The 121896-nt window shown below is 38.8% G+C and overlaps 8 protein-coding genes across 14 annotated transcripts; 2 read left to right on the top strand and 6 right to left on the bottom strand.

The window, feature by feature from the left end:
- Window positions 1-293: 293 nt before the first annotated feature.
- Window positions 294-13408, bottom strand: sp3a (sp3a transcription factor). 3 transcript variants are annotated; one of them, XM_053328775.1, is made up of 8 exons: window positions 13269-13408; window positions 12292-12389; window positions 11885-11983; window positions 9368-10051; window positions 8797-9217; window positions 6218-6404; window positions 5905-6101; window positions 294-2422 (listed from the first exon to the last, which is right to left on the bottom strand). In XM_053328775.1, exons 1-8 carry the CDS (start codon window positions 13273-13275, stop codon window positions 2130-2132), a joined length of 1986 nt encoding a protein of 661 aa, XP_053184750.1. In that variant the 5' UTR covers window positions 13276-13408; the 3' UTR covers window positions 294-2129. The 3 variants fall into 3 exon arrangements, with proteins under 3 accessions (XP_053184750.1, XP_053184748.1, XP_053184749.1); XM_053328773.1 differs by having other exon boundaries at window positions 8797-10051; XM_053328774.1 differs by lacking the exon at window positions 11885-11983 and having other exon boundaries at window positions 8797-10051.
- Window positions 13409-18931: 5523 nt separating this feature from the next.
- Window positions 18932-63766, bottom strand: LOC128368368 (obg-like ATPase 1). The gene is made up of 11 exons (XM_053329157.1): window positions 63752-63766; window positions 63552-63643; window positions 58169-58312; window positions 56535-56662; window positions 44392-44567; window positions 40617-40697; window positions 40171-40268; window positions 26075-26215; window positions 25432-25528; window positions 21675-21797; window positions 18932-19377 (listed from the first exon to the last, which is right to left on the bottom strand). Exons 1-11 carry the CDS (start codon window positions 63764-63766, stop codon window positions 19276-19278), a joined length of 1197 nt encoding a protein of 398 aa, XP_053185132.1. The 3' UTR covers window positions 18932-19275.
- A 3525-nt stretch (window positions 63767-67291) lies between these two features.
- On the top strand, window positions 67292-69173 carry sp9 (sp9 transcription factor). Its single transcript, XM_053328812.1, has 2 exons — window positions 67292-67312; window positions 67875-69173. The coding sequence occupies exons 1-2, from the start codon at window positions 67292-67294 to the stop codon at window positions 69171-69173; spliced, it is 1320 nt and encodes a 439-aa protein (XP_053184787.1).
- A 2179-nt stretch (window positions 69174-71352) lies between these two features.
- cir1 (corepressor interacting with RBPJ, CIR1) lies at window positions 71353-78352 on the bottom strand. Its single transcript, XM_053328983.1, has 10 exons — window positions 78151-78352; window positions 76961-77055; window positions 75478-75551; window positions 75334-75347; window positions 75187-75239; window positions 75038-75086; window positions 74483-74603; window positions 73443-73549; window positions 73098-73183; window positions 71353-72535 (listed from the first exon to the last, which is right to left on the bottom strand). The coding sequence occupies exons 1-10, from the start codon at window positions 78220-78222 to the stop codon at window positions 71818-71820; spliced, it is 1389 nt and encodes a 462-aa protein (XP_053184958.1). The 5' UTR covers window positions 78223-78352; the 3' UTR covers window positions 71353-71817.
- A 591-nt stretch (window positions 78353-78943) lies between these two features.
- scrn3 (secernin 3) lies at window positions 78944-83763 on the top strand. Its single transcript, XM_053328984.1, has 8 exons — window positions 78944-79041; window positions 79652-79820; window positions 79951-80132; window positions 80308-80507; window positions 81308-81520; window positions 81602-81764; window positions 81866-82049; window positions 82144-83763. The coding sequence occupies exons 2-8, from the start codon at window positions 79665-79667 to the stop codon at window positions 82303-82305; spliced, it is 1260 nt and encodes a 419-aa protein (XP_053184959.1). The 5' UTR covers window positions 78944-79041; window positions 79652-79664; the 3' UTR covers window positions 82306-83763.
- gpr155a (G protein-coupled receptor 155a) lies at window positions 82566-93596 on the bottom strand. Its single transcript, XM_053328982.1, has 15 exons — window positions 92645-93596; window positions 90806-91205; window positions 90283-90451; window positions 90024-90179; window positions 89311-89394; window positions 89065-89185; window positions 88853-88937; window positions 88563-88653; window positions 88249-88468; window positions 86189-86281; window positions 85904-86034; window positions 85398-85493; window positions 85252-85316; window positions 84906-85043; window positions 82566-84320 (listed from the first exon to the last, which is right to left on the bottom strand). Exons 1-15 carry the CDS (start codon window positions 93051-93053, stop codon window positions 84125-84127), a joined length of 2454 nt encoding a protein of 817 aa, XP_053184957.1. The 5' UTR covers window positions 93054-93596; the 3' UTR covers window positions 82566-84124.
- A 1676-nt stretch (window positions 93597-95272) lies between these two features.
- Window positions 95273-103131, bottom strand: LOC128368209 (acetylcholine receptor subunit alpha-like). The gene is made up of 9 exons (XM_053328986.1): window positions 103089-103131; window positions 101844-101986; window positions 101716-101760; window positions 100635-100744; window positions 99954-100149; window positions 98949-99186; window positions 95968-96191; window positions 95493-95729; window positions 95273-95401 (listed from the first exon to the last, which is right to left on the bottom strand). Exons 1-9 carry the CDS (start codon window positions 103129-103131, stop codon window positions 95273-95275), a joined length of 1365 nt encoding a protein of 454 aa, XP_053184961.1.
- Window positions 103132-108867: 5736 nt separating this feature from the next.
- On the bottom strand, window positions 108868-117034 carry chn1 (chimerin 1). Of its 5 annotated transcripts, XM_053328989.1 has the most exons (7): window positions 116783-117034; window positions 115222-115306; window positions 112261-112434; window positions 110868-110945; window positions 110000-110137; window positions 109129-109234; window positions 108868-109039 (listed from the first exon to the last, which is right to left on the bottom strand). In XM_053328989.1, exons 1-7 carry the CDS (start codon window positions 117032-117034, stop codon window positions 108868-108870), a joined length of 1005 nt encoding a protein of 334 aa, XP_053184964.1. The 5 variants fall into 5 exon arrangements, with proteins under 5 accessions (XP_053184964.1, XP_053184965.1, XP_053184967.1 ...); XM_053328990.1 differs by lacking the exon at window positions 110000-110137; XM_053328992.1 differs by lacking the exon at window positions 112261-112434.
- Between the last annotated feature and the right edge of the window lie 4862 nt (window positions 117035-121896).

Raw genomic sequence — 121896 nt, 5'->3', positions numbered from 1 at the left:
CCTCCTGTTGGCCTCAGTGACTTCTGTCTTCATCTTAGCAGCGCTGCACAGGGAAGGTCAAGAGGTCAAACATACCTCTCGTCCTGCTCCCTTGGCTGCAGTGACATCTACTGGACTACAAACACGGAGTGTGAGCCGCGGGGGGAGACTGAACCTCCTGGCTTGCTGACAATTCTTCAAAAAAAAGGTACAAAAGGTTTCAAGCACAAGGAAAAAATTCAAACTTGTCTTACGTTTAGTCATTTTAGTAGAAAATATCAAGCTGCCCTGAGAAGGCAGGCATTGTACGACTGTGATACATTAAAAATCATTTTAAAATAAAGCAAAAAAAAAAAGAAAAAGGAATTTCAAGTGTAACAGAAAGGTTTATATTGATGTTATATTGACATATTTATACAGAACATTTTTGAATGAGAATAAACCTTCAGTGTTTTTTAGTACATAATACAAAGAGGCTGTGTGAGTGTGTCAACAGCATCCTGCTATCTGACTCAGAGGGTAAAGTATAATCTCTTGAAGAGGACTGTGTGTTCATGTGAGGAAAAATGATCACATCACATACTTTCATTATTTGCCACAATGAAGGAAAAAAAAACAATCAAATATGCCACCAGTTAATTCACTGTTCAGTGTGTACGTGTATTCAGTTTAACGATTCAACAGTTGGTGGGAAGGGGATCGGAAATAATATAAAAAACCCACTTAATTAACATACAAAGGAAATGCAACATACAGATAATGAAAAAAAAAATCAACACAAAGACAAACATCGTACATTTACTGACATGGGTATAGAGGACAGTTTTTTTGGGGAGTATATAAAACATTTTTTTCCATACAAAAAGGATTAACAAGAAGATGAAAGTGATGAGAACAGTGCTGTTAAAAGAGTACCGCTTTCAAGAATACACTGATACTTTTCAAATGCCTGATAGGACTGAAGGAAAAAAGATACAGCTGAAGAATTCTGCAAAGCTGCTTCCATAAGAAGAACAGGGGTAGTCCTCGTCAAAGAAAAAAAAAGACTGACATGATCAGATTTGATAAGCATAGGTAACATGGTGACAGCTTAATTCATCTCAGCTTTTGGTCCATCACATAACATTTCTTTACAAACACCCCTACATGGCCTGAGAGGCTACAGGGGTGATTTACTCTACTTCTATCACACAGTCACAACTCACCCTGAGTTTGTAGTCAAATTTGGCAATTACCTCCAAAAATGGCTTTTTTTCTTCATATTACAATGTTTTTTTGTTTGTTTGTTTTGAAGTCTTCCAAAAAAAGTTTTTTACAAAAACACACTTGATTTACATATAATGAAGCCATTTGAAATATTGTGGACTTTTAATATCACAAATGCATTTTCTATGTAAAGCCCAATATAAATAGCTGTTCAGTCAAAATATCTAATAAGCAAATAATGTGTATCATATCAATAGTGTCAATGTTCAAGAGGAATTACAATACAAAATTCTGATTGTTTTTCATTTTCACCTGCAAAATAGAATAGGTGTGAGCAAATAAAGAAAATGGAGGAATGAAGGCTTGCCCATTTGCAAACACACTGACTGCAAAGAGGACACTGAAAAAATGCATAATGTAAAAAAACAAATCAAAACACATAACATGAATAAATTTGCATGGACGTAAGCATTAACATGACTTCAGCTGGATAAAATTAGCTCGGTTGTGAGATTTAGTCTTTGCTCAAAGAAAAATGGAACAAACCTTTCTTACCAAGGACATCATCAGAATATACCATCAACAAAAGGCAAGGAGAAAATTGTTCAACTTATCAATCATTTTCTGTGAAAAACACATCATTAACAAACAAACAAAGGAGATTCAAAACAAAATGGCACCCTACATTTCCAACTACACAATATTGTACAAAATAAGGCATTTCCTTGTGTGTTTACTGCAATGTCTTCTTCCACCTTTATCTTCTTTAAGTCTCCACTGCTAGTTTCCCCTCAGTAAAAACTGAGTGTGGACAAGGATTGACTATTTCTGTGTTAAAATATATATATATATTTTAATAATTTTAGTTTTTCTTCAAAACTTGAATAAAAATGCAGGTAGGAGTATATGAGAGAGGTTGCAGAAGTTCATAAGTGGAGTGTAAATCACTCCATGACTTCGCTGGCTGCTACCGTGGTGACGAGCTGGAGAGGAATCTCTGCATTGGCCAGGATGTCCTGGGCATTGCTGGAGCCCTGCTGGATGTTGGTGAGGATGAGGGTGGTCCCGCCTGCCGTGGTGATGATACTGTCTGAGGACCCCGCGGATTCCATCGAGGCCACCACAGCGCTGCCAGAGTTCACGCCTTTTTTGTTCTGATGAGTTTTAATGTGCTTCGCCAGGTGGTCGCTCCGCATGAAGCGCTTGGAACATTCTGGGCAGACAAACTTCTTCTCTCCTGCCAAAGAGAAAAGACAGTTTGAACGATAAAGAGTTTGATACTGAATATATTTATTAAAGAGTCAAACATGTTATCTATCTGGGGAATACGTACGTTTCACAGATCAGGAGATAAGTTTAAGACAATGGTACACAAAGGTCTATTTTCTTGTTTTATGAAGGAAATTACAAGGGACCTATTGTGCTCATTTCCTGCTTTATATATTTACTCTGATACTCCACTTAAGTAGCTCTGCATGATTCACAGTTAAAAAAAAACACTCCTTATTTATCTTATACTGGCACTGGCAGCCCCTCTGTCTCTTAATTGGCAGTCTTAGTTCCTGTCTCTTTAAGGCCCCACTCATGATGAGGCCACTCTGTTCTGATTGGTCAGCTTTCCAAGAGTCTGCTGAGGGGCAGCCGTATCAGACTCATGTTAAGTTACTGCAGATGCAAACCCAACATTTCCTGCTTAACTGCTTCATATTAAAAGCTTTTAAATGACTAAATAACAGGACACTTTTCATGAGAAATTAAATGTGTTCATCACCAAATTAGCAGAGCTCAACACAACAAAACATGGAGATATTTCGAGCTCTTTGTTCAGCATATAAGTTAGAAAAAATTCAAAGAGGAATAGTACAAGCAGAAACCACCACAGTTGATGATGATGATGTTTGATGAAGAGCTGCAGACGACCAGCACACCTCCAACAGGTATTACTTATTAACTACTTATTTTACTTTGCCGTGCTACGTAATGGAAAAACATTCACAGTGTGCCAGCTCGACTTGAGTCATGGCTCAGTGTGATTACCCCTAAAACAATGGAAAAACACCATAATGTTAGTGGAACGGAGAAGTCAACTCGTGCACAAGCCGACATCGGTTCAGGCTAAAAGTAGAAAAAAATAAAAACATTGGAAAGTGAGCATTCAGAGCGGTCTGAAGCAGGTGCACTTTAGCCATGGTTAATATGAACAACTGATACTGTAACATTGTATAACTGAAAATAAGGAAAAGCACAACAGTTCCCCATTAAAGAAAATAAAGATGAAAAGACAGGACTGTTACTGAAGGCCACATTTTCAATGTATATTTTATTGTATGCTGTCGCTGAATGCTATATGTTGTTGGGCCTTAACCATGTGGTCACGCAAAGGCAGGCCTACTTGTAAACTCTGAAGCCTGACTTTGAGGCTACCTTTGTCATTCAGTCCTTGAAACAAAGGAAAGAGTACCAACGACTGCTCAGACACACTACAACTCCCATCGTGCTCTAGTGCGTTGCCAATGACTGAACCACCTGACTGCTGCTGTTTGGACAGGCACCTGTTGAAAAGTGCTCTTAATATTTTCCCTCCATCATGTATGTACGGAGCCCGTAAAGGGACATGGTAAAAAGAAAAAAAAAAACATTGTGGTGAGCACAAGATACTCGTGCTCATGAGCAGCCGAAGGTAGCATAATTAAGGGTAGTTGTGCTTCCTGTGCTTAAGCCTCCACGCTGCTCAAAGAATGGCAGCAGAAGTGGATTTATTCTCTTTCCTCCAAACGCGAAATATACCTGAAAGTCATCAACCAACTAAAAGATGATAAGATGAAGATAAATGTTAACTTTAGTCACATAAAGTAACCAATACATGTATAGCCTAATATCCTAATTCTCCTTGCATTTTGTGTACATCCACCTATATCCATAGAGCTGGCCAGATGTTTGTAACTGTTCATGAATGAAATTAACTACGTGATCCAAGGTGGTGTATCCCTTGCACCCAAACAGATTACAAGACTTCAAATTTTGTTTTAAATATCTTTCAGGGCGCACTCACACTAGACCCAATTGTTCCCTACCGTGCTGAAGCACAAATATCCCCCCTCCCCTGTCCCCCCTTTGCCCGCACTCAAACTGGGAAAAAATATTATTATTTAAAAATAAAAAAACACCGAACATTGGTGAAATATATTCACTAACACATTGGTGGACAGTCCACTCTCATAAAACATGCACAGGTGTGTGTTCGTGTGCTGTGCGCCGGTAAAACACAACACAGCCGATCAATTAACACAACGCACTATGATTAAAAAGTGCAAGCATGTTCTTCTGAGTCATGCATGTATAGTATGCAGAACTACAGATACTTGTGTAAAAAAGACTCTAGTAAAAGCAGACGTAGTGATTCAACTCTTTACTCCAGTAAAAGTAGAAAGTTCGATCACTTCGAGTGATCATTCACGCTCGCAGGAACAGACTTAGTTTAACTGAATGACTTAGAAGTTGCCAGATGACTTACTTTAATGAATTTTGTTTATATGTAGATTTGTAAAATATTACTTTTATGAGGGTCACAGTCACAGACAATAAACTTAGCACTTCATAATTGTGGTAGCAGCCGTGCAGCAGATGTAATGAAGTCCACACAGCACGCTGGATGTAAACTAATATTAAGCCTATAGCCTATTCATTATAATGTCAATGGACATAAATTGAGTTCTTTTGCCTTAATAATGACAAAATAATACACAAACAAATGGTCGGATTGGGAATCCATACATGCATAATGACTCCTCGTTGCATTTAGTGTTAGGGTCAGACACAACATAACGGTGACGACTTGAAAGAAGAGCAGCAATGTCCTTATAATGAGGTCAAAATATAGTCAAACTAACTGTACTGTCATTTTCACACAGAAACACAAACTGAAATGCAGAGGCTGCTCTTTCAGACATCATGTGCGCGTGCAATACTTTCTGGTGAGCACAAGATACTTTATCGTGCTCACGAGAAAAGTATCTTGTGCTCATCAGAACCATTTAATTTTTTTCCTTTTCCCCATGTCCCTTTACACTCTCTGTGTGTATGTTAATGAAGTGGACAAAATATTAGAATCACCATTCAATATAATGCACTCCATTACACCACCATCACCCACTACCCCCTCAATAATAAACATGAATTAAAATGATCATCTTTCTGACAATGTCAACAAAACCTGATAAAGTAGCCAGTGACTGTCTCATAGGGTACAGCTTTCTGCATTTACAGGAACATTTTTTAAACCTGTGTACCACATGGCTACAGAACATTTTCAGTGTTTTGAGTTATTCGATAACATTCAAAGTAGATTAGAGGAACCAACACAAGTGTTCAGATTTGATGGAGAATCCTGAGATAAAAACAGGTGACTCTTTTGATAAGTACACCATGTCACTCACATCTTTTTTTGTTACATAATCTGATGTTATCAGAGTCTGAAAATTAGACAGCAGAACAAATTCTGTAAACCCTTTAAAACCTCTTTGAACTGGAAAATTACAATCAAGTATGTGAAATCTGGATATGTTTTTCTTCTTCAATACTAACCTGACATTTTACATGTAAATCTGAAGGGGGACAAACGCTGTCATGTCTTGCATGAGTCACACTGTGCAGGGCACACATTAACACATTTTTACTGATTTTCCTGATGTGCCAACAGCAAGGGAGAAAAAAGGGTACCTGTGTGTGTTCTCCTGTGTCTCTGCAGCTCGTCACTGCGTGTGAACCTCTTCCCACAGAACATCCAGCTGCAAACAAAAGGTCGCTCCCCTGAATGCCAGCGCAGGTGTGCTCGCAGGTGTGATGTCTTTCCATATACTTTCCCACAGCCTGCGATGTGACAGATGTGCTGCTTCTTCTTCCCCATGCTGGAACCCCTGAGAAACACAAGTGTGGACATTAAGTATACTGTTTATTACCAATGCAGTGATGAGGATCTGCATCTATGCACATACATTTATCAGAGCATGAACATTTGGACAGGCTAACTCACCTCCCTCCTGACTCCTTACAGTTGGGGCAAGTGCATGCCACTCTGCGCAGCCTCTTGCCCTCCTGGCCCAACTGATCTTCCTCATCCACCAACCTGACATGAAGGTGGGACAGGTCACTTGTGTTCAGGGTGGAGTCGCTGCTTAACTGCCAGTCTCCAGCATCTGGCTCTTCCTTTATCCGAATGTCTGAGCAGCCAGGGCAGAGAAATTAATGTACACATTAATATCAACACAAGCTCTGGTAATAATGAGCCAAAGGTCAGCAAAAACCCACAGTGAGAAGTGCTTTATTATAGTGTGTGACTGTCAGCTAAGGCTGTCTGCTTAAATGTCAATGATTTGAATCATCAGTCTAGAAAATCCAGACTTTTTAGCCACGTTATTGCACACAAAGCAACAAAGGAGAACAGCATGTCAGGATATGAACTTTTACAAACTGAGTATGAAACTATACAGCTAACTATAATGGTTATAGTAAAGTAGATGGAAAAAGAGGGCAGTGTGACTCGTTTCTGTTCGCTGCTCCGATACACTCAGCTTGTACTGAATGTTAGTCTACTATTGAAAAAGACACTGGTACAATGTCCTCTACTCTTTGACTGACAGTGCCGTTGGCAACCATGCAAATTTCTTAAAATTCCTAATTCAGGCACAGCCTTACTGGCAGCATGGCGGCAAAGTAAAACTCCATGTAATAGAACGTAGATAAAAATCCTCACTTCAATAGAAAATGTATCAGTGACAATTTCAATAATGAATTAAAAAGGCACTCAATGGATTTCTTGGCCCTGGGCAGGAAGATAAAATAGATGGATGGATTTTCCTACATTAAAACACTTGTGAATGTTTTGAGAGCTGTAAGCAAATGAATCATCTACACATAGTGGCTTTAAGGATATTCACAATATGCTTTGTTGAGAAACAACTGTTGACAAAACTGCTGACAATGAAAACTCTTACGTTGCCTTGGTTGATGTTCTCCACTTAATGTAATTGTGAATTAAAAAAAACATTTTGACTGGAAAAATAAGAAATTATGATGACATTAGGCTCTGGTCATTTTTGATCTACATTGGTTCCTTGTTTTAAAGACTAAGGGCCCCATTTTAATGATCTATAGTGCATAGTGTGCCTTTGGGGCGTGTCCAAATCCACCTTTGCGGAAAAATGGTCACTGCGCAAGTCGCATAGTCTAATTAATCATAAGCGTGTTTTGGGCGTAACACGCGGTAAACCAATCAGAGTGTCATCTTCCATTCCTTTTAATATCCAGGAGCACTGTCACTTTGGCGGATTGCTATTATAACAGCACATTTACCCAGCAATGCGTTTCAATAATACTTTCACTTTTTACTTTTGCTGAAAGGAAAGTTGGCTGATGAGCTGCAAACCTCACATTTAATTCATATAAAGCCAACCAGTCTGATGAGTGTAGAGGTGTGTGTAGTTATACTGCAGCAGCCTAGTGTCATCAGCTGATTTAATAAACAGTGAGTGGCTGTGCGTAATGGCACTGTGCTCTGTGCAGCATCTCAGAGGCTACAGACTTTCATAGGTTGTTAGGACTGTCCACAGCGGCACTCTCCATTTTTTTTTTACAATTAATTAAATCTGATAAATATTATGACTAACTAATATGACATGTATTTTTAATATGTTGATGTACATCATAATATGAATTCACATTCTGGTCCTTTTATTTGTAATGTTTATATGCCTATATACCTGTCTATATAGGAGCATATTTGACTCTTGATGATGCGCCCCTTAAATAACAGTAACTTTAGACTTTAGACCTGTAGCGCAATCGCTTTCCTCTGCCTCAAAATAGCAACATCATTTTGAGACCAACACCCCCATAGGCGCACAGACTGGTGCAAGTGCATTTCCTATTTAGACAATGTGGGCGCAGGGCGAGAAAATGAAAAACATGCTCAACAGCAAGACTGAAACTGAAGCAGCTAAATGGAACTCAGCCTTAATTGTATTATTTACAGTTGTGCTTTTCGTACTGTGACATGTCAAAATGTCTTCTGTCCAAGAGGTCAGTGCACATGATATTAAAAAGACAAATAATGTGATTGACAAAAGCCCTGAAATTGCACACAAACAAATCTTCCTTCACCTTTATCATATTAGTGTAATAAACACTAGTGCTCAGATCTTTACAAAAAAATGCAAGAACTTAAATATCAAGCGAACCAGTACATTGCCCTGGCATGTAAATGACACTGGAACCATTGAAGGCCATGCTTACACACCCTCACGGGTGTTTTGAATTATTCTGGCTAATGGGACATCTGCTCAGGTTAAGGATGGGAGGAGCTTGGCTACAAATTACATGAGGTCTGACACCATGTACAATAAGAATAATAAAGGTCTAATTTGTACTGCCCTAACAGGTGAAACCAAGGTAACAGGAGAATTAAAAAGATGTCACAGCACAGTTTGTTACACGCCCATTCAGTCCTGAGATGACGTCTGAGCAGTGAACTTGGGTGAAATCATGTGTGAGGGTTTATGAGTGTGCAGGGTTTGTTTTCTATGTATAATCTCATAATAAAAAGAACTACTGTACCTCCAGGAGTGTCTGTATCTCCTTCCTGTTGCGCCACTGAGTTCACCGTCACTGTTTGCAGGTTGGGGATGTGCCCTGTGCTAATGCTGACTGGATTGGAACCCAGAGACAGGGTCTGAACTGGAGCCAGGGTTATCTGCTGGGGTGGTGTGGTGGGTAGCTGAAGGTTCTGCAGGTTCTGCACCCCTTGCACCTGGAAGGTCTGCCACTGTATCTGGCCTGACGGCGTGACCGTCTGGGCTTGGATGATGAAGGTTCCCGGGTTGATGAGCTGTACATTTTGCAGGCCCTGCCCGTCTGTCGCCACCGACTGAACCACCTGACCGTTGCTGGTGTGAACAGGCACCTGCTGCAGCTGGATCATGGGCTGACCTGCGGACACCTGGATGCTCTGCTCTTGATTCTGTTGGATGAAACCCTCCTGAAGACCAGAACTTGAGTTAGTTTGCTCTGTAGCCATTGATGACAATGAAGTGTCTTGTGTCAGCAGACCAGATTCATTTGTTGGATCTTGTAGCTGAGAGGAAGACGTTGGCACAAATATATCAGGATTTGAATTTGAGTCACTTACTGGTATCGTCTGCGACAGGTGATCATCTGTCTTCGTCAGACTCTCTGAGCCATCTGTAGGTTGACTTGTCATAATGAGTTGGCCATCAGCAGTGACCCCTGTTGCTATAGTCTGAGCACCAGACAGGCCGAGGGAGTCCAAGTCCACACTGTTAATAGGAACAAAAGTAATGTTCCCGGGCAAACCCACAGGCACGTTAGTAACAACCTGACCCTGGTTGTTGAAGGCGGAGCTGCCAATAGACACCCCTTGGATCTGCTGGACATTACCAGTCTGTGATATGAGGTTCTGGTTGTTATTAAGGATGTTTGCAGTTGATGTCACACTGAGACTCTGGCTACCATCAGGCAAGATCTGAATTTGCCCCGTGGCATCCTGAGTCAAAGTTGCTGCTTCCATGCCGGACGTGGAGAAGCTCAGCTGTCCATCTGCTGTCTGAATCTGAGGAATTACTTGGTACTGAATGTTAGGCACTGAATTGGCAGAAGAGGCGTCTGTTCCTGACGACACAAAAATTGGCTGACTCTGTAAGTTCTGGAGAGGAAGAACATACTGTCCGTTTGATGTTAATATTCCTTGACTTTGGATCTGTATCATTCCAGATTCATCCTTTGCTGATGCTGTGGAGGTTAACACCTCCCATTTATCAGTCTCCGCAAGATGCGTAGATGTTACACCTGTTGTCTGAGAAAGAAAACAACTGACATTAACAAATGCAAAGATTAAGGACTTATTCTTAATGAATTAGCTTAAGCAATGCAAAGCACTTACTTAGAAGAATTAAGAAAATTTTGCTTGCTGTTTACACAATCTGTGTCAGAAATGTGTGGAGGCAAAATAAGCAAAATTCTTTGAGTCAGTAAAAGCAGGGAGGGGTTGAAATTTGGAGTTGGCTGTGTTCATACTGGGAGTTTGGTTCTTTTGATCCAAAACAAAAAAGAAAAAAATCCATTGTTTCCTTTTAGTGTTTTAGTTGTGATCTGCTTAAGGGTCACATTCAAGAGTTGTAAACCTGAAGTCACACCTACAGTCAGTGCTACATAAACATAAACCAATGAGGGAACTTTCATGATTGACAGCAGTTTATGCTACACCTAAATGTGCTCAAAGTTTTATTTATCTTCTTGATTCACCTGGACCAGCTTTTCAGGCTTCCCTTCAATGTCAGTTTGATCCACGTCAGATTTGCATAACAGTGTCAATATCCAGAGCAAAAGCACACATACACCAGTGTTTGTTTTGACTCTTTCAAACAGGTGCTGTGTGAAGCCAGTTTTCTAATACTAATTGTTAATTTACTATAAAGTTAAACTTAACTCTCCTGTCAATGCTCTTAGCAAACGCCTTTAAGTGACAGTGGCATCCTTCATGTCTTTCTTAACATTTTTCCATTTAGAGAAATTTGGAGAAATATTTAGCAATACAGTACATTCAGTTTGGATACAACACAGTGGAACATCGTTCTCTTCAGTGAAAACAAGGTTGGCCAGCAGAATATATGAAACAATTACCCCCTACTCCTCATCAAAGCTTTGATAAATCATACGTCATAATTGTAATCTTATTGCTGTCATCTGAGTTCTGTGTTTTTAGATTCATGCATAAATTCACTGACACCCTTATAAAATCATTCAGCAAGATCTGGAGAAAATCATGTCAGCTAAAACTTAAAATCCTGGTTCAGTTGGCTGTTTTGACGCTAACACATACAACTGATGATAAACAATCTCATCAGTAAGAACAAATGCAAAACCAAATCCAATAACAGTCACATAACAGCTTGACCTACATAAACTTATCATGAGTTGTTAAAGAGCTGATGAACTTATAATTCATAGTTGATGTTGCTGTTGTTTGAAGCTTGAAGCACATAATAGACTCATCAGAATCAGTATGAGCTGTTGACTGTATACAATAATTTAAAGATGTCAGTCCTGATCACACTGCACTCCCTGTTCAAACCACCTTTAAGGGGTATAGAGGATATGGTTGTTTAGCTCAAGTACATGCAGTGCATAAAGGACCAGAAACATGATTTGAAGAGTTTTCTTCATACACTGCTTAAGAAAAAATGTGTGAATTAAATAATACTGAAGCTTGAAAGGTAAAAATGCTAATGTCCGACTCCAGGTAGAACTACTACTGGGACATAATATATTTTCTGTGGTTACTGATTTTGTTGTTTTATAACAATTGGTAAATGCTAAATGTTAAACACATTCAGAGTAATACAGTGAGCTTTGCTTAGAAACGTTGGTACAGTCTGCTGTAGTTGGTCATTACTTTAAAATCAATACATAATGAAACTTTGATGGATCATCATTAAACAGGTAAAATCATCCCAGTTGCTACCATGAAACATCCCCGATCTTAATCCCAAAAAGCAGTGGCTATAATGCAATTAAAGCAAGTGCAAGCAAAGCTACGCTCCCACCACCAGTTTACTGCAGCCCAGCTATGATCGAAGGCTTCACTTCAACTGCAGTGCTGTCGACTCTAGCAGAGGTGCTGACTTACCACATCAGCGGCAGCAGCACCTCTGTCCACCTCTGACGACGGTGACCCAACCTTAGTGCAGGTGGTTGCTAGCAGGTCGAGGGGTGAAGGCTGAGTGTCCTACTCACAATGGGCACGTTTAAAAGGAAGAAAGCGGGTGGCCATTAGTCTGGGCCACAAAGAAAGTGTGATTCATTCACTAAAGATTGGAGGTTAAAGGATTATCTTGTTTTTGTGTTGATCCCCTCGGGCAGCACTTGAAATAACACCCAGGTGATGTTCAGGTGACGCTTGGAGTTTGAAGTCTGTCACTTCAGCCAATGGATGTACTGCCTGAGGGGTTCAAATGAGGGTACAATATCGCTCCTACTCCAAGTGTGAACGTTCAGCACCTCTCATTTGCTGTAAACTGACAAATAAAATCTTACCTGACAGCCCCGGCCATCTTCGTGCTGCAAAAAGCCGCTTTGACTGCTGTCCACATCCATGGCAGCCATGTCTGCTGATTTCATTGGCTGTTCTGGGGCTGAATAATAAAAGGACAAATCAGCTAGCATTACCTGAACAAATCTTATGCTCACATACAGGACTACAGCTGGCTGTTACTTTTCATCAATGGTGGTCAAGAAGTACTTGGATCCTGTACTTAAGTATAAGCACCAATACAGCAATGTAAAAATACTACAGGTAAAAGTCCTGCATGAAAAATACTACTTAATTATTATTAGTATTAGCAACTAAATGTAGTAAAGGTATTAAAGTAAAGTAAAAGTACTTATTATGAAGGCTGGCTCCATTTAGAGTATCATATTAATCACACATGTGTACAGTATATATTATTATAGTACTAAAACTGATTAATGACGATGTGTACATGTAAACAACATTTTAATGTCAAAGTGGAGCTGATCAATAACAACGTATGTATAATAAACCGATCATATGTTCAGATCTTCATCTGAAAAGTAACTAAAGCTGTAAAAAAGTCCGATATTGAAATGCAGTGGAGTGTGAATGTAAAGTAGCATCAAATATGAATATTGAGACCTCAAAATTGTACTTAAATACATTACTTGAGGAAATATACGTTACTTTCCATCACTGCATCCTACAATATTGGGTCCAGCCAACAACACAGTCACCGCTAATCACTGTGCTTACAAACACACCCCAAACAGCACTGTATGAATAATTAGCCTAAAGTGAAGCGAAATACTGATGTGTCCTAAACAAGCTAATCTAGTAAGCTAAGCGCAGCGTTAGCCGCTACTGCTAACTTAGCCGGTGATGATTAGCACTATCGCCATCCAGCGACACTGATAGCCTGCTAGCGAGCTAATTTAGCCACAGAGGATAGCTGGGTTAGCTCTCCGTGGGTGAAGAATAAATATCGATATTTACATACCAGTCATTGTGTGACTTGTCGTCAAACGGAGAGTCCTGGTAGTCACAAGCCACCGGACATGATCATCGAGTTATATTGATTGTATACGCGTAGAAAAGGGTGATAAGTGTCAGGATTTTGTGTCTGTTTTGATTGACGGGCGGTGGGTAACACAAAGGGTGGGGCCTGCAGGGGTGACTGGGTGTGTTTGCGTCACACGTCGGAAGTCCCGCCTTCCTTCAGAGCGTCGATTGGTTCTATGTTTTGCATGCCGTGACACTGTTTGGACAGTTTACATGTCAATCATCCTTTTGTCGTACTCTTTTCCTGTTTATTATTCATGTTCCAGTTTTACGGTGTCGGTGTTGATGGTAGTGAAAGCTGTAGTCACCTTGGTGTCTTTTTATCGGTGAATTAAACCTGTGCAGTACATCACAAAAACATTCTTTTATTCATCTTCTGCATATAACCCTCTTAATTTTTAGGTTTTGGGGCATTATGACAGGCACCCCTTCAGAGTCTCGATAATTAGAATAATCTTTATTGGCCACAGAACATTGCAACAGTCCTCATGAATACACAAAGAATAACTATACTGCAAACAGGATACAGATAGTGCAAAGAAGTGAAGAGTGCAAGGAGTGCTGAGATAAACATTAAATGTTTTTTACTTTATAAACACACATTAATCATGTCCTGCCACTCTGATTGCTCCACTAGTCAACCCTCCTTTATAATAAAACTTAACTTATACTTTATTTATATAGCACCTTTCAAAACCGAAGTTACAAGGTGCTTCACACAATACAATATAGATAGAATAGATAATAGATTTTATTTGTCATTCAGATTATACACTATACACTGCACATCCAAACAAAATGTCATAGCAATGGCTCACAATAGTACAGAATATTAAAATAAGTGCTGATATTAAAAAATAATAAAACTGGGGAACTGGGGAAAGTGTGTGTGTGTGTGTGTGTGTGTGTGTACATATATATATATATATATATATATATATATATATATATATATATATATATATATATATATATATATATTCTATATATAAACAAAACACAACCCAATAAAAACAATTCTAATCAAGCATAAATAGATGAAACAAACAATAAATAAAACAACAAAAAGCATCTTCCTTAGTTTTTTTATGGAGCTTCAGCCAGTTTATTATGCATTGCTACCATTTACACATATTGCAATGTATATTTTCTAGCATATAAATACACTTAGAGTAGGCCAAATATTTATCAGAAGTTTTCAATGACATTGATAAAGGAAATTAAGCAAACCTGATAAGATTAGTGCTACCCTAATTCAAATTTACAAAATAGATTTATTCAATTTATGGCACCAAAACCAAGATGATTACAATGAATCTGAATTTTGCTCTGATGCCGGCAGGTTTCCATCCATGTAGTACAATTTTCTTACTTGAAAATCATCAGCAATTGTGTTTGAAGTCTTTTGTGTTGATTATTTAAAAGAAATCACACAATCAAGACAAAATCTGAGTTTGTATGTGATTTGATTTCACCCCCCATACCTCTTGTGCACGTTACAACATTGTGAAAGTGCATTGAAATGAGAGCCTGCATGCTATTGTACCTGCTCTGTGCCTGTGATGCTATCAGGACCCCACTTCTGAGTATTATTTGTGGTGTGTCAGTTCCTCACAGTGCGCGAACGCAGTGAGGCTATTTCTCTCAACCTTCAATTCAAACTTGGCCCATTACAGCCAGACTACAAAAGCACTTTCCGTGCACTCAGGAGCTCACGGCAGTGAATGGAGGATATTTCCAATCACTCTGCTGTCAATCCAAGTGTCAGGTAAACACAGGCCAATGGAAACAGCTTTAGAAAAACCTTGCAGCTATGTCTGTCTTACTCCTGGAGTCCTTGGAAACGTATCAACAATTTCTACAAAGACCTCCAAGTTAAAGGCAAAAGTCAAATATCCTAAAAGCAACACCAGATCTAGCACCCTGGTGGATGCAGTGGCCTCCATGAGACACATATCTGCCACAGTGTCTGTCTTCAGACCTGTGAGTGCTGTCTCCTGCTCAAGCTGCAAACTGTATTGACAGACTTTGTATTCCCCTCCCGAGAGAAAAGTCTGTACAACAATTACCCAGTGGGAATTTTCAGTACATCTATAAGGATTCGGTGTGATACATGTAACTGTAAATAGACCTGTATCTATGACCTGCTCATTGCACGCACACAGACCTTCCAGCTTTCTGTTTTCTTTGTTATTATGGTGAAGAAATATGATACACATAATGTGCTTTATTAACAGATCTGCACAGAATATATGTATAAAAACTATAAGCAAAACATAATTATTCAATGCAAAAGCCTCTTCCTAGCATTGTCTAGGAGTGAACATTGTTATTGATGTGACAGTGCAGAAATATGAAAGATAAGAGGAGTGACCGAGTTAGTCCACAATGGCTCTGAGTCTTTCATATTAACATATTGACAGTTGTTTTTGTGAAGGCCAGTCCAAGAGAGAGTGACCCCACGGAGAGAAACTGCCCTGCTGGAGGCACCTTGTGGGACACTGTAAATGGGACTTGAGAGAGAAAATTGAAACTGGTGCAGCATGGAGAAGTGTGGATGGAATATCAAATGTGTATTATGGACAACTCTGAAGCTCCTGAGACAGGAACAACTGTACCTTTTTTGTCAGAGGTTCAAAGAATCAACTGTTATACGTTAAGATGGTTGCATGAAGTGTTTTTATAGTCATTTCTACTGTGGAAATACAGTATACAGATGCACACTATGTAAATGTAGACACAACACTAAACAAAGACGACAAGGTTAATCAAAAATAAGTGAACAATATAGATATTACATACACATAAGACATACATCTATATACATAAAAAACAACTAAACAACAATACTTACAGTTAGCATCTATATGCAATATATGTTATTGTGAGGAAGATTTTAGAAACAGAGGTTGAGGTCTGATTGGTTGTGTATTAATAGTGCAAGAGTGTGTAGCAATGTAAATATTATATAAGATGATCAATGCACAGGGGTTGAAATATGCCGCTTAGATACAAGGTACAGTAAAAAGAAATGATACACATGACACATGGTATTGCAAAATGTGTATGTCAGGCTTTAGTATACTGTATATGACATTCATTTATTGTACTGGGTGCTAAAAACATTTTTTTTCCAGTGTTCATTAAAAAATGAAATCTAATCTGTTGCAAAAATACTAGAATATACAGAAAAGTAACATTTGTTGTTAATTACAACTTCAAATGCGAATGAGATACTAAATTTGTTGTCAAATCTGTCCTCTTTTCACTCAACAGTGTGCTGACAATGATTAATCACTCTGACATAGACTGTCATAAATCAAAGCGTCAAGTTGTATCAAAATAGTGCAACATGACTAGTTTGAAATTGTTGCATAAATCCTCATAAATGAACATGAATTGTTATTTTGATTCTGATTCTATATTGATTTCAGGTCTATTCTGTGAACAGTATAGAGCACAAGTGTCAGACTGAGAAGTCACACAATAGCAATAATTATAACATGGCAACAATTATTGTCATCCAAAATAGAGATAATCCCTCTCTGTAATGATATGATACAATACTTATTTATATAATAGCCATTGAGTTTCCCAACAAAATCCCTTGTGCATAGTTACTGCTCTGAAAAACGTTATAGTTATTTATATGTTTATTTGTTACAAATTCTTAAATTTTTTTTGTAAGTCTTCAAAAGTCTTTGGTGTGCATATGATTTACAGCATCAGGCCGTGGTCTGTTTTCTTGGGCGTGTGTTCTAAAGCACGCTTTCCACTTTGTGCCCGTTTTGGTTTGATCCCGCTGTGGTTTGCCTCGGGGCAGAGTGGCACCGCTTGATTGATGGTGCTGACAGAACATTTGTACCAACAGAGAATTTGTCACATTTTTGGAGTGGTTTTTATTCCTTAGGAAGGTTAGTCCGGTTTGGCAGCTTTCACAGTCCAACCACGTCACCTGATTATGATTATTAATAATTTTATACATATTTGCTTTCACATTAACTGTTGGTTATGTCTGCATGTTTACTTTGAAATGTGCTCCATGAAGTCATAAGAGAAATTACACCAAACAAGTTTTACAATTTATTCATTCTTGCTTCTCCTGTGATAGCAAATTTGTTAATATCCCCAATATTTGAGGACATACGTACAGAACAAAAAACTTTTATGGTGTTTTGTTCCTAAACAACATCTGCATGATTCTAAATAGCTTTATTACTCCTCCTGGAAAGAGTTATTGTCACTTTATGAAAAACAAAATACTCCACCACCCAGACCACTGGGAACAACTCATCAGTCTCTGAGCCTCAAAACTACAGCAGATAAATAATCTTCTATGTGGGGTTTAGGTTGGCCAACACCACCACCAACCCCAGAAGAATGCAAAAACAGTTTTGATTGAAGCCCCTATTGTGCTCTCCAGAGGATTTGTATGGTTTCACTTAGCAAACAGTTGGCTAAAAACAGCCTGTTGTTGTATAGGAGACAGTATATGAGAGCTGAACATGCTGGTAGCAACTACCTCCTTGCGAAGAATATCCTGGATAAGCTGCATGAAAAAATGTCTGGGTGATTAAAATCAGTGGTAATGCGAACTACCAAGCAAAGTAAGCATTATTTGATTCACACGTTGTCATCCAACTTTCGTTACATCTAACCACAACAGACACAATCCTATATTTTGCCACTGATCTGAAACCTTAAAGACTATAATCCACCTTATTTCCATGACAAACACTATGCTTTGTAGTGCTAGCACAGGCTCTGCTCCATAAAACATTCTATCCAAAACTTGGATATGCAATACTATCTCTGTAAAATGACCATTTTTATTCAATCTTTTTGTTCCCATCAAAAGGCCATTTTGTTCTCTGTAGTCTTAATGGTTACAAGATATTCAGCAAAGCACTGCTGATCTACAGCTCTTTGTTCGGACTCCCACGGTGAATACAATCTTACTTTGGAGCACTGCTGCTGCAGCCATACAATTCCATCAGCATAAATGCTTCACAAACACTTACACACAAAGTATAGGGGCGAGAAAAACATACTCCAGACAACAGGAATCGTTCTCTGGTTCTGCTTGTGGATTGGATTGTGTTGACTTCTATTTTCATACAGCATATCAAAAATGTGGACTTTTATGAAAAAAAGTATATTTTTATGTAAATTTGTAGGTGTGTATTTGTTCTTATTGTTCAGGGATGTGAGTAAGAAAGCTGTTAACAAAGATGCTATTCTGACAATAATTATTAAGGATTGTAGCTTAGTACTGTACTGATGATGACAAACACATATTCATCAATCATAAATGAAATAAAAACTGCAAATGAAAGGTTAACTCAATCACTTTACAAATAATAATTTAAACTGACCACTTCTTTTGGCCGAAACACCTGCATCCTGCATTTGCCCTTCTAAAATAAGCATCACTTAGCAGATTTAATTATAATCGTCCCCTCTCTGCTACAGTCAGTGTCAGCTGTGTCTTTTAATTCTCTAATCAGTGGTCGGCAGGACCGCTATCACCATCCCCATGCAGCTTCCCACTCAATACAGACATCCCAAAACACACAGAGACTGGTTTTGTAAAATGTTTTATTGAGTGTAGACATCTGGGCTACTGTAAAACATGCATTATCTGCAGAAGGGGGAGAGGAGCAGGTGGCATTGTCCCCGCTGTCAGCTGTGTCAGTGCTGGCACCCGTGATGGAGATTAATGAAGTATCTGGAGAGTAATATGCTCCTTCAAATGCTGCTACAATTTGGAGTGGGGGGCCGATCCTGATCTTAAATAGCAAAGCTGTCAGAGTTTAGTGAACCTGCGCTTTGGCACAGAGGGGGGATTTGATCCTACAGGACAGAAAACAAAAAGTGAGAGTGTGGCAGTGGGTGTCAGACCCGCACAGCCAGTCAGTTATGTAAAGCAGTGAATTGTTCTCTAGTCACTTTTTCTTTGGTGCATTTGGTGTATTAAATTTGAAAAAGATGATGTCTCCATCTTCAACGATGTAGTTTCTTCCCTGCTGTCTGTATTTTCCCCCTGCCTGCGAGAACAACAACAACAACAAGAAAACACAATGATTAAAAACAAACATATATTATTTTTCTTATATATTATATATATATATATATATATATATATATATATATATATATATATATATATATATATATATATATATATATATATATATATATATCTTGTATGTGTATGGTATTGTATAAGCAAATGTTACATAGTACTCTTGCTATTCATTAATTGGTAAAATGGGCACTATAAAGCACATTATGACATGTATATTGTAAAAAATAAAATAAAATAATAGTCCAGGATTAGTATCCAATCTCTTTTATCTCCTACAATAACTTAACTCCAATTGCAAATGTCATAGTCTCCCTCTCTGTTTCTTTTTTTTCTCTCTCTCTCTCACACATACACACACACACACACACACACACACACACACACACACACACACACACACACACACACACACACACACACACACACACACACACACATACACGCACAGACACACTTGCATCCATTTTTTGTTCAAGGGGTGCCTGAATTCCCACTGAGTGAATAATCCTCTCTTCTGCCCATTTAAGTTTCTTGTGCACAAGCGCAAAATGTTAATAAGTCTTTGATTACAGCACTATCAAACTTCTCAAGGAAACAAAATAAGTTCTAACATTTCTTTTGTGTACAGTAAGTGTTTGTTCTCCTTCCCGGCAAACTCAAAATAATTGACTTGAAGTGCTAATACGGACAGGTTTATGCATTCTGGTTCTGCACAGCGCACAATTAATTAGAAGAATCAATGTCCCTTTAAAGGCTCAGGAGACCATTTAATCCAAGCTCAATACCACCAGAAACACTGGATGGAGAGGGAGACAGGAAAAAAAATCAATGGCTATTTGTGATTCCTGAGTATGTATTAAACCAGACACGTCTAACTGGTTCATTTGCACTTGAAAGCAGCCATCTGGAGCAGCAAGCTTGGCTTAAGCAGATATGATTACTAATAATGTGATATCCCCGTACATGGGCCTTATTCAGGCAGCCTATTCCCACAACTGGCATTAAATAGCATGGACCTTAATGCCACAGTCAGAAACGCTCCATGTTGTTATGAGGCCCAAAAAGGGATTAGTAAGAGAGCATGCAGTAAGGAGCTGACACTCAGATCTCCACCTCGGATAACAATGGTGAAACCCCCAAGAGGCCGACACATTTCACCCTTTGTTTGCAGCTTATGAAGGGTGTGGACAATACACTGCTGCTGCATTAAATATTAAATACTTATTTAAAAAGGGGCTTGAATAGTAAAGAGATTTAAATGTTTTCATAATGCTTCCTTTCCACACTAGTCCCTGCAGGTCCCTGTGTGTCACCATAATTACATTAGTTGAGTCTGTAAGTGGGCAGCTGATGGTGGTGATAGTATGGGATTGTAACAGTGTGCTTACGGCTGCTGCTCACAAATGTCACACGTAGCAAGGTTGTAGTCATTTCTGCCTTAATTCAATTAACTGAGAATGAAATCTAATTTTTCTTCGACACAGAAATTAAATTTGAAAAATGAGCATCTTTGATGTGAAAGGCATCCTACAGTGTTGATTAACTGATTATTAACTCTGTACCTTCAGTTAGTAAATTACAGTTTACTGATATGAAACTAAATTAATGTCAAATTTGAAACAATAGTTACATAGCATTTTAAAGCATTTAGCAAAAGTACCTGCTGTACGCCCAGTTATTGTCCTCACAAATTCACCATGAAATCAGTTATTACATTTGACAGGTGTGTGCACATGAACAACCCACAGCCCAGTTAAAAGGTCAAAACAAACACCGGCCATCATAAAAATAAGATATGCAAGTCACATTTCTGCACTACCCATCCATGAAACAGTCCTTATTTGAGGAATTTCACACTTTATTTAACTTGCCGCTTTATATCACTGTCACATTCCTACAGTGGCTTGGGGATTTGGTGACAGAGAGCTCTGAGCTAACAGCACACTCTATAGATCTGATAAATGCCTGGCGAGGTGAAGAAGTGCTACCTCTGAGCGACTGCGCTGAGCTACGAACAAGAACTACCATCAGCCAGTTAAGACACATTGTGATAAAGATATGCACAGCTGGAGCAGAATGGCAGTGTTTAGAGCCAGAATCAGTTGGCTTGTCAGGAGTGGTGCTGGAGTGTGTGCAGTAATTTCTTCCCCTGAGTAAAGGTGAAGAGCAGTTTGCAGTAGGAGCTGTGTGGTGACTGTCAGCTCCACTGATCACAGGAGACTTCCCCTCATCTGCTCTGGCACCCTGACTGCTCACCTTGACAGCGCTCTCGCTGCCTTCCTCTTTAAAATCCTGGAATTTCATTACTTCCGCCATAATGAAGCCCTTCTCGAAGTCTGTGTGGATCTTCCCCGCAGCCTGTGGAGCCTTAGTTCCTTTCTGTCACAAGGAAGGAAAAGAGAGGACAAATGAATTGTTTTGGAGAAGATGGATTACAGCATGCGAACGACACAGTGTTTGATAGGGTGATAGCGTTGTGAGCATCACTCAGGGATGTTTTCAGTCGGGTTTTCTTTCCTCACTCCTGATTTCTGGATAGCTTTCCACTAGGCTGTGCTCAGCTAGGACAGCCTGGACACCGATAAGGACCCAGCACTGCTATCAAAGCCTTCTGATTCCCATTCCGTGGTGGTATTGATTTCTGTCCAAGCAATCTTGCCTCATTGTGGGTCGCTGCTCGGTTCTCTGGTCACAGCAGCAAGAAGACCCAGTGTTGCAGTGAGAGGCCAGGGTGGTATAGACCATCAGGCCTTGCAATTTTGATACACCAGAGTTTGGTAATTCAAATTCAATTCAGACCTTCAATAATATTTCTTTGTGGTAGTTGCAGGAATGCATTAAGTTCTGGAGTATGTGAGTCTGTTTTTGATGTCTTTAAATTGACTAGACAGTGCTGATTTTATGTTCAAAACATACATTTAAATGTGCCTCTAAAGTTATTTCAGATGCCAGGTTGATCGTTTTATAAATTCTTTGTGCCCTGAATCCTCTTTAACACTTGAAGACACAACTGGTGACTGATAAAATGTGCAATTTATATGCGCTGAAATAATGCTGGGCAGAAATGACAAATGACCCAAACAAGTGACGTGGCTGCTGTGTATCATTATGACTCCTGCCTGTCGACCTGCTCGCTCTCTCTCTGCTCTGCAGCTCTGTGCTCAGGAACTGTTGAGCAGTTTTAATTATGTATATAATCAGGTTGGGGTCAACATATTTCATGCCAAAAGAATGATGCGTATTTAATGACTCTAATACATTACCATCTCTTTGCAATCTCATTGACGGAGTGCTTGTGAGTTTAACTACCATTAATCAGCATCAAGGTTTGTCTATCTGGAGAAAAATAGATTAAGGGAGGGATTTTTTTTTTCATACGGCGCATTACAAGAGATCCACATTGTCCTAGTTAAGAGCTATGCAGAGCAGGCTGATAGATAATGGTCACCTCGAGGCTGCCTAATAAAGCATGTTAAAGGACTTAGGAACACGACATTACTGAGTGTAGTTTTTACAATGCAAGATATATTGGCTTAATATAGTTACTCACTGATGCTTACCTGACTAAATGCCCCTCACACACAATCAAGGCTGGCTGTAATCACTTATGTCGAGGATGACAACCGTGTTTTTTAGGATGTCTTTGAAGTGTTTCAGGACTTTTTTGTAAACAGGGAGGACATCAGTCATGCTGAGACGAGTGTGCGCCTTATGCCGGTGATGTCATCTGACAAATGTAATGCATCCTGTGTAAAAGGAGACAGTGAGCTCACCTTCGCCTCTGGCCTGTACACAGTCTAAGATGCCATAATAATAAAAAAGTAACAAGTCCCTGTTTACAGATTTCCACAGACCTGCATCATCTGCAACAACACTAATATTACCAATAATAAACATTTATGCTTAGGTGAGTCATTTAAATATGTTGTTTCTTATTTAGAAGTGTAGCAGTTCAATATTTTTCTGATTTGGTCAGTGGAAAAAGAATCATGGCAGTTTTGTTGCAAAATGTGAATATTTGTCCAAAATATCAGTGAGGGACATTCTGCTGGCAGGCAGTCTAAGGCCTATGCTGTATAACTGTGATGTCCTGTATCTATAAGTGGCCAGAGGAGATCTTCTTTGTTAACCAACAGATCAAAGAGAGCAAAACAACCTGAAAAAATCTTGAAAAATGAATACAGATCACATACACTTCTTTCCTCGTGTGTTGCAACATTAGATATATTGGATACTGTGTAAGTATATATCATTAAAAAAATACCTGGAACAGTTTAGAGTGATTGCATATCTGTTACATTTTGACCTTCCATCACCGGACTGTCAATGTCCTCTTGTGAGAAAACTGGTCCAGCCCTAAATCCAGCTTACCACAACTCAATGGGGTTTATAGTCAAATAGAAAAAAACAACATTTTTGACAAGGGATTTGTTTTGTGAGAAATCCATACATGGATCTATAATTGGTGTTTTTGACTGTTAAGACCCAGAGCTCATATTGCAGCCAGTGTTTTCCCCACCAGGCTCACCTCTGCAGTCAGGTTCCCTCAAATCATCAGTTTACGCTGATCTTCAGAAAAATGAAATTACGTGGCCCAGTATTAAGGCCAGCTTTGGTGGCGGGTGGTTGAATGTAAACAAGACCAGGACCCTGACACTCACTTACTCCTTAAAAGCCATTAATTTCAGTTTGCACTAAATTCTAAGGACCATGTAAAGAACATCATAAAAGCATTCTGAAATGTTAGACGTGCTTAAACTTGTTAGATAATTATATACATATTTTACTCATTTTGTTGTGTTGTGGATTTTGATAGTGGACTGATCTGCAATAGTGTATTAGATGAAGTTTAATTATTTATTGAGAATGAATAAATGCAATTAAATATAGTTTGAAGTATTGGCTGTAATGCTGTTAATCATTTGTGCACATTCATTTTGATTTACCATACCAAGAACACTAAAATTCATTCATCTTTTTACAACCTGCTGCAGGTTCTTAAAACATCTCAAAGAAACAGGTTGAGACTTCAAATCTCACAGGCTTTTAAAATAGGCTGAAAATACAACAAAAACACAGCTCTGATTCTAAATTCAAGCTTCATAAGATTTTTGGGCTATTATTGCTGTCAAATACCCAGAATTTAACAAAGCCTATTCAACAAACTGAACAATGAGAAGCTGGAGAATTTCCTGATAATTTGCCACTAAAATGTGGACACTGACGCTCCTCATATTCAGGAAACAAAACCTGCTGTAAAAGTTTTATTCAGTGTCAAAATTGCAATCCCTTAAAATATCTGAGGAAATGGACGAATGATTAGTATACAATTCAAATCTTAAAAAGTTTCTCAAAAAGTTACTTTATTGTATATTTTAACCACCTACATGTAACTCCTGAATCAGTCGAACACCTTATTATAGCTGCGCTCAATCCTCCCATTTGTTCAAAGAAAAAAGAGAAGATTCTTTCACCACACCAGCATGCAAAGCCAACATCTGTATTGATGTAAATGCTGCGATCCCGTTGCACAAAGCTCTCAGCGGGCCGGGCTCAGTAAACTGAGACACACAGGGAGGAGGAGCTCCCAGCAAGGCCCACAAACAGTCGAATGAAAAGCGACATCAATTTTGGCACAGACAACCTCCGTCACACAGATTAGGCAGGCACAATGCACAGGCTCCTTATCTCCAGCGGCAGGAGGAGGGCAGGCAGATCTGCACAGGATGGAAACATTCTCATGGACGTAATGGGCAAAATCAATTGTTGCCCTCCTCAATCAATGTAGCCCCCACTTTCACTGTTCAGCAGCTCACCAGTAATTGAAGTTATCCTTGGCCTGTAATGACTAGCTAAAGCACAACCATGACAAAGTTGAAAGTGTGTGATATCAGTGAGGGTGCCAGCAGGGTGGAACGTGGGACACTGTGTATTCATTTGTGTGTGAGTGTGTGTATGTCTGGTACACACCCTCACAGTCTGCACATGTGCACAGCAGGCAGCTGGCTCTTACCCGAATGGTCCATGCACGGACCTCATCTGGTCCAGCAGTGAAGAAGTACTCCAGTTGCAGGGCTGCATAGCCTGTCTTGATGATCTTGGTCAAGGCGCTGGTGGGGAGAAATTTCAGCTTGAATCGAAGGGTCTGAACTGTTTAAATATTCTTTATTGCCGCTGACGCCTAGACAAAGTTCACTTCAGTGGCAAGGCCCCATTCATTCAAATATAAACTCATTAAGTGAATAAGATGGGTCACTTCGTTTCACATAAGACATTCAACTCTCCAATGGTTTCTTTGATTAATTAGAAAGCTTGTAAGCTCATTTAGCATTTTTAAGAATTCAACCCGATGCCTCGTTCTGTGCCGCTAGAAAAAAAAATCAGCTGTCACAATTTTTCTCTCCATAGAGGTTTTCACACGAGAACAATAAACCCAAAATGCCCAAGTTATAATTATACCTACCGATGACAGATGACAGTTAAAAACTTAATTTAGAGGAAAACCCTTTGACTGAGTTGTTCAGTAAGAAGAGGGATCCTTTGCTTTATAATGGTAATTACTCTGCCATTTATTATTCTATCAGCACATGCAATTAAAGGAGTGCATGGAGGACACAGCTGATAATAAAGTGTGGGGAGACTGAATGCTAATTAACCTCTGCGTCTTGTGCTCTGTGCAGTACTTCTGTCTCTCCTCTTCACTCTGGTCCTGTAGCTGGCTCTCCAGGCCGCCGCTGAAGGGGATGACCAAGGCCCCGGGGTCGTGACTGTCCACCCACTCCTTGATTTTCACCAACCTGGTGAAACAGTAGCCACAAAACTAGTTAGAGGACTTGATTAATATGAAATTATTTGTTACACGCTAATGGATGCATATTCACGAGAGCAGCTCAACAGAAGACATTATTTTATTTTGAGCCTGGCATTACCTCCAAGATTTTTCAACATGTGCTTATATAAAGGAGCACAGATTCAAAAAGATTTAAAAAGAAATACACACTTCATGACCAATGATGGAAGAAGTATTTAGATCCTTTACTGAAGTAAAAGCAGCGATACAACACTGTTAAAATACTCTATTACAATATAAGTCTTGCATTCAAAATATTACTTAAGCACCAGTAGATGTGCAGATGTATTTATAAGTGTACATAAATGATCCCCTTTACAGTGTTGTGTATATATACAGGATCATTATTATTAATGGAGTAATGTGTGATTAGGACTTTACTGTCACGTTGGATGTCATTTTAACTACTTTTTTATACATTTGGGCAAATTAATTTGCAAAAGCCTTGATTGTATTTGGCATTTCTATCTCTATCAACTGCTTCTATCTGAGTTCTTAGAATCTTTTTGAACCATTTTGTAATTCAAATCCACTTATTCTAAAATGATCTAGAAATTTGTGTCTGTATCTTGAAAAAACAGACAATGAAGCTGCAGATTGCTGCACTCAAATTATGAAACATAATATACTTCAAAACTGTTGATTTGCATTGAGAACAGGTCAGAATATTTACAGTGAACTGATAGATAATAAATAGAGACTGGTAAGATTTTCTTTTCTATGAATATCGTATTTTAGAGGTTGATTACATCATTTGTATAAACTTGCAAAATAACTAAAGTTGTCGGATAAATGTAGTTAAGAAAAAGTCCAATAATGTATAGTAGCGTAAAATGAACACTGAAAGTCTATGTAAAGAGAGAATAAATATGTGTGTATGAGTTTGACATACCACAGAAAAGTGTGTTGCTCACCACCCTGCCAAATTTGAATGATTAAAAAAATCGCCAAATATATGAAATTAGGCTTCAAAGTTGTGTAAAACTCAGCCTTTTTCTCTGCTACCAAACAATGTGGGCGTGCCCGCCGAGTCTGCTGAAACCCCGCCCCCTACCAAGTGTCACCTGTCAATCGAAGTCACCACCTCTACCCAAAACATGGACGCTACGTCAGAGAGCTTTCTGCTGCTAACTCAGCTGCTAGCTCGGCGGCTTACTCGGCGGCTAACTGGAGACTGTAGTAGTAGTAGTGTGTGCTGAATGTATTTATACCAGATTTATACCTCTACAGCAGCAGGGGCGAATTTATGCAAATTTTCAGACCCGCCCCCTAAATCCTGAACACAGAAATCTCGAAACACAGTTTGTGAAGCCTAGCTCCACAATTCAAATCTAAATGGTTGAAATGCTTTTTACACATTTTTTAGAAATACATTTATGACCTCTTTAATGTGTTTAGAAGAAAATGTCTGAATTCACTTTACACGGTCTTTAAATATTGAATAAATGTACAGTTACATTCTACCACCAAGTTTTTGTTCCTTTGCTTAATTTTTATATAACACACAAAAAGTTAATTCACCCAGTAATTATCCAACTTAACATTTACCTTGAAGCCAGGAAGGAGCAAAACTAACCACTAAGTGTTTCCTTGCTTATAAATGTCTTTGTCATTCTCTTAACTGCCTGATTTTTTTTTCTTTTGTCTTCCAGTGCAGCAGGACACCTGACATTGCAGGACAAAGATATCCTCACAGTTAATGGTAACTCTCAGTCAGAACAATATAAGGGGGTTAGGGCAATTATGAGATTAGCCCCACAAACTCTCAGCCTGGGATTGAACAGGTCTCAAAGAACAGCATCACACAAATCCATTTTCACACGGCGGGCTGACAGAGCTCCTAGGCTAGATTGATTCTAAAGGGTCCCTGTCATTATCTGTAATCCTAGATTCCTGTTTAAAGCCCATAAGAATCAAAGACTGGGAGGGACCCAACCACCTCAATACCACATCTATTCCAATAACAATGTCACTACTTTATCACCTACAGCCACATATCACTGCCGATGCCTAATGATTGTCAATATACAATATATGACAGGGTAACAGGTCCAGGAAGATGACAGTTTTGCTTTGAATGGATGTTTTTCCCAACAAGGTAGAATCACACGACAGGGTAAATCTGAAATGCCTCATATGTCATATCTGTCTGTTCAGGTGCACATCTATTAAGAGCCGTAACCTAATATTTCCCTTTCTGTTTTGTATGCAAAGATGATGTTTGACTGCCACCGCAATAAGGTGTTCACCGGTGTCTCACCAATAAAGGACAGAAAAGTAAAGCATATTTAGTCAAAGCCAAAAACCTGAAAACATAGGAGATGGCTGCTGCTCCAAAAGGAGAAAAATCCAATCTGAGATAATAACAGCTGTAGTTTGTCACTTTTAGTAGCACAGCTAAACTGTCTCCCCTGCCAATGCCTGATCTTTCTTCTATTGAATACCTTGTTCTAAAATGTAAACCTCCATACTCCCTGACGGTGCATATCATCTGTGGCTCCACCCAACATTGTCATTGTTGGTGATATGAATATACGATGACAACTTTCATTTTAAAGTGGAGTTCCTATATTGTCCGTAAGCGGCATGTTGATGTCCCTACTCACACTAGGAGGCACACACTTAACCTGGTCATCACTGACTTCGCCACCATCAATAATCAACAGGTTTATGTCTAAGTGTGTCTGACCACAAGTTGGTCTAAATGGATTTGACATTCCTGTCACCCCCTATACCTAAGCGTGAAAGTGTCAAATGCCTTTTTGGAACTGGAAAATCACTGACCCACCCATCATGACTACGGACCTGCAGCACATCACGTGCCCAGCTTCTGCATCAGTGGATGAACTAGTATTACTCTACAATAAATCTTGAATGGTGGCTTTGAGCTTCATTTCCCTGTCAAGACATGTGAGATCAATTTTCCCACTCTGTTCCCTGGTTCACTCATGACCTGGGGAAAATAAAGACAGCTGGACGTGTTCTTTCTCCTGATTCTCCAAGACCTGGGCATGCATTTAACACTGTAGATCACACTATGCTTTACGAGTGCCTCCACACAAGTGGACTGACTTCAGTCCTACCTAGGTCCAACCATGGTTTCAGGAATGAGTATGTCTGACTGGGAGGATGCACGTCTAGTTGGTTTCACAAGGATTGGGTTTCAGCCCCATCCTGTTTACTCTCTACATACTTCACCTTGGGCATGTCATCGGCAGACATTGGATGTCTTTTCATTGATATGCTGATGATACTCAGCTGTGCATCAAAACTGCCCAAAATCCTTCTGCAGCCCTGCCTTCCAATTTATTTAGCACACAATCTACTGCTGCTTCGAACGGTTGCTGCACCTCTGTGGTCGCCATGCTCGGTGTAAACAGACTCGCTCTACAGTCGTCATCGCCTTGAGCCCGCCTCCCCGTTCTGTGATTGGTTCCCTATCTCAGGCGAAAATGTTGTCTTGGTGGCCATGCTAACGTTCTGAGCGGAGCGTAATGTCGCTGGTAAGAGAGCATGGGTATACCCAGGCTAGTCTCCTTCAGGGTTGACCACAAAGTCCTGCTACTCACACACAAATCCATCAATGGGCATGTGCTTCCCTACCTACAGGAACTGATCATAGCACAAACCTCCATCCGCAACCTGAGCTCTATCAACAGCTTGATCCACTGGGCCCCCAGTACTAAGTTCCACACCATGGGGGATCAAGCCTTCTGCTTTTCTGCACCACCCATGTGGAGCAGCCTTCTTAACCATCTGAGGGCAGTAGAGATGCTGGACTCTTTTAAAACAGGCCTAAAAACCTTTTTCTATTTATGAAAGCTTACTATTTTCTTTATGTTGTGTATTCTATGCTATACTGTAGCACTTTGGGTTTCACTAGGAATGAAATGTGTGGTACAAATTAAATGTATTATTTATTATTTATTATTTGGTGGCACATTATTTGCATTCCTCAGGTGTTGTGCTTCTACAGGCAGCTGAATAATGATTAACAAATCACTCTCTCCACACCAGTCAAGGGCTGTGATCCTTTGAATAGACTATTGTACCTGAGACTGTAATTGGTGAAGACTTGACAGAGCTGAGCCAAGCCAGCCAAGTAACAAAGAGGCTCTTGGTGGAGGACTGAGGGATGATTTTAATAATGTGAAGGCGAGACAGAGAACGTGAGCTGCAAATGAGCACGGGGGTCTCTGGGTCCTTGCACTGAGTGACACAGGACCAGACAAACACCTTGCCACAGGAACATGAAACACCCCCTTCCCTCAACTCCAGAAACAAAGCACTGTCAATTAAGAGCTTTGATGCTCCGTCAACATGACTCCCAAAACCAATTCTGTCGACTTCACTGCTGTCTACCCACACCACTTTGCAATTTGTATTTGAATCCTTTCCAATTATTTGTGTGAAATTTTATATGGATTGTGTAAATTGGGGAAAATGTTTATGTAAAACATGCCATACATTTTTTTTTGCCTTTGTTCCCATCTTTCAGTCCTTCATGATATTTCAAATGATGAAGGATACTTTAATTCACAGAAAATCAAAGTGCTGATGAGAATCATGTTTCACTGCATCATGGCCTCTTTATGTTTATGGCTAAGTAATTTCTGTGACATATAGTGTCTCCTCTTTTTCTGTAACATGAGAACGTTTATTGGCTATATCTCTTTTCGTTAATATCCTCATCTTTTAAGAAAAAAGTGTATTTGTAAAATTCTACATTCAAAATAATGTATAATGTAGTGTAACATATTTGTTAGCTGAGGTGCTCTTTTAAAAAGCTTTAACAGGTCTGAGTTACACCAAAAAAATGTTTAAATATCCAATGATAAAATGTGTGTGTGAGTGTGCATGTCTTGTCAGTCTCCCATTATGTCCCGGCATCGAGTGCCATCTCTCACTGCTCGGTTAATAGAAAGATTCAGCACTTTCTGGTCTTGATATCCTTCTCTGAACAAATGATGCCTGAAATTTTTATTCTTTTTATAATGGAATTCCAATGGCCTTTGCTGCAAATCAAGTGGAAATTTTTGCATATCAAGTGGGAAAAATTAAATGTTAACCACGTTTTAATGTGATTAAGGGTGACAGGGACATTATTTCTGCTAATCATTCACCAGCTTGAAGGCTCAAACAAGGCAGAGGAACAAGCCATGTTTGTGCTCTTCCTGATGCTCTATGACAGTAGTTTTCTTCAATATGCTTTTATCTAACTTTTACAGATCTAAAACACAAAATAGATTTTGCTTTCAGTTCACAAACATCATTAGTCTGTTTATCTTACATCTGCAAGATGGCTTTAGATTTTAAGCTTGCTGCAATTATAATACATCTAATTTAAAGCTCTACATATTGTTAAATGACAAAATGAAAATTTAAAAAAAGCAATTGGAGCTTCCACAACAGATTGGGTCTGAATGGAAACGTCCCACAGGGGTCCACCCTCTGGGGCTAGTCTATTTGTCTTTTTGTGTGGGAATCCTGAGGGGGGGTGGATAATTCCTGTGTTTCTGCATGCCTGGGGCTTCCCTGGGCTTTGTCAGAGCTTTGATCTGCTTAAATGGCTCAGGAGGGGAAAACAATGGGAGCTTCCAAAGTACAGGGGCAGCTACCTGAGACAATGACCTGGGCTTGCGTCTAACATACATTCATACAGGTTGGCTTTATTTGGAGTGCTTAGCCAGTTAAGCCTGTAAAAGGTGGGCCATCATCTCCAGTTTGAGTGCTCCTTTCAGATGCAATTGAATGCTGACTGACCTGAAGAGTAATCCACTACCTGGGTCCTCCACAGTTCCATCCCTGACACACCCGCAGGTGAAGGGCCCAGCACCTGAACCTGGCAGCCTTTTGTGTTACTAAGATATTTCACATTTCTTTGCAGCTACTGGCTTGCATGCCAGGCAAAGACTCATCAAGTAATAAACCCTGGGTCCCCTCTGTTCTGATGGTCACAGGTTGCAGGGAAGAGAATCTTAGGGGGTTAGGATGCTGCGGCACACAGCGTATACTAACTCCCTCCCCTTTCCTTCCTCTGTGAAGAAAGACAGAAATGAGAGGTATGAGCTCATGGTGGCTTTTGAGGCTGGGAAGTCGGGGGCTCTGTGGGAAGCTTTTCATCCTCCCAGTGGTGCGCTCCTGAGCGACGAGAGTGCAGACGCTCTCTCCTCCCTGTGGCCATGGCTGCATGGAAAGCCATTACACATCAGTATCTGAGAAGGAAGGATATCTGACACACACATATACACATATACACACACACACACACACACACACACACACACACACACACACACGCACTATTGCCAATATTGTCAACTTCTTTCAGCCTTCAAAGCAGTCATGGGCTGAAGGAAACAGAACCCAGTGCAGGCACAATGGGAGCAGCTTTAATTAAGAGCATCATCTCACATCATACCTAAAACAAACGTCAAGGGTGGGCTTGTAACAAGCTTTTTTTGAACAAGTTTTTTTTCCTTTGATTACTAAACCCATTAAACTTTTGAAGACAAATCTTGTGACGTTAAATGTTTGCACATGATAGCTAAAAAAGACAGTAACAGACCAACTTTCCCAGTTTCATCTCTATGACGGTTGTTGAGACATTATCAAAGCTATGGCCATGTTTAGGGTTTTTGTGAGAGCTGAATGAAAAACATTGGATATTAAAACAGTAACTCACGAGAGTACATTGTACATTACCCAAAATAATTCTCTATATGGGGTATCCATGCTGTCATTCACAGCGGTTGACTGGGTGAGAGAAAATAAGGGGGCTGGGGTAGAGTGGGGGAGTCATCAAGATGTGACAATTGTGACAAGAGCAGGCAAAGTGTAGCGCCAAAGAACACCACACGGATTTCTCCATCTCTTCTTTTTTTCCTGGATGACAGCTTAATGTCTACCACATGCAATATTTATTCTCATCGTGTGTCAGACTGTCTAGCTGTCCTAGGGAGTACAAAGAATGCCACTTATTAGAATAAAAGCAGAGGGAAGGTAATCAAGGACATATGTAACATCAGCCAATCATGCCCCCTTCCAATCCAGCATCTTTTTTCCAACAATAATCCTGATAATAAGCGTTGAGGAGCTGTATGTGGCAACACTAAATTCATTTATTTTTCTCATTAGAGCTGGCAAGGCTGCAGGCGACGCACTGTGGCATGTGTGTTCGCTCTTAACCTTATCACAAAGATAATAAAAAGCATAGCCCAACAAAACCAAGGCTATCAAAATATATCATTAGACACACTTGAAACTTGCAGACATTTCTTTTATGTCTGCAAAGCCAAACTACAGGATTTACAGGGTGCCTTCAGGAGAAAGCAGTGCTGCTACAGAGGTGTCTACATACATTATGAACGACAGGAGACTCACTCAGCATTAGTGTCCTGCAAACTGATTTCTTGCAGGATCATTATGAGGCAAACAAGAAGCTCATTTGCTTTTGTGACAGAAGAAATGTCTTTTGTCCCAAGTTTAGGGTCTATCTCATTAGTTACAACTACAGCAGCATGTCTTAACCACCGAGACACAACAAAGACAACAGGGTGACATTTGACATGTCAACAGTGTCCTTTCATTTCTTGAACTAGGGGCAATCAATAACTGGGCTAACTGGGCTAACTGGACCGACAAGACTTTATTAACACCATCTGTTTCAGTTTTACTATACAGCTTGTCCTGTTGTTTTCTCTCATTGAAAACAAGCTAAAAGGATCCATTAGGACTGACTGTGGACAGTACGGGTACACATCTCACTGTGGAATAGTGTCTCTCAGGATCCCACACTTGTGCACAGTTGTCCACTGTGCACAAGTGTGGGAAATAGAGCAAGTGATCGTATATCTCCCACATGGCTTTGAAAAGTGAACTGTAACTCCCAAGATAGTAGTTCCTAAAAACTTGGATGGAGTCAGTGGTTTTGCACTCAATAAAGTTTCAGTTGTGTTTATGGGAATTATGGTTTGGAATGGCTGAAGTGGGTTTCAGAGACTGCTTTCATGGAGTGGCTTCAAGTGAATCATAATAACCCCTCCCCCCTCAACCCATCTCAGTTTTTCTGCTGTCTCTAAAATCTTGAGGGGTACTTAGAAATTGCCAGCTTCTTGCCAAAATGATTAGACAAAAAGAAAATACATATTACTGGGCCCAAAAATTGATATCCAAAATATAAGTCAAAAATATAAGTCATTTCTATAGCTGAGAAGATGAAGGATCTATTTACCATATGACCTGTTTGGAGAAGACATATAGATGGGTGACAAATTAAAGGGAAAAACCAACATAAAGTGTCTTGACAGAACAGGTTAATTGTGCCCTTGCATTGATTCTACAAGTGTGTGAACTCTACTCAACCGATGAACACGGTTCTTCCAAAATATATTCCCTCATTTGGTGTTTTGATGATGGTGATGGAGAGCACTGTCTGACAAATTGGTCCAAAATCCTCCATTCAATTGGGTTGAGATGTGGTGAATGTGAAGGCCATAACATGTTATTCACATAATTTTCATACTCATCAAACCCCTCATGTCCTTTGGATGGGGGCATGGTCATCCTGGAATAGACCACTCCCATAAGGATAGAAATGTTTCATCACAGGATAAAGGGGATCACTCAGAAGAAATTTATATTGCTTTGCAGTGACCCTACTCTTTGAGGGCGACAAGTGGACCCAAACCATGCCAGCAAAACGCCCCCCACTGCAAGCATTCAGACCTGTATTGGTTTTTCCTTTAATTTGTCATCCATCTGCAGGTAAAATATATATAAGCTTCTGGGGCAGCATATCTGACATGCTGCAACTGTTGGTGGAGTCTCCTCTACTTTAATTGTCAATGCTCCTCCTACAGGCCAACTAGAGAATCCGATTCAGAAAAGTATTTTTCCTGTCTCCATTGTCCTTAAAACATGGGTGGATTTGTTTAAACTTTGCTCCAGAGATGTCACCTCATATTTACACTGTCATTTGGGTGACACACCAGTTATTCTGGGGTCACTCAATACCTTTGTTGAAGAAATTCACTCAAGTCCCTCACCGATATCCCGGTGTATCAATAAACATCCAACACCACAGCAAACTTTGAACAAGGACTTGAGTGAATTTCTTCAACACCTTACAATATAACTTCCTTACCCTTCCCTAAAAAGACAGCAGACTCTAATCTTTAAAAAGAAGTCATACATTCACAGTTTGAAGAAATAAGGCAAGGTAATTTCTTAAAATAGCTAGAGTATTAGAATAGCTTAGTAGTATAAATAAATTGAGCAGTCGTTTCTCATGAAGGTGTAAATTGTGCATTTGTTGGGGATTACTTTCAGCTGCAGATACACATGGTTTCCTAGCAAGTATCCACAGAAACATGATGGTGTCCAAGTTCACTGTAATGAAAGATCATGTGACCCAGTACAATGATGTGGCTTATTGATATGTTCCTAATAGTTTTTGGATGACAATGCAGACCATACCTGTTAAGAGAATTTTTAGAAGAAGATATTTGTTAATTAATAAATAAATAGACAAATAGAATATTTAAAGACGTATCTTTTAACTTACACTGACAGGAGAGGTGAGCGTTCAGTGCATTGTTTAAGGTAGGTAACAATGATGTCTGCTGAGATCAAACCAAATACCCACGTCAATCTCACCAAACAAGTTCCTTTTTTAAACACATAGTTATCTAAAAATGTGGCTCAAGAAGATTCCTCAAATTTTTAATTTTATGGCATGACTTGCTCATATATAATACCAAACCGGACAAATTTGGCCAGGATTAATTACAGAAAATCAATTTATGCCTTAGTGGCATAAAAAAAAAAAGGTTCACTGAAAGAGCAACTGTGGTGCACAACTATGTCAGCTGTGGTTTCCCAACTTAAAGCAGAAAGAAAAGCAGGGCAGAAGTACTGTAACTAATGTGACGCACACTGAGAGGCAAATAATGTTCAAATAAATACTGAACTGTGAGTTTAAATGAATGTAATAATAAGACTTAAGGTAAGTCGATAAAGACAGAAGCACACATGTCTGTGCCCATACTGTACAAACACACACACAGTGCACACAAACACTTTCATAAAGGCTAAAATACAGTCACCCTCCCTCTAAAATACACACACACACACACACACACACACACACACACACACAGTTAATAAAAGCTTCAAGCAATGGTACCCTGCAGTTCTTACACTCACCAGGAGAACACACATGGCAGAAGCATTCTCAGACAGGTCACGCTTGCTGGTTTCCTTAAAGGTCAACTCATCTACTTAAGAGGCACCAATTTACTTTAATGCACGTTGTCCAAAAGAAGAAAAAAAAGGAATGACAAGAAAGACATCACAGCATCTGGAGTGTTCTGCACGTTGTCTTTTGCCTTAACAAAATGTGTCTGCTCTTAGTTCTCTGAGGAGGATGAGGATTGCATAAATATCTGATACTGAACCTATTAAAAGAAATAAAGACTGATAAAAATGGTGAGGCAACAAGCTTTTAAAATAAACAGTATCTTAACTGACAAGTGAAAACACACAAACACTGGGAAGGCTGCAGCCACCACATTATCAACAACGCTCTAATGACCCTCTCTAACACACAAACTACAGAATGTGCACCAGAGAAAAAGTCTTCCAGGCAGCTCACTGATGCCGAGGAAAGAGGAGAAAGCCTCTTGATAAACTCTTGTAGATGCCATTCCCTATCACGCAATGCCTCTCAGTCATAAACACATGACAAATGCGGCCTTAATCATTTTTTACGAGCGGGGATGTGCAGGGGGCAGTGCATGGCTAGAGGGGAGAGGGGAGCGGTGAGCAGCAGGCGGCCCCCTCTGCACAGAGGAGAGGGCTGTGTGGTAAAGTCTCCTCTGGAACATCACTCGGCCAGCGCGCCTTTGATCTCCACACCGCAATTACGCCAGCATCCAAATGAGCATGGAGTCGCCTCTGAAACAGACTTCAAACATGCACATGTACGCATTCTCATACACATGCACTGTATAGGATTGGAGCCATGTGCTCCTCTCAACAGTAAATGATGTACTGTCTCCAGCAGAGAACCTGGGGATGAAAGGAGGCCTTGCTCCTCGTCTGATCCTTCCATTAATGATGGCTTGCTAAAGCTAATACTGTGTATTCTTGTCTAAACAAGGGCAGCCTGGTATGTGGTTCCCGTACTCCAAACAGGATGATCTTGGTTAACAATGGACTGTTTCTGGAGTCTCAAAAAGTCTGATAAAACTACTGTAACCTTGAATGTGTGACAAAAGCTGGCACAATAATTCAGTGTTTTTAAAAAAAACTGTCTCCACAACTTGCAATTGAGCGTTCATAATAATAAAATCAATTAACTTATATACATCATAATACATACAACTCCCAAAATAATGTTTGGTAATGCAAGTTGGTGAAATAAAAACATTAACATTAACATAAAGTCTGACAGGCAGCATGCATTGAACAAAACACCTCAAATATAAAACAGTGCTTGAAAAAAATGCAGGGAACAGAATCTGTGAAATGGCTTGAATGAGAGAGAAGATGAAATTGGCTTATTTGCCTCATTCTAGGATTCGCCTTCTTTTCCTCCACACATTAAAGCTGAGATTGCAATTTGTCTTGCGTTTGCTTTGAATAGTCCTTAACCGTATCATCATCTCAACTGTGCTGGTGGAAAAACACGGGAGCATGGCGACGGCCAAATGGCAGTCTGGCGTCTCCACTGCAGACTAGCTGCCATTAGGGCTGAGAGCAGCATTTATTGTATACAATTAGGGCCAGCTAGATCTACCTGTAATCATCTCCATACAGGTGTGAGCTCCTCTCTGGACAAGGGAAGTGACTCATCACTTGTCAAACATCACCACTTTGATGTTGGCATTGTTCACCGTAGGGCCCTCAGGACACCTGAGCACTACTGTTTGCCTGTTTAAAACGCTCTATGATTTATTGCATTTCACACAGTTTAAAAAACACACACGCAATGAGAAAAAAAAACCCTCTCTTCCTACTGATGACAGATGTTCCACATGCCATGAATCATTTGATTTATGTCTTCTTTCCCTCCTCCCTCCGTCTGACAGTCATACTTTTGTGTCAGGAACATTTTAGCAAACAGTCATAGGTAAACAACTTCCTTTGTGTCACAATGCTGCCAAGTAAAGCACAACAAAACAAATTTTGTAAGAACTGACACCGCAAGCCTAGAGGGCAATTGGAAGAGTGCGATAACAATCCACAAGTTGGTGTTATTGACAAAACGGCTGATGTGTGGAAAAGTAGCCCTTTCAGATATAATGGATGTCTAACACCAGTTGTCTAGATCTGCTCTCGCTGCGGCCGGATGAACATTACTTTAAAAAAGTGTTCCTGACAGAAAAGGAGGATCATAGACTTGAAAAGTTTATATTAGTGCATTAAACGTCATCCTCAGTCAGTACAGATTATGAATGATGTTTCCTTTGCAACGTTAAAAGTACAAACCTCTGTAGATAATATCAAAAAGCAAAACACCCAGCTTCTTCTACTCACCATGTGTAAACCAGGCCTCAGTTGTCTTTTTAATCTGTGGGAATCTAACAGCTGTAAAGTGAAACTTGTAAAGCATGTTGCTACTATTCTTGTCTGGAGCAACAACATGTGAGGACAAAACCAAATATTTGGAGCAAAGCCATTTCAGATTTTATAGTATTTAAAGTTCGCACAAGGAACTTTCATTCTATGCTGATTTTGGGGGCCCCTGTGGACAAAAACAGTAGTGCTCCTTGGAGAGAAAACTGCATTTCCCATCAGCATCATTGCTTCATGCTGTAAACATTTGATCTGGTATTTGGGTTGTATGTGAGTGAAACAACGCAACTTATTTTTTAAACATTTTTTTATATACACAGCTGTTGCAGGAGGCATAGTGAGGAGGTAATGTATGTGTTTGTGGCTATGTATATAATAAGTGTAATATGATGAGGGTGAAACAAAGTCAGAACTTTTAGAACTGTTCATACATACTGTTCTTGGTTGTAATGTAAGGCTGCATTTGTAATGTAAGGCTGCATTCACATCAAATCCAAGAAGACTTTACTTTTATTATTATTAAATGAAGAGAAATGTCTTCCTCTTGTCCTAATAAAATCTTTGTACTTCCGCACGCTACAATGCTACATTTAATGTAAACAAAAGCTCTTCCGGTCTGCGTGCTGTAAATCGTTTAATCTGATTTTTTGGGGAATCCGACCCAGTGGCAGGCATTTAGAATAACTCTATAGAAATAGTCAATCTTCTTGCTGATGGTCTCATTTGCTCATGTAGGTCATACAGAGGCATCAGTATTAAGTTGAGACTGTTTCATAACCAGTTAAAAACTCCTCCTAGTTGCTTTAAAGAGTGATTCATATGATTTATTGACTGTTTCCAGAAGTTATGAATTACTTGTTTGGTTTTGAATGTACTTGTGTTTGTTGCTTTGTCATTTAAAGCTTTTACTCTCTTTGATATCATATGGAAATGAGACATTTTGATGGAAAATGGAGACCATATGTTAGTATGTGCTTAATGAAGTGCAGAGTCTGGGGGCTGGTTGGGGTTTGCAGAGTTGGATGTTATGTTAGAGCATACTTAGTGCCACCTCCAGGCAGATCCTCTCACAAAGATATGACCGTTTCTGTCAGCAGGAGCTCACAGTCAGTAGATCAGTGGGAAATAACTCACACACATACTTTTCACACCCAAGCACATGCGTACACAAACACACACACGCATACTGTTTGTAACTGAAATGCAGATCGAGTCAAAGTTGGTAGAAATCAATGTAACTCCACACATAAGTAAAAGGAAAGCTCTTTGGTGATGATTAATGAGCGCAATGAGTCGACTCCCGCCCTACTTCGAAACACTTACCATTTGTTCTTTTTCCTGATGTAGTCTTTCTCCGAGAGGTTAACGAGGTAAATCATTGGTTTGGATGTCAAAAACAAGTATTTGTTCAACACTTCAATCTGTGACAAAGACAGACATGGCAAGTACTGAGAATCTAAACTTTCCAAAGTAGCTTTTGAGGACAGCACAGACAGAGATGATTGAAGCCAAATCAAATTAGGGTCTGGTGTAAAAGCACGGTGGGGAGCAACTATAAAGCCTCTAAATCAGGATCAGCACGGCCAGATGTCATTAGCTTGTACAAAAGTAATGTCAAAATACAACCAACAAAAGACTGTGCATAATATTAACTTGTGATTTGCACAAAAGACGCTTTGCTAAATTTAAAAAAAAGGAGAAAACTGCAGTTGGACTTATAACCAGGATTAATCACATTAATAAATTTAACTGTAACATCAAAGGCTTACCTCCTTGTCGTTCCAATCGTGATAGTAGCGGACGTGTTTCTTTTCATCCAGTACCCAGCTCTTGATTTTGCACATAACGTCCTGTTTGGGGTTAAAAGAGAATGAACAAGAAGCCATTAAAGGAGATGAAAAAGAATATAAACCCAGCAGGGTATGGGGTAATTATTTCCTAAATGCATGGCATCCTGATGCCAAAATGAACAATGGCTGTGCTCACATTCAAGCAGGAGTGGCTTGGCTTTGACAGGGATAGCATGCACAAGACCCCCTTCCCTCCTCTAAATCATGACAAAATGCCTTCTGGGGTGTCTCGCTTAGAGTCACAGTTTTGAACATCAATATTCCATCGGGACGGTTTAATGAAAAGGATAGAGAGGAGACAAAATTGGAAAGAGCAGGGAACTAATTGGAAGTTGGTTAGTTAGGTGTAAATTATTGGTCCTTCCTCAGGCACTTTGCAGAATGTAGTCATACTGAATATGCACTAGTGAGGTACAGAACTAATTATTCACTGTTTCTTCTGGAGAAAATATTGAGCATTTCCAGCTATGTATGCCTCATTCATTACTGAGGTACTTGTGGGTTGAGACCACAGGCAAGACTGGGTCTTGACAGGATCTGGAAGCGGAAAAGGGTGGGAAAATGGGAGGGAGGTAGTTATAAAATTTGTAATAAAGAAATTGAGCCTATTATTGTTGATCCAGCCCCACAGAAATTAGCGGAACACATTCTTTTTGTTCCTGTCAACTTGACCTCCCCCGTCATATAAAAACTCCCCCACCCCCGAAACACTCCCCCTACCTCCTTTTCCCTCCCCAAACCCTTGCAGCACTTCACAATCATACTCCCTTTTGAAAGAACTGAGGAAAAAATCCTGCCAGAGCCTCAATTACACAATGGCAGAAAAAGCTCCACACACTGACCCCCAGCCAGCTGCATTCACTCTCTGCACATCTCTCTCCACAGGAATTCTAAAGGCCTTTTAGTCAGGCAGCCAGAGTGCAGCCAGCGGGAGAGAGCGCAGGAAGAGCTGCATACACTCCGCCCGCGCCGGCCCAAGTCTTCACAGAGAGATTAATCATCTGTGAAATGGAAACAGCAAACGGCCAGTGACACAGGCTGAACCCGCTCCAGGTTTCCCTCATCAGCTCGCAGCCGCCGTGCAGCGCTCCTCTAACAGGCAGGTGTTAATAAAAGGCATATAGGTCCCACAGGGGTCAAACACATACGCCTGCCACCATGAAGCGCCGCTGGTGGGCTGGCTTCTTATTATTGTTTTGTAAGGATAGGGATTTTGAGGATTCATACGGACAAAAGCAATGAAACATTGTTCTTGTAAACACAGCACCAACAGAACGGGTTTAAATCTTTATAACAATGCATACATATGAGCCCTGTTCTGGCTGCATGCACATAAATTCAGCTTAAACTCACAATGAAATATGAAGTGACTTTTTCATCTTGACAACAAGTTTTAACCATAATATACTACTTTACAGTGAATCCCAAATTTGTGATTTTGATGCATTTTCCTTACAAAATCTTATTTTCCTCAGCTCAAAACATAACGCATAACAGCAAATCTACAGCTGTAGCAGTAAGCGTACAAAAACTCCAACCAATAAAACCTCCACCATATTTTTTTTCATCAATTTTGCCCCCTACCGAGCAGATAAAACTACATTCCTCTCCCTAAATTATCCTTTGTTGTTTACAATTTTAATCATCCCCTTATGTTATTTATGTCTTGCCCAACATCCTGTTTCAGCAGGAAGTACATTAAAAAAAGAAGCAAGATGCCCTCAAAAGCTTCGTGTTTCATTTGTATCACAAACTGCAGATGTTCAGCTTTATTCTTCTGGGAATACATGCCCTATACTTTATAATTACATACCACTATATGAAGTTGTTATCCTCCACAGTAATATGGTTTGGTGCAGTGTTTTTATATCTTGTATTGTAGTAACAATGTGCAGTACATTTCCTAAACTGCCTGGATTTCTCTGCAAGAAACTACTTTGCACTTTCACTCCAAGACTCGATGAGAACAAACAAAAAAAAAAGCAATTTAATTAAGCTGATTTTTTAATCAGGCATATTTTTCTCATTCTTATTCATGCAGCAAATCACTTGTTGGTTTAGTCAATTTGATTTCTTCTGACAGAACATATGAAAATGTGAGAACGTCTCTTTCAATCAAATGTTTTATTTTAAAGACACAGCTTAATGCAAACTAGACTCATAAAGGAGGTGCTTAAGTATTAAAGGTGCGTCATCTTGAATCATACCAGATTTACTAATGTGATAATAAATAGCTATCTTAAATTAAAGTTAAAGTTTCCCTACCATTTTAATTTAATTAAAACTATTTTTTTAAATATACTATATACTGGATAAAGGCAGTACTTACTCATAAAATTTGAGGCCACATACAGACTGCATTTCGACAATGGAAATTTAACCTCAGTTCAAAGGTCTTTCAAATTACTCAATATAAAAGAAATTCTAAATAGTTACCTCAGAATTGACCTTCTATTTGATATTATCCAGTATATTTATTAAAGAAAATACAAGCACTATTGTTTCTTTTAAATTGAACATTTACAGACGAAGGCGTGATGGATGCATTTTGCATATAGATGCTAACATAAACATGTATATGTGATAATGTGACAACTAACAGCTGAGAGCATCAAACGCCAGGCTCAGTCTGTGAGACAATCACACAATCCCTTCCTTCTAAAAGTGTGGCGCAGCCTTTGATAAGCACCATTCTTTGCCATCTAAAGAGGTCTTCTATAGATTTCACTTGCCGACGTGTGCACAACCTTTGACAAGTAATGTAGATCATTTTTATTCATTGCCTAAAATTGTTAGCAATTATGTGCATAAGCGGCCACCTGCCTAGCCTGAATGGCTCCTGTCTGTGGGGCTACAGGGGTGTTGGGAAGTGCTGTTGGCAGTAAAGGGGGGTGAGGTGGAGGGGCGCTCAGACACGGGGCCTCTGCAGCAGGTGAAATAGCCCCTCTCGTTAGTGTAATGAGTGGTCAGAGCCTCAGTGTGTCGGGGCCTGAAATTGGGCATGCCGCTTCAAGTGAAAGGCCAGATCCCCTCGTGTGCTGGCCCATCCTGTCCTGCACCAATGATGGAAGGGCATCATAAGACATTTACAACCAAATCATTGCACAAGTTGGCCATTCAGCCTCATTACCTTAACAATATGCCCAGCTGAATGTGTGTGCATCCACATACATTTTGATCTGACATTCAGTGTTTTTTTTCAGATCTTTGCCTGCATTTTGCCCTGCACCTTGCTGCATACAACCAAGGAATCCTCTGTCAAAGAATATTCTAAACATTTACGGTATTCATATCGAGATATAGGCATATGTGTCACCCACTGTATGGCCTTACACAATTTTCCGAGCTGCTGTAGGTGTATAAGCATGAGCCGTAGCTCTGCCATGATTTGAGTATTACTTTAGATGTAAAGAGCTGTGTGGAAACACTTTCATTAGCCCAGTGCTGTGACCCAGGGTCGGCAGCTGAATAAGTAACTCTCTATTAATGATTTCTACAGCAGAAAACCCCTGACCCCTGATCACTTTCAATCTCAGAAAGGGAGAAAAATGGGGCAGGGGGAGGGGTGAGACCTATTGGAGGGAGATTAAAAAAAACATACTTTTTTTTCCCTCCTTGGCCATGTGTGTGGGAGGGTTATTATTTGTGCCTTGCTGTGAGGGGGAGCAAAGGGCCTGCTGGGACATTGACTCACGTATTCTGGTTTGAGTTTCTTGTCACCGCCTCTAATGGCAGTCTTCTCCAGCTTGTCAATAATAGGGCCGATCATCTCCTCATCCTTCAGCCTCAGCTCCTCGTGGATGATCTCCATATCCCTCACGGGGTCCACTGTTCCCTCAACATGGATGATATCCTCATCGTCAAATGCACCTGCGGCGATGGGACACAAACACAGAGAGAGAGAGAGCATCAGTATAGAATTTTTTTATTCCAGAAACGACAACACTGCATTACACAAACACATACAGTACATGCGACTGAATCAGTGGAACAGAATCAATGACATTGATTTTTTGAGATCGAATGTGAAACAGTGATTAGATTTAGCCCCCAAAAAATCATTAGATTTTTTTAGAGAATGTGGGAAAAATATACATCCGCATGAGAAAGCACAGTGGGAGTCACAGGAAAGTCACAACAAATGTAATAAAATATGCTTAAATATATTTAGTCTTTCTTTTTGGTGTCAGAACTGTAAGAAACCATCTTACAGCGTCAAACAAGTTCACCTAAAATGTGAAACCTTGTGGCTTTAAGTGCAATAAGCAGATTTGTCTGCCAATCTGTTTGAAGTGGAGAGTGTTTGTTCATATATTCTTATACTCATTTGTCTAAAAACCATTAGCCATCTATCAACAATAAGTAAAAAAAACAAACAAACAATAAACGAAAAAAAAAACTGGGTATGATTTAACAGAAAAGAGTCAACATTCATAAACAAAAGAGGACAGTCTTCCCCTGATCATTTGCGTCTTATCTGTGGCTGTGCTGGTGATTAGGTAATGAGGCTCTGAAGCAGACCATTTAGCCAGCAGCGGCTCTCAGGACTCCTTCTGATTCTCTAGCAGAGCTGGCGGGGGGGGAGAAGGTGGAGCGACATGTGTACATCTGTCACATTAGAGTGACAGCCCTTAACATTACCAGTGGCAATTGTGGTTGATGGTTCCCTAGAATGTTACTCCAATATAGTCTTAGCCAGTTTACAACCCACATTTACATATATCTTTTAATTTTAAAAAAAAATCACACTTTAAAATTGTATGTTTTAATGTTTCTGTTTTATGTAAAGCACATTGAGTTGCCATTGTGTATGAAATGCGCTATATAAATAAAACTGCCTTGCCTTGCCTTTAAAACTAAAAACAATGTATGGTTGAATTTGACCTATAGAGACACACCTCACATTTAACATGATTTACAAGTTTTCATAAATCAATCAACACCAGTGACTCATGACATTTGTGGTATAATGGGAATGCCATCTCATTCAACGAGGGAAGTACGTCTCAGGTGAATGATGACTTGGCCTCAAGTATTGCTGTGTTGAGCGACGTTACGTTTGGAATGTTCATAGTGGAGTCACTAAATATTATCAACCATCCATACGATAATCCCGTTGACACTTGAATGTGTAAAGTTGGCAGGTGAGGCCCTGGACTGTTGGACCGTTGGCATGTGAGGCCCTGAGAGGTAATAACGTCACGAGAGTCATCTGCACTATTCATCACCTAACTGTCACAGCATCTCTCAACAAGTTCAAACAGTAATACACATTAGAAATATTGATAAGTCATAGCTGTGCGTAGTTGTCACAATGACTAACAGCATACCTGAGATTCAGACAAGAAGCTGCATCCTGTATAGAAAAATCAGATCACCAGAACGACTGCCTTCCCTTTCACTGATGTTTTTTTTAGCCACACTAGCGGCGTGTCTCTAGAGATTGCAACGTCAGTCAGTTGGTTAGTCGATCCATCACTTTCATCAAACCTAACATTTCTCAACAACTATAGCATAGACTTCCATTCACTTTTTTTCCAGACATTCATGATCCCCAGAGGATGAATTGCAATGCTTTTGGTGATTCCTTGACACTCCATCTAGTGTCACAGTGATGTTGAGAAAAATAGCATGAAATTTGGTACATTCCCCACAGGATTTGTACGGATTTGAAGTAGCAAGCTAACCATAGACTGTCTATAAAGATGGACAAAGCAAGGTGTGATGTCAGCCGGTTTGAGGCCCAGAGCTGCAGATTTTTTTTTAATTGTTTGTTTTGTTTATTTGTTTGTATGTTTTATCATTGTAAAGCGTCCTTGGGTTTGTGAAAGACACTATATAAATCACATCTAGTATTATTATTATTATTATTATTATTAGATTATGGTAGGTCTAGCGGCTATTGATAGCATTGCACATTACGGTAGTTCCACTTGATGCTAAGATATCAAACTGAAATGGTGTGCACTGTCAACATTAGATGCTAAATATTAGTATGTTAGCATTGCCATTGTTAGCATATTAGAATACAGATATTAGCATTTAGCTTAAAGCAACACAGTTCCAAAGTAAGCCCCAGTGAGCCACTAATGTGTTTGCATACTCACATAACAAATAACAACCATAGCCTCTCTGAACATGTTTTTACATTTATATAATAATATATAATGGACACAAAATTGCAATATTGTAAACAGAACCAAAATAATCCCTCCAGTGTTTTCCCACATCCACAAAATTGTGTTCTTCTACTGGCTTAAGGAGAGACAAGTACCTGATTTTCCATGAAATTAAACTACAGGGCTTTTCCAATCTAGCATCACTCACCAGTCATAGCTAAATATCACTGCTCAACAACAAAATGACAGACACCCCATATACTACACCAGTGGCCTTATTACTCATGTGAGTCAACAGAAGCTGCAGACTTTTGTGCAAGCTGTCATCCTGTGCGTTGTCCTCATGGTGAAATGAACTTATCCAATTACTCTTTGCCTAATCAGGCTGTTTTGGTTCCTCTCCTCTTGCAGAGGTACTCCACAGTATAAACAGTTCACTTACGCCACACAGAAAGGGGCTAATCAGTGGAATTATTGTTTTGCTGCTCCAATTTACCAGCTCCCTGTTCAGCACTGATTGGAATGAAAATTTGCTATTGTGTCTGCATGAACTCAGAAAATATAATGCAATGTAATCATTTTGTTAGCTGCAAGAATATACATACATTATAAACAATTATGATGTACAGTTTTGACTAATCTCACTGTGTTTCAAATAGAAAATGCATTCTGTTGTTCAATGCAGCACATGTTAATTAGGAGCAAAGATGTTTAAAATGATCGATATAAATCATTGTTAATGAAAGCATTAGAAACTAATATATACCTGTAAATTTGTTTAAAATGTTATAAACAGCTAAATGAGGAACAAACATTTTATAGTATATTTTTTACTTTTGCAATTAACATTACAACTATTGTTATATATCCCTTAAAAAAAAGCTGATAAAAAAAATCAAATGCTTCCAAAGAGCAGCAGCTGATCACTATTTAGTCATCAGCTGACACTCTGCTCTGACTACTGCATATTCTAAAGTAATTTGCTTTAATTAATTTCGCCTAATTTAACATTCACATCTACTTTACCACGGTCCTATTCAAGGCTTAGAGCAGGAGAACAAATGCATGAGGTGAAAGAGAGAAGAGAAATCTGAGGGGGCAATCTCCACAATTAGTCCTTTAACAACTGGTTCTGGGTAGGGCTCCATGAAGACAGCTCTTATGAGGCTGCGGCGCCACACAAAGCCACATACAAGACAGTAAAACACACAGAAAAAGAAGAGGTTAGAAAGGCCCAGTTTTAGGAGTCAGATCTGTCTGACAATTTAAATTTAACTACTTTAGTTCCAATGCTGCATGTTTTGAAGACACTATTAACAGGTGCTCCTTTATTGACAGAACAAAAGGATTAGTCTCTGAAGGGTGAGTAGTGTTCAATGGCCCGATTAGGGATCAGGCTAAGCTCTGCAAAATTATAGACTTACAGCAGACCTGCAAGCTGGTGTTGCCTGAGAAGATATAACTCCATGAACCAACACTAAGAAATGAAAAGCATACAAGGAAAACAAATACATTTGAAGTATTTTGTTCATGTTTTTACATTAAGTTCATCATGCAGAATTCCACTGCAACACATTTAAAAACATATTAACAAACAAAAGTTTTAAAAGTATTTCTCTATTTTCAGGTTGTACAAGTTTAACACCTGAAAACACTGAGCGAGCTGGAGCTGGTTTATATCATTACTTTTCTCTGAGGTAGACAGACAAGGCAGTCATCTGAGTCAAGTAAAGATCAATACTGATTGAGCTACTTCCTCTGATGTTGCTACCTGGGAGGATATGTGGTCAACATAATTCAGTTAAATTACAGTATTCATTGACTTCTAACTTCCTGTGCATGTTTTCACATGCAAGATGGGTAAGAGCACATCTAAAGAACTTGCATTCCTTGAGCTGCTTTTAAAATGTTCATGCAAACTCAGTGCCGCAATTCTCCTGGTATTCAGGGCATTAAAAGCTATTTTATGAGTCTGTCAAGGAAAGCACATTATGGATGTCTTCACGGCATAAAAACACCGGCAATGTACACAAGCGTATTTATGTTCATTCAGGAAACATCTTCTTGACATTCATTTTAGGATACATGAAATTGACAGCAATTTGTAGTGTGCTACTACTGTAACAGAGTTTGTGGCATATTCAGCCTTGTTTCTTTGCGTATTTCAATTATGGCAAATGCATTAGCTGCTAAAAAGCCGTTTGACACCAGAAAATGGCATTTTTGAGCCCTTCAGGAGATACACTCATGTTTTCTACATGATCCCATCTTTCAAAATAGATCACAGTGAAATCACAGTGCTCGATAGTATGAATATCAGTACCTCGCAAGGTGTTTCCAATTCCTATGTAATCTACTGTCAGTTGCAATGTCTCAAACTGAGAATTACAGGTGTATCTTGCCGCCCCGCAACCCCCCCCCCCCGCCTACGCACACACAAACACACATACACAGCTTCATGCAGGGGATAGCCATGCAGAAAAGCCTGATGTGTGTGCGGTTGAAAGTGAAAGTACTGTGGAGCCTCCAGTTTCCATGAACTCTGACAGAAAACAACAGTGTTAATTCCCTTATCATTAGCTTAACCTCTGACATTCCATTTATTTTGTTAAACCACAGAGCAGCAGAGGGCCTTGATTGAAAGCAACTGTCATATGCACGCTGCTGTTGTCCCACACCATTCGGAGAACAAACCTTTTTAGATCCTTAACTACTATAGTGCTGCTGATTGCACAGGCACCAGCAATTTCCTAACCAACCACCACCTGAACAATGATGTGTTCAGCTTTCAGGCCCTCCAGCCTTTCAAAGGTGAATCATTTCACAGTTTGGAACGAGATCTCCATAGCAACTCCTCTTTGAAGGGTTTAGAATCACCATCCAATAATTCTATGATCATCGGGCCTTTCCATTCCCAGTGGTTCTTTTCACAGCGGACAGGCAAGGGGGGGCATGAGGAGGAAGCAGGAAGATTCTACAGTCTATTTCAGGCAATTCATCTTGCAGCCCCATTAGAATTCAAAATATTGCGACCTTCAATCACCGAGCATGTTATCTGGAGCTGTGGTGATCTCCAGTCAAGATGGGTAGACATTTTGCTCTAATCATCCACGATGAGTGGAGGCTGACAAAAACTCTTCATTCTCGCTGAAGCAAAATGCTCATTTAAATGCCGTGACAGCAGCCTGAAAACACACAAAGGGAGGCTGATCCCACCACAGCTGATCAGATTTAGAATTGTGGTATTGGTTAAAACAACAACTAACATAAACAAAGAACCACATGCAACACAGGGCAGTGTATTTTTCTGACTGATTTACAAAATTACAAGAGAAGACAAACAAAAAAGTCAGGTGCTACAACCTGGTGGGAACTGCTGTACAACACAAAGTGTATTGTAAAATAGTCAAATAACTGAATCTATAGACATGTGTATATGGACATGAATTTTTTTCATGACACAACTTTCAAGTTAATGTATTTCAGTTTCTTTTTCTTTTTCTGACAGTTGGCTTGGGAGCATAGAAGCTGTATATATATATATATATATACATATATATATAAAGACAACATCATTTGTCAGCATTTTCAAAAACCATTACACATCACTGTTAAAAAATGATTATGTTTACTGATGTGACAATGCTGTGGTTAGATTTAAGAATAAAAAGCCTAAGGTTAGGGAAAGATCATGGGTCAGGTTAAAATAATCTATTAAAAACATAGTTTGGGTTAAAGTTACTACTTCAGTTATGTTAGGCAACCTTCATTGTCATGGCAACAGTAAACACCATAACAATAATAGTTTGTTTTTTTAAACTTTCCCGACTTACATTTGGACATGAAACTTGCGGTTGGAAGTGGGAGGTGAACCACAGTCTGCTGCAGCAGGGTCCACTAGTCCACTTTTTGCAAATTAGCATCTAACCAGCCAACCTGCCCAATATGGGAATCTGTTCACCTTATGACCTCAAACCTGGTGCAGGCATGAGATATACTTCCAATTAAAATACATTTGAAAGTTTTGCTTAGTGTCATGAAAACAATGGATGATTTCAATTGCTGTGATATTGGGTTGTAATATTTTATTAGTTTTCATGACAACAACTCCCATGAGAAGACCAAATCCAACAATGAATTGATCCTTCTTATCTATGTAGCCAAAACCTGACATAGTTCATTCCTCTGTGTCATATCCAAAACCAATTGTGATATTTGGGTAAATATAACATGTTTCTACATTATGATAAACACGACTGCTGCAGTTTGTGAGTCAGCCTCACTTACCATTTACTCTTCTTTGAGAAACTTTACTAAAACCTACAGTGTTCAGCTGTTTAAGGGCCTTACTTTGACTTTTTAAAAAAATTGGTGAGCTGTTTCTAAAGATTTATCTCTTCCGGCGAGGAGATCTGTGAGTATTGAGAGACGGACCAACATATTGATTGTTTTAGTCTTATTGGCAATAAAGAAGATATAGAACAATTTCAGCCTTATAAATCTGTTAAAAAAGAACAATATTATTGAATAGCTACTATTGGTTGTCTGAATGAATACATTGACGCAACATGAGACTCAGCAAGTGAATTGCTGACACATTCACTCATTGCCTGGTCTGTTTAGATAGTTACACACATGGAAGTCACTGGGCTGCGTTAGTTATTTTGGATGTCTGTCAGTTTGGGAATCTGGGAGCTGGTGAGTGATTTACAAAATTCTTGGAGAGCAGCCATTACTGGCGTCAGTGGTGAAGCAGGATGGCCATAAATCATCTCTGTCTGAATAGTCAATCCAGTTTGTTCTTAACGCCTGTAGCTAAACAATCAGGTTGATTTGTTCACTGCAAGCGATTAGTGGAGTGTGGGCTGATGTCTGAATGAAGGCAAAACCCAACACAAATACAGCATCCTACCGGATTAGGCAACTTGATAGCCAACTAATTCAATCATTCACGCTTTACCATCAGATTTGGATATTCATCAGGCAATAATGATTCATGTGGAGGTCACAGAAGATATTTAAGCTCTTTAGATAGTTAATTTTCTAGAGGTGAGATAACAGGACCAAATTCTGATAAGACACAATTATTGGTGTCTAATGTTGCTGACTGACATTAGCCCCATCACCAAAAACTGAAATAGACAATTAAGACCTGCTAACACCCCTACAGTGTGTGACAAGTGTTTTCATACACAAACTAACACTAGATAGCAATTAAATCCCTAACCCTAATATTGATTGAGAACAATATTCATGACAACATTGCACATAAATACTGATTTAAATTTCACACTGTGTTTATGCAGTTTTGTATGTGATACAGGTTCTGTCCATCTGAACTAAAATATTAGCTCACTGGGTATTAGTGTGTCAGATGTAAAAGCTGCTGTTACCATGCAAGTCTGGGTTACATTCACAGTTTGTGAATATTCATAATGGGAATGTTTACAGGTTTGATATTATGCTCATTTGTTTTCATGCTGAGAATTAGATGAGAAGATCGAGGGCCACTTATACCATTTATATCGTGGATATGAAGTTGCGCAACAACCAGTTTAGCTTAGCTTACCATAAAGGCTAACGAAATCCACCTACCAGAAGGCCTAAATCTCACTAATAAACATGATATATTTTATTTGTTTAATCCATAGAAAAAGTTATGGGTTTACAGGGAGTTATACAGCAGAATATTTATTTGCCAGGAGCAGTGACTTTCGGGAAATTTGTCGTCACTGTGAGGTACAAACAGTCTCCAGGCTAGCTGGTTCCCCCAGTGCTGCTCACTGGTGAGCTTAGCTTATGGTTGAGTAAGCTTTATAGTTAACAGAATGGTAATGTTAATCTTGTCATCCAACTCTCTGCAGAAAAGCAAATAACCAAACCATTTCTTAAAATAAGGACATCAATAGCTCAAGTACTCACCAGAAAACATTATGAGAAAAAATAAAAAAGGTACTAATGTAAGGTCCAGTACGTAACCCTAATAGAAATCAGTGGACAACAAACTGCAACTAACAGCGATTTTTATTATTGATTAATCCCAGTTATTTCTTAATCAATCATCTGGTTGATCTAATGTCATAAAACTGTGTAAAATGTCCATCACAGTTTCAGAGAGCCCAAGGTGACATCTTCAAATATGTTGTTTTGTCCAACCAACAGTCCAATATTTGATTATCAAATTAGTTGCTGTTTATTTAGTTAATCGAGTCAATTGACTAATCAGTTAATAGACTAAAGTGTTACTACTCTAAAAAACTAATATTTCCAATGTAATTCAACATCAACATTATTTCCTTTAAATTTATTACCATTGCTTAATAAAATGGGAAGATATTCTTCTGTCTTCTTCAGGCAGTAGAAGAGGAGAGAGAGGAAACCTTAACTTAACTAGAATTCAGGTGCTGAAAGCATGAATATCACAGTATAGAGAAGAGTCTATACCAAAAATAACAGCTACTTTCTGCCCACAACCACAGCAAGTCCCTTAAGATTAAATATGAGTATCTCAAGGCTAGACTCTTACTGAGTGTCGCGCGACCGTAAATAAGTATTCGTTAGAAGTGAACTAGAGGTATCCTGCGGTGATGGGGGGGAGACACTGTGTGAGCATTCAAACATCTAATTGCTGGAAACCAAACATTTGGGAATAAGGCCAGGTGAGCTGGCAGAGTTGCTAGCGGGGAACAGAAGAGTAGATGAAGTAGAACATGTCTGTGTCTTGTCTCAGACAGTGAGGATCCAACAGCGTTCCAGTCACTGCAGAAGCACTGGGAACACTTAGCCTGCAAACCATTTTGATATGAGACCAGGGAACACCGGGCATTCAACAGAATCAGCTTTCAGGATGTCATCATGTGCCTTAATAGTTTTTGGAAGGTTTTGTTGAAAGTAAATCCACTGTTTACACAGGCTTTTCAAAGCCATTAGAGGTTGAAATATATTCATAACGTGCTAACTACTGCAGAGCTGTGTGACATACATCAAGAGGAAAATCCAGTCAGACCACTCCCTGGGAAAAAGTTATACATTCACATTCAACCTTTTGCCTATTTTTCAAATTTCCCAACTTCACAACACAGAGGACCGTAACCCAAGAAAAAGAATCAAAGACCATAACATGATTACCTCAATGATTTCATAGACAGAACTGGCAGATACTTGAGGTGGATCTCATCAGTTTGACAAGACTTCCGACTTAATTTCATCACACTCAGGTCATCTTCTTGTGTTTATGATCACAAAATGACGCTGAGAATCTTTCTGTGGTACAAACCCTTCTGCTAATTCACAGACAAAAAGACATACCAATCCAGACATGAACGAATGTGATCCCCTCACAACCATATAATCAAGCTAAATAAAAGCAGTGGCTTCAACGCTGCCAGACACCAGATAGATATAATTACAAAACTAAACCAGCTATGTTTAATGGTTAACTTGTGAAACATACCACATTGTTTCCAAGGACTTTGCAAGAGTGGAAACAATGGCATGCCAGAGCAGAGAGATGTAAACACACACAAGACGAAGCTTTCAATCATTTGATTTCTGGCAGTTGTGGATGTGTGTGTCTTCTTTGTGTAAGTAGAAACAAAAGGGTTGGTTTTGGATGATGATCTGTCTTATACATTTGGCCAAGAACAAAAGAACTGTGTGTGTTTTATACAAAAACATACAATACACAAATAATGATAATGAAGTATATAACACATCATATCAGTTTTTGCCCCCAAAACTGTAAGGAAAATGAACAGATTAATTATAATTATTCTAAAAGAAAAAACCTTGCAAGAATAAGACTGCTGATGTCATTTACATTACTAGCAACAAATTCTTATAAGACCTTTATTTTCATGGTTAAAACTACAATCACTTGGTTCAGGTTTGGGAACAACCTCTGCCATAGTTACAGTAGATGACAGCATTGTTGACCATCATACAGCAGTCTCCTATGTTAAAATCCAAAGTTTAGTTTTCCCAACCATCAGCCTCCTCCCTCAATGTCTCACTATTTCCTTCTTTCGACAAGAATGATCATTCCTATGGTTGCTTGAGGGCTTTTTTCACTAAAGCGTAAACATAGTCGTTTTTTGCCATTTGCTGCAATGATTGATGCTCTACTGTTTCTTGGGAGGACAGTCTCCCTGGGTAAAATGTCCATTATGATAAACATGGGCACTGTAGTTTATTTTGAGTACCAACACCATTCTGGTGTTGTAAATATTCACTTAAGCACCAAATGTGTATTAATCTGTATAGCTGAAAATAGTCTGGAAACAAATGTTGTGTTTATTTTTGTGTGAATATTGTTTTCTAGTAGCTGCATTACCAGTTGCCCATTCTTTATAAAAATGAAACAATTTGAAAGAATTGAGAGGGATTAACACTGTTGTTTTTGATCATTTCATGGAATTTCCTGACAATAAGAAAAATAAAGAATAGATCCAACCTTATCCATTAACTCCTTTATTTTAGTGAAAGATAATTAAAAACTAAACTGATAATACTTTATCTCACCTGACATGTCTTGTGCACTCTGACACTTACAGTGGGTGATCTTCCAGTTCTCTCAAACTACACAGAGTCGTCATGCAGAAAAGGTTATTTGAAAACTGCGCTGAAACAGAAGTAATACACTTGTCAGTGTGTACACTAGGACAATATGGCAAAATGGTCTTAATCTTAACCCTTTCTGTCTGTCCGTCCTATGACTGTCACTACCTAGTCTAATCAGAGCTCCTTTCACACAGTATGAAAGTCAATAACAGTATACAATGAGTAAACAAATCCAGCTAATTTTAGAAAGACCGCTGTATTCATTTCAGTGGCTGCGATTTGAATTATTCTAGCATGTAACACTTTAATCGTCTAAGACAAGGAGATGTCAGAGACACAGAAGAACTTGAGGCACAAGAAGACCTAGAGAGTCATTTGAATGCTGTCTTAGTGATGGACACACAGTTTGCTGCATGGGGACAATTTGTTGACCTAATTACGTCTGGGTATTCACAGAGTTGAAAGTATTTCAACCAAATATACAGCTTTACTTTTACTACTATTATTACTATTAATGTTATGAAAACTATAATTATTACTGTGGTGGCAAAAGTAGTGCATAATTTGAATTATTGTTTTGAGTAATGTTACAAATAGCAAGGCGTGAAGACACAAAAATGTAAAGCAGAATAAAAGGAGACCTTCACTCCAATAAAATGTTAACTTACTTACCTCTATCCACTCAAACTTAATCAAAAGTAGCATTGGGAATGTTATTATAATAATATGTGGTGCTTCATCTCAACAGTCCTGTGATGCTTCCAAACCTCAGAAAAATGCTACTGATACTAGTGTGAAGCCTAAACCAGGCACAGACCCTTTCACTCCCCACTTCTGTGATTCTCACTCAGGGAGCCTCCCAGTAGGAATGTGGGGTTTGGTCGGACTTCATTAATTCTGACTGTTATGTTGATCTTGGCACCCACCACATGAGATACCCTGCTAGAAAAAACTGCACCACAACTAACGCCTCTGCTTTCTTTTTTCTTTTTTTTTTTTTAAAGTTGGTGCTGGAGCCGTTAAGCATGACCAAATGTTGCGGATGCAATGTAGCTTCAGCTGTACAATATCACATATACAACTGAAAAAATAGGTTTTATGTGATGTGTTGATGATTCAAAATCATCAAAAGGAAAGCAACTGTCAACCTGTGACTCACGTGTCATGTGGAAGATGCTGTCGCAGGCGCTGATATGGGACAGGAAGGCATTTCCCAGGCCTTGGCCAGCATGAGCACCTTTCACCAGACCAGCAATATCTACAACATTAAGGAACGCCGGGACTTTGCTGCAACCCAGGAAGTAAAAGGAGAAAACAAAGGTTATTTGACGATTTAAACACTATCAGTAATATTTGAAAAAAACAGAAACCACGTGTCCTGAAATTCAACATAACAGTGATATATTACATTTATTAAAATTTTAATTGTTGTTGAGGTTGTGTCAGATTCAGTTGATCCTGAATAAACTCTGATTTGTGATTGGTTGTTTTTTCCTGACAGCTGAGCTAGTGTAATTTGTGATGTTGTGTTGGACTGTATTATATTGTAAGATATATTGTAAGGTGTTTTGAACAGACTGTTTCTTCATAAGTTTAAAAGTGGTGGGCAAGATACCAGAGATTCTTTTAAATATGTTATTTAATGCAAAACTCAACACGTACCATAGAATTGAGACAACACAGACAGTAATAGAGTAATCTTAAACAAAGGGAGCATTTTAAAGGATAAGGCTGGTGTTATTTCATAATTTTCCTTTTGCCGATAAATTACATTAAATTATGGTTTTCTTTCCTTCGCTGTCTGTGGCTCTCAGCCCCAATTGAAGACATAAATAAATCTTTACTAATAAAACAAAAATACATATTTTTTAAAATGCCAGTAATTTACTAAAAGAGCTGTTGTTTTTAGAAAATGCCAGTCAAACACAAGTAAATAATGACTATTTTCAGTTGCAGATTAATACACATTTGGTGCACTAAAATTTAAGGCAACAGGATATTTTTTGTTGGACATTCACAATGCTGATGTTCATGGTAATGAAGGAAGGTGTCTGTCTAACAGAGTGGCTTACTGATATGTTTTCAAATGTTTTTGGACAAGAATAGAGATCTGCAGCACAGACGAATAAGCTACATCACAAGAAATGTTTGTAAGATTGTTGGTTTTGGTCTTTTCACTGGATGTTTTCTACAATAAGAAATAAATAGAACAGCACTGTCCTTATCCTTTGAGACAGGCAGTTATTTTGCAATGCATTTAATCACAGCAAGTATTTTTATTTTTATGAATACTGGTGTATTTGTTTATAAAAAGGAATGGGAAAATGTTATGGTTTTGCATGTGCTTAACTTTCACTTTAGAGCATATACAACATAAGTAGAGCAGATGTACGCACACATCAGTGAGATTCATAGTGCCATTGGAAAAGCAGGAACTTAGTTCTTGCAACTCTAGTGGAATATACATATACTGTGCTATTCAACATACCAATTATTGCCAGTCCAAGAGAGATATCTCACTAGTAATTTGTCAGTCACACAGAAAATCTGAGTTCAACCTGCTTTAACAGCTTCTATGAATGTATATGATAACCAGGTATTGAAGGTTCAGATGCTTCAGGTTTTTCTTTGGCAGAAAACCTCGGAGTACAGCAGCAATCATACATCATATACACAAACTGGTAGCTACATGTCAACAACATTGTTATATGTTTTCTCATACCTATAGCAAGGAGACTGGCGGAGACTACAGATCTGAAGTGTGAATAATATGTGAACGATGAGACCCCATACCTGGCAGGTTTGTGGAATTGGCAGAGGAAATCATAGCGTTCATCTGGAATGGGCACTCTGCTTTCATTTGGGTCAATGGTGCAGAAGGGGAAATTTTCAGCTGCTGCCTGACTCTTTGTCAGCACGTTGAAAAAGGTTGACTTCCTGAAAATATAAAGAGCAGTGAGGTCAATCCATTCAAAAGTGCTACAGTAGAACCTGGTGGTTTGATAGTATAATCCTGAAACACTTCAGTACGTTATGCAAGAATGGCTTTATATTTTTATGTTTTCCACAAGAAAGAAAAAAGGTTATTGTAAAGGATTTAATATTTCAGCACTTGATTCAAAAATACTCTAAAATTCTATGGCCAATTACAAGGTCAGATAATCCCGTAATAGATCAATTGTACATGGAATCGAGGGGCAAATTACATTTCTTATAGATCTCAGCTGTTGAACGGGATCAGCCAAATGCCACCCCATGTTGTGATCATAGAGAGATTTATTTTCTATGGCACAAGCAGCTCAAGTGTTCTTCAAAATCTACAGACAATGGTAAGTGTCTAAGAGTAATAATGGCATGGCGGTTAACTATAATCCAAGACTTTCCATCGTTATCCCCTCAGTCAGTGCTTCACATTGAAATGATTGTTTGCTAAGTCCTATAGGCACAAAATTGCTCAAGATTGCTAAAGTGCATGCATTAATTCGTTAAAGCTAGATTGTTTCTAACATACTCAATGGCTTCCTTGGGTCAGCTTGAAGAAAAGAAGAAAAACAATCCACATTAATGCCACAACCACCATCAGGTGTGAAAATGGATGTAAGAATATAAAAGATTACTAAGCAAAGTGTTTACTTACTTAAACACAAATTAGAGAGTAATCACTGAAAAAAAGTATGTGTATTGAGAAGTTTGCAGCCACATTTCAGCAGTGTTTCTCCACTGGTGGGGGGGGGGGGGGGGTGGAGATTCCTACATTCAGGAAGACAAGTTAAGTTGTTCAGTTTTGCGATGACCACTGACCAATCACCATGAAAACTGTGCAAAACCCCACGGTGAAGACAGTCAAAGATAGTTGAAAGCAGCACAGAAAGCAATTTCGCGAACCTTGTCTCAAAATACTATAACTTTCTAGTTATGCTTAGATTAAAGCATAACTTATAAAACATACAAAGTTAAGGCTAAGAAAAAAAGGGAACTGTATGGTCAATGTAGGTACAGCTGAATTTGTTATCTGGCATATTCCCTTTTACACATATATATTTCTTTACAGGGGTCAGGCTGCAGGGTTAGCTACCTATTTATGTGAATAACAGTCTATATAATAAATGGCAACACCTTTAGCTTCTGGGAGGCTGTGGTTCAGGAGGTAAAGCGGGTTGTGCACCACTCAGAAGGTCGGTGGTTCGATCCCCAGCTCCTCCAGTCTGCATGTCGAAGTGCCTTTGAGAAAGACACTAAACACCAAATTGTGTGTGTGAATAGGTGAGTGCGCATTAGAAACACTGTAAAATGCTTTGGATAAAAAGCACTATATCACCCCTGATGAGCAGGTTGGCACCTTGCATGGCAGCCCCTGCCATCAGCGTATGAATATGTGTGTGTGAATGGCTGAATGTTGGCATGTGTTGTAAAGTGCTTTGAGTGGTCGGTAGACTAGAAAACCACTATATAAATGCCGTCCATTTAGCATTTAGTTAGTTTGCCAGCTTGAATCAAGATGTGAGACTCTTTGTTTTTCTGCTTGAATGCCTTGTTAATCTCAATCATCTTGGTTAATTCAGTTCCTCAATGACACTGTTAAATTGTTTCGCAGAGCCCTCCAGATATCTGCTCTGTATAACTGAACGGTAGAAAAATCCCAGGCTAGCTGTACAGTAAGAATAACACAGGAGTGTGTCTGTTAAAGCAGCCTCACATTTTATATTAGACTGAAATGTCAGGGGAAAAAAAGATATATATACACAGAAAGATTAGCAACATAGTGGGCTTTGGGGACTTAATGGAAATTCACAACATACACATAGTTATTACTTAGAGATACATTTTTAATCATTGGCTCCTTAATTTATATCTCCTATATGTCCTTAAATTTTAACATTTATTAGCATTATAACACCCCATATTGTATTAGTAGGCCAGTATAGTGTTAGTCAACAATAGCATTTCTCCTATGAAGACATGTTTTATATTATTATAACTGTGGTTTACTGTATTGTCATATGTTATCTGGTTATATACACACATCCAGTTGTAGGTGAACAGGAGCGGTTATCGGTGTTGACAAATACATTAGTAAACACTTACAGTATATCTGATCATAACTGCATTATATTGTGATATAAACCATTCATTATCTGTTTATATGTTGCTTATAGATTCTAAGTAGGGGGACTTAAAATAAAGTGTTACCAGTGAAAGGTAGGCACCACTCTGTATGTCTGGCATTAAATACATTCCAGTCTAAGTGAACTGGAGGAGAGTTTTAAGAATGACTTGAGGCAGTCATGGCAAGTCCTGTCCTGTGTATACTGCACTTTATATCCCAATAAGGGGTTAAATCGACAAGACTAAACTTTGAGCTGGAAGAGTGGCAGTAAGTAGGACATGTGCCGTGTGTCTAAGTGTATGAATAGCTGCGAAGTCGGCTGCATCACACTCTCAAGTTTTCCATGTTTGAAGAATGGTCAGTTACGCCCAAGTAACAGCAGGCTTAGCATCTGAACATGGTTCATTCATGAAGAAACCACAGGAGTCCTGACGAGTTGTACTTTGACACAAACGTAGTATGGCAGCCCACAACCTCAATGAGTTCTACTTCTTGAACCGGGAAGAAATTGTGGTTTTGGTGGGGTACGAAATGAAAACACTGGATACTAGAATCAGATGTTTGCGCAATAAACTGCACAATCTGACAAAACAGCTGTTGATACACACTATATGTGAAGCAGCACAAACTTCTGTAGGAAACTTAATGTGTATATGCTATTTTTTCTACATTATCAATATCTACATCTAAATATATATTTAATTAATGCAGAAAAACACCCCAAGCCTGTCTAAAAGTCTGTGACCCCAATTTGACAGATTACAATATACTAATTGGATCACTGCATTACCAAACCTGCAGTTTCCAGGTATTACAAAACTTTCTAAGCTGCTTGAAAACAATTGTTCTGATGTAAATTAGAACAAATTGTCTTTATGGAGCAGCAAAGAAGAAACTGTCAACTGAACATTAGATGACCTATCACTGTAGCCCTTTCTGTGGCTGGAAGGGGGCTACAGGAAAGTCATGTAAGGGTCTGCACTGTGATTACACTCTGTCACTGATGTTGCTGAAGGTCTTGGTGGATGCTGACAAGGTGGATCTGTCTGACCAGGTCTGACATGCCAGACAGTGTGTCAGCCTCCTAACACACTTCAGCCATGCCGCACATGACTACAGCAAGGATGCTTGTCAAGTTGTCTACCTTAACGATAAAAATCTCTCACAGGGAAACAGTTTAAGATACTGAGTAACTCTCTGACTCCTCACTTGTCATAAAACAGGTTCATATTTTAGAGAAATGTTTAAATTGATGTGCGATAACCATTGAAATAATCATAGATGCTCCAAGTTATTGACCAACAGCTATGTGAGAACACCTCAAATACACATTTTTACATACTTCACCTTTCCTGCATCAACACCTTTAGTAGTTTGTCTTTATGGCAAAGTATCATCTTTTTATTTTCACCACTTTGCTCACTGTAAACTCCATTTACATATATTCCTCAAACCCATCTTCACCACTTACTGTACATAATATATGCAGACTCTTTCACTGCTCCTATAATCACACTATTTGACATAGAAGAAAGAGGCAAGATCCGGGACTCCATTTCGCATCCTGTAACTTTAAAAAACAGACTACGTCTACCAGAATTTCATCTTCTTTGAGTTTGCATTCCTTTAGTTTACCGGGCTAAAAGGAACGTTTAAGGGTTACTTAGAAAAGATTACATCATAACCATGCATACATGAAAGACACCAATGAATCTCACACATTTAAACTCATGCTGAAAACCTGTTGTCCACTCAGAGGGGAAAAATAGACAAATACACAACAGGGTACTTTTTGTCAGGGAATTCAATTCTAAAATACGTGTATGTTTGTGTTGCTTAAGACAAGCAAGTGAATCTTACATGATTTCCATCTGCGGTCTCTGTTAAAATAAGAGTAGTATGATTTTTTTTTCTTGAATGCATAACAGAGACTGGCCTGCCAGGAAGCTCAGTGGTAAGCACTGAAAGTCCGAGGTTTATGGTCTTCTTGTGATTGAGTGAGTTTCCACTGACTCCTCAGATTTTCTCCCACAGTTCAAAGACTGAAGACGTAGGTTAAGGGGAAGTGGAAACTCTAAATATTATATGTGACGGTGACAGTGTGTTTGTTTGTTTACAGTTTGTGTTTTCCCTGTGATTTGCTGGATGAACTGCAGCTTTTGAACAGAATGCCCAGTGCAGGTATTTAAAATGAATGAATGAAAATCCAGGTTTTTTAAGGCTTTTCCTTCATTGAAGATTCTTTCGTGATTGATAGTAGAGTAGTAGAAAGAATATAGGCTCATTTTGGCTTGCTGTCATACAGTTTTATTCAAATGTAGATGGATCATGACAAGATAAAGATATCACCAAGCAAGAGCAAGATGTCACACTGCTGTAATAATACATTCAATTATTAAATTATTATTCATAAATTTAACTTTCCATGTTTACCACAAGATATAAGGATACCTACAACATACTGGTATAGCATATATTGCAAAATGATCAAAACTTAAACTATTATATTAAAACCATATTTTTGACGTGCTACAAATCTTTTAAGTCAGAGTTGATTACCCTCAATCGTAACACTTGTCATGAATCATGTGCATGTGTCATTCTTCTTGTTTCAGGGCAACGTGTGGCATGCAGACGGTGTGAAAGCTCCTTTCATAGAAACCTGTTGTTAAATATTCTTATTGAGTCTGCAGTTTTCTACATACATTTATATAAATTTTGCATATGTTGAAACTTTACACATCTTTACATTTTATGTGTCAAATGTGTCATGCACTCTATGACTGTACTCAGTTTACATGCTGCCTTATATGCACTTATATTTATGGCATCATGGAAGGCAAATATACCAGTAGTACAGACTCGGACAGAGCACATGCTGCAGCATGCAATGCATGGTGAGAAGACTACGCAAGTTTATTTGTATAGCACATTTTAACAATGAAGCAATTCAAAGGGCTTTACATGAATTATAAAAGGCATCAAGACAGACTGTAAAATCATCACAAGTAGATATAAAAAGACACTTAAATACCACAGTATGTATGTAAATGTAAAGCTTTTGCTTACCCTACATTGGGAAGGCCGACAATCCCTATTTTCAGTGATGTGCCAAACCTTCCAATCAGTGGTGGTGGCTTTAGTTCATCATTTCCCTTTCCCTGTAAAGACAATGAGGCGATGTCTCTCGTCAGAATGAGCACTTGCCATTACATAATATACAATGCATGCTCATTTTTAGAACAGAGCTGTTCCTTAACAAAACACACCTTCTTCGGAGCCATCTCTCACACCTAAGTTTTTGCTGACTTCCACAACAGCTCACCAGTGTGGAGAAATATACACTCATTTACAGAAAACGGGCTAAGCTAAGTCCCCCAAAATGTAACCAGTCGACTGCACTTGAACTGGCTCGCTACCCACTCTCAAAATAGAACATGCAGCTTCTGGAAATGAAAGTTGACACTGTAAGCTGGCGAGCTGACCTCTACTTCCTAATTTAGCTGTCGATGTTACCAATGCAGGTTGATGAGCTGCTCTGAGATCAATCTTGCACAGAGCTGTTGGTTTAAACGTGGGTATTGAAAGTGTAGTTAATCTTTATCGAAGATTTGACTGTTGTCAACAGCTGCCTGCTTTGAATTAACATCTGAATCATTAGTCTCGACAGCCGTCTAACTGAAGACATCCATATGTTGCATCTCTACACAGACAGATCCAAGCAATTTTACCATGTCCCCTTGCTTTATAGTGCGTTAACTTCAAACAGCAATAATATTCACTGCTGAGCAAATGTTTATTTCACTCTGCACTTTAAAGCATGTCAGTTCTATTTCCTAAACAATGACCTGACAACCTTTACGCATAAACTGCTGCAAAAGGCTGGAAATGATAGAACAAATGCATGACAAATGTAGACATTGTCATTTAAAGGCACCCGTAACAAAACAAAGAAACAAACTGAACTAATGTCACATTCCAAAAATATCTGCAGGAAAAACAAGATATAAATATTCATACTTGTGCTCACTTTATCTTTTTACTGAGTTTCCTCTGATCTACTGATACAAGTGCAGTCATTAGATAACAATACACAGTCTCAGCACCACTGAAATAAAGTATAACATCCTTGCAGTCATAGTTTCATCCAACCCCCATTTGAGAGAGAAACAGGTGTAGCCACAGGAGCACACAAAATTACGACAATTAGTTAAATGTCCTCAAATAAACTTCCCTCAGCAGAAATACAAATTAAAGCACACAGGGGCACAACCAAAAAACCATTGGCCAATCCTGCAAGCCTGTCTGGTTCAACATACAGAAAATGAGCCTCTAATAATCTGTATTTGAGGCAAGTGAGGCTGCCTTTGTAGAAAGAATTTAAATGAATAGGTCTGAATTAATCATTTATCTTTTGTTGATGGATGCACCCCCACTTAGACTCATCACAATAGATGCAGAGCATTTTGTTCGACCAAATAAATCATTCCCATTGTTTAAGGTACATTGATCAATCTAATGGCTTGTAATAGGCTCCTAATTGCCACAGAGAAGTGCTCACAAATGGAGTCCAGAATTACAGATTCAACTCAAAATTCTCACTTGAATGACATGGCAAGATCATGCTCTGCCTTTTTGTCACAAGTAAACATCTAAAAAATAATAAAATAAAAAAATCAGCATTATTTTTTATTATTCTAGGTTCATGTGGTAAATACATTTCCCACCAAAATGATTTAAGGGGATGTATATAAAAAGACATTAATTGATAAATAGAGATCTTGTGAATCAGATTTCTTTGTCAAGACTTGGAAGCGTTATTAATCTGAACGGTCACACTGATCCTCATTAAGACAATACTACAGAAAGAATCAGCAGAATATTCATATCTGAACAAACAGACCAAAAACTGTATTATTGAATTACCTATCTAATATTAAAGACTAATCAACCCGGTCAATTTCTGTTTTGTTTTTGTTTGTTTTTTTTCATTTTAAAAAATACCTTCATCAAAGGATAAATCTATTGTCCGATTTTTTATCATAATGAAAAGAAATGCCCTCACACTCTGCGTTCATTTTCATTTAACGCCCGAATTAATTTACCTTTTCAAGCAACAATCAACTTTGTTTATGTAGAACAGACATTTAATACCGTTAACAGCACTCTGCCAAATTGTCATGATTGCAAAAATGATTCAATTTTCTTGGCAGCGCCCGGTATTTGATGAGACTGATTTTTATTCACCCTTCCAGAGGTGGGGTTTTAAAGAAGAAGAAAAAAAAAGAGTATTTGAACAAATTGCGGCTGTGTTGACTGGCAGCATTCACACTCTATAATGGAGCATTATTTGCCCGTTTTGAATACTGTAATGCACATCTTTCGGTCAAGCCTTTCTCTGGAAAATTGCTTTAACTTTTAAAAGGATGATGATTCACATCAGAACAGGTCAATTTTACATTATGCCATTATCCCTGAGCGCTTTAACAAGCTATGGAATATCCTGCTTTATTGAATTGTGATATTCAAAGAAAAAATATGAGTCGCAAGTTTAGGAAAATTGGTGAAACAACGTCATCTTTTTAATTGTTCACAATTAATCAAGTATGCGATTTGGCCGGCATGAAATTTAATTCCTCAGCTACAAAACAAGGCATCGAGCCTCTTGTTAAATCACTGTGATGGAGATGACTGGCGGCCTTTCAGCAGGCGTCCCCTGGATGCTGAAACTTTTTGCTGCTTACACATGTTTTAGTCTTTGAAAACAGACTTACAACATGCGCTGATAAAGCAAGCTGTCATTTTTAATTAACCTCTCACCTGCACTCCCCCAACAAGTAAGCAGGGGGAGCGCGTACAGCACGGCCACGCGCAAACACGTGCATGGACGCGCGTAAATTTGGTCTAGAAGTTAAAGGTAGGCTGCTGTAGGTTAGTTGGTTGCATTACATTTCATCATCTGTTTTGCTTCATTGTATTCAGTGACAGTCAGTTTTATCAAGCAGCTCATAAATAATCGGACCGCGCGCTTGGAGAGAAGTGAGGCCAGCTGCTTCTGGACTTCCTCAATAAACTTAATCCATCTGTGAGTTTCCAGTATATGAACATTTAAAATTTTAGGACGGACCATGTAACATCAGTTGTTTCCTCCGCAGTGCTTTATAAGATGTGCCATGCCGAAAACACGGCAGCATGCCTGGCCAGCTGTTTTGATAAAGTCATCAGCAACAACAGCCTCTCAGATTGTGCAGGATACTCTGCGCTTAAATAGCAACAATTTCTCAATGACGTGTTGCGCATGATCTGAATATTGAAAATCAAAAGGGAAACCTACACACAGGAGAGTGCCAACACAGTCCAAAAACGATTTAAAATGAGTGAAAAGCTTACCTCTTGGAGAACTGACGTCTGAACTCAATTCTGCAATGAAAAGGAGACATTGAGCCTTCGTGAGAGAATACATAAAAATAACCGTATGCATTAAAAAAAAACAAATCGTGTCTTGTATGACAGTCTGAGCAGAGGCTGCACAACAGATGATTGACGGCGGGGTTTTTGGTGTTTCTGTCTGCGGTCGGGTCTCTCATTGGCTGACTACAACCCCAGCCATGAATGCAGCTATTAGATTGGCTGCTCGTCCTCGCCAGCTGTACTTCAAAGAACACGCTCTCTACAACTAGGTAGTGTTGGGAGCTGCGAGCCAAGAGAGAAACCGTGTGACCTGAGTCAAACACGGTTGAGTCTGAATCACATTGGAGCCGTACAGTATTGACAGCGCGGACACTCTCACAACAGCACAGACCCTGGATATGGCTACGTCTATACTTGGGGTGAGTCTGACTTTTTTTATTTGTGCGTAAAAGTTGTGGATAAAGTTATTGTGGCCCACTTTCCTCTGCCACGAATAAGTGTTTGCTTTCATAAACAGACATGCTTCCACATCTAGTAGGCTTTAGGATACTTCTGTGATATTTATCATTACTTGACTTGTTTTGGTAGCTATTTGTTATTTCAAATGAACCTTTATTTACCGACAAAGCTCGACCGTATCTTGATGAAAAGATGATCAAACTTTATAGGGCTTTAAGTATTTTCTTCTCACAACACACACTGCTCTGGTCTGATACAGGCAATATTTTACGACAGTTGTCCTAAGTGTTATTATTATTATTAGTTCTACAATATGTTTTATTTATGTACCTTGTTAAAACAACACATTGCCTATAATTCTGTTTTTCTCCCAAACATATAAAATTGTAATGTTAATAGTTGTTTTATTAGTTTAAGTTCAGTTTTGATGAGCATCAGTTCCCACTTTTCCTGTTTAAAGTATTTTTTTTCTATCTAATGTGTAGTTGCCTGTTCTAACTCGAGCTTTGTTGTGTTTTTCAGGAAGAACCACGGTTTGGAACTACACCTCTAGCTATGCTGGCTGCAACTTGCAACAAAATTGGTAACACCAGTCCCCTTACGACTTTACCTGACTCCAGCGCTTTCTCAAAAGGTGGATTTCATCCGTGGAAAAGATCGTCGTCCAGCTGCAACTTGGGATCCAGTCTGCCCGGTTTCACAGTAGCAACAAGCCGCGCCACAACAGGACTAACACCGACGAGTGGCACAGGCAACAGCGCCTTTTGCTTAGCCTCCACATCCCCGACCTCTGCTGCGTTTTCCACAGAGTACAGCGGTTTGTTTTCCAACTCCGCCAGCGTCACATCCCAAGAGTCTGGACAGTCGGCTTTTATCTCCAAAGTCCACACATCAGCAGAGACTCTTTACCCGCGGGTGGGCATGGCGCACCCGTACGAGTCGTGGTACAAGTCCGGTTTCCACTCAACCATCTCTGGTGATGTTACCAACGGCGCGTCCTCGTGGTGGGATGTCCACACTAACCCCGGGTCGTGGCTCGATGTCCAGAATCCCGCGGGCACCCTCCAGACCTCGCTGCACTCCGGGACACCCCAAGCCATCCACTCCCAGCTGAGTGGTTACAACCCGGACTTCTCCTCGTTGACCCACTCGGCGTTTAGCTCCACTGGAATCAGCCCTTCTGCGTCTCATCTGCTGTCCACCAGTCAGCACCTGTTAACGCAAGACGGATTCAAAACCGTCATCCCCACTTACACAGACGCTTCGACCGCCAACGCCATGATTTCAGGTGGCAGTTCAGGAATAAGTAGCTCCTCGAGGTCGTCCAGGCGGTACTCCGGCAGAGCAACATGTGACTGTCCCAACTGCCAGGAGGCTGAGCGGCTGGGACCCGCCGGGGCCAGCCTGAGGAGAAAGGGACTCCACAGCTGCCACATTCCCGGCTGCGGTAAAGTGTATGGGAAGACGTCTCACCTCAAAGCTCATTTGAGATGGCACACCGGCGAGCGGCCTTTTGTCTGCAACTGGCTTTTCTGTGGCAAAAGGTTCACTCGGTCCGATGAGCTCCAGAGACACCTTCGCACCCACACCGGCGAGAAAAGGTTTGCGTGTCCGGTGTGCAACAAGCGCTTTATGCGCAGTGACCATTTGAGCAAGCACATCAAAACGCATACGGCCGGTGGAGGAGGCAAAAAGGGGAGCGACAGTGACACCGACACCAGTAACCTGGAAACCCCGAGATCCGAGTCCCCAGAACTTATATTGGAAGGGGTAAATCCCAGGATCACTGTTAAGGATCCATCTCCCCACGACGAGCCCTAATGTGGCTTCTGAGTTCACCCAAAATCAAACCAGATTTAAAACAAACAAACAAAAATACTGCACAGCATTGAAAACGGGTCTTATTTGACAGACAATAAAAGGAGAAAATATTTCAAGAAGCGATTGCAAAGTCTAAAAAAAAAAAATCTCCAACAGGCATCACCAGTATTTAATTCGTAAATCCACCTAGAGAAAAATCCAGAGTGAGATGCTGTAGGCCTGAGGGGACATTTTTAGGGTCAACTTGAAAATGAAATGGATGTTTGCTAAAAGTGTGCGCGGAACCTGTTGAACTTGGTTGGACAATGTGAGTTACATCTTGTATATGACGACTAAAACTATGTGTTATTTTCATGTAAATGTTAGGCTATGATTGTTTTATTCGTGTTGGTATCCTGGAAATCAGGGAGTTTACTTTGGACGCACTTTGTGGATATGTATGTACACAGCTTTTTAAACGTTTGGTTACCCATTTTATTTCTTTGCTAAAAAATATCTATATATAAATGTTTACCTGTATAAAGTCACACGTATAAGACTTTCATTTTATCGTAATTAAAACATCTTAAAAAAGGCTGTTATTGTGTGCTGTAGATTGTTATATTTTTATTTAATGATGCGCTTTAGGTTTGGATTTGTTTTTAATTATTCAGGAGTTTATTTTAAAGTGCGCGCTCTGCTCATAGGTTATTTTTCCTAAAATCGCATATAAAACACCTTGACTTTCACTATTTCCCCCTATGGAATAAATCAATGTTTAATGCCCCGGAAAAGACATTTCATGCCCAAATGAAAATCTTGTTAAATGGTATTAATTATGACTTCGAGCACATCGCAGCCCCATGTGTCTTGTATTTGCGATTAGGGATTCGTGTCTTATCAAATATCTAATTAATCTCCGAGACATCTTTTGTTCAGTTTCACTTTATCGGGGGGTTTCCAAGGGGGTTTGATGACAAAGGTCCCTGAATATTTATTCTAATTGTCCAAATTAACTGCTTTTCATTTGCATACCAATCGATGGGCCGAGAATGAGGATGTGGCTCCTCTCTCTCTCTCTTTGCCAGGAGCCACAGAGATGTTATGGGAGCAGTTTTTTAAAACTTTAGAAAAAAAAATGAGGGGGCAAAGAGTCACATGCAAATGTTGAATTTGAAATGCTCTTTTGCTCAGCGCAGTCACATGGTGCCTGCATGTTATTTGAATATCAGTGGCCCCGCATTGAAAGGGTTCAAGGATGCTCTCTGACTTCTTTGTGCTTACCCAGTGCAGCGTCCGACTCTCAAAGAAAAAGCCGGGGAATAATTACAGCGTGAGTCCAGGACTGGGAATACGTCAGGGAAAAGCATCTCATCCAGACACCCTCTTTTTCTTTTTGAAGAGGATGTTAAATTGACCAGAAGGCAATAGAGGGAAATTATTTTCATTTCCTTTTGTGCAACACCGGCTTCAAGGAAACGGCCACCAAGTGAAAACTATCAAATTAGATTGCCTATTTGAATTTCATCAAAATATAAAAAGACAAACTAGAGGCAACACTTATGTTAAAAAGACTAAATTTGTAGCTTTTAAAACACAAATTTAGCATCTGTTTTTTGAGAGCCATTTTAATTGTTCCTGATTTTCTTTAATTTTATTTTTTTGTTTACCCATTGAGATCAAAATTGATGTTCGATTTTTGGAGACTAAAAGTGTGAAATAAAATGGAAGTTACATTTACACATGTTGGAATTCAAATGAAATATGATGAATGAAAATTCATTTTTATTTATATTATACACCGATTCCCACATCAAAATATTAAATACTAGTCTGCATGAATAAAAAAATATGGTGCAGCGTTAATGTGTATGCGGTCACTGCTTTTTTCTATACCACAGTATTTCTATTCCTCTAGTAGACTGTGTTTATGCCTAGATATGTGTGCAGAAATCATATTTGTTTTGTGATATACCGTCAGAAGAGATTAGATTAGTTGGACATTTACCCAGAGGACATATTTCACAGCGTGGACATTTTACACAATTAAAAAAAAAGTGTAATAATTTGCTATCAGGTGTTAAGAGCTGAAAATACTTAAATTTAGTGGCAATCAATCAACAGAAAAAAACTATTATTTTTTTAAGAGTAACAGCGCTAACATTCATTTAACCCGCTGCATAAATAAAAAAGCAAAAAATTGTGAGGGTTCAAAATTTAATCAGAAATGAAATATTGTATTTTTCTGCCAGGAATCAGCCGTCTTATCGTTACATCTTAAAATGCCCCCCCCCTCAAAAAAAAAACAAGACAAGAACACAATTACAAAAGTGAGATAAAAACTGCAGCTACAGAAATAGTCTTTCTAGTGGCCAACTGACCATGAAAATGAGTCCAACATTTTCCCATCAGCGGATCATAGCTGCAAATTGCTTCCAATGGTAATCAATTAATTCAGATCCCTTCATACAGTAGAGACAACACAGAGAGCAACGAGCTGCATCTGGACATTTTCTGTCCACTGCTTCCCTCTACTGGAGGAAAAGAGAGCCGCACAATATTATCTGCCATTTGAATTTTAAATACAGGACACTGTGCCAACTAAAACAGTTGCAGAAAAAAAAACAAAATCCAAAATATTTATACACTTGGTCCAATATTAGACTCAATGCTTTCTTTTTATTCTATCTTGGCTTCTCTCTCTTCTTTCCCGGCTCCTACTCCTGCTTCTTCTTCTGCCCTCCCTTTCCTTCCTCCTTTCTCTGCTTCTACTCCTCCCATCTGCTGTTCTGCCTCTCCTTCCATCTGTGATACTTCTGTTCCTCTCACCATCTCTACTGTGATGCCTGTCTTTACCTCTGTCCTCCCTGCCTCTCTCGCGGCTCCGACTTCTCTCCAAGCCAGACTTGGAGCCACTAGGTCTCTTGCTGTCCCTGCTGTTGTGCCTCTTTCTCTCTTGACCTCCCTCCAGCTTGATCTTGTTGTCCGGGCTGCGCTTTCGACTCCCGCTTCTTCCCCTCTCTGTCCTTGTTTGTCTATAATCTCCGGACTCGTCTTCAGGTTGCTTCTGTCTAGTGCGAGGGCTCGGTGACCTGCTCCTGTGAGAGGAGGCCTTTTTCTGACTCTTGACTCGTCTATCGCTCTCTGAGCTGTTATCCCGGCAGGATTCTTTTTTCTTGTTCTTCTTTCTCTTTTGGCTCTTGAACTTGCCGTGGCTGTCTGAATCTGAGTCACTATCACTGCTGCTGCTGCTGCTGCTATCGGAGGACTCACTTGAACTGTCACTACTTTCATGCTTTTTCTTATGCTTTCTTTTGCTTTTCTTCTTCTGCTTTTTGCTCTTCTTTTTCTTGGCCTTCTGCTTTTCCAGGTGATCAAGTTTTCTGTAAAACAGGAACACAAACATTCAGTTAACACTTTTCAACAAAGCAGCAGAAAACATATCATATCATTCAAAATGTGTATGAATCAAATCAAGGTTTAAGGAAAATGTTCTGCATTAAAAATTATAATATAACATATCAAGTTCAAGTAGAATAATACAAATAATAAAGTAACAAACCAGATGCATTTCCTTTTTTAACATCTGATGTGTTTGTATACAGGCTGCAAACACATTTGAAATACGTTTGAAAAAAAATGAAGCTTGTAAATCTTGAAGCTTCTAAATACTCAAACCATAAAAAGAAACAATCATGTAATTATGGCTCAATATTCACGATTTAAGTTTGTTTCTACTGATTAAATCTAGTGATTAAATCAAGAAAAGATTTGTGAGCCTGAAAAGTTGTGCAGCAGGAAATGTGTACAATGTATTGAATTAAGTATTATATGAATTTAAAACTGCTCTGTTCCTGAAATCAGACACGGTACCTGAGAACTTTAACTCCTGTGTTCCTTAAAGTTTCAATGAATTAAAATGTGTAAATTGTGCTTCATTTTTACCTGAGGAGCTTCTGTTTTTGCTTGGTTGTTAATGACTTCAGAAATTCCACCTCGGGATCTTCCTCTTCCTCACTCGCAACATATTCCTGTTGAAGTGCACACAGCACACTAGAGCTTACTTTGAAACCAGAATGACAACAGAAAACATATCTTAAACAATCATTGTTTCATCTAATCTGCTCACTTAACTTAAGCTGCCCCACTAACAAGCCACTTTGCAGAAAATGTATGTAAGCTAAGAACAAAGATATAGTTTGTCTTTCTTCTGTCAAGGGTAAGAGTGTATGTGTCTGATCGTATATCATCCTATGTGTGTAAAGATGGGAGTGTGAGACAGACAATTACCTGCGATGGATCACAAACAGTAGAATTCCTACCAAGGACACATTTTTTCAGGGCAAACCCACTGTTTCGCATCTCCGCCATTAACTCCGAGGGGTGCATCGACGGACCTGTTAGCACAAATCACAGCCTCACAGTCCCATTGATGTAAGACCCTTGCCAACCACTATCTCCACAGTGGGAATTTCAGGGGCGGCTTTGTTAACAGAATGGGACATCAAATCAACTCACTCCACTTCCGGCTGAGCAAATCATACAATATCATTCTCTGCCAAAGCAGCAGTTAAGGGAATCAGAATACACAATAATTACATTTTTTCCTCCCGGCACAGGAGGGGGACCATTACAGCACTCCACCATCAACACCATGTACTGACTGGACTCTCCCAGGGTAAACAGTATTACTTTACTACTCAACTCGCTGATTGCAGAACTCAGAATCAGCTCAAGACTGGGAGCTCCAGCTGAAAGCCGGGAGGAGAAATACAGTTGCTATACCTGCGGCAACATCTGTGACACACAAAAGCTCAACCGCTGCCCGCAAATATCAAGCACACATACAACACAGATATTCTGCCTCCTTTTTTTTTTTTTGTTCATAGAAACACACACACACACACACACACACACACACATATATATATGTGTGTGTATATATGTATATATATATGTGTATATATATATATATATATATATATATATATATATACACACACACACATATATATATATATATTCGGGAATCAAACTTCATCAGGTAAAATGTGTTATTTGTAATTAACCTTGGAATTATTATATATGTATATATATATATATATATATATATATTTTAATGTTAACGTGCTTATTTAAATTAATTAATTAATTACTTTCATTTCAAAAACTTGAATATAAAATCTGTACATAAAATGGTAAATCTTTTACATACGTTTCAAAGCATATTACCATTAAATCTTGATTTGATAAAATCACCATATACAACACAAATGAACAGAGAGGGAAAGCAAATGAAATAATGACATGTATTATTGTATGTGTTCTACCTGCTGCTTCCTCTGAAGCCACGGAGCTGGCATTGATACCAGACAGCCCATAGAGAGGACACTCTCTGTCTGTGTTCACGTGGCCCCATTTGTGGCATTTGATGCATCTCACGTTGCGCACCTGTGAAGGTGACAACAACAGACATCACTTTGAATTGTCTCAATAATGGATACGTATGCAAAATAACTGAAACAAAACCACGTTTTAAAAGATGATGGCAACATCCAATTACAAGAGAAAAATACATTAACATGGCATTGGTAACAAGCTGTTTTATAAGCACTGCAAGCAAAGCACAACTTTTCTTCCTTTTCAAACTGCTTCATTTGTAGGATTTTCATTGACCTGAAGAGTTGAAAATACTCAGCATTTCACAAGACTAAAATAATAAATAATGTAATAAAAAGAAAATAACTTAGTGGAGAAGTTTCATTTTCTCCTGCTTTTGTGACCCCTTTAGAATTATCTCTGGACCACATGGGGAGCCCTGAACCAACACTTGGGAACCACTGGTCAACTGTTTATACTTAAAATAAAAACAAATCACAACGCACCTGGATACCAAATGGCTGATCTCTAATATTCATGTCATCCTTTGCGTACCTAGATGAGAATATTAGAAAGAAACAAAAGATGAAAATTCTGAGAGCGCATCAGAAAACATACCAGCAATACTTCAATGTGTGTAAAAACAACTCTTTACTTCTCTCGAGGAGCCACTTTCTGCCACTCAAATTTGTACTCTTCTTCCCCCTCCTGAGACACAGAAACAGTTTGGTTAGCATGTAAACTATTTCCTGCTATAAAAGAATGTATGCATACTGTGGAATCATTATGTACTCTACTATACCTCTTTCTTCTCCTCTTCAGCACAGAAGATAACGATGAAGGGAAAACACAAATAAACAAGTATTAAAATGTTATTTACTTAAGGATCATGTGTTTGGAAATTGACATAATATTTAGTCTGGATCAGGAGTGTTGGATCGTTTACCTTTGGATGCTCCAGGTGGAGCCTCGTACATGAAATTGAGGCCATTTTTAACACGATCATCTCCCATCAACAACCTAGAGGTGAGAAAACATAACAACAATTCAATATATTGAATTTCATTTTTTAAAGGATATTTATGAACATATATTACTTGTAAAGTTGGAAGAAGTCTCCAAGCCTACGTTCACACAGCAAGCATAAGTGCTCAATCGGATTATTGGCTCAGATATAGGGCTGGGCGATTAATTGAACTTTTAACCTCGATTACGATTAATGAACGATTATCTCCACCCTGGATGAACAATTATGTATTTTCAGTTTCTTTTGTTTTGTATTTTACACTGCTGCCCTCACATGATATTTTGTGATATTTTGGCACATGAGTATCTTTAGGGAGTGAAAATAATGATGTTTTAAGGTGTGACGCTGTGGTTAATGTCTAATTTACTTGATTAGAACTATGTAAAGATTATGGTTTGGGTTAAAATGATCACTGGAGATAAGTTTTCAAATTCCTTAAAGATATGCAACGTTTGCTGTCATGGCAACAGTGAACACCACCATTAATTGACATGAGCAAGGTTAAGTCGATTAGAGTTTCTAAATGTCGGTTTCGATTATTTTTCGATTAATTGCCCAGCCCTAGTCAGATCTAGATCCAGATTTTTGTTTTGTGTTCACATTATTTTTTAAATGCAGCTAAAATCAGATTCCAGTGTGAACTGGTCCCGGTCCTGAACTGACCCACATGCAATAAAAATGACATCACAGGCAGCACATCGTTGTATGAGGCCACTGAAGCAAGTGTTAACAGTTTTATATATAAGTTGATGTCCAGTGGAAACCCGCAAATTCACAGGAAGATGATAGAGGGCCAAATCCTTAACTATGACTTCTGTGGAGAATGACTACTACTTCTGTACGGAGGTGTATGTGGATGTGGACTAAGAATGGGAGTGGTGGGATCGTGACGTGACTGGCTTCACAGAAACAGATATCCTACATTTAACTACATCTATTAGCTTCTCTATACAAGACTCTCATGGCAAGACACTCAGCCAACCATCTCACTGAGAAAGGAGTTGGGTTGTATTCGCTGGAGTGACATAAAAGTCACATGAATTCCAATATGACTGTTCAGACTGTGATCACATTGCAAATTTAAAAAAAAGGACCACATATGAAAATGGACTGAATAGATTAGATCAAATTTCATGTAATTTGTGCAGTTCACACTGTTATGAAAAAGAAGAAACCCACAACACAGATCTGAATCACATACGAGTAATGAATAAATACATTTGGGTTTTGTCCATTTTTGTCTGCAGTCTGAACAAAAAAATGTCCACTGGATTTCTTCATGTTGCAGCCTTTTTGCTAAAGTTAATGTTGATTCTGTTTATTGAGTAAAACAATCAGTATGTGTTTATAAATGAATAATAATCTATGAAGAGAACAGTTTATTAGCATTTATTTCTCTAACCTGTTATTGTAATTGTCCTGCTCTTTCAGGTATGCCTGCATAAGATCTTCTTGCTTCGTCTTCTCGAAATTCAGTTTCTGTTCTGCTATCCATACCTGTGAGATAAAGTGAAAAGAAGCATTAAAGCACACACACGTTCTCCACACTTCTTCATGCAGCACAACATCATTCTCAATGATTCAACAATGATTTTTCCCCAATGGAAATTTGCATCTGGGCTCTATTGTCTTATCCTAACTTTCCCCTTTTATATAAGCACTTAGTGCCAAGGCAGAGGCGGTGTTTTTAAATGATATTGTCCAAAATGAATCAGTCAAAAGTGTGAAGGCCCACCACCATCATCTCCATCTTCAAGACTCGACTATTGCACACAAACTACAATATGTAGAAATACAGTTGGCCTATAACACTACTGCATAGTTTATACATTAATAGAGCATATTGTTATTATTATTATTTTCATTATTATTGTTATTATTACTATTTTGTATTCACCACCTCAATGTAACACACACATTTATCAATATAGCTACACCCACTAGAGTTATTACATCCACACACGTTGTCACAGCTTTTTATTTATTCATTATTTAAAGGTAGACACACGTCAGGTCATACAACCTACGTATTGTCAAGTTTAAAATGTATATAGAGTGAATTCTATTTACTTGACTTCTTATTTCATTTGTATTTATTACTCCTAGTTTCATTGTAACATATGTCTCTTTCTGGGGATCAGTAAAGTCTCTTCTTATATTATTTCATTTAAAGTCATGACTGGTCGCATACACATTTCAGTGAAACAACTTGTGATTGAAGAGAAGTACGCTGTGAGGCTACGTTACTGCTCAAAGTGTTAACTGTGTCTCTGCCTCTTGATGCCACGACAGTAAAGTAAAAAAAATGAGATGAGCTTTAAATTCACGTTACTAATTATCACCGGACAATGTAACATTACAACAGCTCAGATTAAAGGCTTGTCGTTAATTGTCAATACTGTGATTTATATAGAGGAAAACGTTTACTCCATGTTCAACATTTATATCAAATGATTATCTACAAAAGTGGACCTTAAACCGACCAGGCTGACAAATGCAATAGCTCGTTAGCATAGCCTGTTAGCTCGCCGGCTAACCTTCTGTCCTCCAGTCTCAAGCAGTGATGCTATGCTAAATGTAGCTAACACCCACCTTTTTGATATTTGACTTCGACGCAGGGTGGAAATCCTTCTTGCACATGAAGTTTGCGAACGACTTCCCCATGGCTGACGGTCTAAAGTGTCAGCTAAGTGGAAAACGTTAAATTAATGTTTAGCGCTAACAGTAGCTAGCCGACGCTTCATCCGCAGGTAAACAAACGCGCCTGAAGTCAGTTCAGTGTTGGAGAGGAGGAGGCGCCTTAAAACAAAATAATGTTTCTCATTAAATCATTCATATCATCATCATTAGATTAATACACAGGTTAATACACAAATACACAAAACAGATGAAATTACACAATCAGGATGTTTTGTGTGTGTGTTAGGTTGAAATTTCAACATTGTTTCAAAATTTGTGTTAGTTGAAATACCATTGAAATTCTGTTGATCTTTAGTTAGAAAATCAACGTTGTTTCAATATTAATTGAGAGTGCAAACTAATGTAGGATCAACATCAGACATTCAATGACTTAACGTTGACAAAATAATGTTGATTTAACATGGTTTCAATGACTCTTTGCTATCTGGATATTACCCTCTGAAATGTTGTGGTGTGGAGTACACAGTGACATCAAATGGAAATACTCAAGTAAAGTACAAGTGAGGGTGATCTCTTTACATACAGTCTGTGCAAGGAACGGAGTTCAATCGTGTTATTAATAATATAATTAAAAAAAAAAAAAGTGATATCCCCTCATTGATTTCGTTTCCCTCTTTTAAGGCGCTTGCCCTACGAATATAAAACTAACTTCATCTTGGTCACGTGACTGTAGTGTTTCCGTGTCATATTGTGAACAGTGACGATCAAATAGAAACATAAGCCATAAAACAAATGTGAAAAGAAAGTGACGCTGACAGTGCTGGAAAGGACTGGCAAACAGCGGTAAGGTTACCTTGTTTATCGACGAGTAGACCTACTTATACTATAGCACTGAATACTGGCTTGTGTGATTATCCAGCATTAAACAGCATATTTAAGGTTTATAGGAAAAGTTAATCTGAAATCATATCAGAGAGGTGTATTTAGATAGATAGGCCTATAGTTTATAGATTTGATAGGCAGACAAACAAAGTTAAAGGCAAAATTATATACAATAGCTACCTAAATTAAACCTCAGATATAAACAAAAATGAACTGAATAGCAAGAATAGCATGGTGAGGTGAACTATGGTGGTATGGTGCATTGATTTTCTATGCATGTCAGAATTGAGTGTACTAAATATTGATATCTGAATAATCTACATACAGCAAAGTACATTTGATAACAACAGCATACAATAGATTTAATAGACAGTGTAAGAAGTAATAATTATCCAGGTGAGCAGCCTGTCTTCACTGTCACTGGCACTTAAGGCAGGAGTGACTTTTAAGGTGTTTAGTGCAGTGGCTTTTTATACTGCAGTAAGCATGATCTTTAAATCTGACCATCAATATTATGACTGTTTGAGTTCATTAACCTAACCAGTTAAGTGTTATTCTTACTCTCCCCTAGTATGTGATTCAATATGCACCCATCTTCCTGTGACACCTTTGTGGCTCTGCCGCCCTCCACCGAGGGACAACGCATTGTCTTTGGGAAAAACTCTGACAGGCCTTGTGATGAGGTCCAGGAGGTGGTGTATTTTCCTGCCAAAGACTGTGGTGAAGGGGAAAAGGTGGAGGTAGGTGACACAGACAGCTTGCTATTGCCCTCTAACCTTTAATTCCCCACAAAGTGACTGCTCCTTACGGAACCTGCCATTAGATCACCATTAACAGCTCTCACCTCTGTGTCTTGTTCTTCTTGTCAAGTGTACATACATCGAGATTGAGCAGGCGGCCCACACTTACGCAGTTGTGTTGAGCAAACCAGCGTGGCTGTGGGGTGCAGAAATGGGTGCAAATGAGCATCAAGTGTGTATTGGAAATGAAGCAGTGTGGGGGAGAGAAAGTGCTGATGGTGACGAGGCTCTTCTCGGCATGGATCTTGTCAGGTAGAAGACTACTACTGTACTTTGTATTACTTGATAAAGTTAAAATATTGTTCTTTAGGTTCACCAGACAGGAACTATGGCATTTTAATGCTGCCTCAGTTGGCTTTTCGTTTCAGAATACATAAACATTCATATAACTCAAATATCCTGAAGCTCTGACTTTACAATTTTCCAGGCTTGGACTTGAAAGAGCCGATACAGCTGAGAAAGCTGTGGATGTCATTGCTGAGCTGCTTGAGAAATATGGCCAGGGAGGCTCCTGCCTGGAAGATGAGTCTGGCTTTACCTACCACAACAGTTTTCTCATCTCAGACAGGAAGGAGGCATGGGTGCTGGAAACTTCAGGGAAGTACTGGGCAGCAGAGAGAGTGGAAGGTAATCACAAAAAGAATAATAAGAATGGGAACCCATTTGCCACATAGTGCAATTGAATGAGTTTGGATGGTACTGTATTGTTTAGCCCGCAGTCATGAATGAAATCCACAATGAAACAGTTGAAAAGTACAATTTAAGTCAGCAGGCTGTGGTCAGTAACAGGAAAAACAAAAAAGCTGGACCTGGCAGCTACTCTGCATTGCAGTGCATGTTAAGGTTGGCTGTTCTTCTACAGAAATGAGAAGGAAACTCTTAGTACTTCTTAGTACAGCGAAGTTACCAAAATGTTTGAGATATTTTGATGCCGGCATTATATTGTTTGTCCACTAGAGGGCACTGTCAAGTTAATTTTTTTAACAGCAAATTATCCTGCTCAGCGCATATATGGGACTTCATTTAAGACATCTCTCCTGAAAATCTTTGCTTATGTTATGGGTTTATGTTTAGAATGAATATCTGCTGATGAATGTTATCAGATTTTAAGTCTTGAATATGAGTAATTCAGCATGAAAAATCCAATATAGTTGCAATCCATAGCAGTCAAAGCTTTTTTTTGCTTTCTTTGTGCATTTTTAACTTTGCTTTCTTGATCTGCTCCCCTCTTTTTGCTTTGTTACTGCAGTTATAACTGGACACAGCTAAAAACAGCCACAATCAGTCTGAAAACAGTATCAATCACATGGACACAGATTTTCTTAAGGATCTGAGACTTTTTTCCAACAATTGTTTGGGTTGCTGTTGAATCACATGTAGCATGTCTTATTTCTCCTGGCTAACCATCACATTTTAACTTTCTCTAGGTGGATATCGCAACATCTCAAATCAGTACAGCATAACAACTAAGATAGACAAAGAACATCCAGGTATGAGGGAATATGCACAAAGCAAAGGCTGGTGGGATGGAAAAACTCAGTTCAACTTTGCCACGGCGTACTCCTTCATGACTACAGCCAGGATTGACGCCTCCGGGAGCCGATACTGTGAGGGGAAGAAGTTGTTGGAGAAGAGCAACGGTTAGTGGATGCACATTTCAGGGAAAAAAAAGTTACGACTTCAGCTTCAGTTTATGCACGTGTTGGTTTAATTTACTGAAGGTCACATCACTGCTGAGACAATGATGGATATCTTGAGGGATAAGGAAAGTGGCATCAACATGGAGGGCATGTTCATGACGACAGGAAGTATGGTTTCTGTGGTACCCACAAATCCTGATGTCCCAGGGGTTCACTACTTTACAGCAACTCCAGACCCTGAAAGGTGCAGCACTTGATCCTGCTTCAGATGTTATAGCATCTTTCACATTAATTTTAATGACTGCAGTTTATTTGGATCTAATATGTCTTTCTTTTGTGCTACAGGTCTATATTCAAACCCTTCATCTTTGTGAAATACATTGAAGGAGATTGGAAAGACACAGTTTCTCCCAGTTACGGTTCAGATGACCCTGTAAAGAAGAAGCCCCGCTTCCAGAGCAAACCTGACCGCAAACACAATTTGTTTTCCAAGCATGAGGTGGTGGCTGCCATCATTGACAGCTACAAGGTTTAATGATTTAATTCAAGCCTGCAATTTATCCAAATCTCTAATTTGGATTAGTCTGAAGAAAATGTATTAACATATCTTTTTTTCCCTGTAGGACAAAGGACAGAAGATTGTGCAAAATATGAGACAGCTAGAAAAAGAGAAGATGACAGAGATGGAGAAGAATCTTTCACATGGTATTGAGGAACCAGATTTTTTGGTGAATCTGTTCCCAGAATGTGTTAAAGAGGAGATGAATGTGTACAGCAAAAGCTGAGAAGCCTGTGACTTGTTGGTCACAGAAAAGCTCTGTAGTGTATCAGTGGCAGTTTGTGCCTCTGCAGTGTATCTTTAATTCAGATACAAATACTCACATGCTGCTATGATAGATCAGTATATCAGAACAAATTAAAATCAACCTTCATTCAAAAATTAGGCATTAAAATTCATGAATTCCGCATTATACATTAATGACTAAAATGTTCACTTTTCATTCATGTATAGAATCATTGACCAGGAATACATGCAGAACATGTATTGAGGGTTCAGTAGTAAAATTTATTTAAAAAGCACTAAAGACCATCAATATGCAGCATTTTACAAGAATTGTGTGCTACAAATGTATTATAATTATTCTATTAAAATGTTTACACCAGTGTTCTCAATATGATTGAGTTAATAATAAATACAGACATTTGCATTTAAAGCAGTTAACTGATTATATTTTGGTACACCTGAGAGAAAAATAATCACAGCAGCTTGTATTTTCCCAACTTAAGTTGATATGGTTTATGTGAAGGATGACACCATGTACCAAATCACATTATAATCACAGCTTATTAAAAGATGATTACGCCATTTTCTGCTCCATTTTTGGCATTTTAAAAAGCAATAAGCAATGTAAACATGTTTGTTGAAATGGTGTTTTGAAATACTGCTAACATCGCCCTGGTAAACAGTGTAACCACTGTTACATCAGTGTCAAGTCATGTTTGACTGCAGGCAACCAGAGCAACAATACATGCTACATTACCAGTTAACCAACTGGTAAAACTAACTTAATTATAAGTTATACTGGATTTAAACTTTAAAAATGGATGAAGAATCAGCCACGTCTTCCCTTTTTCTTTGGCTTTGGTAGGAGAGTGATAATAAACTCAGAGGCGTCCCACAGTATGAACTAATGCACTCAGCAGAGGACTGGAAAATGTGGCTTGTACCTCTAATTTTCTTTATGAGGACCCCTCTGCACATTGTCACTCACAATGACACAGAATAAAACTACTGAAAGTGCATCTATTAACTGGCATAAAAATACACACACACAAAATCAACAAAAGCAACAACATCTTGTTTCATCCCTTAATATTAGTAGTACTTGTCAGTTATGTTCTGCTCAAAAATGAAAAACCATGGTCTTGTCTTTGTAGTTTTGGCCATCAGTCCTGTCAGTTATGTTATAATTTTACTCTCCAGCTTTATTAAAGATTAAACGATGCAGCATAATATGAGGATTATGAACACAATCTCAGTTGCAGATATTTCTGGTCTCCTCTCCAAATAAGTGGTTGGATAATGTGGCTAAACATGTTGTTAATGTGTGTTATCATGTAATTGTGTTAGCAACATTGTCACAATCCAAATTCTCAACAATTAAACAGTTGAGTGAAATGTTAAATGTATGTAAAATTGCAAAAATAAGACCAAGGTTTTAATAAAATTAATTTTCATTTAACCTTTACGCTGTTCATTCCCTCAAAGACCAACTCCTCACTGATCACTAATCCAGTGATCTTTATAGTTTGAAAGCTTTAAATGTGTTGCACTGAAACATTACAGTCAGGTTTAGTCTATTCCAACACACAACTGGGATGTTCCTCTGCACAATAGTGCATTATGGGGTGCTAAACTACACAGGATGTGAGCAGAACATGCAGTTACTGCCTAGATGGCAGCTCAAACAGGATTTGTTGATAGATTGATTGAAGTTGTTCTTCCAGTTGCCTAACTTCAAAGTGTATTTTATGGTCATTTCTATCAACTGAAATGCCTTTTGCCTTTGGGATACATTAAATGTCGGCTTTGACCCTTGGGCCTCATGTCATAAAGTGGTAATAAAGTTGACTGTCTTGGAAGTCATATTCCTGCTTGATGTGCTGAAGCACACCACCCTGCTGTAACCGAGTCCCGTAGAGTACCGCCTCACCATGGTCGTGAGCCAAGCCCACCTGCTCGAGCCACTCCACTAGTTCACAGCCAAGAAAACAGTCCACCATAGTCCTCATTCCACACCTGAAAGTCAGAAGAAGCATTCACCAAAATGTCCAATAAAGGTACAGAGTGTCGAATCTAGTGGCATCTATGACAGACCTCAACACACATATGTGTGTAAGTGTGTTTTAATTATTGTATTATCACCTGAAAATAACAATTGTTGGGTTCTTGTCAGCTTTGAATCAGCACCTTATTTCTACATAGGGAGCAGGTCCTTTTCTATAGAACCCACCATGATGCACCATCATGTTTCTACACTAGCCCAGAATGGACAAACCAAACACTGGTTCTGGAGAGGGCCCTTTATGTTTTTCATGAATTTTGTGGCCACCAAAAGGAAAGGGGGAATGGGGTGGGTTGGGGGAGTGTAATCTCCAACCTTACTACTAGATGCCACTAAATCCTTCACACTGGTCCAGAGTAGCCATGCAAAGCAGTAGAGAAGGAGTCAAAAACTATGAGAAATACAAGTTAGAAGCTGTTAGTTTTAGTTAATTGTGGCCTTGTGGAACCTATTTCTCCGCACAGTGAACATGTTTATTCATGACATTTTCTCATCAATCTCCAAGAAGAGCAGCAGTAAGTAAGACTACAGGCTCTCACCTTCGTTTTTTGACAATGTCACGAATACACTGGTCTTTATGGTATTTGTTGAACTGGGTGCAGGTCAACTGGATTTCCTCAGGTAAATCAGTCTGCAGTTGCTCGTCTTTTCTCCTTCCATACCACAGCCTGCGTAACCTAAACACCATTCGCAAAACAACAACATATATATATGCGCACAAATATGCATACACACAGTGGTATATTGTATAGTAAGGTGTATACAATATAGAATACTGTATACATATACACATACAATATATACTGTATACAGTACAGTGACTGGTACTGTGTATAAAATCTTTGAATGTGTTTTACATTGTTTCATAACATTAGTGTTCTTTACCTCTTCTTAAATGGTAGTATGATCAAATGTTTGTCCAGTCCAAACAGAGCGAAGGAGAGAAAACCCTGGCAAGAGAAAACATGTCATCAGATTGGTACTGTGTGACCACATATGCTCACAATCCTCATACTATTTGAAACACTTACCTGTCCATAGTTGGCCACAGCACAGAAAAACAGCAGCTCCAAGTAAAGTCTACCAGGATTTGGGTTTAAGAGCAACCACAGGCAGTTGAACAAGTTCTGTCAAAACAGGAATTAAGAGAGGATTAATGTTAAAACTGGCAAATCATGTTGGCAGTCCCAGCTTGTACAAATGGTTAGGAGAAATTCACTTCATTAGGACAAATCATGTAGTGTCAGTGACATATATCCAATACTATTAAAGTCTAAAAAAAGAAAAAATGACTGGTATTTACTATTTAGACTCTTGTCTGTTAAATAAGACCAATATTTAATCATCCAAATGTAAAAATGTTCTAATAGGTTTTTTGAGAGTGTCTTTTTAGAATAGTCCTCCATTGATGCTGACAAGAGTTGGAAATTACACAGCTCAGCCATTTGTATCTGATTTGGTTTGTGATGCACTAAATATAATAATGCAGGCGGTTAGGATGACTTCATGTCCAAGTGAAAGGTGGTAGTTTACTCACAGCAAGCAAGCTGACAGTCAGAAGCAGACATAAAAGCACATGACGTGCCACTTGTCTATCTGCAACCTGTTGAAGCTCCTCCACTTGGACGAGCAGGCAGTCTGTTGACTCACATCTATTCTCGCACTGGCCTGAGGGGGGCAACAGGACACAGTTTTAAAATGCAGAAATTTATAGGCAAAAGCAGGAAGTTTGGGAGTCTTAATAGGTCTTTAAATTCTTGAAACAAACGGCTAGATTTGAAATTCTCACAGAAAGAAAATCAGCTGCTTGCCAGTGCAATACCTGTGGGCGTGCTTGATGTGTTGTTCATATTTGTGCTGATGATCATGTCAGGCATGGGCTGAGATGGTGGGGCACAGTCACATATGAGGCATGCTGAAAAGACAAAAGTGAAGTGAAGTAATATATACAATCTCCTTTAAATTCTCGCTAGAAGCAGAGCCTACAATCAGTATATGAGTAATACAAGTAATCCACTAAAAAAAACAAAAAACAGTTAAGTAGTGAGTAATACAGTACATTCAATTTCACATTTCATTAGTTGTGCTAAGAACACAACACTGATCTGAGTTTTTGATTTAACAGTCTCTTCTGTCTTATCTTGACTTGTATCAATTGACAGTATTTTCACTGGACATGTTGCACTAAGATGTTAAAGTCTTGATACAACAGTGTAGTCTCCTACCAATAACATATGATGGACATTTAAAGAATAGGTTCACACTTTTTAAATTTCATATTAATGCAATACTCACATGCCTGTATGTACACTAAAATAATTATTGGGTTTCTGTAACTGTTCCCAGTGGCGGTTCTAGCTTGAATGACTAGGCGAGTTTTTTTTTTGTCATTTCACAACCCAGAAACTAAAAATCTGCATGAACTATAGGCCTGTATTCATAATATTATGAATGAAATGTGCGTTATTTGGAAGAAAGTCGAGGTGTGACTGACTTTAGCCTACTAATTCCATTAGAGTATTACTCTATTAAGTGGATCCCCGTTCCCCCCTGCCCGTTCCAGTAGGGAGATGCACAGGTGAACTGTCCCCCCCTCCCCTTCTCTCACAGCTTCTGTGCGCGCAGCACCATCTCAGCAAGCAAGGGCGCGTGCCTAACAGAGTGATAGATTGACTTGACGTGCAAATAATAGAAAACCGCTTCGCAGTGTAAACCTTGTACCGAGAGCTTGTACCGTCCCCCCTAAGTCATGACAAAATGCCGCCCTTCATATCAGGGACCGCTACTGATTGTTCCTTTTGTTCATACTGATCGTACCTAGCGCGATTCCAATGTAAGAGATGACAAAATCCATATTTCTGCAGCAAAATACATTTCAAAATGTAATCAAAGTTAATGTTTCAGCAGTCTAAGTAGGTCAAATCAAGGTACTAACTTCAAAAGTTATAATCCTTTTAGTAAAAACACCCTTTGTGTTATTATCACCACAGCAACTCTGCAGTGAAACATTGTGGGAACAGAAAAGAGGAAATTTGACACATACTGAAAACTAAGACAGACGTTGGAAGATGCTTGAATCGTCCTACACAAACTGCTCAACCATCATGTTAGCTTTAGCTGAACAAGGCTGTTGATTTAGTCTCCCATACCGTAAATTATAATGGTGTTAGAAAGACATTTTTTGTTGTCTAAAGAAGAATGATGACTGTGACCAATAACTTTTACAATATACATATGGGCATGTGAGTATTGTATTAAGATGGATCTGTAAAATTGGGAACCTCTCTTTTAACTGTTTACCTTCAACACTTTCAGTAATGGTTTTAAGCAGCTCAGCATTTATATTATGGCTATGACTATGGTTACGGAAAGGCTTTAAACCTTTCTTAACATTTCAAAGTCAGTGGTGCACAACATCGGCGGTAGAATCACTGTGGTCAATGTTGTGTTGTTTGCTATAAATGAGGAACTACACTTATCAGGAACATAACATATCGTCCAGATAACAACATCCCACTTTTTTTTCTTCTTCTTTTGACTGTTTACTGTTTACTTTGTATTTTTGCAATAGTTTGGCTGTTTTCAACTCATGTAATTATCTGTGGAGAGATGGCTGTCAGGAAGAAGTTGCACTGTCTGTGTGGCTGTTTGCTGTAGATAAGGGTTAGTATTGATTTTGGATTGATTGTGCTCTTCCTCTCCTCTCCAACTGTGGCCTTGAAAATTGACAAGCCATTTAAGATGTTTTGACTGCCCTTTCTGTATATGCCCTATTGGTCATCCATTTAGCAGCCTGGACTTTACTTCAAACAAATGTTAAATTGTTGAATAAATTATTTAGATTAGTCAAGTATACCGGTAAGTAACCACAGGAGAAAGTACCTCTGTCTGAGCCAGTCACCCCATCAGGAGATGTCAACAGAGTCTGGTTTTCTGGTTCAACTTCATTCACAAGGTCCTCCACATTCACAAGGTCCTCCACAGATGAAGGGTTTTGCTCTTGGGTTTGGTCATTTTGGGCCCAGCTCCCTCTACTGAGACACACCAGACAGCCCCCTCCCAGTAGTATGCTAAGGGAAACTACTACTGTGGTGCAGATTATCTGTCAAAGAACACACACAGACATTTTTTGTAATTATCTGCTTTTTCCACCAATAGCAAAGTTCAGGAAAAATGATTTTCACTTCTGATGTTACCTGATGTTTGCCATAAAAATATGATGGGTCAGTGATATCAGACATTTTTTCCCCAAAAATAAGCAACACAGCAGTTACTAAGGCTGGAAACCTGTCGATATAGAGACATTTAAAACATGATCAAAATATTTTTTTTTAAAAATTCTCAGATTGTATGTAAATCAAAGATTAACTGTCGAACATGTAAACTACTTTAAGGAACATGATCTACTTATAACACTTCTTTATAGTTAATCTAAAAAACTAGCTTTGTTTCATTTCTTTGTTCAATCCTCTTTATAGTGACTCACCCCCAGCCTGCAATGACAAATGCACCGGATACAAATTTCACATCCTCAAACTTTTTCGTAAGCACAAGTGAGAGTGCTATTAAGCCTAAGACAAAAAAAACCCTATGTTAATAAAATTAACAATCAAACTTCATATTTCAGAGACTATTATAATACAGTAATGTAATTTATTGTAAAGATGGTGGGTGCATGAACATGTGCACACAGCATACCTGGCCACACATAAGTACTGTAGAGTGAGGTACATGATAATGTGAAAATCAGTGCCTGCCCGATAAAGTTGTCGCTCTTCACCACAAAGGTCCACAGGATCATTCCAACACAAGCTAGAAACTAAAGACCATAACAAAAAAATATAAAAGGAGTGATGTGAGCATGCATATGCAGTTATATTTCTTTTCTCAATTTAATCAATTTATAACAAAATTAATATAGACAATATGTGTTAATGAGCTCACCTGTGCCAAGAAAAGGTTGACAGTAAATATGTGAGGTATCCTTTTGAATTTCTTACTTAAAAACATGACTGCAATCGTCCACACCTGTCAGATAAAACAAATGTTTCATGTTTGCCAATACAAAAAGTTATTAACAGGTGTTAAGTATAAATAATATTAGACATTATTGTCTTGTCTGGAATTATCTAGAAGAATTGTGTATTTATGAAACAGAAACTGTGTAGCAGATCACTTTAAGTGTAATACACAGCAGACGACTTGTCTATCATGTGTTTCACTGTTTATAGCAATCAGGTTAAGGTTCCTTAAATATGCCACAAGTGAGACTAGATGAGGAAGTCAGTAAAACATCTGTTTCCATACACATCCGCTAAATGACTAATGCTTTTAAATGTTACCCTGCACAGTGATACTACATTATTATACCATGCTGTAACTCTATATTTTCCCTTTTGTTGCCCCAAGTACAGTCATTCAGATGAATAGGCGTTGTGTAATATCAAAAGTGAATTGCACCAGTAACTGACTCAAAATCATAAAAGGTTTAAAGTGTAACATGTTTTGACAAATGGTTTATGAAACAAGTCTGACTTCACCTGAGTTTGTTACATACAAATTAACAGAGAGAACTAGCCGATAAAAGGTTATTTAACAAAAGATTAGGCATTTACAGTCCTACATATCTAACACTGAAGTGTCTAGTTGAAACTCACCAGTGCAAATAAGCTCACTATGCTTATGTTAAAGCTGACTTTCTGCAGTGAATTCATTAGAAGCTGAGGATCCATCCGACGCATTGTAAGTAGCCAAGCAGAAACATACATTATTGGAGCTGAGAGGAAAGTGCTGATCACCATTCCAGATGTAACCTGTTGGGAAGCAAAGTTTTAAATCCATACAGTGAGTTGCAAAGAAAAAACAATGAATGCACAGGAATATAGCAGATAGAAGATTTGCAGGCAGATAACTCACAACTTCCAACTCCGCATTGTAATACACAGCGTAGATAGCCACGCTCGGTGCAGTGGGAAACACTCCATAAAGAAAGGCATAATTGGAGAGGCTTGTGTGGTTGGCAGCGCTGGTGTTGCTATTATCCAACAGGTCCACCATGTCCTTACAAATCACAGGCATCAGCAACCTGGAAGTCATATCAAAAGACTGGTGTCATGTGACTATTATTTTAGCCTGTTTGTTACCAGTACCCTGAAATACAGTTCAACTGGAATATTTGCATACACTAACTATTATCATGCCTTCCTGAGACCTCCTGACATGTTATCCATCTGGTAAAAGGCTTGTGGATGGAGAAAGGTCTGAGTCAGCATAAAACAACATGCTGGGATCACTTTACAATGTTGAAACTTGCTGACTCTGGCTAAACTCCTAAGACACACCTCATTACTAAAACATACAATCATCTGACCACACAAAAGTCATCTCTTGAATTAAATGACCATTAAGTGCAGCAAAGGGATTAGTGGTTTCTACTTACAATTTCGCTGTGATGAGTAATATCAGTGTCAGGATGGTGGATCTGGTCAATTTCCTCAACTGGCCCACCATGGACAGACCTAAGTAGAACAGAGCAGCTCCCCCAAAAGAGTTGGCCAAGCCATCCACAAATTCAGCCATGAAGGCAGGAATAGTCTGGTGCAGGGCAAAGTGGGCGATGATGCCGATGACCACCATAAACACTATAGGGTTCTTCAGGACCTGTAACATTACAAGTCCCATAATCACAAGTTTGCTCTGCTGGTGGTTTCCCTGATTCTTCCACTTCTGGATCTCACAGAGGGAAAAGCCGATAGGATTCAGAAGCATTAGGGAGACAGGTGCGACCAGATAGATGTACTGAAGATACTCTGGGTACGTGCTCTGGTATAGGGCTTCAACTGTGGATAAAAAATAAATAAATACAATTACTGTGCTGATGCAGTGCTTCTGGAGCCAAAACTTACAGTCAAGAGCAAAAATATATGAGACCATAAAAGGCAGTATACACATAAAGTAGTTTGCAGAATATTTCCATGTATAAGCAACATCTATATATAAAGGCCTCTATATATCATCACTAATATCATTCATTATCTGCACTGATAACTTCCGCCATGCTAGTGCACAGCACACTTGTATAAATGCCTGAATAAACATTTACAGTCAAATCCTTCAATGTACGAGCAGCAGGAAATGTCACTGGCTGCCAACTTTCAACATGGAGCAGAACAATAGATTGAAATCTCAAAGATTGAAATCCTTTTTTAGTTACTGGAGGTTATCGCTTAAGTGAAAGCAAAACAAAAATTCACTTTGAAAATGTCACCACTTGCTTATGACATGAGGGAAGAGAAGATATGGTTTAGGAGCAGAATGATGCCAGAACAACAGGCAGTGAGGACAATAGGCAGCCTTAGTGTTTGTAAAAGAAACAGACTTTGTAAACATTTTTTTTTCTTTAAAAAGGTTTTAGCCAGTTAGTATAGTTTCATTTATACTTAACTTACTACAGGTCTCCATTTCAACAACAGGGGGATGTGCTCATGAGCACAAATAAACAAATGAATCCCACTTTGCATAGAAATGATCACACTCACAGCTTGGGAACATTTCTGTCAGAACATAGTGTTGATAAAGGAGAGCTTTATCGGACGGGTTCACAATTTTTCAACCCTGCTGTAAACTCGACTGTCAGGTTGATCAAATGAACACCGAAAACAGGTTTTTGTTGCTGTAATCCTGTTCATACTAGCATACAGTCATATAAAGTTTATATGAGGCTTCAGCAGTGTCAGATAGTCATATCAAGTGGCCACATTAACAGTCTTTTTAGCATCAAATTCCCTCTTTGAGTTTAATCAGACAGTGTTTCCCTGTTGAGTTGCAGTGGAAGCATAGTAATAAAAAGATGGACACAGTAATTAAAAAGACTGTAATTGTTAAAGATATATAGTTGATTCTACTCATTTGGACAACAAAAGCATCATACTAGGTTCAAATAAACTTTAAATTACATTTTTACTGTGGATTTTGTCCCAGTATGATTATGAAGGGATCTTCTCAAAGCCAGTATAAACAGGGAGGAAGGATCACAGCAAGAAAAACCTGTTGCAACGGTAATTTGAGCAGCTGACTGTTGTTTAAAGACAAACTTGAAGAACTTTAATCTGTCATTTAAAAAGTGTTATTCAATCCTGTTTACACAGATAGTTTACCTTGTAACACATGGATAATTACACTTTAGATGTGACAGATAAACGTACAGTGAGACAACTTGATTACTGCTGCAGTGTTGAATGAAAGACACTGTGGGTGGTGGGCTTAAAAGCATACTCACCAATAGGATATCCCAAAGCAAAGTCATTGCTTTGGGTGGCAAATATTGAGAAGAGCCCAGCTTTACTGTAGCGACTGTCAGGACTGGCAACTACCAGTGTTAGGACGCAGACCAGGACAAACACAGACACTTTGGCGATGAGGATGCTCCAGAGGAAGGGCCAGATGACATTACCAAAGTCCAGCAGCACCATGTTTTTGAACAGCAGCGCCGGCAGGGCAAACTTGGATACGAAATTCCCCAATCCTTTAGCCTGTGTGGATGTGATGATGTTTGCCCTCCCGGCGATGTAACCACACAATATTATCCCAAAGCACTCCAGGAGAGCCGGGAAGAGCTTGTCTATGGACATGGTGGTGGAGACAGCGGAGGAATTGGAGGGAGAGCTGATGGTGACCGGACCCTCCATGGTGCCGATGCTCCACACAGTGTCAGCAGCTGTCAAGCCTGAGTTAAAGACATCTTAGTGCCGCGACACTGCCAGACACCAGAAGAGGGAAATACAATCAAAGGAGGAGTTACAGCAGATAACCGAGCGTAACCTTCATACGCAGCGACGCGTTAGTTAAATCGAAACAACATCAAATCATTTACTCTTTTATGAGTGGTTGTGAAGTTTTTCAGTTACCATAAGACAAACTAAAGTTACCTTGGGTTATTCAACTCTCATCTCCCATGTGTCAAAGTGTCGGTAGTAGGAGCTGCCATACTAGTTAGCCGGCGAGCTAACGTGAAGGTGGTAAAAACAAACGCCACCCGTCGTCACTGGTGTCGCCCACTAAATTACGTGGGGCAAGTTACATTAAAAACTGAAACACTAAGTAGGTCAGCTGCTTACAAACGTGTTAATATTGCCCCGGAAAAGCTGTTTATATAGTTAATGTTGCATAGCCATATTAGTTTAGTTCCCACCCAGGAACTTTCATAATCCCCGATTTGCGATAGGGACTTCACCAATCACATTGTCCGTAAGGGGCAGAGGGGCGGGGCTTACTCCACACACCTACTTCAGAGCAAAACACTGGGCTAAGAATAAAGTAGTACGGAGTCCAGAATCAGTCAGTCACGGTTATGTAATTGCCCCTCATCACATTAGGTTTATACAGATATAGTGTGCATGGATTTAATAATAATATATTTTAATAAAACTGGTATTCTCTTACCGATGCAGGGCAATGGAAAACAACCCTGGTCTGGTGGCTCTGTTATGCTATGGGGGTCAAGGAAGGGTCACTGCAAACCAATACAAAATTGTTCTGCGTGATCAGTTTTATCCTGATGAAACACATCAACTAACTGTATGGGTTTCCTTGAATTTGTGTAACACACCTAATTCACACAGAATTGATCAAATCACAAAGCATGCAAGTTATAATGTAACAACATCCATCCACACTAGTTTCTTTTGGAAGATTTTTCATATTTTATTCAGTTAAGTCTGCAGTAATGACTATCTTTATGCTAAAAATGGATCATATGGCTGTGTAATGTGAAAGGGGTTGCTCATAGTGACAAACCGACATGAACAAATAATTATTTCCTTAAGATTTTTTTTATAGCTCATTGTTTTTGTTTTACATCTTAACAACTGTTTTGGTTGGGGAGTGGCTGCGGGATGTCTGGGCTTCCCTGCTTAGGCTGCTGCCCCTGCGACCCGACCCTGGATAAGCGGAAGAGGACAGTACGGTACAACTGTTTTGGACTTATCTCACTTCCTTCATGTCCTTGCTCTATAGTTGCTGACTTTTGTTAACACACTCGCCATAACAACTTTATGAGGCAATGATATGTCTGCAGCTTCTTGTTGTACTGCCCCCAGTGGCACAAAAAGGAAACAAAACAAAACAATTAGTTGAATGTAGCTTTAAATGTTGATTCATATTTTTTTGTAAATTGATTTTATCAGCATGAACGTCTAAATGCTCTCAAAATCCTCTCCACACTATTGGTAATACAATCTGGAGGGGGAATACTCAATCCTATTGAAGGGCTTTATATTGAACCTTAAGTTCTAATACCATTGTGTCTATCACAAACATTGTCACAAATGAAAGGCTCCAGTTTATTCTCAAACTTTCCCCCCCTTTTTTTGGATGCATCAAGCAGTATGAAAGAGTTCAAATTTTAAAATTCACAGAAAAAATTAAGGGCATCAGTTCAGTGGTACCAAATGGTAGCTATGGTAATAGTAATTAAACATATCTTTATTACACTGAGTTACATACGGTGTGTCAAAAAGCAGATCATAAAGGATTCAGCAACATGAACAACATTGAACTTCTAAATGAGTCACCCTGAAAACTGACCCTTTTATTTAGTTGTTCCCTATAAACATGTCAAGCAAAATGTACAATATTCCAAAATCTTAGATTTATCTTGAATTAATTATACGTTTCAACCACAGACATTATATACTCATTAGAAAAACAAAGCTAAATTGTGTTATCATTATATCCAAAATGATGTGCTATACGGCCATCTTAAAACATCAAAACACAATCAAACAGGGACCTCTTTTAGACTGTAAATGCTGCAGGTCAACATACAGCAGCTTGAAAAACAGGTAATTATTCACATTGAGCATCAAATCAGTCATCTGACAAGTCAAACCAATAGAGCAAAAGGCCTCTAGAGCATGCTTAGCTCAATGAGACGGCCTGCGAACACACCTAATGTGCCGATAAGACACACAGCCATGAAGACACACAGCAGGATGTGATCCAACACCATGGCCACAAACTTCCACTCTTCAGCCGCCTGGATGAAGAGAAGGGACAGTATGTCACATACAAAACAAGACTCATTGAAAAAACACATGAGAAACACTTTTTGTTATGAGAAAAATTACATTGTTGGATTCTTCATCGGATTTCATGGTTTCTGCAATGTACTTGACTCCCTCAATGGCACTGCGGACATCAGGATTTTTGGCGATGGGTGACTGGTAGGTAATATGAGTGACCTGGTTGCCAGAGATGTCTGAGATGTCAAAATCGGTATTCTGGATACTTTTATTTGGCTTTTCCTTTCCTGGGCGCTTCATTGTTGAGAAGAACATGATGTTGGGGATAGTTTCAATAAAAACCTGCCAATGAAATTAAAATATTTGCAATAGGTCAAGGATATGCACAGCAGCAGAGCAGTCAACTTTAAAAAAAAAAAGATGTTCTCCATGTCAGCACTAGATGGCAGTATAGAACAAATTATAAAAGATATGGCTCTCCAAAGTTTGGCAAGTGGTCTCAGAAGGAGAAATATTCCTATTTAATCATTCAGCTCTGTGATGAAAATTATATATCATCATTTCATTCCCCTCTGCTCACCTTACGGACCCAGTCAGGCATCGTGTGAGTGCTCGGGGAGCGGTGGTGAGTGTTGATGACAATGACAGTAATGATGATGGAGGCAATGACAAAGACCATGGTGAAGAGCATGTACTTCCCAATGAGTGGCACAGCACTGGAGGTGGAGGGAATCAGCTCTACAATGACCAGCAGGAACACAGTCAGAGACAGCAAGACGGAGATACTGAGAGTCATCTTTTCACCTGAAAGACACAGCCGACCATCCTCACTGTTACTACTACATACTTCTTAAGGCACAGAATGCCATACAATATGCAATTGCTTCAAACATAATGCTTAACACATTCATCAGCAGATGGATTTTCAAAAGCTCCAAAACATACTGGAAGGACTTTGTGGTGAGATTGTTTTGCAGGTGCTGTTTCCAAAGTCACAAATGAATGTATTAACTCAGAAAAAAACTAATTTTCCTTCCCTTGTAAATTACTGGATAATTTACCTCTTCATTCCACTAAAAAATGTTTTAAATAAGGGGGAAAATCTGTCACAAACTGGTCAGAGATAGTATATAAAACCACAGACAGGTTGTGAGCAGTTTATAACTACATTGCTTTGTTTTCAAGTGGCAACCAAGTGGAGAAAAAGGTGAGCAACTCCAGATTTATACCTTCTATGCCATGTGGCACATAGTTAACCACTTAACACACGCCCCTGTTTTTTATGCTGTTAGCCTAAACGACATGCCCAAGTTGTGAGCAGCACAGATCCCACATAGTTTGAGACTCAGAGATGTGTCTGGTATCATTGGAAAGGAAACACAGGATTCTTGTAAAAGTGTCTGTGTGATTCTGTGACTTACTGACAAAGAGTGGCAGAGGTTACAATGATGGGGTTGTTTACTCGCCCATAGGTTTGCCTTTACAATGACATGTGTACAGACATTCAGGGACCTCTCAGCAGGATATAGACACAATGAGGCCACAGCCACAGGTCTTGGCTTTATGCAGTCCAAATTTGGAGTCAAAAGACCAAAAGATGAATTTTTCTGAATTATTTTTCAACAGGTATGTCCATGCGTTTTCCTCAGGTCCTTACGCTTGGAGTTTGTTTATGGACAGCCAAACTTGATAGCTTAGTGTCATACACCGTTGGAAACCTCAGACTATTGGCTAAAAGGTTATCAACTTCATTTTACCGAATATTTCCATTGGCTAGAACAGCTGTCAATCAAAGCCATGTCGTCATTGTTGTCGGTCACATGTCCTCATTGGCTGCCTAATCCTAAACACCGATTGGCTTGTGTGTGGTGTCGTCAGAAGCAGAAGAGGCTCACGGTCGTAAACATCTAGTCACGTGTACTCTGAGATGGACGTGCAGGTCAGGAAATGACGTAAACGGACCTATATGGTTTGTTATTTGTGTTATTACATTATGTGTTGGACTAAATACATGGACATATTGAGGAAAGTATTTCGGTTTTATGGAAACGGATTTCATATTTCACAAGAATGGATATTTGGCGAGCTGTACAGAAAGTGCTGAGTCATAAGATGATCGTTGTGGATAAAGGGAAGACTTTGAAGGTATGTAGGCATTATAGCTTTTCTTACTTAGCTCAGGGGCTAGCCGAGCTAATCGCTAATACTATTACGGCTGTGAGCAACCATATAAGTCGCGAGTGGTCTTGAATGAATCAGGACAATCTAAGCTTTCCAACAATGTACGGCATGAATATATATGTTTAAGGGTTGGTGTTTAAAACATTCAGAAGAACTTGTGGCTACCTCCTAACATCCGTCCCGTCCCGTAAACGGAACAGCGTGCGTTAAGAGGTTAAATAGGACGAGTAGTATAAGACATATCCTGTGTTTCTTAAACACACCTTTATTTTAAAGGATATGTTGAAATAATCATAAAAATAGAGCGAAGCTGCCACATTTAAGTGTCTACTCCTAATACCTACAACATCATATCTGCAACATATCTGCAATTTTATTGGATTGCCACAAGGGAGAGCTCCTTCTATGTTACACCTCCCTAGCTATTGAAAAGGTATTCCATTTTCAGCATTGCCACACAATAACTGCACCAATAACTCATTCAACAAATAATACATTTAAAAAGCCTTTTTTTTGTTTTTGTTTAAAAATACCAATAAAAAAAAGAATGACTGTTTTGACACCATTTCACAAGTAGAATGCGAGACATGTTTTTGTTGCTCAGCAAGAGTGGTTATCCCTGAGAGAGTGTCTTTTGGCGCCAGCTTCTCTTCCACACTATCCTGTCAGCAGCCATATCAGAAACAGGGATCAAGTGATGTATTATACATTAAAGCAAAGGCCTGCTTTCAGACATGACAGCACAGAGGGACCCTGGGTAATGAGGCAGACCTACACACTGGGAACACGGCCAGATGTGCACAGGAGCCATGCAGAAGATACAGACACCTCAGACCGAGAGGCAGAATTAACAGCAACATTTTGTCCAAAAATTGTCAACTAATATTTTGGAAACACAAATAATAACACAGAAATGTAGCAAATCCATGGTAGATATGAACCCTTTTTACAATGTGTACTTCCAGTATTTCTTTTCCATTTCCCTTCAAATAACTAGTGTGGATCTATGTGCTATGATGGCGCTTAAGCAGTGACTGTAGATTTACATTTAACATCATGCAGGTTAAACACAGACTCCCTTCAGCTCAGCATTCTGTCTACTTGGAAAAACAACTTGAGAATATAAAGCAAAAGCAAACACAGCTCCACATTATGCCTGAAAAGGGACTTTTATAGTGTGGCTAACTAGCTCAAAGAATATATGAATTTAGTAGCAATGGGGCAAGAAAAGTGTTTGTTGTTTATTTGTCTGTATTGTATGCAGTGGATGTTTATATGCTGAAAGCAGTGCGTTTCTTTCTGTAATGTCACAATGTCACAATGCTTTTAAAGAGAAAACTTGTGAAAGTAAAAACACTGTGGAAACAGTAGTCAACATACCAGAGTCTGTAGGAAGATAGAAGACAAGTCCAGTCAGGAAGGAGAAGAGCATACAGGGGATAATAACGTTAACGATAAAGTAGAGGGGCAAACGCAGCATGAGGAAGTGGTAGGTGATGTCCAGGTAGGGGGTGTCCGGGCAGCAGGCATAGTACACCCAGTGTTTCCAGCTGCGGAAATCCTTCATCACCCACTCTCCACTCTCCATGAAGTTACTCAGATCAGGACGATCACTATCCTGAAGAGGAGAAGAAATGAAGAGGGGGGTAAGCTGAAGCCCTAGTATTAATATTGTAATGTGTATTCTAGTTCTTAAGCAATAAAAATGTGTTAAGAGATGTTGCTCTATTTAAAGGGACTGTCTAGAATTTGTTGCACAAGTTATGATTCATACTATTTGTGTGGTTAAAGAGATATTTAAACATTCTGAGAAATAATCTTATTTACTTTCTTACTAAAGGTTTGATAAAATGATCCCACTCTTGTGTCTGTATGGTAAATAGGAAGGTGGAGCCAGGAAACGGATAGCTTAGATTAGAATAAAGACTGGAAACAGTTAGCCTAGCTCTGTCCACAAGTTAAAAGAGTGTACTAATTAACACTTTGTATGAGTATTAATACAAACACGAACCAATGAGTACAAAATCGCAAGTTGAGGTTTTATGGATTGTTATGTGCAGGACTAGTTCTTAGCCCATTGCTGTTTCTTTCTTTCCTTCTGATGACAAGACTACAAGTTACTGCTTCCAGCCAAGGAATAGTCCTGCACATAACCCCTGTAAAACTGCAACTTGTCATTTTTGTACATTTTTTATTAATTTAATTAGTAAGCTTAGAGGTGGTTGTCAGCAGATTTTGTCACAGTTGGATAGCTAGCTTTTTCCCCAGCTGTTGGATATAGATTCATATTTACCATACATATGAGACATAAGAATTTTCTCACTATCGGCAAGAAAGCTAAATTTCCAAATTATACCCTTAAAGAGAAGATTTAAATCGAATTACAGGATTGACAACGACCAAGTTGCCATCATAAGTCCAGGTGCCCAGCTTCATACTGCAGTTCTGGAGGTCAAAGGGGAAATGTAGCACAATAATTTCACAGTAGCTCTTGAAGATGGCAGGTGGGTTCCACGTGATCATTCCTGTATATTCCAGCAGCACTTTGGTCTCATGAACGATGGCAAAGTCACCATCAGCACTGTGGGCACAGACAAGCACAGGCAAAATCAACATAGGGGCTAAAAAGCTAAATGTTAACGCAGGGCGACATCAGTGCCTGAGGATGGGTCGTTGCTCCTGCTGCACAGTCCAGCCAACCAGCGCTAGGCACGGCACAAGTTGTTGTGGCAGCGAAGCTGGTTGTTAGGGAAAAACATCAGTGTGTCAGATGCAGCATATGGTGTGTGTGTGTGTGTGATTGTGCGTGTGTGTGTGAGAGATAGAGAGAGAGAGAGAGAGGGGGGAGCTGCAATACAGAGGCCAGATTTAGCCTAATGAAATCTGAGCTTTCACAGGCTGCATACTGGAGAATAAGAAAGAGTGATTCAAAACATCACTGACAGGTGTGTTGATTGTTTCTAGAGGTTTAGATGCTTTAGGTAACATAAAGCACATTATAATGTAAGAAGGGTTTTGTCGCAAACGGAGGACATGCCTTGGATCAAATATAACCTGAGAACATACTTGTTGTAGAGGACTAGATCAGGCCGCCAAATGTCAGTGGAGGGAATTCTGATCTTTCTGATGCCCCCATAATCCTCTGGGTTCCACTGCAAGTTCACATCTTTCCATTGCTGGAAAAACAGACAACCAGAAAACCAGAACTATAGGAAGCAGTTCAACAACAAAAAATATAATGTTTAATTGCATGGAAGATTGTGTTACTTAAGAAAGGTTTTTTTTTTCAATTTCAAAAATTCTACCACATTTTGAAGAGATGGCTCAAAGACAAATCACATCCTCCAAAGCTTTTTTTCTGTATATAAACAACAAAGCTCATAAAACAATGAAACAGCAGATAACTTTTACAGTAGCTGAACTAAACTATTTTATTTTTTTTTATAGTTCACTGAAGCAACACTGACGCTGTGAAGTCACGAATACAATACAATATGAAATGCCTCTGGTACTAGAAAAATACCAGATGACCTTTTCTGGAACAAAACCAGCGCCATGCAGTACGAGACCAGTATCTGTGACCTCCATGAAGAGGATGGCACAAGAAAATAACATTTTTCTGGTACAGGATACAAATCCTCCACACCAGATTACAACCAAAACAAAAATCCATACAACAAAACAATACAATATACCTATTTAAAATAACAATAATTCCACAAATAGTCACTGATCTACTTTATAATCATATAAAATGTCCTGTTGAAAGGAATTTATTCAATCTAATTTTAAATGTATTGATTATTTATTTAAATTTGTTCCGCACACTCACTTTAAAAACCTCCTTTTTATTGTAGTCAAACCATCAGAATATTTTATTTATTTATTTTTGTTTTTTGATGGGACAAACCAGTATTTGTTTGTAACTGCTCAAGTCCATAAAGTGTGTTTTAATCATTTCCAGAGAAAAATATTGGTATGTTGACAAGCATTTTTTTCACACTTATAATTTGTAGCTATAAGCATGAAGAGGTAATCTTGCCTGCTGCTTTCTTCTATCTTCTTCTATCTGTCTCTACACTATGGCGGTGCATCCTTTGTCATTCTTTCACAATTTCCCAACAAGAAACACATGTATAAATCAAACCTGCTTCAGTCGCACGTTGCTGCTGACAATCTGGTTGACCTCATCCTGTGGATCCAGATCAATTTTTATGTTTATAGACAGTTGATGACAGTGAATCATATTAAAGATGGTGTGACATGAGACCTCACCACATTGATCAGCTGGATGAGCTGAAGACCAACAGTCACAACAACTGGGTCCTTAAAGTGGCTGACAGGACGAACGACCTTATTATAACCAGTGAAGAGGGTTTTAACCAGGCGTGTTTCATCAGTGGAGGCCCAGGCAGCTCCTAGAACAAACAATACACCACACAGGATACACACTTAGTTGTAACGAGAGATTACTTACATCAGCAATATTTAAACAGTGAAATGACTGGGGGGATTGCATGTGACTCCTAAAGATGCTTCTTTATTGTGTTGAAAATGATTATCTTGTGCCAAAGTGGAATATTGCTTTAAGAACATCTGATACTTGATGTGAGTTCATTCAATATGAGTTGAAAATAGACGTGACAAGTGCCAGATACTATAGGTGTAAAATGTGTGTGAAAATATGTGCATGTACATGTGCTTTGATGTTGCTTGATTTATGAAGTAGACTGAAACTGGCTCACTTCAATATCACAGTATGTTTGCTTTAATTTTGTAGGTATTAAATACATAAATTCACTGTTTTCATTTCAAATATGTTTTTTTTAATTCAAATCATTATAAGTATGTGTTTATGTGAAAAAAAGTTTACAGGTTGCTTAGCATTTTTAAAAATGCATTCAGGCAAATGTTCAAATTTCACTGTTTACAGTATATGATTTTGGATATATTTGCTTTGATGGATTTGTGGACTAAATTTGGCAATACTGCATGTAAACCTGTGATGAGACCCTTGTATGGGTCATCAATTGAGATATTTTTACGCTATTTCCGCTACATATGTGGCACAAGCCAGAGCAGGATCCCCTTTCATTTTTCAGCTGACCTTGAAATGAAGGTCATTTTGCAGCAACATGTTGTTGAATGGCTGAAAGGTTCTTGAGACATTCAACTCAGCAAACTAAAGAATTGGCTGGCACATAATTATGCAGTTGACCTCATGTGTTGACAGACAGAGACTGAAAGGCAAAATGAAAAGAGGACACGTGTCTCTGTCAATCAAAGAGCCATTTTGCACAAAATTGAAAATTGCTCATTAGTTTGGTTGTTTGAATTGGATCAGCTTTCACTGACCTGAGAGCAGTTTTATTAAACATTATTAATTTAAAAAACAGGGTTTCGTCAACGTTTAATTAAACTTCATTATGCTTTAAATACTAAAACTAATTCTAGGAAAAAAGGCACTTACATACACAGTTAACAAGCACACATTTTCTTTAGTTTTAAATATATTCTTACCTGCTAGAATTATTAGATGGAAAATGAAAAATAAAGTATTCATTCTTGCCAATAAACCACGGCATCCAAAAACCAATATCCAACTTCAACACGTTGCCCGTTGACCACTTGAGAATTAAAAAGGTTTGACCCACCTAAAACATTCTTTCAGCGCTGGCAAATGACTTACTGTTCAACCTCCAAGCTCTCCACTGGCAGCCTTGTTGTTATTGTCTGACAGAGGATGTGAGTGACTGGCTGCCAATGCTTGTCATTTGAGAGGGCCTCATTCTATGTCATCTGTTAGAAGATCAACATGCCAGAGTAATCCACGACTGAAATATCCCATCGTGAACATGGCCACACACAACACTGAGGTGCAAAGACACAACACATGCTCACTGTCCTCAGTTTTTCTTGTAGCAGTGATAAACTATTAATGCTGTAATTGCAATCTCTGTTGAGCACCAGAATCAAAGAGATGTTTCCACATTGAATAATGATTTCACACACATAGTCTGGAAATGAAGCTTTGTCAAGACTGAATCTTCATTCTTGACTTTGGAAACAGTCAACAAAACAGATGATCTCAATGATGATGTTCAAATTTAAGTGATCGAATCAGTTTGAGAAATGCATGGCCAGGCAACTTACATTTACATGTGATTGTGTTGTTAAATCAATCATGTTAAATCAATGATGAACTATCACCTTTTACCTGAACTAATCTTGCTCTGTTTATTTATATCTGTTTATATATGTATCCTCTTTTTTGATAAGTTTACACGTAATTGGAAACATACAGTATATTGTCATGCTACAGCTATGCAATTGCTCATTTCATGAATTGATGATGTTGAGCAGAATGAATGAAGAGCATTGAAACAATTTTACAAAATTTGTATTTTAGAGGAAAAATCTTAACTGTTATACTAAAGGCTCTTGGCATATTAAGATATTGCCCAACTGGAGTGCTCCTGTACAAAATTTAGAGCAACAAAACCTCACAGAAGATTGATTGTTGGGTAGATTGACTAGGGAAAAAATCAACAATGACTTATTAATGACTTATTAATGACTTTATTATGTTGATTAATATATACATTTTAGTTCAGTTAGACAGCAACAGCTAGTAGAGCTTTAGGTGGTCATAGTAAAAGCTTAATTTATTGGCTTTGGTTTATCCAAGTACACTATCTTCTAAGTTGCATTACAATGTTGGTGTATCACACTAGGATGTTGGTGTGTGGGGTTTTAAAAATTACAAAGGATGTGAACAGATTCAGAATAACGTCATGAGATACTTCACGGAAGTAAATACATTTGCTGCAACCACAGCTGTGACAGGAGACTCTGACGGGCATGCACTGTTCATATGAATAGACTGAGGAACAGACTGGTGGGTTTTAATGACTCTAAAACAAAATCCTCATGTGGGACACACAGACGAGCAGTCTTGGGTCAGAATATGTACACTTGATTTGAAAAAAGTAAGGTGAGAGAAAGCATCCAATTTGAAAGAAAAAGTTAACATTGGTTTGATTAGATTTTGTTTGTATTCACTATTTGGAATAAGCCAAAAGATAGAACAGGGATCAGAAATTAGCTTGGTATGGAGAATTATGTGAAATTTTATCTTCCTAAATAGAAAAGTGCCCAACTGAGATGTAATATTTTACCATTACATTTAGAAACATTACGTTATGCTCGCACTTAAGATAAGAATCAACTTTGTTAACTGTGTGTCAATAATACCTTTTATGGGTATCTTTCATATCATTATAAATGTTTTCCCTGTGTTAAACATGTTTTGCCACATAGTTTGTGTCTTGTAATCCCTTGTTTGAGGGAACATTTTAACAGAATGACACAAATAAAAGCACATCAATCCATGCATTTATATGTCTGTTTAGAAACATTTCACTGGAGCATAAACCTTTTAACCTTGAAACTAGAGGCAAGTAGGATGAAATAACACTGGCTTAATAAGAGTTTCAGTGTTTTAGTTTGTATTCGGTCAATACTAAGTAATAAATAGTCTAGTTTGATTTTTCATTGTTTAAAGTAATATAATGAAGACAGTTTAGTAATGTAGCTATTTTAGCCTTTCAATTAGTATGAGGAAGCTTTATTTAATTCAGTTTAGAAGTAACCCAGTGCTTTTTCTAAAATAATGCCTAAAAATAAATAATAGATTAGATTTGGTTATTCATGTGTTCATCCAGCCTTGTGTTTCCTGGAGGCCAGGTGTTATACACATGTCTTCTTTCTTTGCTCTGCACCTTCCCCACCCTGTCAGGCCAGTGATGGGTCAGGCAACTCAATTTCCTCACATCCCCAATCCGTTCAATCAGCCAGTCACTCAACCACTGGCCTCATTCATCTCACTTAGGAACAAATGACCATTTTGGCAATGTCTGAATTAAGAGAGATTTGTCTCAACCCTCCCCCCGCTCTTTCTGAGCTGACACCATGTAAGCACCGCTTTGCCTTTCTCCAAGTCTGTCACGTAACACAGGACAAGCCATCATTGTATCTGCTCACCAGCCCTGTGGTCCCAGATGGACACTTTGGGTCCCTGTCCAGTGTTAATTACAACACTTTCAGGTCTCACACTGTGATTTCAGTCTCCAGGCGAGCATGAACTGTGTTTTTAGATCAGCTGTATAAGTGAATAAAATGTTCACTGAATCTGAATGGACATGCCTGTATGGTATCTGCAGGGTGTAGATAAAAACTGGGCGACATACTGGATGTTTATGCCTCAATGACGATTAAGAGGATTAGAATTTTCATAGAAGAGATTATAATGTGTGTAGATATATTTCACATAAATATAGGAAAATTTAAAACTGGACAGTGTTGTAATAATCCTTCAGTGAGAACATCCTGTATTTCCATTTCCATTAATTTTATGATTTTATTTTACTTTTATTATGTATTGACAATTATGAAAGTATTTCAGCTGGCAGTTGTCAAGTATTACAGACCGAATCACTCTTAATGTAAATTTTGTAAATAAAATATGTAATAAATAATACAGTCTTTGATTTTCATTATTGATCTGTTAAATGATTACACTGATGCATTTTTTATGTAAAATAATTAAAAAAAACAATGATAATATCCAGTTATGGTGGGAAATTGAACATAATTTCCATTATTCCATACACTGTATCACACATTGGTGAATATTTCTGTCTTTATATTTCAACATTTGGAAGCATATTCAGGTCAGTCTTCTGCAGGCGGAAAGCATTACAATCCAGTCAACAAAGAAAGGTCAGCTATCTCATGGATCACAGCTTTTCAAATTTAGTCTCATTACTGTGAATAAGGCACATCCAGCACACAATACACTTGGCGGACATTACTCCGGCATGGTGTTATCACAGCATCTGACTGGGAGACAGAAAGCACGATAGCTTTATTGGTGTGGTTTACCCCCCTTTCACATTCAATGCCTAATGTAGATGATGGTATGATATATTTAAAATGTCTGATAATGGTGAGGGAGGCTAAACGGTTGGATGAAAATCCAATTTTGCCACACAATCACCAGAGACAAGTCTGCATTCGGCTTACATTAACTCAATGTGATGTGGTCACAGAAACCAAGTGATTAAATGTCAAGCAGTGATTGCTTCTTTTCTCTAGTTTTGTGGGGACATTTGAGGTACAAAAACCTAAACGTAGCTATAGACAACATGAGATGCCAAAAAATGTACATACATTTTTTTTTTTTTTAAAGAAAAGAAGTGTGACGTAAAATAAAATGTGGCTTACTAAATATATAAATGTATTGCTGGTTTTTGGAAAGACAAAACCTGTATGTAATTAAACCTAAAATGCATAGATTTTACGATGTTTGCACATATTTATATCCAGTAATTAACCATCTCGTGAGTGTACATAGTGGTGTTGCCTTAGGTATTATGGGTTTGGTTTTGATTTCGCAGTGAATCAGTGTGACTGATGTGTTGTTAGAGATGGTTACATACAGTCATGCAATGTGTAGCTGTTAGGCACAATCTGTCATTCTGAATATGCAAAATGAAGGACTAACATCCCCTTCTGCCAAGGTCAGTTTTTTTTTGGCTTCATTTAAAGTTTACAAAATACATTTTTTACTGTCAACGAATCTCAGTTAACTACCTCTCAATTCTACTCTGTGGCTCTCAGACCCAAACCCACTGGTTTCATACATTTTTAAAGTCAGGCCATAAATATAAAGTGTAATTCTTCCAAAAGGCAAAGTAATTTCCACTACAACACTGCAGCTTTTAGTAAACATTACTGAAACAGGAGTACATAGTCCCTGTATTTGGGATTATTGCCAGTAATGGATTAATACATACAATATTTGGTGCTCTTATGAGTATTTAAAAGCACCAGGATGGTGTATGTAGGTTATGTAGGATTAACTGGATATAAACACAGTGCCCACTTTCATTATAAAAAAGTGTAACTATGTGCCTTGATGTGTTTTTTGACAGCAATGACAAAGGAGAAAAAGCTACATATACCTACACAGGCAACACTCAAGATGAATTCATTGTTGGTTTTGGTTTTTTTAAATTATTTGTTGACATTACAACAAATATAGGATATTGCCAGCCTTACCCTTAAAGGCAAAAAAAGGAGGTTCATATGTGATTTCATTGGCAATATTTACACCAGCATCACTTCGTCATCTTTGTCTACATGCATATAACTGTTCTTTGCCATGATTAAACTTTTTTTTTCAAAACATTGACACTCAAAAGCTCAGTTACAGCTGCTATAATCACATTAACAATGGATAGTAAAAACACTGATGAACCTATTGTACACTACCTTCTCCGCACCAAACAGCTCACAGACAATGTTAGCAATTATCTGGTGGACATAGTGGATCATTTAGCAGCTAAAGAGCAAGACTGATACTTTGAGGGTCAGTGGAGAGCAAAACAGAGCTCCAAATTAATGTTCAGTAGCTACTATAATAACAATGTTAAAGTTGTAAATAAGAAACGTTTTTGTAACGTGTAAACATGCTTGTTTCTGCTGCCCCCTGGTGGCCAATAAATCAGTAGATACTGCTTTAAATATACATTTAATGCTGATGTTTATTATAGCAATTCAGATGACTCATTAAGCATTAATTTCTCAAAGCCAGGTTTAATAAATTAAAGTGATCATGCACAAGTTGTGTACAAAAACATTACAGTAAAAAATTAAATTCACAAATAATGCTGTTTATAAACACATTAAAAGTGTTAAAGTCAGGCAAATGCACCAGTGTGTACACATTGACAGGAAAGTCTTAAAGGCTCATTCAACTAAGAACTGCAGGTTACATAAAAACAGTTGAGGAGATAAAAAAATACAGCATCATAAAAATTACCCCAAAGATCAGTAGCTTATTTTTACATCCAGCTATACAATGTTTCACAGAAATAACTGCTCGACAGGCAGCTGGGAATGTGGACTATAACTACTACAGAGCAGACGAAAGCAAAGTCACAGCGCTACACAATCTTTTAACACATGCTGGGTTACGACTACAAAGGAAAGACCTCACACCATGCATGCTGGTCTGTCAGTTTCTGAAAATCCCCCGACAAAAATGGGGATACATAGAGTACGTACAAGTGTAAGGTTCAATGTCCACACCCAGTACATGGGAGGACAGGTCAGCACTAGTCCATACACAGGGCATTTTTTAAAAAAAATGTATCAATCAATGTACAAACAGTCATTCAAGTCTTTACATAAAAGAATGATTAGAAAGCTGTTTTATAAAAGTCCTGATTTGTGTTTAGAAGAGCAAGTCTTCATTTTTTATGAGCGCCTCCACCACCTGTCTCTGGTAGCGGATGTCATTGAGTGCTGTCATGGCGTCCAGGTTTGGAGCACGCATCAGGGTGGGTCCAAAAACAATGGCGAGGTTCTCTGCGTTCATCAGGTTGAATTTATCATTCTGTGTCACCCTGAAATGTGAATAAAAAGTTATAAACATTAGGTATTCGGTTGCATAAGATTCAAATCTTCATGACCATTAGTTGCTTAGGTTACTCACCTTTTTAAGTGTGCCATGAGGTACTTGAGAGTTTCACAGTGTGATGGCGGTAGCAGAGCTAAAGCCTCACGGAAAGCTTCAAGCTTCTTTTCAGGGTCTGTGAGTTCTGAGAAACAGAAAGGTGCATGCTGTTAAAGTGGCCAAAAAACACCATCTGACCTCAAAGGACACAATCAGAAATCAATGCAGATATTTCCTGAGGGGTGATGAAAGTCATTAGTCTCTGGGAAGATGTCTGATACCATGCTGCTTGAGATAACTTATGCAAATGAACACTTTCACTGTTATCTTGGCTCTATGGTTATTGTATTTTTTTTTTTTTTTTGCAAATTAGCTGTACAATTGGAGTTGAATATTTCTTCAGGACTTGTGGTCGGTGCTGAGTTTGGAAAGTCATTGGCTGATTTGACCATATTTCACACTTCTGCTTCATCTATAACTGAGGAACATTAACAATCAACACCCTTTTCTTTCAATAACAACAATAACAATAAAAAGTGCATGAACGAGAGTTTAGAGGACTATTGTTCTGCAGGGTAGCTTCCACAAGGTGGACACAATAACAAGAACTCCCAACAATGAAATGTAGTCCAACATGACAGAAACACAAACTACAGCCTCAAAATTTGACATAAAGGTTTGTCAAAAGTTCTCAACAACATGTTCACCTCAAAAATCAGATAGCATTTAGTGGATTCCAATAACAACATACAGGTGTTAATACTGTAAATACTTAAAACAATTAATACATGTGGAGGCTTTTTCATGACCACATAAAACAAAGTAAATAAAGTAAAGTAAATGACTGTCAGTGAAATACAGCACATTAAAGCAGGTGTGCCGCTTACTAATTACAGTAGTTGTGACTTACTTGCAGCGTCAATGAACCTGGGGTAAGCATCGTATGAGATGACAGGAACAGGCAAATCCCTGAGGTACAGTTTCAGTGCACCCGTGATGATATTGATGTCTTCATAGGCGTTCACTGAGATGTCTGTCTTCTCGCCAGCTGTGAGGATGTGTGAGATAAAAAAAGAAGAAAGGGAGAATAAAAAAATGGCTCACATCAGCACTTTCACATCACACTGTGAATTGAGGAATGAAGAGATTGTGTTACAGTGGCTGTAGAAAATATCTACTCTCACTCTGTATTTTGAATAGTAGCTGCTATCATCCGCCTGGCCTGTTTTATTCTGACTTTCCCTCAGTTATGCATGCTTTCCAGAACAGGCCATGGCCTACTTGTGCTGGCAGACTGAACATCACAGTGCTGTGAGCTGGAATGACACTCTGTCATGGATGATCTCCCACATGCGGATCTGGCTAAGAGTTTAGCCCACTGCTGCAGGGTTTTTCTTACAGTTAAAATTCACACTGCACTGGGCCAAGACAGGCTCATTCTCACTAAGTCCACTATTGAATCCCAACACAGCAGAAGAGGTTGTTTTTTGTTTTTTTTTACTGATATATTTAAGGCAGAGAGAATATATCCAGGGTTTGTATCCCCCGAAGTCCCCCCTGTCCACATTGGGAAAGAATGCGTGCAAGCCAAGGGACATTTCCAGATCTGCACTCCCAGATGGATATTAATCCTTCACAAATGTGCCACTTTCTCATTAATCTGAAATGTTCCATGCGACTTATGTAAACATATGTGAGCACACACTGTCATCGTCATGTTGTGAGCTGACAGAAATCTATAAACCTGTTACAACACGCAGAACCAAAGGAACACAAACCTTTGTCAAACGCCATCTTGACTTCTTCAACTGAATCGCTGAATCCAGATACTCTGTATAGGCCTTCAGACTTCAGCCCTTTAGAAATAAACAAGAAACAAATAACCTTTCAGACACTGTAAAGGCTGTCATGTGTAATGTAGAAAAAAATCACATGCATGTATCGCCTTGGGTAATTTCGAAAAATACAATTAAACACTCTTAAATATGCATAAGGAATTATGGATAAAATGTCCACAATGTCACCATGAAATAACATGGGCAGATGCATATAGTTTTCTGCATCGCTGGGCAAAATAATAAAGACATAAATCAAACTTAGCTACAGACATATATTAGAGGGCAGACAATGAGTTTCCTACATAGTTGAATGATTTAACTGAGATGCAATCAAGTAAGGCAGCAGGAAACAGAGTAATGTATTCCTCATTACACGTTTACAATTACCAACACTCTCATCAGTCCTCTCAGTCATAACAAGACCCCCTCAAAAAGACCCCATTAACTTAGTAAGTAGTGAGCATTGTAGATTGCTTACTATAAAATTAGAGGTAAGCTGTTTGACCACAATATTGTAAATACAGTTTACAGGTATAAAAATGTCAAATGGTGCTAAAAGTTAATTTCGTTACAAGTAATCTAAAACATATTTTTCTTCAAATTACTTAAGTTTCCTGACCAGACAAAGGCTTGATTGGTTGTCCTACTGTTGTAGAATTACTACAATTCTTTATGGAAGTGAAAGTATTGAAATTTAAATACCACTGAGTACATAAAATTGAAACACTTTCTTTGAAAAAACATTAAGCATTATTCTTTTTAGGTTCCATAAATTAAAAAGGGAAATTTCATGTATTGAGTATTGAATTTGCCCAGAATAATTTGTTTACATCTAAAATTAAATATTCAAACATTCAGACTGCTACAGATAAGCAATCAAGCATGAATTCAGTCCGTTCGTTTGTACAGTCAAATGATCAAAGAAAGAAAAAAAATGAAATTATTTCTAAATTTGAAATCTTGATATTGACTCTCTGAACTTACATAGAAATTAAATCACATTCATTCGGATTGATTGTTACAGATACAGTAAAATACAGTTTAGTAAAATATCCCAATGCCATGAAACCCAGTGGCATTTAAATTAAGTGCTGAGTAGGATCTAGTTTCACAATTAGTTATTTAGCTGCTAATCAGATTCAAATTATTATAGCTGTCCTTTGCTGCCATAGTTCTTTCTCTTTAGTTTGCAGTATTTCAGACACAAGATCCATACAATGTTAACCCCTTCATCCATCTTGGACATCTAGGACATCTAATTCATCTTATTTTGAACTATAGCACAACGGCACATACACACACACACACACACACACACACATACACAACTAACCTCTTGACTCAATTTCTCTTATACACATGTCCACCACCATGGGTCGTGCTGTATTGTAAGCTTTTACCAGGGTCGTGAGGTCACAGCTGTAGACTTTACGGATGTGTCTCAGGTCTGGTTTGCAGTCGTTTGGTACCAGAGATGAGCATTGTTTGTGGACATTCACACCACAATCTGCAGAGAGACAAATAGCAGGTTTAGTTAAAGTGATTTCATCTTTGAACTGAGGGTTATTAAATAGTGCAATATTCTTCTGTAAATTCATATTCAACATCGAGTGAATTTAATTTGGTCGGCCTGTTTAATGTTTGTTTTGGCGTGCACTAAATTGTTTTTCCGCTCAATCAATATTTGCCCTCTTAGTGTCACAAGACCATTGGAGAGCTCCTCCCTCTGCCATGTGTGGCATTGAAGTCACCTTGAGTAGCAGGAATATCCAAAAGGCACCACTGGCCAATTAAAACAATAATGACCCACAGCACAGAAAATTGTGCTAATGAAGGAATGATTTTGTGTATGTTTAATTTCAAATTGTATATAAAAAAACCCTAGCTATTCACATAACAGGCACAAGTATTCATTTAATTATAATTAAGCTACATTGGGAAAATCCCTTCTTAATGTTTTTGTTTTCTGCTAAATGGTTTTTAGGATGCATCTCACTGGGTGTTCAAATAGCATATTAGTCATGATGGCAGTGTAAGTATCCCACACTGTGTTTTGTCTTCAGTCACAGTGGATGGGGGCTGTGGCACAGCTGTTTCATGGCAGGATTCACCTTGTTGGGAACAGAGGAGCCCGTGGAGAGCAGATGCAGAGGGAGAATCCAGCCCGGTTTTGTAACAGAGACGCATGAGGGGAATTAGAGGAACACTGAAAACATTGTGGCCTGGAGGAGGGACAGCAGCGCTGCTGTGCGCTCTATTCTTTTTCAAATCCAAGCTCACAGACAATGGCTGTGGAAGCAGCAATTCAGGCGCTGCGGGCTACACTAGACCTAGTTTCCCAGACTAAAATGGGCCAGCTCTTCAAGCTCTTAGATCTTTTAAGCCTTCTTCAAGTTCTGAAAGGTTGTTGTTTTTTTGGCAAATACCAGGTGCTTTTATATTCCAAAAACATGAAAAAACATTATTTTCATTCTTGAGATGAATTTCTACCTTTTAATTTTATATTTTAAAAAAGGATAGAATCTACGCAGTACTACAGACAACATTTTGATTAATATGGGTCCCTGGAGAAATTCACACATTCTGCATTTATATGCATTGATGCAGAAATGTAATTACCTTAAGAGATGATTCTCTTAAGGACATGAGACAGGCAGTATAATAGAGGATGCCTGTCATCAGGCATGTCTGCTGTGCTCAGGTTGTCCTTGTGTGCACACTGATGGCCTCATAGGTCCCAGGTGGGGCGGGTGAGGGTGACACAGGGGCCCAAGAGACACCAAGAGACAGCGGATATTGCTTTACTGCACCGTCAGGTCTGTTGCTATGGCGAGGAGACAGCAGCTCAGTTTTGGCTAAAAGGCTCTGAGAAGATGTTTAATGGTAGCTGGATGCTAATTTCTAATCAGTACATTATCACCGTGTCTAGGGGACATGCACTGCTGGCTTACTAGTTGAAACTAGTCCCTTTGAAAACAAACAGCACCACTTGTATTTGTCAGATGGTTTGGTTTTTCTACCAAGTATTTCAGTTGAATAAAGGTTGATCTGCATGACCTAGCTCTTTGGTTGAAGCCGCTGAATTTTAATGTGTGTGGAAACAGAGCTCCTTCCCCACGCTCTGAGCTCTGCTCCTCATTAAAGAGACATGCCAGCTTTGTTTTCCTTCATGGGCATGATGGGATGAGGCTGGGGGCCGTACTCTGATGAGGAAATGTGGCACAACAAGCACAAGCAGAGGCTGGCTTCCTGGCACACGGCCAAAAACAGTTCACACATACAAAAAGAAAAGGGGGTGGGAGAGCATTTTTTGGTATGCAAATTTGAGCATCATGTGAGACTTTGCTGCCCTAGATTCTGGTAGCTGTGGTCGAGTGTGAAGGAATGGCAGTGTAAGAGTCCATAAAGATAGGCTGCAAACGCATGTGCCTTTATTCCGAATGCTGTCAGTTTTCAAAATCAAGACATTAATAATTAACATCTGACTCCCACAGATTTGTGTGACACACTTTGTTTCATCAATAAAACATCAAAGACACACATCGGGCTATATTATAGAACTATTCTGGGATGGGAAATGCATTCCTATAACAGCTTCACTGGGAGTAGAAATATCATAGTATTTGACAAGCAAGGGGGCAAACAGTAACATATATTTATTAATAGGGTAAAGAAATATCTAAAGATTATTGTTGCAAATTATAGGTGTATATTAAAAAATGTGCTCACACTATGGAGCGCCTATGACAAAGCATAAAAATACAGAGAACTGTGCTGTGAAACACATTATTTCTGTCAGCTGCATGATACTATAGTTAGCCTATTGTTGTGTGTTTACTGGATTATAATACAGCTAATGTTTATCCATTAAAATCATGACAGTGTAAACACAGACTGCCTTTGTTATTGTAATAACAACCTATCTCTGAGCTAAAAAAAATTTAGTTGTTTATGAAAAGAGCTACTTTTAGAATGTTTTTAATAATCTGTTAGTACTCAAAACACTTCCTGCTGCATGTTTGAATGGATTTTCCCATTCACAATGAAATAAGTAGGTCAAAAAGGTTGACACTGTGTAAAGGATCAGTTACATCACAGCTACAGAGTCCTCATTTCACTCATTACACAATCCCTAATCCAGTGCATAAATGACAGTTGGGATTTTAGATTAAAACCCAATAATCCAGCTCCAGATGCACTAAAAACCAAGTAACCCATTTACAGTAACAGTAACATAAATGCAGTTAGAGGATGCTTTGAGAGATGAGTGAGTGATAAGATTGTGTTTGTGTACCTGCACATTTGACCCCCTGAGCCATCAGTCCCCACATGAAGCTGGCACAGTGTTCACACCAGTGAGGCCCCCGAAATGTATGGACCTACAACAGAGAGGACAGTGACAGATATTAGTGATGAGGTGCAATGATGAGAGCAGCTGGGAGTTGCAGCCATTGACTCAATGATACCCTATCCCCTTCTTTAGCAGACTAGGAAACCCGTATGTGCTGCCATCTTAAACAAGGCAGAGACAGAGGAGGATGATCATCTGTGTGTGGAGGAAGACTGTTGTCTAAACAGATCCTCAAACTGACAATACTGAGGTGAGCGCTGCAGGGAGGTTTTTCTATCATGGCACAGTAGGATTCTGACATTTCACCAGAGAGATGGTGCAAGTTGTCAGTGAAATTTGCTATGGAAACAGTAGAGGGTCGCCTTGTTCTTGTAGGAAAGGAAGCCCCACATGCTACCAGGTAACAACATCCCAGCCAATCAGGAAGGCCTATGGGAACATGAAGTCACAACACTCCCAGTTTGCATCATGTCAACAGCAGCTACAACAGGGAAATCATATAGAATCACTGTGTAACCCTAAGCAAGTGTTCCTGAAAAGTTCAAAGGCGGTTAATCATCATTCATTAATGGTGACCCCATTTAGCTGGAGTGATATCATCTGTCTTTTCTTTGGGTGTCTTTTCATGTTTATAGGATTGTATCTTTAACACATACTCAGTCAATTCGTACTGTGATTGAATTTGTGTGAAATTATTTTTTGTTTTGATATGTGACACATATCACACACATATGTTTATAAGCAAGAAAAGTATCTTAATGTGACCTGTTTAACTAAATGCATTTATTCAGTGATTCATTTTAGAGTTTAGGATATGTCGTCTTCTCTTGGTTTTGCTGAAAAATGAAAATTTAAGAGTCATATTGTATCAAAGCGTTGACTAGACCCAAGTCTATCTATATTTCATCACTGTAAAGAAGGAGATAGACTTAATTGCAAAGTTGTGGCTTTACACAACTATATATGGTCCGAGACATTGTTATGTTTTAAATGTTTGGTCATTGACTAAAATATTCTGGTAATTGCTGTTTTTCATTGGTTCTGGGAGGAACAACACTAAAAATGCTGAAATGCAACATTCAGCAACACAGAGAACAAAGGCGCAGAAAAAGACTGGTGAGCATCAGCAGTTCAAAGCCTTGATGGTAATATTTCTCTCCCTGTTTTCTATCCCATTAACCAGCCAAACCAGGAGACTGAGCGCCAAATAGAGATACACTCCTCCATCGTTTCCCCTCTTCATCAGCCTAATCTCTCCATCTGGTCCTCAAACCAACAGCAGTGGTCCACAGACCACCCAACAGATTTTCTTTTGATAAAGGCTCACTGGACAGACCAAAACAGCTCAGTTTTTCATCCTCTCTCCCACTCAGTAACACCCCCCCCCCCCCATCTCCCACAAGGGAAGCATAAGAGGCTGCCCTCAGGCCACACATGATGAAATGAAAGCAACATTTTGGAGATGACAAAACCTGTTTTAAAAAAAAGTTGATTTAAGTCTCACCTTGAAGTTGTGGACTTTCTCAGATTTTGGTGCTCGGTCGTTCTCTTTCAGTGAGGCTCTGCGGACAAGTGAGGTGAGCTGTGAATAGGCGAATAGTTTAAGTGGTTGCCAGAAAGTGGCTGGAGGTTTCTGTGGCCCCATCCTCATCCCTAGAGCTGCCGCCAGAATATCCTCCTGATTGGCCTCTCGCTTGGCCTTTTGCACCAGGGACTTCTCTTCCTTGTGAACCTCGTAGGACTCTTTAGATGGCATTCTGGTGCTGCAGTCTCCCAAACCAGATGAAGAAACACACCAGGTAAACAAGTCCAAAAATGGAAGGGAAACTCCTTGATGCTCAAAGCAAGTCTACATCAAGCAGCATTGTCCCAGTCAAATAGAGACATCATACACAAACAAATTGCTCATTCAAACTGTGAAAATAGGCTGATAATCATTTAAAAGAAAACAAAAACAGAACCCCTTTTTAAATCCTCTCACAGCAGTGACAGTAGATCAAGTGGAGCCGCTCTGATAGGAGAACCAGGTTTTATACAAAAGAGGTGCAGCCCTGGGTTCTCATGTGGTTCTCTGGGAACGTGTATGCAGATGAGCTGAGTGGTTTTGATAATCCTCTCCTCCCTGTGCAGAGCTGATATTCTCCCTGGAACAGAGACAGCGCACTGTGTATAGATGCTGTCAGGGCGGGCAGAGTGAGGGGGAGGCACACGGGGGCGGACCCTGTAGTAGTCACAGCAGATTAAATGGATCCCACCAGCCAATCACAGCATGCACATACAGGCTTTATAGTGGCTGCTACCCCGCCCCCACACAGCCACCTCCATCAGATATCCAAGCAGGGGACCCTGGGTAGGATGAAATGAGAGTGGGATGATAATGAGCAATGAATGAGTCATGCATCAGGAGTGGGCCGATGCCTGGAGAACTTGCGACAGCAGTGGGCCGTTAGAGAGAGGATGCTATTTTCAAAATTATGTTGCCACAGAAACTGGTCATGACTGGGACCACAAAGAGCGAAAATCACAAGGCATTCAAGTAGAATGAGCTCATTGATATGAATGCTCACTTATACTCAGCCCTATATTTCAAGCAAATAAAAAGCAGCAGTTAAACTAAAAATTAACAGAGAAACTGAGAATAAAACAGAAAAACAAAGATGATGTATAACAAGTTTTGTTTTTTTCAAGAGCACATTATGTTTAAAATAATCCAGCCACACAGTAAATAACAAAGCTTGGATGTGGCCACTAACTTCACTAAAATGTTTCCACTTGATATTTATGCACAAAATGAGTGCTCTGTTTGGGAACAGCAATCTGTGTTTATCATGTTATTATGCTGTTTTTCTTAAATATGCTTTGAATGATTGTGTATGAAACCAGCAATATAAATAAACTTGCCTTGCCAAAAAGAACAATGTGTACACCACCCTGCAGAAGTCACATTTTAAATTTGATAAAATATTACCCAGTTTAATAATTTGTATTATAAATCAATATTCACTGTTAGCAGATTTCATCCCATTATGCTATTAAGTTATACAATAAAGAATTAAACAACATATGTCTGTACCAGACATTCAATATGGAGGCTGGGAGCCTTTCTCTTTCCTCTGCAGTCTTTGTGAGAACGTTCTTTTCCTTGAGGTTTTATACTGATGCAAGCGTTGTGTGTTGTGTGTATGCAAATGAAACATCAAATATAGCATCATGATAGCAATGTGGGAGAAAGGATCTGCAACCTGCTTCTGTGATTCACACTGCAAGTCAAATGTAATTATGCTCCCACGTCTAGGAGCCTAATTCAGACTGAGCTGTTAAAATGCAGTATTCTCACCTTTGTGAAGGGGCAGCACAGAGGAAGCAACTGTACAGTACTGTACAGTTCATGCTGCCCCCGGGCTCAGCAGAGAGGCATCAATAAGTGTCTGAATGACAGAGGGGAGCAGGGAAGTGCTTTGAAGATCAGTGTACTTATGTAGAATGGTATCCCAAACTGTGGCGTCTGACAGGGACTGGATCACACCATGAAAGACGTAAAAAGGAGGGCTTCCACTGCAGCCCTGCTCTCTCTTGCTCAGTGAAAGTCTCTGCTCAGGAGGGTACCTGAGTGGTATAGATAAAAGACAGTAAGTGCCTTTTATATGCATCAGTTCATCCTCTCAGACCCTGAACACTTTTGCAGCATAATTGCATTGCCTGCTGTTAAGTGCGGAAGGAGTGTCTGACTCCCAGGATGTGGTTTACTTTGAACGCAGCTCTAATTGACACTGATTGATTTGCTTGTTGCTCAAACGTGTCCAGAGAGGACGGGTGGATGCTGTACAGTATCTTTTACATCTCAGTAATGTCCATCTGCGTAAAGGCTAGACATCTGAGCCTATTTGAATGTTTGGATCCTGCTACATTTAACAATTCAGTCTTGCAACTAAACTATTTTAACATTTACAATCTCAGCTTTGATCATTATTTGACCCAGACACCAGCACCAAAACATTCTCAATCTTTATTCATACTTTGCCTACTTTGTTTCTCTCTCTCCGGCTCTCTTTTAAGCCATTAAGCTGTTGAAAATTGACTGTTTCTGTGGGCTAGAATGGTTGTTACATAAGGAAATGTTCTTCTAATGCACTGCTGACCCAGTACCAACATAAAGACCCATTAAGAGGACATTGTTCACCCTCCAGATGCGAGTGTGAACTTTCAGTGCTATGATTTATATTTCACTTCCTTGCATAATACTTTAAGTTTCAGCTGTAATCATCCTTATATATAATTCCTTCATTCATTCATTCACTGCCACAGGACATGTCAACCCTAAAAGGCTTCAAATGAATGTAAAAGGCTGCTGCTGATCCACCAACCTAATCATTGAGCAAAGCTGTAGAACATGAAGTTACGTAATGTTACATAACCGGAAATCACAGCAATGATGACGTTATAATAAAGTCCAAGAATATTGAGGACTGATGTCTGTACACTGCAGGCTCTCAGCACAGCTACATTGCCATTAACCTTTTAAAATGACCACAAGAAATTTGAATCTCATCATGCACTGTAGGTCATCTCAGTATGACAGCACTGGCCTTACATACATTTGCTAGCCATTTAAAAAGAAACAAACAACACATGATAATATATTAATTACACAGTTATTCATAATTAGACCTGGATGGAAGAAAGTAGTCAATCTGCAAAGAAACAGCCGAGAGCATTAGGTGCAGCTCAAAATTGCTGCTTTTTTGCTGGGCTTGCAAGAAACCTGGAACAAATTACACCATATTTTACCGGGACAAATAGATTACCTGGATGTGGCTGGAACAGTCTGTGCTTTGACAGTGATGTATGGTAGGCTGCTATCACGGTTTACTATTCAAACAGCAAGGTCAGAACATGCGTAGGGTACTTTCTTTACAATGCACAGGCACAATATAGTGTGCTGTTATAACCACAGCTGCCATTTAAACTGTGGATTTATTCTAGTATGTGACATAAAAGTCTGCATAAATATGTTAATGTGGTTCCAAGTCAAAAAATGAAAAAATCCCTTTAAATGGAGGAATTTTTGCTCCCTGAAATATTTTTGATGGATGCATCATACTGTATGTCCGGAATTAGTGTAGTGCTCCCTCTGAATATGTCAGAAACATGGTTAAGCACACTTAACAGTGACTCAGTGCCCTTCATGATGTGCAAGACGGTGATCACGTCACTGCTGTCATGCTTTACACTCAGAATAAACAACATAACCTTGACTAAAATCTGTGCAAAGTTGTAATTCTGTTTACAGAGAGGAAGAGACAACTGGTGGAAAGAAATGAAATCCACATAGAGATACTGCTCCCTGAAAAAACTGTCCTTAGTGTAATAGTCTCACATATACTGTATAATCCTGGTATCTCTTTATAAACCACATCAGTGGAGGCCACGCTATCACACCTACAGACAACAGTCTAGTCCAAACACTGTCATTAATCTTGCCTTGGTTTCCACAAAATCTACTTGGAATCATCTACATTTATAAAGAAAGACTGTGTATTTCATAGATTGACAAATGGTTGTGAAGAACAATTAAAAGGCTTGAGTGGTTCTTTATCTCTGTGTGATTCTACAGAAAGCACTTTCCCCCAACAACAGTCTGAATACCAGCGTTTAGAGCTTGATGAATGACTCTTTGTACCATAGCTATTTTGGCAACAGGGTGATAACAGGATGAAATGATTTACTTAATGCCTCAGATATTCAGTTCATCTTTAGGTGTTTGAACAGAATAGTACAGAAATGCAACATCTGTAGAGAATAAAGAGATTTACTTTTCAATCAACAAAGCATATTACATATATTTTAAAGCCATAATTTAACATTCTGGTTTCATTCCAAGATAAAATGAATGGTGTTTTAAGCTGTGTTATTGCTCGATGGATTATAGACAGGAAAGATTCCCATGTTTACAACAAGACTAACGTATGATTAAAATGTTCTATTCATGATATAGCACCAGTATTTGGATGACTGACAGATCTAAAAACTTCTAGAGTTTTCAGTTTGAAATTACAATTTGGATGTTGACATGATGTTATCTATTAACCAGAAACAATTATACACATATGGTATTAAGTACTATCTGGAGTCTGGAAACAGCTAGCTTTATGTAGGCTCTATCCAACCATCAGAAACTGCCAACTAGCATCTCTAAAGCTCAGTAATTAACACATTGTATCTGGTTCATTTGTGTGTATTTACCCAGAAGCCAAAATAAACCTACAACTAAAATGGTTAAACTGTTTTTTAATCTTAATTAGTACGTTATTGAGTTGCTGTTAGGCAGATTTTTGTAGAGCCAGGCTGTGTTTGTTCCTGTTTCTTTTGTGATAAACTACTAAACTACTGTAAAACCACACTGACTCCACTTACCTCAGTGGTATACAGGGGTTTTTACAGACCTTCTCTAGTTTTCCACATTTTGCATAGTATTGTGTGTTGATTGGTGAGAAAACAGTCTCTCATCGCTTTCTTTTGCCTCAAGTTACCCAATTTAGGAATATTTATCAAAATGTTGAACTTTTCCATTAACATTAAGCATTTAAGTCATAAAAACTAACTTGGCAAAGTCTCCTA

This window comes from Scomber japonicus, chromosome 11 (genome assembly GCF_027409825.1).
Source record: "Scomber japonicus isolate fScoJap1 chromosome 11, fScoJap1.pri, whole genome shotgun sequence".
NCBI lineage: Eukaryota > Metazoa > Chordata > Actinopteri > Scombriformes > Scombridae > Scomber > Scomber japonicus.
This window is presented reverse-complemented; position numbering and strand designations above follow the sequence as displayed.

Bases quoted from the DNA above. Each gene is read 5' to 3' on its own strand.
- sp3a (XM_053328773.1), bottom strand. The intron at 10,052-11,884 runs GTAAGTCAGCAC...TTTCTTTCTCAG, and splicing joins GTGCTGCTGCCGCTGATGTG to ACAACAGGTGTAACATCTAC. The intron at 2,423-5,904 runs GTACCCTTTTTT...TCTCTTTGGCAG, and splicing joins ACACAGGAGAACACACACAG to GAGAGAAGAAGTTTGTCTGC.
- LOC128368368 (XM_053329157.1), bottom strand. The intron at 56,663-58,168 runs GTATGGGGTCTC...CCTGGGTTGCAG, and splicing joins CAATTCCACAAACCTGCCAG to CAAAGTCCCGGCGTTCCTTA. The intron at 44,568-56,534 runs GTGAGTCACAGG...CCATCGCCGCAG, and splicing joins CAGCATCTTCCACATGACAC to GTGCATTTGACGATGAGGAT.
- sp9 (XM_053328812.1), top strand. From the start codon at position 67,292: ATGGCTACGTCTATACTTGGG. The intron at 67,313-67,874 runs GTGAGTCTGACT...TGTGTTTTTCAG, and splicing joins TGGCTACGTCTATACTTGGG to GAAGAACCACGGTTTGGAAC.
- cir1 (XM_053328983.1), bottom strand. From the start codon at position 78,222: ATGGGGAAGTCGTTCGCAAACTTCATGTGCAAGAAGGATTTCCACCCT. The intron at 75,552-76,960 runs GTTAGAGAAATA...TCTCACCTCTAG, and splicing joins CAGGACAATTACAATAACAG to GTTGTTGATGGGAGATGATC. The intron at 75,087-75,186 runs GTAAAGAGTTGT...ATTCTCATCTAG, and splicing joins AAAGTGGCTCCTCGAGAGAA to GTACGCAAAGGATGACATGA.
- scrn3 (XM_053328984.1), top strand. From the start codon at position 79,665: ATGCACCCATCTTCCTGTGACACCTTTGTGGCTCTGCCGCCCTCCACC. The intron at 80,508-81,307 runs GTAATCACAAAA...AACTTTCTCTAG, and splicing joins GGCAGCAGAGAGAGTGGAAG to GTGGATATCGCAACATCTCA. The intron at 82,050-82,143 runs GTTTAATGATTT...TTTTCCCTGTAG, and splicing joins CCATCATTGACAGCTACAAG to GACAAAGGACAGAAGATTGT.
- gpr155a (XM_053328982.1), bottom strand. From the start codon at position 93,053: ATGGAGGGTCCGGTCACCATCAGCTCTCCCTCCAATTCCTCCGCTGTC. The intron at 90,452-90,805 runs GTAAGTAGAAAC...TATGACTTCCAG, and splicing joins TTACTCATCACAGCGAAATT to GTTGCTGATGCCTGTGATTT. The intron at 84,321-84,905 runs GTGAGAGCCTGT...TCTGACTTTCAG, and splicing joins GACATTGTCAAAAAACGAAG to GTGTGGAATGAGGACTATGG.
- LOC128368209 (XM_053328986.1), bottom strand. From the start codon at position 103,131: ATGAATACTTTATTTTTCATTTTCCATCTAATAATTCTAGCAG. The intron at 100,745-101,715 runs GTTTGATTTATA...CTGTTTTTCCAG, and splicing joins GCAACGTGCGACTGAAGCAG to CAATGGAAAGATGTGAACTT. The intron at 95,402-95,492 runs GTAATTTTTCTC...CTCTTCATCCAG, and splicing joins CCGATGAAGAATCCAACAAT to GCGGCTGAAGAGTGGAAGTT.
- chn1 (XM_053328989.1), bottom strand. From the start codon at position 117,034: ATGCCATCTAAAGAGTCCTACGAGGTTCACAAGGAAGAGAAGTCCCTG. The intron at 112,435-115,221 runs GTACACAAACAC...GTCTCTCTGCAG, and splicing joins TCAGGGGGTCAAATGTGCAG to ATTGTGGTGTGAATGTCCAC. The intron at 110,946-112,260 runs GTTAGTTGTGTA...TTATTTCTAAAG, and splicing joins AAGAGAAATTGAGTCAAGAG to GGCTGAAGTCTGAAGGCCTA.